At 46.6% G+C, this 144179-nt stretch overlaps 1 protein-coding gene across 3 annotated transcripts in view; it reads left to right on the top strand.

Annotated features, from left to right (window-relative positions):
• The window catches only part of DRD1 (dopamine receptor D1), a 4623-nt gene extending 3290 nt beyond the window's left edge, over positions 1-1333 (top strand). For 2 of the 3 annotated variants that reach the window (XM_081035916.1, XM_081035917.1), the window contains exon 2: positions 1-1333. This exon is cut by the window's left edge and continues 2160 nt beyond it. The gene's annotated coding sequence lies outside the window, so the exon portion shown is untranslated. The other variant, XR_013992413.1, reaches the window with a different exon arrangement.
• Positions 1334-144179: the final 142846 nt, after the last annotated feature.

The raw sequence follows: 144179 nt of genomic DNA, 5'->3' as shown, positions 1-144179 counted from the left end.
AAACAGGTGCTAACACTGGTCCAAGCAAAGTTTTCAGATTGTAAAGGTAGGTGCATGCCTTCATAAATTATTTCTAAAAAAATAATTGAGCCTTCCAGTACGGGTGGGATTGCTTTCTCAGAATTGAGAGATGCTCTGTGGATATTAGGTTTATTTATCTATTGTAGTATATGGCTATTTTTAACTTATTATAATGAATCTATATTTATCATATTTAATAGGATAAACCAATGAGTCATCTGTGACTTCGCGGTCACATTTTTGTCCATGTAACTAGCACTTTATAAGCCAATGAAACAAACCTACAGATTCTGAGATTCTAAATGCTCATGTATAACTTCTAGATACGCAGCCGAGATGGATAGGAAATGAAGCTGTGATCATTCCTTAAAATTCATTGGCATAAATAAAGACGAGGTGAGAACTGACAAATGCTGTGAATGTTTTTTGTGTTGTTGTTTTTTTTTTCTAAAGTGATTTTGGAAAACTTTAAAAAGCATAGCTACTGTTGCATTTCGAATGTTTTAAATGACCGCCACTTCCTCGGAAATGACTGGCAGTTCTGTAAATATCTTAAATAAAAGCCAGCTTAAGAAAACACCAATGGAAATGTGTGCTCTCAGGCGGTAATAACAAGTATATGCCACTTTGTATTTACGTGAAATAACTGGCCCTCTGCGTCTTTTCTCATTTCACACATCAGATAGCTTTTTGGAACCAGACAAACGGCTGTCCTGGTGAAGACAGTGGCTTTCCTTAATTCTTACATCACAGCAGTCTCACCAGCGGACAGAGGTCAAATCCTGCGCCTCCATCTTACTAGGTCAAACCAAGCCGAGGCTACTTTTGTAGTGCTTCCATCTGAACTGAGAACTGATTTTTATAGAAGTCTAAATGTTAGTGGTATACTGACTAATGAACAGTGCCTCCTTCTCGTCCTTGAGGAAGGCACTTCTGTTGGGTAAAACAGGAGACCCCTTCTCTGTGGGTGTGGTAAGCACCCCAGAGCCATCAGCACTCTTTGACAAGCGCAGACCCTGTGTCTGCTTTGGAATCACCCTTCTACATCATCACCCGGACTGTAAAAAGTACCATAATCTCCCCCTGCGAGATACTAATTCATGGGGGGCATTGCAAGAGAATGCCTTTGAAATGTTGATGAAGTTTTCATGTGGGGGAGCAGTTTACTTACCATGTAGATGAAATGGGTCACCAGAAAGACATCTGCTGAACAGTATCTCTCCTGGGTCCCGTCTGTGTTATTTCTGCATTTGAATGTTTCCTTGATTTGATTGCCTGTATGCTTTCTTACAAATAATAAAATTATTTTGTGAACTTGAATCCACCCTGAATGAGCCGTGTTGCATTTGTTTTAAAAAGCGAAGGTATTTCAGATCTACAAGTAAGAAATGTGGGCATTTTCAAGGCTATGTTACTTTTCTCCCTTTTAGTGGAAATTTCTCCTGTGATGGGTGCTATGTGTTGCCTTTGAATATTGAAACAGGAAAAGGGTTTTGATTTGGGCTATGCACTCTCGTTTTCCTTCTGTCTTAAATACTTTTTTTAAAATTAAGAAACCCTTCTTTACTTGAGAAATTACTTTACTTTTTATTTCACAGATTTGAAAGATTCCTCAACTCTCTGCTTTTTAGTTCAGAGAGCCCAGGGACTTGAAATAATGTAAACATTACAGAAAAGGCTGTGGCTCGCTATGAGGTTGTTTTGGACTCAGTTTAGGGCAGCCACTGTGTGTGTGTATGTGTGTGTGTGTGTGTGTGTGTGTGTGTGCAGTGTTTGTTTTGAGAGTAAAACAGAACAGGAATTTTTTCTGGAGAAAATTTCAGGCTGTAATGCTAGGCTTATCAAGATGTCTTCCAGGGCACATCCATCGAACCTGCTTACTTAATATGCTACCCCCACCTCCACCCCCTGTATTTATCTGGAAGAATGTCTGAACATCAGGTGACGTAGAAATTAAGGGTTAAGTTTATAATTTGGAACGTCACACAACAGATGGTGTCTTTTTAAATTCCATATTTGCCATCCCCAGGCTTTGGCACGTAGTGAACATATCTAGAATGAATACCCGTGAAGCATGACGTCTCTTCTTTCTGCTTCATAACTTTCTGGATATCTTTATTCTTCGCAGTTGAATTTTACTCTTTAATTGGAAGTCCAGCAACACCAGCTATAATTTCAGGGGTGTCATTGTCCAACCAGTGACACATGGCACAAAAGCGTTCACCCTTTATCTTGCTGGCAAAGAGTGAAAAATAAATGATACATCTGGAAATTATATCAAATATTCATAAAATTCAGTATGGACAGGGCTATACTTTGGGTTCCCGACATGTTGGAGTGCTACAAAATGTTAACCGTACTGAAAGGATTTTTCAGAGAATTTCATTTGCAACCATAAAAGCAGAATGACAATATGACTTTCATTTTTAACTAGAGTGACGAGCCTTCATAAGGCTAAATATCTGTGGAACACTTGAGTAAGACAGAGACAATTTAAAAGAGGTGTTCTTTTTTCTCTCTCCATGGAAGAAGATATCTTTCCTGGTCAAATAGATGCAGAACTATTATTGGTAAAGGCACAATAGGAGGTCTTTTGGAAGGGAGACTGAGGGCTGGGCTCCAATCCGTAGATTTGGGGTCTCTTCGGTCACTGGTTTCTCTTGGTATCTAAGTAAGTACCAGCTTCAGAGGCTCAGTTGTTCAGCTCCATTGAATGGGAGGAGCAAAACCTCTGGATTAACTTCTTCAGTGAGGCGTCACTCCAAAAAGGAAATCACAGGGTGTCCAACCTCAGGGACTTTCTGAATTCTCCTTCCATGGTCATGTCCCCCCTCGATTTGCACCAGCAGCCTTTCAGCTTGATCTTTCCACCCCCAGGAGCCAGTCTATGTGGGGGGGGGGCCTGGCGCGCAGAAAGCAAAACAGGCTTTGTTTTAGACAGTCATGGATTCACCATGCAGCTACCGCTTTCAAGCTGTGTGAGAGTCCACAAATGTCTGTACCTCTCTGAGCCTGTGTACCCGTTTGCGAAATGGAAAGAAACATGAGGGTTCGTGCAAGGGTTTCAATGAAGCCTGAGCTGCTGGGCTCGCTGATTCTTGGCGGGATCTCTCCTTGGAAGGGGTTGATGACCTAATATCTGTTGCCTTCGTCACAATGACACGGCTGTGCGTGTGGTTTCTCACATGTTTACCTGAAGCGCATGGAAAGGACTTTGAGAGCTTAGGATTCTCCCAGACACCATATTCGGTGGCTGTGGTTATCTGGTATCTCAGAAGCAAGTGGCTTTTTATGTCTGTATGGTTATGACAATTGACTTCATTGAGCACTAGAGGCAGACTAAATAAATCTGTCCACAGTGCTTTCATCTATGAAATCTATGTACCTTGCAGAATTTGTTTCAGGAATAATGGGTTGATGGCTGGCCAGCTCTGGGTTGTTCAAAGTCGGACCTGTAGCTCTATTGCTTACTGTGGTCATTTGAAGGAAGTGGCCCCGTGGATGATGAGATTGTAGTCTTATCTAGGTTCGATGTACCTCTGTGAAGTCTCTGAGATTTCCTGGATAGAAACAGCAACCCGTTTGTTTTTATAAGGACCCAGGGGTTCACGAGCATTACAGCACAGAGAACCCCTCTAAGATTTGGTGACCAGGCCAATCTGGTCATGTCGCCTTCTGTCAGGTGAAGTCACTTCCATGTGACGTACAGAATTTTTAAAAGCAACATTTGGTCTTGAGTCTGTTACATCATTCAAGATTTGGGAGTTGTAATTTAAATAGGATTAGAGGCTCAAGAATAATCTCTGATTTAAAAGGGTTTAACTTTTTAATCACTATGAGAAAACGTATAAAACCAGTTGAATTTTTTCTCATGCTCATAGTATACCAGCTCTCAAAATTGGTGAATGTTTTCAGCCGTTGTAAAGGACCTTCCCTGAGCGGTGTCCTGAGAAGTGAGCCCAGCTTCCATGCTTCCACCAGTAGAAATGCCAGCCAGCGAAGTGGCAGGTGGTAGTCCTAGGAGGGCTCAATTGTAGGGCAGAGTGTCTTATTTCATGCAAACTTTTTTTTCTAAAAGATAAATAGCTTGGAGAAACTACATTGCTTAAAAATAAGTTTTTTCATCTCTACAACAAGGGGGTTAGAAGAGATGATTTTTAATTTTTTGTTTTTGGCTTGACGGTGCTAGTATGAGATCCATTATGGGCAAAACAAGAACCTGATAGGTTTCCCCTGAGAGTTTCCAGTCTCCATTCTCTTTGCTATTAGAAAGTGAGCAGAGTGATATTTATAAAATGCCAATAGGACTGTATTAGGCCCTTGTGTAACATTCTTCAGTGACTCCCAGTTACTTTCAGGAATGAAAAAAACCAAGTTCGTGCCAGGTCCTTCACAATCAGGCCCTGTGACACGTTGTGGGCATGTTGAGAGCAAAAGCCATCTCTTTTGTTTCCCTCTCTATATATTCCTAAACATCCAGCACAAGGCTGGACTTATAGGAGTTGCTCGTTAAACCTTTGTTCCGTGAATGAAAGAATGAATAAGTCAAAACAGGGAAGGCTGGAGCCACAATTTTAGTGACGTTTATTTCTGGGGTGGGAGGTGTGTAGGTCTGCAAGGTTCCTGCTGACCTCTTTGGGCACGATCTCCACGTGGTGCCTGAGGCCTGCTGTTCCCTGAGGTCAGACATGCTTGTGCAGAGGTCATTGTGCGCGTGCACACACACACACACGTGTGTGCTCATGTATGTCATCGATGTCATTTGCAATCAGTAACCTCTCGTGAGCATGTTCTGTGATTCAGGCCATGGGCTGGCTGCTAGAAAGGAATCAAACATTATCCCAATGTTTGAGGAGCTTAAACAGGAGCTGTATATGCAAATAAACCATCACCAAAGCAGGTTTCAGAAGTAAAGTGGATAAAGAAAGAAAATGTTTCCTAATGCCAAGAGCTCCATTCTGTTGAGTCCCAGTAACTCTCTACTTGCCATCGTGCCAAGTGCTCTCTACTCATTATCTCTTTCCATGTTCACAGCCATTCTGTGAAGCGAGCACCGTTATTATCAACCCCATTTGACATATCAAACTCATGAATTTCAGACAGAACACATAATGTGTCCACAGCTAGTGAACGATGGAGCAGGTTTGAACTTAGGCCTGTCTGACTTCAAAGCTTATTCCTTTGGTCGTGACCTGTTGTGTTTACCAGGAACTAGTCCTAACCAAGTAAGTGAGTAACTCTTTGGGGGGGGGCGCTGTAGATCACCTCAAATATTGGCGGATTAAAAATACTCTTTATTATTGAAGTGTTCCATCGTATACAGAAGTAGATAATAAACCCTTGTGTACCCATCCCATGACCCAAGTTCAAACATCAGCAAGAGTAAAGTTGATAGTCTTTGAGCAATGACAATGGCAGGTCTGATCTTTGGATAGAGCCAAGAAGACACTTATTTTTCCAAAACATGACCCTGTGGGGTTCAGAGAAGAGAATGGGGAGATGGCTTGTTCAATAGTTGAAATGGTCCGTATTTGGGGATCAATTTGATCAGGGCACACTTCCTCAGTTTAATTCAGCCAACATTTATCTACAGCTGCCTGGTGCTCAGCAGCTGCTTTGGGATGGGTGGAGGGCGGGGGGATGAGACGTGGAGGGATGGGGAAGATGATTACCCAGGAGGGGTGTGGGGTGGGGCCGGGGTGGGGAAGGAGGTGGCATGGGCGTGGTTTTGAGGGATGGACTGGAGTTTGGCAGAAACAGACCAGAAGTGAGAAGAGTTGAGGTAGGAAATCCAGCACCTGCAAAGGTGGGGCTGGGGAACGGGTGCTGGATGGGTTTTCTGGATGCAGGACATGGAGTGCAGATGAATTTAAACTCAGTTGAAAGTTTGGTCCCCATGAGGTCCTTTGGGGATGATGTCACCCTCTGCAGGGGCCCCTTTCGGTTCATCGGGATAAGTAATCAGACGGTGAGGTGATAATCCCTGCCTCACACCCTCCCTGCAGCCCCTGCCCGTTTACTGGTGGTGCCCTTTGCTTTTCTTCCCACTGGGACACCTGCCTCTGTCATCTTCATCTGTTTGAGCATCATCCCAGGTGTCAGCCTCAGGGAGAAGCCTTCCGGGACCTTCCTTCCCCAGGCTGGAGTGGCACCCCCTGCAGGGCCTGCATCCTGTCCTCGGCCATCCTGTCTCCTGTTTGGGGGGGAAAGGGCTGTTACAACACTGTTCCCTGTGCCTAGCGTCACCTGGCACACAGGAGGTGCCCGAGTTAATAACACAGTTTTTAAGTGAATGGGTGAATTACTAACTTTATGAAAGGTTTAAGTAGCTGCTTGTGCACCTTAATTTGCGCTGTGGGGTCGACTCTGCTAAGGTTATAGAGGCTGATTTCTCTGCTAAGTTCCTTTTCTCCATCACTGACACAACTGCAAGAAGATGATTGGAACTGTCCGTAAATGGCAAACTCAGGGCGGCTCTCTTATGGACGTGCATGGACAGCGCGTGATCAACCCTTTCGCACAGGAGAGAGAGGAAATGTCAACCAAATGTCACCAGGGTGTTCTGAGATTATCTAGCCACGTGCACGCTGTTTTGAGACTGAGTTTTTAGGTCAGATGTATTTCGCATTATGAACATGTTGTTGTCTGTAATTAAGATAATGTCCAGCCCCGTTGGTAAGATGCTACATTATCACACACTGATGTTTGCTATTAAACTGGGGGGGCCGGGAGGAGGGCAGAGGAAGCGCCATCCTGATTCTGTGGAAACAGATGTGGGTTTTTCCCGGCCTGATGGTGTGGTGCCTATAAAGCAGCGTGCCCCTGAGTGTTATAGAGATGAACGAGGATGAACCCTGAGAACAGACGGGGCAATACGGTGACACTACATTTAAGAAGCCTGGTCATAATGCTGTCAAGTGCAAATTGTCATGTCATTTGCACCCGTATTGAATTAAATCTCACTTGCTTGCTCTTGGGACCGTATAATTTGGAATGCATGTACTTCGGTGACACTCTATCGGGTATAGTAGCAGAACCTCTGGGTTGGGGTCCGGAAACATATACTTTCCTGCCCCGCTCACAGGAGCGTAAGCTGATATGGCCCGCGGGGAGGGAGATTTGGTGGGAACGACCAAGCTTGCAAACGTGCACACGGTTCAGCCAGCCGGTCCACATGTCGGAATCTGGCTTCCATACGCCGTCACCTGTGTGCTCCGAGATGCCTGGGAAGGATGCAGCCTTGCTTGTAAAAGTTGGCCAGAGACAACCCAAGTGTCCAGTGCCGGGAGCGAATAATTAAAATTCAGGGTGTCTATGGTACGAGCAAGTTAAAAAGCGAGGCAAGTGCATGTGCCTTGTTATGGAAGGATTTTCATGAAGTGCAAAGGCATGTTACACAACAATATGGACTAAACCGTCTCTTTTGTTTGAAAGAATGTAAGAAGTATATCTTTTTTTATGTAAATGCATAGAAAAAGATGTGGGAAAATGTCCACCTCCCTGCAAACACTGGGAGCTCTGGGGAGATGGGTGACCTTTGGCGAGAGCAAAGGAGGCCGCTTTCACTTTTGACTTTACATAATTCTTGGTTTTTACAAGCAGCTTCTGTTTATATATGTCACACACGTCTTTACAAAGACTTGTTTTAAGGGAGAGTGCTGAACTGGGCGTTAGGCAAATAGAGCGGTAGTTGTGGTTGCTGGGGTGGGGTCGGGGTCTTGAGCATGTCCTTGAATGAGTGAGCAGTAATTGGACACCTTGTGTGGACCAGGGGCTCAGGTTGGCTGTCTCTGGCTGGATGTCAGAGCCTGGCCTGGCTGAGGCTGGGCGAGGCGGGGACTGGCTGGTGGCTCTCAGAGGGTGCACCCATACACCGGTGCACCATGGGGACTCCTGGCTGCCTGCTCCGCAGCCCCTCCCCCTTGGCCCTGGACAGGACCGCCTCCCCCACTACATGGGGTCTTAGTTTCCTCGCACAAAAGGTCCTTTATTACTGAGTTTCCACAGGACCCACATTTCAAATAATTTTGTTGATCAAATGCATCTATTTAGTAAATAATAGGCCGTGTAGCCTTGTGATAGGTTACAGCGTTTTTATCTGTTCAGCTTTTGGGACATGATGAAAAGCACTCACAGCGTGTTCCTTGGGGATCCCAGGTTGCAGGTCGCTAGTGAGAGCCCATCTGAAGTCCTCCCAGGGGACAAGAAGCAACTCTTCGCAGGGCCCTGGACCGAGTTATGACCTTGCTAGACCTACCTACTCTTAACTGTGGGGTCCCAGAGCACATCCATCTGACGTATTAAAATGCTCTCACAACGCTTGTCGATATAATTTTATTGCTGCAAAAATAAGGATTAGTAAATGTTGTTTTGAAATTATTCATCATTTCAGTTTTGCAGTTTCTTTGTCATATTTTGGAACCAATGCATTTCCCCCTCTGGTCTCAAATATTTGGGGTGCTCCTGTAAAGTAAAGCTCAGAGCCCTGGGGACCTCTAGTCCCTGGGCCTCGAGCAAACTACAGTGACCGTTTTCTCCAAGTTTTGAGGACACACATGCCGTGTGCTAGGAGGCGTGGCAGGAGAGGCCACTGTCCCCTGTCCAAGGCTTACTCTCTGTCGAGGCTGCTGTCACAGGTAGAAGGGCCTTTTCTAAAATGCAATCTACCAGATTGTTTCAAAACCCAAAACACCCTCGTGTTTGTTCTTAGGTTTAACCTTTGGGGAGTTTTTCAAATTCTATTTTTCTCGTCATTGACATAAATATTACATGTTTTAGTGATATTTTTATGTTCAATACTCCTGCAGGCTCGTTTTAGACGTTCCCAGAGAATAGAGATGAAGGATTCAGGTGGTAAATTCAGAGTGCGAGAATGAAAGCCCTTAGGGCAGGACTGAAGGGAAGCGGCTTCCTTATTTCTGCTCTTATTCAGAAGAAATTTGAGTGTGAAGCCTGAGGTTCTAGAAGAGACAAAAGCCGTGTGTCCCGTGCAGGGGGAGGCTGAGGTCACACATGGATCAGGAAGGGTGGCTAATCGTCACAGGTAGATACAGGTTGTTCAATCGCGATGCTAAGTTACTTCAGACACAAGCTTGTATGACACAAGCTCTTTGGGGGACCTGCTCAGAGCACCAGTTCACGGTAATGGCTGACCACTGTGAGGAGATGGAGGTGACAATGTCACAGGACTTCTGCTCAGACCCCCTCTGGCTTCACAGTGACAAACAGTGAGAAGTCGTTGGCCAGCTTTATTTGTCTTGTATTTCACCCTGATGGTTAATCAACTAGAGATGTGCATTTGGCAGAGTCCAGAGTCAGCAGAGAAGGAGGTGGGGGTGGCTGGAGGGCCGTGGAGGAGGATGGAGAGCTGGCCGAGGAGAGAGCTCGTGAGTTGTCAGGAAATAAGAACTGGCATCTCACTTGGTCAAAGTAAAAGTTTTATTTTAGAATTGTTTTAGATGAACAGAGAAATCGCCAAGATAGTACAGAGAGCTGCCCTTTTTGTTAACCTCTCACATTAGTATGGTTACAGTTCATGAGTTAGTATTGATATATTCTTGTTTACTAAAATCCATAGTGGACTCAGATTTCTGCATTTACCTAACGTCCCTTTTCTCTTCCAGGATCCCATCCAGGGTCCCATGTTACATTTAGTCGTCGTGTCTCCTGAGGCTCCCTTGACTGTGACACTCAGTGACTTGGAAGTTTTGAGGGGGACTGCTCAGGTGCTTTGTATCCCAAATTCCATTGGGATTTGTCTGTTTGTCTCCACTGTTTGCCAAAGTTACTTAGGTCAGCCCTTTTTCCCTCTACCCCTTTCCGTGAGGTTATGTCACACATTCATAATACAGTTTGATTTTTTTACCACAGTCTGCATTCCATCCTGGAATCCTCTGACCTCTCAAGTGATTTTTTAAAATTTCCATACTTTGTGCTGTAAAGTTCAATGGGATTTGAGAAATACTTAAAGCCATATATCCAGCATTACAGTATCGTAAGGAGAGTTTCACTGTTTCATCTATTCAACCCTGCCCCTGCCATACTCCCAGCAATCTCGAGTTTTCACTTTCTCTCTAGTATTGCCTTTTGTAGAATGTCCCCTAAAGGGATCGTACAGTATGTAGCCATTTCAGACTGGCTTCTTTTGCTGACTGAAAGGATTCTTGGTTGCTTCCAGTTTTTGCTGATTCAGAAAAAAGCTACTATGATGATTTGCATGCATGTTTTTGTGTAGATGTAAGTTTTGAAATCAGTTGGGTAAATAAGCACCAAAGAGCTCAATTGTTCGGAGAACTCACAGAATGAGTTAGGAATTGTTCCCTCTGCTTCTGATTCCTGGAAGACATTGAAGGGAATTGGTGTTATTTCTTCCTCAAATGTTTGAGACTTCAGTAGTGAAACCATCTGGGCCTAGTGCTTTCTTTCTTGGAAGGTTATTAACTGTTGATTTGATTTCTTTAACAGATACCGTGTTTCCCTGAAAATAAGACCTAGCCGGACAATCAGCTCTAAGGTGTCTTTTGGAGCAAAAATTAATATAAGACCCGGTCTTATTTTACTATAAGACCGGGTCTTGTATAATATAATACAGTACAATACAATATAATACAATACAATATAATACTGGGTCTTATATTAATTTTTGCTCCAAAAGATGCATTAGAGCTGATTGTCTAGGTCTTATTTTCAGCGAAACACAGTACAGGGTTTTTTCTAGTTATCTCTTTTTCCTTGTATGAGCTTGATAAGTTTCATCTTTTAAGAAACTGGTCCATTATTTCTAGGTTATCGAATTTGGAGCATAGAGTTGTTCATAGTATCTCTTTATTATCTTTTTAATGTCCATGGAATCAGTAGTGATGACCTTTCATTTCTGATATCACAATTTGTGTCTTCTCTCCTTTTTTCTTGGTTTATCAATTTTTTAAAGTCAATTTTATTGATCCTTTCAAAGAATCACCTTTTGGTTTTGTTGAATTTCTTTGGTGCTTTTCTGTTTTCAGTTTCTTTAACGGTGATTTCTGCTCTTTATTTTTTATTATCTCTTTTCTTCTGTTTGTTTTAGGTTTGAGTTACTCTTGGTTCTCTGGTTTCCTACAGCGAAAGCTCAGGTTGATGGTAGACGTTTCATTTTTCTGATGTATGCATTTATTGTTATAAATTCCCCCTGAAGAACTGTTTTGGCTACATCTCACACATTTGGAAATTGTGTTTCCATTTTTATTTAGTAAAAAAATATTTTTTTAACTTTGCTAAAGACCTCTTCTATGACTCGTGTATTATTTATAAATGTGCCATTTAATTTACAAACATTTGGGAGTTATCTTTCTGTTACTGATTTCAAGTTTAATTCCATTGTGGCCTGAGAACATTCTTTGAAAATTGTTAAGATGTGTTCAGCTCTATGGCCCAGAAAGCAGTGTCGCTTGGTCAATATTCCACATGAGCTTGAGAAAACTGCATTCTGTTCTTGTCTAACAGAGAATTCTGCACATTCTGTATGTAAACATAGGCTAAGTGGCACATACAGACCGAGAACCAGGTCTGTCTGTCTAGGTGCACTAAGTTTACGTTATATCATATGTATATGTCCTCTTAGATTATTTGCAAATTTCTCAGCATACTAGTGAGTGAAGGTCCTACAGATGAGCAAACAGGCTTACGAAAGTCAAATCACTTGTCTAAGCCCCTTCTTCTCTGAAGCCCCGTATTCTAGGACTGACAACAACATTGCTGCTTTTCCCACCAAATATGGTCACACTAAGCCGCTCTGGTTCTGCAATGATTGATTAATTGGAGTTTTAGGGAGGACAAGCTAGACCTCTTTTTCAATCTAGCTGAATTAATCAGCGTAGGAGGCAGTGAGACTTATATGGGTGAAACGAAAAGTGATCTTTAACATGAACAAAAGGAATGTAGGCGGACTTAGGCAAGAGTGGATTCGTAATAGGGCCTGGGCTAAAGAATATGACATTTGAAGTCAAGAGCAATTAGAAATTCAGTTTCCAAGAAAGTTAAGTAGTCTGAGGAATGGGGCAGAGAGCTGAAGCTTATTGGAGCTTTTGTGTCAGGCACTGTACTGGGCCCATTGCATCCAGTCCTTCCTTTAATGCCCAGAAGGAGCCTGTGAGATGTTTCCACACCCTGTAGATTCTCCCTCCCGCCTCTGGCCCACTGTATAATGATGCTTCTCTGGAAAGAAGAGGTGGATCCCAGAAACTAAAGTGGTGGAAAGTCTGGAAAGGAATCTAGGATGGTGCCTGGGTATCCCAGCCTGTGGCAAATGTACTATTATGAGCATTTAGAAAGACATGCGGTAAGAGAATGGATGTTCCAATTAGCAACCATCATGGGGCCGGAGTTAGGTGGGCCCTGGGGCTGCGGGAGGGAGGGGCTTCCTCTAGACCAGCCGGATGGTGCGGAGGCCAAGCGGGGTTCTGGAGGTGGGATGAGCCCCTTGGCTCTGTGAGGTGCCATTGGGCCCAGTGGCCCAGCCCCCCTACCTCTTTGCGTAAAGTCCCCAGGAATTTAGGGGAGGACTGGTTCTAGGCAGAACACATGGCATGACACCTGAATTCTTTCTAGCACAGACTCGCCGCATCATGGGTACTGCGTGGAAGTGGGGTGCGTATGTGTGGCGTGAATGGAGACAACTGCGTCCCCAAGAGCTTTTCTCTGGAAGGTAGAGGTTTGGTGCAGCAACCATGGCTGAGAAAACATGTGGGGAGAGGGGATTATTTACCCCCATTCACCTCTGCCCCCCCTTTGTCTGCATCTGGAGAAAATAGGAGAGGATCGGCAATGGGGACGCATGTCCCAGGTAGATATGGCCTTGACATTACAAGCCCTCAGAGATATAGTAGTGTGGCCCCAGCAGCCACAAAACTAGGCAGCCAAGTCACCTGGGCCAGCTACTGAGTCGAGACCTCTGACGGTGGCCACCAGGCCTGCCTCCTGCGACTGAATTGACACCCTGCAGGTACATGGGACCACCTGAGAGAGAAGAGAGGTATTTGCTGTTAGGCCTGATGGGAAGTTGGAATTATTTCACTTAATAGTAAGAAAAATATGCATCTCCAGCTAGTGAAGTTGGACGTGTCAGCTATACAAATAACGGGTCAATTTAGATGTGGAGTGAGAAATGTCTCATGAGTAATCTTGCTGTGGGGTGGCGGGGGTGTTAAGGACATGGCAGGCATAGAAGGTAAATGGTAAGTGTGTTCTGGATACTGAAGATGAAGGATGTACATTTGTTTAAGGCCTCTCCGATAATCCTTTTATGTCCCACTAGTACCTAGTACAGAATTCAGTCTGCACTTCAACTTGGTACTGTTTTAAAGACTTTGGCAGCTTCATCAGGAAAAGGCAAATAGAATGTTCTCTGTAAACAGTTGCTGATGGGTTGGTGGATGGGTGAGTGGGTGGGTATATGGATGGGTGGGTGGGGGGGTGAGTGGGTGGGTGACTGGGTGGGTGAGTGAGTGGTGGCTGGAATGGTGGATGGAACAGTGTTAGTAGAATTTCTGAGACTCAGTGTCAGGGGCAGAATTCTCCACAACCTGTCGATTCTGTCCTATGGTGATGGCACTTCAGAATTTCTACACGTGGCACACGATTCAACTGGACTATGAACCCTAAAGGCAAATGTGGGCGCAGAGCCCATCAGCTGGAAGTGACTTTAGCTGGGCTGAGGGCAGCTTCTTCAGCCACCGTCACTTTATCCCTCCGAGCGTTTCCTCGCCTCCCAGAAGAGGACGGAAAGCCCTGTCTCGCAGGGAGGATGTGGGGATTAAGTCAGACAGCGGTGACATTACATTGATACTGACAGAGAGAGCTCTTGCTGTGTGCCAGGAACTGTACACTGCTCCACGTACACCAACACACAACAATCCAACCAGATAGGACTATCACAGTCTTCATTTTGTAGACGAGAAACTGAGGCAGAGAGGTTAAGACTGGAGCAAGGCCTCCAGCTAGTAAGGAACACCGAGGCCTCAGGCCTGACAGGCTGGTTCCAGAGCGTGTTGTGTTTAGCCCTTTCATGAGTGTATAATGTATAACACACTTTGCACACAGCCCCTGACATGTGGTGGGTCTTCCGTAAAGGGGCAATTCCTTTCCTCTTGGTCATTAGTTGCTCTGAAATGGCAGTGGTGGCCTGTCTCCTGTGGCCAGAGCAGACATGAGATGGGAGAGACATCTGGTGACTTCCGTCTCGGCCAGCCATGCAAAGCCCCTCAACTCTGATTTTTCTTTTTATGCTTTTAGCTTGGTTCTTAAAAAGTGAAAGACACAGATTTCAAAACTCTTAAGAATAAAACAGATTCTCTTACCCCCATGCAGGCCTTGTTAAGGAACAAGAAACACGTTTAATTTCAAATGCTTTTTAAGACAGCTCTGTGAACTACTTTGCAATTTTGGTGCAGAGCCACTTTAGAACAAAGTAATAAGACAATTGCTTTTTAAAAGCATGCCCAGGGCAATATTAACTATTACTATTATTATTATTATTATTATTATTATTATTATTATTATTATTTTCTATGTGTGTGTATGGGCGAGATACATGGGGTGGTGGTCAAATTTAGATTTCGTTTCTACTGTAATTTCAGTTGCTATTTTGTCACGAGAAGCTTGCGCAGCCATTAAGAATCAGAACTCGAAGAGGAGAGCAATGTCTGCAGGAGCAAAGCTCCCCCAGGTGAAGCCAACGTGTATCTGGAGGGTTAGGGCCATTGTCTTGGAGGCGGGGCACACACCTGGCTTCCACCCCTCGCTGTGTGACCCTGGGTGAGTCACTGCAGCCTCCTCCCCTGAAACGTGGGGATGGTTTTGTGGAGAGTTGCTGCGATGCGCAAACCAGATGTGCTGACGTATGGCACTGTAAACGTGAAGTGCGGGGAGGGTGCCACCCTTTCTGGAAGGCGTGAGGGTCCCACCTTGGCAGACCTGGCGTGAGTTTCTGCTCAGGCCCCCTTTTCCGGTCCTCACAGGTCTGCTCGACTCCAGTCTCACCCTGGTCCGTCATCTCCGCATCACAGGACGCCCCCAGTTTACACATCCCTGTCTGCTCACGTCACTCCCCCGCCAAAAACCTTTCATTGGATCCTCATGCCCCGCAGGGGAGAGTCCTGGCAGCATCGCACACGGAATAGATGTTTCTGGGGGCTGCCCCACCTCACCTCTTCCTCCCAGTCCCCACCCCCACCCTCTGCGTGCCCATGGTGCTGTAATGACCCCGGCGCAGGTTCCTTGTCCACTGGCCCGTGGGCGACTCACGAGCAAAACGGCCTGAGTCCTCGCTGCACCTCCGGTCACGGGCACACACGTGGTGCTCAATAAGTGCTCTGAAAGAGATGGTTCAGCCTAGTGCTTCAGAATTTGACTTTGGACTCAGGGAGATCTAAGTTTGACACTTGGAACCCTCACCATTGATCTGTGATAGAGATGGCCTAGCTCAGATGGCGAGGTGTTAGTGTCACCCTCCGTGCAGTGCAGGCAGCGGTGCTTACCTCAGAGGGCTGCTTTAGGACCAGAGGAAGGCTGCAGCCACAAGTGTGGCAAGATGTCCTCTTTTCTTCCTGGTGAGTTGTTGTCGGGCCCACAGGGTTGGAAAACCAGAAAGCCTCTGGCTTTTCTCCAAAAGTGAGGGCTACAGCTCAAGTTCAAATCTTGCCAAGCTCCCACCCTCCCCCCCCCTCCTCATCCCCTCCTGTCCTCCTTCCTGCTATGCCATAGTTTGGGAAGAAGGAACTGTTTCTTGTGCAGCTCAGATGATTAAAAAGGAGTTATCTAAGTACTGCTCCCCTCTGGGAGTCCTGAGTGGTGCGGGAGAAAAATAAGAAAAGAAATCCCTGGGTTAGTGTTGATTTTCAGAAAGTGGAAGCATTGGCTCCATAATGAAAAAGTCTAATACTGCAGACACAGCTGGGGTCTGTCCTTCTGGTTTTAGTTATGTTCAATCTCGTAGGTCGTAAATGAAGAACTCATTACCAGCCCCTTTTGGACCTATAAAGTTTTACGGCACCGTGAATAATAGCAACAGAAGCTAACAGGATGAGCCCTTGCTGTGTCTGGGAACTTGGCTTGTGGCTGCCATGTCTTACGAAAATCCTGTGAGGTAGTTCTGATTACCTCTCGTTTTACAACTCGGGAAACTGAGGCAGGCTCTAAGAAGGAAGTGACGCGCTCAAGTTCACACAGTTGCGAAGTGTCAGAACGGGTTTGATGAGGTCTGTCGGACTGCAGATCTCATGTTCTTCCTACTGAATCAGATCAATAACGGGAATAATCATAAAATTGTCTTGTTTATTGGAAGCTGGATTTCAAAGACCAGGCTCCTTTGGAGTGAACAAAGGTAGTAAGGAGGGCTCCCCAAATTAGGAAACGTGATTTCAGGATTTTCACAAAGTTGGATGGAAATGGACTGGCTTTCAGAATAGTACCCTGAGTGCCCTCTGGAAGCCCTGGGCCTAATGCTTCCTGTCTGGTCCGCATGTCACTTGCCGTCTTGCTTGCCTCCCTCTCTGTTCTCCTCCTCACACAGCACTGCCTGCCATTACCCTGCCTCTCCCAGGCTCTCTTCCTACACCCACTGCTACTGCGCACGCTTGGGAGGGAGCTGACCCTGGTCTCCCCACCTCTACCACCGCCAGCACCTTGGAAGTTCTGTCCCATAGAAAGCCATCCATCCAGTCTTTGCTCTGTCATCACTTTACTGTGATCACATGCTCTTCTGCCATCCAGCAAGCATTCCCTCCTCTGATGACAGCACCTTCATGTCCTTGTAGAGAGCCCCACCTCTCCCACTCTTACCCATGGTGTTCAAGAGGCTCTGACATGGCCCGAAACTCTGGGGTGAACCATGGCACAGGCCTGTCTGGTCATCCCCCAACTACAGTGATTGGTTCAGAGAGGACACATGACCCAAGACAGACCAATGGGATGCAGTTCTGGGACTTTCGTCAGAAGTGATAGAAAACTGCTATTTTGTTCATTGGAGCTTCTAGAAGTATCAGGGAGGTAAATCTGAATCTGAACAAAGTTAACCCAGAGGAAAACAGAGCTGAGAAGTGCAAAGAGCCCCCCAGATCCAGCCTTTTCTGAAGCTAATATACTCCCTGGGCTTGCAAATACCAGAGCCAATAAATTTCCTGACCTCAGTACAAATTAGGTTTCTGTTCATTTATTAGTTGTGACTAATAAGTAAATTGAATTGAATAACTTTCCCTCTCTGTTTCAGTTTCTTCAGCAAGGACAGGAAAATAGTATTCTTTGTCCATTGAATGGAGATGCTGAAACTATCAAATTAAAACCAAAACAGTTTTGCAAAATTACTTTATCAAAACTCATGTTCTCTATACTCCTATGTAAATGTATATAATGCCTGTTCTTTAATAGATAGACCCAGTTATATACGTATGTATGTAGTCATGTGTTTATTTATGTATGCGTGTGGTTATGTGTTTATATACTATCGTAGTTGCCTTCCTTCCTCTTTTGCTCCCTCTCTTCCTCTACTGTGCGTCCGCTATGCGCCAAGCACTGTGTTAGGCCCTGGACTCTGCTAGGTGAGCAAGCACGATTGTGTCCCCAAGGCACCCCTTCATCCAATGTGGGCATACCAGCAGACCAGAAAACCAGCAGTTGCTATAGAGTGACGGGAGCTGTGACAGCAATGCAGAGGGTGGGTGTCTGAACTAGACTGGGGCCGTGGTGGAAGAAGGGACTGCAAGGCTGTCTAGAGGAGAAACTTCCTAAGGAGGAGGAAGAGAAATCCAGCTAGTGGGACAGCATGTGCTAAAACGAGACATGGCTGGAACCAGAACCAGTCCCTCAGTGTCGCTGGCGACACCACCTCGGGTCCAGCAGTTACCATGTGGCCACAAGATTCCCAGGCCCAAGTCCTGAGCTGCAAAGAGACCAATGGGTCTACTTTAAACAGTTCGTTGCTATCAAATGACGCTCTGTTTGCAGCTTTGGATTCTGAAAATGTCTACCGCCAGCCACAGAAATTCACCAAAACTCAGCCTTGGAATCTCTGCCTTCACAGATATTTGTTGAGTGATGAAAGCTAAGAATATAGTCAGAAAATGGTTCTAAAATTAAACTTCATTTAAAAGTCATACCTCGGAAGTAATAATCCTTTGCAGTCACTCTACCGTTCCTTTTCCCCTGAAATGTACACCCCCATGATGTATGGAAGGGGTAAAGGAAAGATGTGCAGGTCTTAACATCCACTCTTGAATAGCTTACCTTTATGGCAGATGAAAATAAGAAGGAGAAGGAAGAAATCTTGTGCTTATTATGCTTTACTTTGTGCCAATCTCGGGACGTTGTATTATTGAATTCTCCTCACGGCCCTGGAGATAGGCAGTATGCTCCTAGATTTACAGATGTGAACAGGGCTCAGGAGCACAGCTGGCAAGGGGCAGGCCTTGTATAATATTTAAACTCTGGGAATGAGGATTTCACCCAACTTAAAAGCATATACATATATTGCTTTGGATTTCTAAAATTTTTAAATAGGTAATATTTTCTGGTTCAGAAATCACAAAATATAAAAGTATAATATAGTGAAAAATCTCCGTACCCCAAACCTTCCATCCATCAGTTTCAAGCAACCCTTCTCCCCAATACATACGCAACAATTGTTATTAGTTTCTTGATATTCTTTCTCTCCCAGAGTGACTCTGTGATTTGGAATGACTAGATGCCCGGTAGAGGTAATCGGGAGTGGTCATTAGTTACGAAGGGGACGCTAGGATTACACAAACACACCTGAGGCATTTTATGTCGCCTGTGTCACACCTGAGGCCGTTGCATCGCTGATCTTTGGATGTGGAGCCAAGACCTTTGTATGCGCGTCCTTTCCTTGACCTTTGTGTTGTCTTCCCTGCAGAGGCGTCATGCATGATGCCCCCTCCGAAACCTCCCGTTTCGAATTCCGCAAAAGTGAGCAAGAACTTAGACGTGTGTGCACCCACCTGGATGCAGCATCCTCCTGGGTTTTTAAGATTCCTGCCCCCTCTGCATCTTTTACTGTTGGCTCGCCCACACCTAATTCGACGTCCACAATTTTGCGTCTGCGATTTGCTTTGTTTTTTTAAGCCTTTCCAAAGCCTTCCATTTAGTTTTCATCGAAACAGCTACTCTCTGACTTATCCCACTCATATTTAATTGGTTCTTATTATGTTTATTTTAATTAAGTAATTAGAAAAACAGTTCAAGTGATCCCAACAGGCTTGAGCACAAATACAAATCAGGCTTGGCAAGCAGATCGCTCAACTGGGGGGAGCATTAGGACAGAGAGCTGGAGGGTCACCCAAGGTAGTGAGTGCTGTGTCCCAGGGGACCTCAGCGCCCATGCTTTAAGGAGGGGACCGCCGAATTGGCTACTTGGAAGTGTTTGGGAGAAATTCTCCTGTACCAGTTCAGATGAACCCTCTCCATATCTTACACAATAATAACCCAACGTCAACACCATGAATTTGATTTTGGTACAATGTGTGTGTTTAGTTCAATGTCATATGTGACTTTGTGTAACCACGATGGCCATTACGACCCAGAGCTATTCCATCACCACAAGTACAGTCTCTTTATATGCCCCTTTATAGTCACACCCACATGCTTCCTCTCTACTGTCCATAACCACGGCAACAGCCAACCCATTCTACAGCTCTGGGATTTTGTCATTTGCAGAATGTTATTTAAGTGCAATCATACAATATTTGTTCTTTTGACACGGAAATTTTTCACTGAGCCTAAAGTCCTTGCGATTCATCAAGTAGTCGCCTGTGTCCACGATTTGCTTCTTTTTGTTGCTGGGCAGTGTTCCCTGGTATGGATGGGTCAGTTTGCTTCACCATTCACCTCTGAAGGACATTTCAGTTGTTTGCCATTTGGGGCTATTAGAAACAAAGTTGCTACACACAGTCATGTACAGGCTCTTATGAGGACGTATGCCGTCATCTCCCTGGGTACACTTCCTTGGGTCAGCTGCTAAGAGTGTGCCAAGCTGCTTTCCTGAGTGGCTGTGCATTTCACTTTCTTGTCAGTCATAAACGAGAGATCCAGTTTCTCTACATTCTCCAGCATCTGCTGTTGTCAGTATTTTTTTTCATTTGTTTATTAGTTTCAGGTGCACAAAACAATAGACATTTACCATTTATATCCCTCACACAGTGACAACCCCCCTCCCCCATCCACTACCCCTCTGACATCGCACACAACCATTACATTTCCATTCTCTATTCCTAATGCTGTATTCCGCTTCTTGTAACTATATATATATATATATACACACACACACACACACATATATATACACATATATATGTGTGTATATATATATATATGTGTGTGTGTATATAAACTTGTAGTTGACATTCATTAATATTCATTATTCAGCTTCAGGTGTACAGTGCCGTGATCAGGCATCTTCACCATCCCTGAGGTGGTCTCCCAAATGAGACAAGTGCCCATCGGATACCCTACAAAATCTCTACAACATTATTGATTATGTTCCTCAAATTGACTTTCGTTTCCCCGTGGCAATCTTGTGGTTACCGATTGTGCTTTCTAATCCCGTCACCTTCTCCCTTATCCACCCCCCCATCTAGCAACCCTCAGTTTTTCCTGTATGTCTCTGAGACTGTTTCCAATTAGTTCACTCATTTATTCTTTTCTTTAGGTTCCACATATAAGTGAGATCATATGGTATTTGTCTTCTCTGTCTGACTTATTTCACTTAACATAATGTTCTCTAGGTCCATCCATGTTGTTGCAAATGGTAAGATTTCCTTCTTCTTTATGGCTGTGTAATACTCCACATATTTTTAATTTTAGCTGTTGTAATAGGTATATGGTGACATCTCATCATGGCCTTACTTTGTGTTTCCCTAATGACCCTATAGACCATCTTTTCATGTGTTTATTTCTGTCAGTGGTTTGAGGGGTGTGGGGCAGATCAAGGAGCAAGGTGTGAGCAGGAGAGGCAGTAACACAAGCTTTCCTGGGTGGTGCTTGGACAGGGCTGTGTGAAAGACGAGGGGTCTGTCCAGAGGCCGTGGGTGGAGGGGCTGCTACTCAGAAGAGGAAAGCAAGGAAGAGGAGGACCAGCGACGGGCTTACCTGTCTAGGTAATGCCGCTCAGTAGCCTGGTGTGCAGTCTGGGTCACTGGTCTCCTAAGGGCTGTACGAGCTTAGGATCCTACGATGTAACCACAGGCTCCAGCTTATCAATGGCCAACAGATATGGGGGGAGACTTTCAGAGAATGAAAAGTAGTCCGGCTCCAAATGCCCCCAAATCTGCTTGTTGGACTATGTCTCAAACAACTGCATGTATAATAGTTTGGCTCTGGTCTCAGCCTCCAGTGAAGAAATAAGCAAACTAGAGGCCAGTACACGGAGGCCACCTTGGCTCTTTGACGTAACAATTTACCACGTATTTATGCTCTTCTATGTACTGTCTCTTCATCTCTTTTGCCCACTTTTCTAATTGGATTGATTTTTTTTTTTTTAATCTTGAGTTTGGGGGATTCTTTGTATGCTCTAGATGTGAATCTGTTGTCAGATACGTGGTTTGTAAAGATTTTTCTCTCAGTTTAGAGTTTGTTTTCTCATTGTCTTAACAGACTACCACAGCAAGGGGTTTTAATTTTGATGATGTCCAATTTATTGACTGTTTTCTTTAATGGATCGTGTTTTAGGTTTTACGTCTAAGAACTCAATTGTTTAATTTCATTAATTTTCCACTCTCATCTTTATTACTTTCTCTTTACTTTGGTTTAATTTGCTCTTCGTTTTCCCTAGCTTCTTAAGGTAAAATCTTAGATAATTGATGTTTGGCCTTTCTCTTTAAAAATCGTTAAGTATGTACAGCTATACATTTCCTTCTAAGCACTGATTTAGCTGCATCCTACACATTTTGTTTTGTTTCCTTTTCATTGCATGCATTGCATTTTCCAATTTCTCCTTTGGCTCATGGATTATTTGTATATAGTATTTTGTTTAATTTCTAAACATTTAGGGGTTTTGTTTCCAGATACCGTTTTGTTTTATCATTTTATCACTTAGCAATTAAATTGTCATTTAATTCATCATGGCCAGTGAACAGATCTACGTGATTGCAGTTCGTTGAAGATTATTAAAGCTTCTTATGGTCCAGCATATCATCCAGCAGTGCTTTCCATGTGCACTTGACCAGATTACACATCATGCATTGTGGGTATTGTCTAGGTCTCTACTGAACGCCCTCAGTTTTTAGTGGCAGGACCTCCAGTGTCTCCCCCCTGTGTGAGCGATAGGAACCGTTCAGCATGTCACTCTGAGCCGTTGTTCATTGTCGATTCCTGTAGCATCTTACCCTGTGCGGGTACAAATCAGTCCTCACCCAGAGACAGAAAAGGCAGCCTCACAGAGAGTTTTGGAGGATTTTCTCTGCTTAGCTCTCTCCTTTCTGGTATTCGTCCCCAAGAATTCCACTCACCTCTGTCTTCCAGTGTTCCCATCTTGGCCTCTGCAACTCAGCAAGAGTTTAGTCTCTGTTTGGGCTTCTTCTCCCTGTTCTGAGTTCCAGAAGTGAACTCCAGACAGAAGCCAGTGTGTTTAGAAGTCTCATCTTATTTGCTTCCCTCCTCTCAAGTAACTTTTCTGCTGGAATCACAATACCTTTCTGCTTATTGTTCTGTGTCTGCAAAGAAGGTTGTCTTGTTTTCAAGGTGTTTATGGTACAGACGTGGGGCATTCCTCACAGGTGAGCTTGGGACAAAATGAGCAAGCCAGCCATGTAGATAAGGTACAGGGAAGAGCCCTCTAGGCAGAAGGAACAGGCGCTCAAAGTCTCTGAGGTGGAAGGAGCCCCATGTGGCTTAGGTACCAGCATCCCCATGTCCTAGTGAGGAGACTGAGAATCACAGAGGTTGGCCACTTACCTCAATCCTCCCGGATAGGAAATGGCAGATCCAATTCATGTTTGAAAACCGCATCTGAGCTTCTTCCCCGGGGTTTTTTCTCTTTCCCTGAGGCTCTTGCGTTAGTGAAGAGGAGATTTATGAACTGACTAACCGGTGGAACTTGTTATCCCAGGAGGTTTTATGAGCTGAAAATATAAACCGCTTAAACACGTGCTTAGACACACGCAAGGCTGGTAGATTTGTAATGGCTTATAGGCACCAAGGGAATTTGCAGAGAACGTTTGTGGGTTCTGGTAACGGTGCTGTGTCAATTCATTCTTCGTCTGCAATGCTTTCCGTGTGCTCTCCTGGGCCGGGCAAGCATGCTCTCTTGTTTGTCACAGCCATGTCACTTCTCTGACTCATACACAGGAAAGCCATGGATGAGGCATGCGTGTTGCCATTACCCGAATGTCTAGTGTGCGCCACGTGCTTTGCACCTGTTATCTTGCGTCCACACGACCTTTTGCAGTAGGTATTATTTTACTATTATACTGAGCAAGAAAGGAGAGCTCTGGGAGAGGACTCATCAGGTCCACACCGTTTGTAAGCGGTGGAATCTGGGCTTTATCGTTGCCCCACCCTGTTTCTGGGACACTTTGCTCTAGTGTTGGCCAAACTTTGGGACATAGGGACCTAGTGTGATTATTTTGAGGGTCACTTCATTAGATTATGAGACTTTTCTCTTTCTTTCTTTTTCTTATTTCCCTGTGGTTTCTGTGAGAAGATTAAAGAAGAAAGAAGTAGATGGCGAAGTCAAGGAAAGTTGCAGAGAGGTGTTTTTTTCCCCCCTCTACTAAGACTGTGGTTTTTGTGTATTTGGGGGTGGGGTTGTGAGCTGCTGGTTTCCGAATTCTGAACTGAGAAAAGCACTGCTCCAAGGATACGTTGGACGGGAGAAGAATTAGTGTAGATTCTCAGATGCATGAAGTGTGCAGGTACCAAGGTCAGGAAGAGAGGGGCAGGCTCCAGCCAGCCACATGAGCACCCACTTCCGAGCACGTGGGAGGACAGACAGAAGCACAGCCACTGGGCGTCTTCTGCCCCAGGAGGGAGGAGAAGGACTGTGGGGTGACACTCAGCATCCATAGGTGATTTCACTACTGTGAAATTTTTTACTACTTGTTGTGAAGCACAGTATGTTAGGGCTGCTTGCAAAGTGGGGTACAGAAGGCGTAAGGAAGAGAATGCTGCTTGTTCAGGCTAATAAACATTTTAGGCATACCATATGCAAGCCATGTGAGAAATCCCTAAAAGTAAAAATCCTTCCACAGACCTAAGGATGACATCAAGGCAACTTTCCCCCCATTCTTTTATCCCTAATGTTTACTGGAATAAGGATCTTTCTCCTTTTTTATAGTCTTCAGCTCCAAATTTAGTATCTCTGGCTCCTTGAGATATAACGAAAGTATGAAGAAGATGTAACATTAATTAGATCTCAGAATCTTAAGAGAGTGGTGCCAGCTGGACTATTTTATTCATTCGCTCATTCCTTCAATAATATTTATTGAATAACCTATTATGTACCAGGCTATGTCCAAAGCTTAGCTCAAAGAATTAATTTCCAATGTTCATATGTGTATATTGCAATCTTTACCACATTACAGAACCCCCACTGAGTTCCATATTCCTTTTTCACCGTAACAACCCACGTCACATGCTAAGTGCTGGGAAGTAATTGAAGATGATGCGAAGAAGGGGAAACTAGCAAGACCGGTGGAAGCACATTCTTCAGCTCCAGTCTTTGAGCACTGGGCTGTTCACAGATAGATATGGGCTCTTTGGATGCCATGGCACCTAAAGATGGCTGCCAGGGTCCTGTGTCGTCATAGATGGGATCAATGGCAAAACAGCATACACCTCACCTGTCAACCAGGGAGAAGGTGAGGTAAGCTCTGTGACAGTAGGATCTTGGTGTAGGTTTCCTACTCAGTGGCTCTCTTTAGAGATCAGAAAATGTGGGTAAGAGAAGACTCTGCCAAGGCCGGTCAATTGGCCAGAGATGATTTAACTCAAGATTCTCGCCATTTAAACACCATGGTTGCTGATTGCACTCTCTTCTCGACATTGCTCCTCAAAAAAAGGATATGAAGTGAGTTGTAGTAAAATAAAAGATAAAACCCAGTGATGGAATAAAAGACCTAACGGGAGGGATTGGAAAAAGTCCATTTCTACTTAGAAAGACTGTAGCATTTGAGTTCAAAACTTTGTTCTGAGCTCCCTGACAATCTTGGTACAGAACGAACTATTAAGGCTGACATCGCTCTTACAGTCTGGTGGAGAGAAGACTACGAATCCACCAGAATCACAGCCCTGAGCTGTGAGAGAGTTTGTCACATGACCCTCTACATTGAGGCACCAAACTCTATATAATTTGGTGGCAATATTTATCTACAAAGATATTTTATGCAGCCAGTGATCTCAATACTGAAAATAATCACACACTGAAAATAGAATTCCAAACTCTATTTTGCTTTCATTTCATTGATCTGATTCGTTTCGTTATTAATTTAATAATTGGCATTCAATGAAAGGCTGCCTAAGGACTTGCTTAGATGATGACTATCATACGAGCATTGACAGGTAACATCAAACAGTTTCTAATGACATGAAAAATATTCACAATACAATGTTAAGTGAAAAAAAAATGTCAGAGGCAAAATTCTATATTCGTCATGATCTAATGAAAAAGACACTGAAAAAGACTGAAGAAGTATCCCACATGTTACCTTGGGCACCTACTGGGGAAAATGGAGCTAAGCCTTAGTGTTGCCATCATGGGCCAGGCTGGGCCCCTGCCCAAGACCTACTGCCCAAGACCTGGGAGTAGACATGTTAGCCGTGTTCGGTAGCCTAGAGAAAGAAGTCAAGGCAGTGTGGGTTTCTGCTTTCCTGCTCCAAAACAGACAAAGAGAGGCCTCCATCTCCATCCGCAACCATTTCTCCAGGTGCCAAATACCATTTGTTTCTGAACTCAGGTGTCATCCAACTTTTTGCTTTTCACTCGAGTGGGTTGATTCTGAAGGTGGAACTTATCTCATAATCCATTTGTGTCCCTGACTCCCTTTGTTCTAAGTATGCCACATCCCAAGCAAATGAAATCATCTTCACAAAAACATGTGCAGCTAATTCCTGATCATGTGACACGACTACGTGGGCAGTTTTACATGCTTGACTCCTACTCAGACAAGTGTCACCTACACCTGCCCCCAGAAATGCCCCACAGATTTATCACATCCTCGCAGCTGTGGTCAAGACTTCTGTTTCTCTGACTTTGATCCCTGAAAGAATGCAGTGCTGTGGGGACTTCCTTTGCTGAGGCTCCAAAACAAGTTCTCAGCTTCCTGGATCATCAGCTCACTAAGGTCTTCGTGTTATCCATCTCTCTTTGCGATAGTGCCCAGTATGGTGCTTGGTGCCCATCAGATGCTCTGTGCAACTGGGTATCTCTGTGGTTACAGTGAAGGCTCAGCAAAGCTCATAACCATTGCCTGCTCAGCTGCTCAACTTAGCTGCTTTGTTCAAAACAGAATTCCGACTTCCACTCAGTGAGTTCTTCCCAAATCTCCTCTATCTCCATTCGTCCAATAGCTCAAGCCCAATTCTAAGCGTCATCCTGGACCTTGACTCCTCTTTCCCCCTCCCCCACATCCAGTCCATCAGCAAATCCTGCTGACTCTGCTTCCAAAAGTGATGCTAAATCTTACCACTTCTCTTTGCAATACCATCCTCTCTCAACAAGACCACGACAACAGCCCCTGAACTGTAGTATTAGTTTGCTCGGGCTGCCATAACAAAGTATCATGGACTACGGGGCTTAAACGACAGATATTTATTTTTCCATAATTCTGGAGGCCGGAAGTCCAATGTCAAGGTGTCAGTAGGCTTGGTTTCTTCTGAAGCCTCGCTCCTTGGCTTGTAGATGGCTGTCTTCTCCGTGTCTTCATATGGTCTTCCCTCTGTGTGTATCCCAATCTCCTGGTAAGGACAGCAGTCATATTGGATTATAGCCCATCCTAATGACCTCATTTTAGCTTATTTACCTCTGTGAAGACCCTATTTCCAAACATAGTCTTAGGTAGTGGGGGTTAGGACTTCAACATGGGAATTTGGGGAGGACACAGTTCAACCCATACACTGGTCTCCCTGTGTTCATTCTTGTCTCCTAAAGTCTGGTTTTCATATGTAATCAGAGCAATCTTTAAATATGGTGAATCAGATCTTGCTACTTCGCCTTCTTAAAACCCTCTCATAGCTTCCCCATGGCTCCTAAATTTCCACTCAAGATTTCTACTTTGGCCTCTGAGGCCACCCCACTGCTTTCAAACCTCATCTGTTATGACTCTTGTGTGCTCAGCCCGTCATGCCTTCTTTCTGTCACCCACGTATGCCAAAATCCTTCCCACCCCCGTGACTTTGCTCCTACTGTTCCTTTTGGGTGAAACATGCTTTCTCCAGCTCTCCCCTAGGCTGGCTCCTTCTCATCACTCAGGTGCACCCCCAGAGTTACTTGCACCCACCTTGAGTGCTTCCCTCTCCTTCCTGCCAGCCAACGTCAGCGCCAGCACCCAGGCCTTCCCTAGACTTCATCCTGCTTGCTTTCTTTCATAGTATAATCACGATCTGAATGTTTCCAATTTTTCAATTTGTTTTTTTAATAGCCTACCTCCCCCACAGTAATGTAAACTCTAATGTAAATTCATAGCCCAGGAAATTATTTAATTACTGAAGGAAAACTTCAAAAGACGGACACAGCACAGCTTGATGTAACTTTTCATTTGCCAATAAACGAACATCTCTTTACCTACGCTGTCCACAAGTTACATCACTGAGTCTCTCATTCAGCCAATATTGTTCAGATGCAGAATAGCAACGTAGGAAGAGCATGGGTTCTGGAGGAAGCAGGTGGAGAGTTAAATCCTGACTCTACCATTTACTTGCTGGGCGGCCTTGTGCAGAAATGTTTAACCTCTCTGGAACTTTGTGAATCTGTAAAATGAGGATTCAAAATACACTTGTACTTACTTTAAAATGCACCCAAATATAAGGTGGATTGATAGATGTGTAGTGGGCTGAACAGATGGAAAGACATTGATAATGCGAGTATCACAAAATGGTAACTGTAGAAGCTAGGTAGTGGGTACATGGGTGTTCACTGTAAAATTCTTCCAACTTTTCTGCATGTGCGAAATTGTTTTAATGAAATATTGGGATGGAAGAGGCAAAAAACAAAAACAAAAAAACCCCAAAACCCTTGCACGTTTACTTTCAGGATTAAAAGATACGGTGTCTATAAGGTACATAGCAACGGTGTTAGGGGACCGCAGGATTGAGCTTACTGCTGTTGTCATTATTATGGAAATATTCTCAGGAATACGGGAGGATCCAAGGGGAATAGGACCCCATTGCCTCTCCCCGGGGGGGAAGCAGAGGCACACATTCCTAGCACAAAGAGGAATTGCTCTAACAAAGCTGCTGCGCAGGCAGGAGGCCCCGGGATCTCAGGGGAAGGATGGATGGCCGCCTGCTTGAAGGACAGGAGGGATGGTGCAGAGTCATGAGAAGCAGATTTTGAAGGAGGCTTGAAGGGTGAGCAGCTGACCAAGGGGCACAAAAGGCACTGGGCTTTGTTGAGTGGTCAAGTGAAATGGCGTCCCTTTCCAGGCCGCAGGGCTTAGGGCTGTCCTTCCACTAACACTTCCTGGAGATTTTAGCCACATCTTCCCAACTTGGATGTCAGATGTACCATTTCATCTCCTTTTATAGCCGAACTTGGAGTCTACCTTGGGGTGCAGTGAGCTCCTTTAAGCTTGCACTCAGAGTGGAAACTCAAGTGGTTTGAGGATTTGTCTTTCCTTTTGCGTTCCCTTTTGGAACAAAACCTGGGTTACATGGTGCCTAACGTACAATCACTGTGGAAGATGTCTGGATAGGGCAGACCTTCTGGAAGATCAGCGTGGGAATCAGTGGGGTAGGTTTGCTATGATTTTTGTCCTCTAAACAGGAAGATAGGATCTGATCAAATCAACAGGATTTTCTGTATTGTGGACGAGTGTTTTTCTCCAAAGGGACTCACAGATATATTGAATGTGTTCATTTCTTCCAACTGATGTTATTTCTTCCTGGGAAACCCAGGCAAAAGAAACGTCTAAAGGCAGCTTAAAATCCAAGGCAGCCACAGTCAGCCTGTCACACAGAGAAGATAAGAATCCAAACCTTACCAGACCAGGACATAGCTGCAGCTACATGTCAGTCATTCCCTCATTCTCTCAACAAACTTGCACAATTTTCCGTTCTGTGTCAGGCCTTATGCCAGGAATTGGAGATGTAAAGAAGACTTAGACACATGCCTGTTCCCCAGGAGCCCACAGGCAAGTAGGGGGAACCAATGAATGCAGACAGATATTAGCTGTTGTTATTAGGGCCAACAAAGATGGGCGATCAGGGGTCTGGGCTGCCCAGAAGGGACAGAATGGGATGTCTCACATGTACATAAGAGCTACAAACTCACTTCATAGGAGTGAAAGACAAAAATCCCTTGCTTTGTTCTTTTTCTTAGAAAATCATGAACAGGGTAGGCTCTGTGCTTACTTTTAAGCAAACCATGTCCAAAACGCCAAATCAAGTTCTAAGGAACTTGAAGAGAGATTCACTGAGGTCGTGTTGATTAAAGAGGGAAGGGAGAACCTGTGAATACGGAGCATTTAGGCGGGGAGAACCCATGCATATGGCTCGTTTACCACGGACCAGCACTCACAGAAAGCATTTTATTCTTTCTGTAAGCATTCCAGGAAATGCTCTCTGTAACACAACCCTGGGACACATCACAGGGGAGGAAAATGAGGTTCAGGGGCTTTGGGTGCCTTTCTCAAGACACATGGGACAGAGGTTAGGGGGCAAACCCAATGCTTCCCGTCCTCAAAGTCCATGCTCCTTCTGCCAGACCCTTACCTCCCATTTCAGACAGGACTCATGTTATTTAGGGAGAGATGTGGGCCGTTCTGCAAGGAAGGGACGGTCGTCTCTCCAGGGGACAAATGGATGTCTTATGTGGCTGCTTGGGAGGTCAGGACGAAGGGCTTTGACCTTGACCATAAGCCATGGTAACCTCTGGAGACTGAGGAAGGAGGTGAAGGGACAGCTGAGTGGCTATCACTCCAGGTGAGGGCTCCTCCAAACTCGACTGGCTTTTAAAGCTCCACTGTGTCTATTATCATCTCTGATATTTCTCTGAAGAGGCGCAGGTAAGTAGATGACTAAAGAACACTGAATCCGTTGGGACGTAGTCTCAGTCACCTTTGGGGCATGGAGGTAGGGTAATGTTCATCGAGTGATGTCGGTGTGGGATGGTATGAGGAAGGAGGATCCAGGAATGCTCAAATCCTGCCCTGCCAATCACTCACCACCCACTGAGAGGCTAGCTAAGGCAGCTTCACACTTACTATCAGAGAACTGGAATTCAGCCCACTTGCTTTATATCTGGGCAAGTATCTCAGTGGCTTTCTGGGAAACATTTCTTCAAACTACCTCTCCGTCCTTGAGTGTAAGTGGGCCACAGTTGAGAATGCCAAGGTACAGATCGCTCTTGGAAACATGGCACCAGGGAAGAGGTCCAGGCAGCCCTGGGCTGTTTGGGCAGGAATTCCGGATTATGGTTTCAGATACCCAAAGCAAGGTCTCAAAGTGGGGAAGAGGTGTGGGCCGGGGGTGTCTCTGGACTCCTCCCCCCACAGGAAGGGCTGCAGCCAGAGGAGAGCTATATAGGGCCTCTAATGTACAAGGTTCGAGTTGGGGCCCCTCTTGCTTGGGTCTAAGCGAACACTTCTTGGAATTGCACCGACCAATATGGTAGCCACTAACCACATGTGACTATGTACATTTAAATTGCTTAAAATTAAATGGCATTTCAATTCAGTTCCTCAGTTGCATTAGCCACATTTCAAGGGCTCCATAAACACATGTGGCCCATGACTTCCATGCTGGACATCACAGATTTGGGTCACTTCCAGCATCACAGAAAATTCAGGCTCAGAGAAGTTGAGTGACTTGTCCAGGGTCACGTGGCTAGACAGGTCTGGCGCTAAAACTTAAGTCTGTCTGCTTCTAAAGCTTCTGTTCATTTTTTTCTTCTCTGGTCTTGAAAAACTAACTTTACCTCTCCCAGCCTGTTCCATAATCTGTAGCACGAAAATAAAACCCTCAACAGTCTGTGGTGAGGATTACATGAAATCATATCTATAAAATGCCCACAACAGAGCAGATTGGTGTTGGTTCTCAGTAAATTTGGTTTCCTCTCCAGCCTCGGCAGGGGCTGGAAAAAGAAGCAGGGGAAGGATTAAGGAGCTCTTTCCACTTCAAATACTCAAAATAAGAGAAAAATGACTTGAAAGTGGACAGAAGATGCTTCCTGGTAAGCATTTGGGTAAGCACCTACATTGGAAAGATAATTAATTTTGATGTGAAATATCAAGGATTAGCTAATTGAACTCCAAAGCCAGCATTTTTGTTCGGAAGATAAAAATAATTTCCCATGCAACTGGGACTTAAAAAAAAAAAAAAAGGTGTGGGGAGTATATTCATTCTCTGATTATTTATAACTGAGAGACATGGAAGAATCCATTAGACATTAAAGCTCCACACTTAATAGCTGGATCCGTTTTCTTATAAATGCTACTTTCAAGATTAAAAAGGCATGCTTCTGAAAATGTGTTATCCTGGAGTGCAAAGCGAAACATCCCTGACTAACTGAAGACACTGGTGAGAGCCTTCCCCACTCCCATTCTGCGACCTTGAGAGGTCCCTCTCACCGCTGGGCTCACTGTCCCCTCTGGCAAGAAAGAGTTGGATAAGGGGGTTAGGGGCCTTTCAGTCTGATGATACAGAATTCCATAAAGAAGAATCTTATCATTATTTTAACAATTAGAAGTAGCCTGCTTGATCTTTCATAATCACCAGTGCTTCAACGTGCTTTAGAAATCTCCCACCAGTAAGGGAAGAGTTTTGTGCCATTTTTTTATAAAGTGGGAGATGGATTTTGTTATTTTTTTCATTACATCACTGATGAAGAAATATTAGACCAGCCGTGCAGTAGAATTTGCAGCTCTAGAGTAAAGAGAACGTATGGGTCCTTCATTGAGGAAAGTTTTCTAATATCTATAGTGCTGAAGACATTCATTCATTTCATTCATTCATTCATTCATTTCATTCATTCATTCATTTATTCATTCATCCACTGATTCAAAATATACTGATTTGGCTCTGATGATGTGTACGAGGCAGTGTTCTAGGCTCTGGGGATATAAAGATGAGCAAAGTAGACAGAACCCGCGCTCATGGAGCTTACATTCTAGGCTGGGAAAACAGATCATCACCAAGCAAAGAATTAAAGCTGTAACGAAGTCGGTAATGAGAAACACACTAAGCACACATCAAAGGTGAGCAGATAGAGCACGACGAGGGTGACGTCTTAGGTCGGGGCTCAGGGGAGGCTTGTTTAAGGAGATGACATTTAAGCAGATTCCTGCACAGAATGAGGAAGTGAGTCTGGTGACGATCTGGTGCTAGAGTGTTCCAGGCTTCTTGAGATGGGAGGAGGCTTCAGAGATTTGAAGAACAGAAAGACTGACCGTGGCTAGAGCCAGGGGTAGAACTGAGTAGGCCAGAGCGGGAAGAGGAGGAAGCAATGGGGCCAGAGCGATGACCAGAGACTAGATCAGAAATCAGCCAACTATAGCTGTCAGCCAAATCCTGCCTGATAACTGAATTTTTAAATAAAGTTTTAGTGGCACAAAGCCACACCCATTCCTTTACTCTTGCCTGTGGTTGCTTTCACACTGCAGTGGGAGATGAGCAGTTGTGACAGAGTCTGTAGGGCTTGCAAAGCCTAAAATATTTACTACCAGGCCCGTCACAGAGAAAGTTGTCTGTGTCTAGTTTTAGACTATTATTTGACTAGTCTACCTTTTACAGTGTCACCTCATTTTCAACCTTGCTGTGCCATGATAACATCTTATAAACCAGAATAGAGCTGGATTGTTTTCTTATGTAGCATGAGAGTCTCTGTCTTAAATGACCTACATTTCCATCTGTTTCGACCATATCATGCTTTTTCGATGTGTCCTCCATTCCCGCTGCTTTTCCTTTTCTTGATTATTCCATTCTTTTGCATGGATACATTCTTTTTCTTCATTTCAGTTTTGTGGATTTATTCCTAAAAGAGTGCACAAATGAAGTCGACGTTGTCTTGATAAGGTTCTGGAGTAGAAATATTATTTTCCAACAAGACAAAGCAAAATAATTGATTTAATGGTCAAGATAAGCAGCAAAATAAAACTCCCAACCTGAGAACTGGCCTCATAAGCTAAAGAATCTATGGAAATCAAGAAATGCAAAACAATACCAAACATAAGTAAGAATATAATAACTAAAGTCTTTATTGTACTAGCTATCTGAAATTGGTATCAGAAACGATAACTTCCACATTTTTTATCAAATTTTTAATTGTGGCAAAATATATGACATTTTATAATTTACCACTGTTGCCACTTTTAAGTGTACATACAGTTCAGTGGTACTGTACACTTAACTAAATGTTTTCCTAATGTGACACCATGGTCTCCATCCATCTCCAGAACTCTTTTCATCTTGGAACCCTGCCGCTCTGTACCCTTTAAGTAACTCCCCGTTCCCCATCCCCCCCCCTTCCCGCACCTCCTACTTTCTGAGTACGGACATGTTTAAATCTCTTTTTCCCTGATCAAATTAAATGTAAACAAGATTTACATGTGGCAAAGGGTTGATGTTGCAAACACTTTTCCTGGCTGAGTCACGTAATCAATTCCAGCAAAATTGTTTCTCCCTCGGAGTGCATTCATTAGTTTCTATAGTTGTCATTAGTTTTTCTGTATACTTATCACCACTTCAAGCCTGAATTCTTGGCCAAGTTTCTGAATCTCCTCTCGGGATGCCCACTTGCATCAGGTTGCCCCTGGGTTGCCTCTCCGAGTCCACCTCTGGCCTCTCCCACTGGGGATGGGCGCCCTAGGTGCCCGCTGCCCAGCCTCCCTCCTGTGTCTCCTTTCTCAGTCCTCCTGAGGATTTCCTGCTGTCCCTCCAGTTTCCTGCACCCCGTCGGTCTGCCTCTGTCTCGGCTTGCCTCCTCTCTTCAGAACGGCACACTCTCAGCTGCTTCCTGGCAAAGCGTATAACTTGCCTTTCTGAAAATATCCTTAATCTACCATCACACCTGATTAGCAATTTGTCCAGCTCCAGAATTCTCAGCCGGGATTTATTTTTCTTGGGAAGTGTGTAGGCATTCACCATTGTTTTTTAGTTTGCAGTTGAAAAATCCAGAGCTATTCTTATACCTGAGCTTGTGGATGTGACAATTTCCTCGTTGAAAGCTTGAGAGAGATTTTTTTTTCCCCTGATGTTCTGAAATTTCACAATTACGTGCCTTGGCATTAATTTTTCTCCACTGCGTTAGGCCCTGGGAGGGTACTTACAATGTGGCTCTCCTATTGGCCTGGGGAATTTTCTTGAATTATTTTGATGAAGATATTCTCTCTCTCTCTCTCTCTCTCTCTTTCTCTCTCTCTCTCTCTCTCTCTCTCTCTCTCTCTCTCTCTCTCTCTCTCTCTCTTTCTCTCTCAAGTTATTATTTGAACATTGGGCTTCCTGGACCTCTTTTTCTTTTTAATTTTTCCCCTCTTCATTCTGTTCTTTTTGGAGGGTAGAAGGCAGATTTCCTCAACTCTGTCTTCAGTGCTTCTGTTGAGTTTTTAATTTCTACTTTTCCAAGATGCACTCTTCTGTTTCTTTTTATCGTGTCAATTTCTATAACTTTTCGTGGGTTTCTGAGGGTATTCCTTATCTCAACTACAAGGAGGTCTTCCTTAGCAAGGCACACATACTTGGGAAAGGAAGTGCCTGCGATGGGGGGTGGGCGAAGGGGAGAGCCGGTAAAGGGGGCCAGGAAGGAAGGAAGAAAGAAGGGAGAAGGTGCAGTTCCTAGGAGCGATGGATTTTGGAGACAGTGGTGGGTGAAAAGATTTTAAGGAAATCTTGCTTGGTTTTGAGCCAGGCAATTTCCCCTTTGCATGTTCCTTAAGAGGTCTTAGAATACACAACTGCCTCAGTTTTCAAGGCTTTTGTAATAGATGTATTTGCACTTGTTTGTTTGGCTCTGACCCAATGCTAGGGCTGCCTTTAGGGCCACCCATTTTTATTTGGATTCCCCGGGATTTCCTGGGAAATCTGATTTCACCTGGGACCTCAGTTAGGAAGTCACTCTTTTCCTTGTGGAGTACAACCATCTTTGTCTGGCTCAGAGAAGGATTCCACGTTGGACAAAGAACCACAGGCAAGCATGGTTGCCATTTCTAGACCAATCACTAAATAGCACAGACATTTTTCAGATGTCCTCACGTAAGCAGAGCTTTCTAGGAAGGGACTGAAAGTGGTTGTAGTTGAAGGAATTCTGTACATGGACAACCACAGGGGACACTGAGGGAGAGAGGAGAAAGAGATGTCTCTGAATAGATGGGTGATATGCAGACAGAGCTTTGCAGCACATCTGGAAGTCCAGTAAGAAAGCAAAACACACATTGGACCTGAACAGGCCTGAACAGTGTCCAGCCTCACCTTGCCTCTAAGATTTCACTAATTGCTCAGTCAGAAGAAAATGGAAGTTAATATCAGAACTCTGATGTGGAAGCTTAGTAGTTACTCTTTATGATTATTTCTGAGCATGACCTCTCTCTTAGAAACCTTGTACAGATGGCTGGCTGCTGGTCAAGAGCAAATCGAGAATTCTGGACCCTGGGGCACTCACCCGCTGACCCCGGGCACATACTTGTACTGTTTGCACTCAAGTTCAGAGTGTGGGCGTGATGCTTCTCTCTGATGTGTTGTCCTCATAAAGTCTCCCATGACAAAACAGTATGCCCCATCTGGTCTTATTTCTGAAGTTGTTATCGATATATTCCCATATATATTTGCAAAGTAAAAGGATGGGAAATGTAAACACAAAAATAGGCACAGTACCGTTCGGATCCCTGAGGCTACACATGGTTTGAAATTTTTCTTTTAGCATGTCTGTATTTTCCCCCAAACATTTTAATATAAAGAGGAGCACTTTTATAATAAGACAGAAAGTTACCGTTTCAGTAATAATAATGGCTGTGGTCACACCAGCTGGCATTTGGCACACGCTCACCCTGTGCCCAGCACCAGCTGGTCTCCTCTCAGGTGTCACCCCACTTCTTGCTCACAGCATCCCGGGTAGCTGGGACTCCTGGTAGGCTCATTCTCCGTTCTACGGAGGAGGAAACCCAGGGTGTGAAGTCATGTGCCTCGGTTCCCGCAGCTAGTGAAGGGGGGAGGGGTCTCTCTCACTCCAAAGCTGATATGTTTACACTTTTTGTTTGTTTTATTTTTGTCCTTCTGAAATGTTTCCCAAGGAAATACTTTGCAATGAAAAATGTTCAGTGCAGACGGTTCTTGCCCGAAGGTGCTGTGTCTTCCAAAATGATGACTTTAGGAGAAATATGTCTGCAGGCCGCACAGTGTGGAAAGAATTTGCATGTGTAAACGATCCATGTGTTTAGGTTGGGCAGGTTATAAAGCTTCTATCTTGTTTTCTTTTGATTTTCCCTATGCCCTTTGAAGTGATGGATGTTTTAATCCTCGAATAGGAAATGCAATTTTAAAAAAGTCTCTCCGAAAAGCCAGTGTTTCCATGGTATGTCAGCGAGATGTAAAACCCCTAGCACTTTGAAACAAAATTACACCGACGTGCTCTTCTGGCAGCCCTTGGAGCCCAGAGCCATCATCTCAGGATTGAAAAGTGAGTGAGGAAAATGCTACTTAGAACTCTGGGTCTCTGATGAGATCATTTTTCTACATTCCCAGGACTCTGACAGACATGTGTTGTTACCACGGCCCCCCAGATCCTAACAGGTCGCCTCTTTCCCTCCCGTGTCTGCGGCAGGCTAAGCCCAGCTTTGCTGTGGAGTTGCCACTGTATCTTCATTTCTGTCTGGACCGCCATCACTTCGGAGCCTTAAGTACAGGCCTTAGAGAAATGATGCTGGCCGTCGTTAGAATCATTTTCTTAGACTCCCTAAATGATTTCTCGGGCAGGGGGCAGGTTATTTGGCAGCTCTTTCTCACCAGGTCATGTTTCAACCAAGAAAGAGACGCACATGAGCTGAGGACAAACACTTCTGTTCAGCTGTTAGGAGGTCTGAGAAGTGGCGTGACACCTCCCCACCCTTCCTATCCTCACAGTTTTCCTCTGTTCCCTTTATCAATCCATTCTCCTCGTGCCCCAGAGTGAATTTTCCGGGAAACAAAACCCCCACTGGACGGATCCCGTGTTTATCATCCATCAGTGGCACCCGGTCCTTCTCTGATGAGTCCCGCCCATCAGTGTGGCTCAAGGCCCCTCTGCTCCAGGCGTCTTTGCCAGGGAGGCAGCCAGAGGGAGGAAAATGGCACCCGGAGGGCAAGCAGAGAGACGTGGCTGCCCCAGTGAGAACGTCTGGGTCCAACCAGCATCCTTTGTGGCTGGTATGTGCTAGCAAGGACTACGGGCAGGCGGTGGGGGACTTCTGTGTCCAGAGCAGGGACGTGGGACAAAGTGGTGCCAGTGGAGACTTGAGCGTATGACGCTAGAAGGTATTTCTGTGGTATGGAACTGAGGTGCCTGTGGAAGAGAGGAGAGAAGGCAGGGCTGGCCAGAGCAGAGAGCTGGGATGTGCACACAGGAGAGTCCTCTGTGGGGACTTTGGGGGGCTGGTTGTCACGTGTCAGCCGTGGGGGTGATGAACCGGACATCTGGAGTCATTACTATTCTCACTGACCTCAGTTCACACTCACAGGAGAGCGGGTCTGAAGGAAAGCGGGGTGATTGCAAGCACAGGCATTGTTGGCAATAATGAAAAGGAGCGGATTCACCCTGCACGATGGCCAGGGTGCCCTCTCGTATTTAGAGGTGATGAATCTCAGAAGAGCTGCCCTCAGAATATTAGTAGAACTTCATATTCAAAAACATCTCCCATTTTCCTCATTATTAGTTTTAATTATAATTGTTCTTTCCCTGTTGTCATGCTCTACAAACTATGAGATGATGAGATTAGATTGCAATTTGCATATATTAGACTTGAAATAAAACTGTCTTCCATTGTGCTAGCCTTCCTTATAGGCTGAGCACTAGGAGATTGCCTCCTCCTTCCCGTGACCTCCTGACCCAGCTGGGGGGTAGGGTGGGGGGGACAGTGGATGGAGGGATGGAAACGAGTCAGAGCCAACGTGGCTTAAGCTGGGCTTGGAAGTTTGATGTGCTAGAGGGCTGGCATCAGATGGAAGGGAGAGAAGGGCTTCTGGACAGAAGACTCAACACAAGCAAGGCACAGAGTCTTGCAGAATGGCCGTGTGTGTGCGCACGCGCGTGTGTTCCCCCAGCCCAGCCAAGGGAGCTGCTGGCTGGGAAGAAAGAGGGAAGGTTATGAGCAGTAGGAGATGAGAGCGCAGAGGGGGTGAAGACGCTGGGACAGCTGGAGCAGCAGACTTAGAAGCCTCCGTAGGTCGACGTTGTTTATCAGGACTTACCTGAGTTTGACTCTTGTCGGTTGGTCGCACTCAAAGCCCTGCTTTCTGACATGAGTTGGTCCCTGTTCAGCTGACTTTCAGAAGCGAGGGACACTAACTGGCTGCAAAAACAGGTTCACTGAGGCAAGCTGTCACTGATCAGTGAACAAACAAAATTTGCTCTTATGGCTACTTGTTCCCATGGCTACAGAAACATGTCTCTTTTCCGAAGTGTGTGGGATCTTTTTGTTTTTCTTAGGGAGAAAGCATTATGGTCCAATATACAATATCAGTAATTTTAGTTAACATTAATAACTTTGATGGTCTCCAGATTTCTCAAATTTATATAAGGAGAAACAAACCATTATAATCACAAAATCAAACTTCCATATCAGCATTTATATACTTAATGTTTCTCAGAAGTTCAATTGTTGTGTTTCCCCAAGTTAATAAGTTCTTAGAATCCACCTCCAAGTATTATTTATAGCTTTGAAAAATTGTTTGATGCTCCTGGTGGATCAGAAATAGAAACGGGAGTGCCTGGAGTTTTCATTTTCTGGGAAATGCTCACAGAACATTGATATATATATATATATATATATATATATATATTTAGATAAATGAGCAGCATTTAAGAAAGCCTTTTGGAATTTCATGCAAAATACAATTTCAGCCAGAAATAATCATTTTATTTTATGTCAGGCTGCCTCTGCCCCAGGAGATGGGAAAATTTTCAAAAGTCCCACACAGCCGGGCTTGTATGGAGAGAAAGGAGGAGAGGAGGCTCTGGGGAACTTTTAAAAATACCCACATGAGTATCTCCTATGTACCAGGGGCTTTTCTTCCAAGCAGCAGCAGCCTGAGAATTCCCTCTTAAGGAGAAAATTACGAATAGACTGGCTTTTTAAAAGAGGTTTGGATAAGATCCGTGTGGATGGAAACAAGTTGGACTGGAGTCTCACTAAAGAGTGACCAAGAAGTCCCGACATATGAGATCCACATAATGGGGCTTTGAAGACTCAAAGAAACAGCTCTCAGAATCTTCACTGAACGACTCCCTGTGATGCGCTTGGCATAAATGTCTAGCAGAGACTTGGACCAAATGCAACGTGAGCCCAGAGTGGGGTAGGCGTGCAGGCATCTGCGTGGCACCCATGGGTACGCTGGTGCCGGCAGCCAGTGTGTGGCCCAGCTTTCCCCTGTAAGGACTCTGTGGCCTTGGCCATGTGGCTTTTATGTCTCTGAGGCTCAGGTGTCTCATCTGTAAAATGCGGACAATTAAAACCCATCCGAGGATTGTCTGGAGCATCTAAAGTGCTCAGCACAGGGTCTGTCCTTGGGAAACACTCAGCCAATGGTAGTTGACAACAGCATAGAATAGAAAGAGCAGCTCATTTGGAGTCAGAAATCTTGGATTCAGTCGTGGTTCTGACACTGACTCACTGTGCGACCTTGGGCTTCCCCTCTCGGAAATAGGTTCCTCATCAGTGATGAGCACGGGTAACCTCTATGGGCACTTCTTCTGCGCCGGGCGCCACCCCAACCCCCCTACGTCTGTCACCTTCATGGTCTTGGCCCCAAACCCTAGGTAGTAGATTCTTACACGAGCCCCATGTTATAAATGGTAAACTGAGGCTCCAAAAGGAACAGTCAGTGGCCAAAGTCATACCTCTCCGAAGTTTTAGGATTTGACCCCAAATTGCCTGACCCCAGAGTTTGTGCCCAAACCACTCTGTAAGGCCCATTTCATTCATTAGCAACAAGTCGTAAATGAGATCATGTCGCAAAACCATTCTGTGAACTGTAAATCTATAGCAAACAGTGGCTACTGTGGTTGCCGTGCCTTGTGTATAGAAACCACGTGTCCTGGCTTCGTGCTGGCTGTGGGACACCCAGCATGGTCAGGGCAGACCCAGTGTCAGCCCTTGGTAACGGCCTGGTGAGGGAAGGGAGCAGAATCAAGTATTCCAAGACAGTGCGAGGCCAGAAAGGAAGTCAGAGTTCTACTTCTCAGGTGCAGTAAAGGCCGGCTGGCTGGGGTCACACCTGTGGCGGCGAGGAGCCCGCTCTGAGACATCCCATGATGCCGCACGTCCCCAGGCAGTCGGGTCCCTGGACGGCACAGGGCCAGGCTCCCACGTGCTCATCCCATTTTATGTTCAGCACAGCCCTGTCGTTGCCGATTATTCTCTGTTTCTCTCTGGACAAGATGTCCACGGGAGGTGTGGAGCCAGGATCGTAACCCAGGAGTGTCCAGCCCTGGCGCTCACTTTTCTGCAGCTGCTGCAGGTGGGCAGGGTGGGCCCTCCTCACGGAGCCACTGAGCCTCCTCTTCTTCCTTCATCCCCAGCCCTGCCTATCAGCAAAGGTCGCGAAGCCCCCTGTCACCTTGGATGGGCTAACGCAAAGGGACACGGGCGGAGGAGGCACGCAGGCCTCAGACCCACCGTCCTTCTGTCTGTCACACGTAACTGGAGGCTGCGGGTGCTCTGAGTCACAGAGACACGGCCTCGTCCAGCTCCCGAATTCCCGCTCAGAGCAACACGCCGGCCCGAGGCAAGGGAGCAGCCCCATCGCATCTTAGCATGTTTGTCCTTGCTTGTCACACTGCATGACAGGTGCCACTTCGTTGTTTGGATTTTTCTTTTAAAGACAATTAGATGTCTCTTGCTTTTATTCCTCTTCTGTTCCAAGTTTAGAAAAGACAAGAAAAAGAAACCCCACGCACTGAGTCTTCCTGAGAGGTTTATCTTGAATGAGTCTTTCTCACCTGCCCAGGTGCTGTCCACCTACCAGACGTTTCCTGTGTGCCTCCTCTGTGCCAGCCCTCTGTGCTGGAGGTCAGAGAGGGCAAGGGAAACATGCCCTCTGACGTGTGGGGCTCACGGTCGCTGCCCTGAGTGTCTGGACCCAAAAACAGATGTGTAGGGTCTTGAAGGGGGCCTGGGAGGAGAGGCAGTGCAGAGTGTAGTTGTAGACCCCTTTCTGCACCTAGCTGGGAAGGAAGAGAGAGCGCGGTAGCCAGGAGACAAGACCAGATCAGGGGAGAGTGGGTTTGGGCTGGGGGCGGCATTAACACATTTGGAGGTTGGAAAGAAAGGGGTCAGAGGCAAGGGAGTGGCTGGAGAAAGGGGAGGAAGGAGTGGGGTGGGGATCAGGAGAAGTGACAAGGAACTGGGGGTTCTGGCTGGGGAAGTGGGGGCTACCTCTTCTTGCCTTCATGGGGGAAAGTAGTGACACAAAAGGGGCAAAGGGATTTTGAGTCTGATGTCAGCCAGGCTGGTTCTGGAACCCAGAAGGCGGGGCCTTGGCTTTGACCGCCAGAGTTCTGCTCACTCACAGAGCTAAGCAACACCTAGGGGCAGAGCTGGTGCCATCAGACCCTCCTCCTTCCCACTTCCTTCACCCCCTTGCTGCTGGCTCTCCCCACTATCCCTCTCTGGGTATGCACTACCTCTGTCACCCCTGCTGAGGACATTCTTTTTTTCTCTTCTTCTTTTGTTTTTTCAAGTGCTCAGCAATTTAAATATTTCCTAATATTCACCCCTCTGCCAACTGATCCAGTGTATAGAACTCCAGACACACAATATGTCTTGCACATGATGTCTCTTTGCACCTGGGTCAGAAGGTATCTATCCACAGAGGACAGGCGGTCTGATCAACAGTCTGTCCCACCAATGGATAAAGGCAGGTGATTACTCCTTTGTCACATTATTCTGGAAAAAAAGGGAAAAGAACAGGATTACCTCCCTGTTGTTTCCTTTGAACTAAGACGTAATTAGAAGTTCTCAGGTCAAAGGTTATTTGAAGAGGAGAAACGGAGCTCTATACTGAAATGTTCTAGCAAATTTATTCAGCATATTCTGAGCCTTGGGGACCAAGCTGTGGGTTCAGAGTGGAATGATCATGATACATTTGTCCTTCTGGGCTCAGGGGCCGTTGGAGAAACAGACACTTACAGTGGGACAATATTCTGAGGCATTAGCAAATGCTGCCTCCATTTCATCCCCTCTACTTCTTTGTACCCATTTCACATCTGCCCCTATTCAGGAAGCGCATACCTTACACTCAGGAAGAGAACATTTAGAGCCAAGAAAAAAATACTGGGAGAAGATTCCAGAACAAGCTCTTGAAACACATAACAGTAGATTTCTTAAAAACCAAGGCATATAATTGCAAGGGTCTGGAATTTTTAAGACAGAAAGTGCTTTCATTTTCTTTTAGTTTAAAATTTTGGCTTCATAAATCAAAAGCCCCTATGCAGGGTGATTAGTGGAAGTGGTTGACTTCATACACGTGGGCTGGGGAAGAACCCAGTTCCAACCCAGACTTTGCACATCGGGTTGATAAGGAGAGGTGGAGAGAAGAGAGTGAGGCATCTAAGAGGGCCTCCTAGCGTGCCCCAGGATGGGAACAATGGAAGTTCAGATGTGTGTGCAGGGGCCAAGATCAGAGGGTACCTGTACCCCATTGCACACCTGAGAGCCTGGGAAGGAACCACCTTGCAGAGACTCAGAGCTAGCCTGGAGGCAGGGAAGGTGGGGGCAGGTCAGAGGCTTCATCAATGCCTTGAGTTCAGGGCTGCCGAGGGACTGGTGTGGCCCTGCCACCGGGAAAGCCTAGGGTAACCAAGCAGGACTCAATCTTAGGGGAGGTAGGTGCCCGAAGGGCTAAATATCTGAATCTAAAGGGAGTCTAGACGCTCCTGCCTTCCGGGGTGGTGGGGCTCAGCCATGTGGAATGGCCATGATAAAATGGGCCAGCTAAACCCCTGCCTGTCTGTGCCCTCATCGTCTCTGCTCAGTCTTCCCTTTGCCATGGAGCTCTCTGCTGCATGCAGTGGCTGTGACCATGCCCACATACAGGGCATTCCGTGCACTAGGCAGAAAACATCATTATACTTGTTTTTGTACGTGGTTGGTCTATCTCATCATTTGAGCTCCATCACTGAGACACAGCCAGGAACCTCAGTCTGCAGTGGAATGTAACATTCTCAGAAATCCTTCAAGGAAGATATTTTCCTCTCATTTTTTACAGAAGGGAAAATTGAGGCTCAGGGAGGTGCAGTAAATGCTAAAAATCTATACCTCCAGCCCAGAAACTTGTTTTGCTATCTAGGTTCATATGTTCTCCTGCCTCTTGGGTATGGCCACCATCGATTTATTCAGTGGCACCCCAAACTCAACATTTCCAAAGCTTAACTTATCACCACTATCATCCAAACCCATTCCCTCTTTCAGTTGATTATCATCCATCCATCCATCCATCATCCATCCATCATCCATCCATCCATCCATCCATCCATCCATCCATCCATCCATCACCCATCATCCATCCATCCATCCATCCATCCATCCATCACCCATCATCCATCCATCCATCCATCCATCCATCCATCCATCCATCCATCCATCACCCATCATCCACCCATCATCCATCCATCCATCCATCCATCCATCCATCCATCCATCCATTCATCCATCATCCATCATCCATCCATCCATCCATCCATCCATCCATCCATCCATCCATGCATCACCCATCATCCATCCATCCATCCATCCATCCATCCATCCTTCCATCCATCTTCCTTCCTTCCTTCCTTCCTTCCTTCCTTCCTTCCTTCCTTCCTTCCTTCCTCCGTCCCTCCCTCCCTTCCTCCCACCCTCCATCCATCCATCCATCCAACCATCCATCCATCCATCCATCCATCCATCCATCCATCCATCCATCCATCCATCCCCTCATCCATTTATCCTCCATTCACTCAGTTATTCAAATCAGAGACTTGGGTGAATACCAAGAATGTTAGTGATGGGTTCAGGCTTGAGTTTGAACTTTGCTCTGCATTATGTAATTTCTCTCACCTCTCCACATATTCAGTTTGGTTTCAATTACTTCATGTGCAAAATGAAGATCATAATACTGAGTCAGACATCTGACATGGATAATAACACTCTCATTACATTGCATTTTTGATAGCATAGAAAAAAGTGTGTGTGTATTACATAGCATGGTGTTTGACACTTAAACACTGCTGTGACATTTAATGACTGATTATTATCATTACTATTTGTATTAATATTAATGACACATATACCTGTGTAACCCAGGAACCCCAAAACACTCTGTCTATGTCGATTTTTGCATATACACATGCACTGTCTGTTCACAAACTAGTATGTAAATATGCACACACTCATAGTGGCGTGTGTATGTATAATAGTTGGGCAGGCAAGTCGACTAAAGAGATTGGCAGAGGAGTCTTTCATTCTCTCCCGGGGGCAGGCCTTGTAGGTTTACATTTGTGTAGAATTTTAGATATTGTTTAGAATGTTAGATACACAGTTTCAGGTATTCGGGATGGATTTTGGGGTTGTGAACTTAATTAATATTAACAAGAATTACTGACTACTCAGCGTTGACTATATGTGTGCTGGGACTATATAAAGTGCTTTGTATTTGTCAATCGTTTAATCTTTGCAGTCACGTGGGAGAGTAATGTTTGGAGTCTTTGCATCACAGGTGAAGAGAGTGCCATTTAGAGAGGTTAAGCTCTGGCTCCTGGTCGCGCAGCCTGTGGTGGCACAGCTGGGATCCTAATTACAGAGCTAAGCTCTCACTCCCACCCTGTGTCCTCCTGTCACTGGGAACCAATTGTTATTTACAGACGCCTCTGCCCTCAGGGTCCTTTTCAATCAGGAGCTGTTGGTGGTTTTCCAACTCTGCGTCCCCCGGGTCACAATAGCAGTCTCCTGTCTCTTTCTGATCAGGGTCAGCTGTTGCTAAGTGATGGATTTTCTGGGTCTCTTGCTTGGCCAGGGGGTTAGATTTCACATCCATTTAAATAGCACTTTGCCTCCCGCAGGACCCCAGAGCCACTTACCGAGTTTGTCTCTACAGGGGCTGCCTTGCAGATCTCATCACTGTCTGGCAGCTTGACTGAACACCCCGTTCTTGGGGGTCCCAGAAAAAGCAACGTTGGGCAGTGTCCCCCCAGCACCCCTCTACTGAAGTGGGGTGGGTAGAGGAGATCACAAGTGAACCAAAGTAGATCTATTTCCAAGATACCCAATACATAGAGAGGGTGCCAAGAAAAATGTATACACATTTTAATAAAGGAAAAAAACTATTAAAATTATAATGCTCAATATATACTGATAACAAAACAAGTCACATTTGACTTCTTCAATGACAAGAGGTGCTCAAAGTGGTTCCCATCAGCATCCAGATACTTCTGATGACGGCGAACTACTGCTTGAGCAACGTCGACCAAGGTGTTCACTTGTGTACATTTTTTGGTGCCCTCAGTATATACATTTATATCACCCCAGCTTTCCAAATGAAATGAGATAAAGAAAGCTGTTATTACCAGAGAGCGTCTCGGGAGAGAAATGGTTTAAAGATCTTTGTTTAGCCACAGTACCTACAAAGTTGCCCTCTGAGTTGCGTGGGTCCATCAATTTATTCATTTACTAAATGCATGGTCCATGAAAAGCACCGTTGTAATGGGCTCCCACCTAATCTTCACCACAACCCTATGGCAAGCACCATTATCTCCGTTTTAAGAGGAGCAAACACACTCAGAAAGGTGAAGTCGCTGGTGTGAGGCCGTAGAGCCAGACAGTAGTGGAGCCGGATGTTTGAACCCACGCTCTTGACTCCAAAATCTGAGTTGCAACCACTCTGCAAGACTGCCTCTGACACCAGCTTGATGAGGAAAGATGGTTGGGGAAGGGCGTGTCTTGTGGCTGGGGGTCAAGGGGAGATTTGGGGAGGTCGTGTCCAATGGGGACTCGTGAACGTACAAATATTGTGTGAAGTGTGACGTCATCCTGCCCCGGGATGCCGGAAATCTTGAGTTAAAGCTCACAGTGAAAATGTCAATTTGTTTGGTGCAATGGTGTTTTGGGGGGAAGCTGGTGAGGCACTTGAGTTTGTGCTGGAATTGGCAGGGGGTGAGGCAGCCTGTAAGGACAAGGGAGTCAGCTGCCACCTGGGTCCTAGGAAGGGTGCCAACTGGGTGGAAAGGACACCGTTCAATCCCATTGGACTGTCTACCCTGCACTTAAGTCTCTTCATTACCAAGAGGCTGGCACGTGGTTTCTTCCCCTAGAGAAGCTTTTCCTAAGTAGTTTAAACTCAGTGGGAAGTTCATGACATCTGAGATTTGGATTCCATTTAAGTGTTACCAGGAGGAGGGTAACACACACACACACACACACACACACACACACACACACACACACACACACACACACGGCAGCCCTCCAGCTCCTAACAGTGGCAAGCACTTTAGAAAGATCTCTAAAGAGACTCTGGAGGTTTTTGTACATTTCTCTTACAAAGTAGCATTTTTGTCAGAAATAAGTGAATCAGCAATGCATGAATTAAAATCCTCTTGACATCCAGATGGATTTTAAGATTGAGGATGAGAAATGGCTTCTCCAAAAGCGATCACTGCCAAACCATGGCAGATCTTGGGTTTTGTTTTGTTTTGTTTTGAGGCCATTTCCATAGAAGTCAAAGTATTCATTTAAAAAGTTTTTAAAAATCAGGAAGTCATGAAATAACAGGCTTTAGAAAGCGCTGCAAATCAGTTTGAACTTTTTGTCTAAATTACTCTCTTTGTATGAAATCCTATCAGATGGCTTCAGAGGTGATTTCAGGGTTTCCCCAAGACAGGCCTTGGGACTAAGTCAATGCCAGTCCTCTCTTATTGTTTTAGAATAAAACCCAGCCGGACAAAGGGCTGCCGACACTGTGAACAGCCTCTTTTGGTCTATTTATTTACCAGGGCGCATCCGCACACAAGGACGTGCCAGTCTCGGAATGGAGGCGCTCTGTAATTTGTGTCCTATACACGTCTGAATGCACCGAGAGGGCGATTCCAGGATCAATCCCATTTGCTTTAGCCTCGTGGCTACACAGACTGCCAGCAGGGCTCCAAGAGCTGAGGTGACAATCCTGAAAAGGGCTGCAAAAGAGATGTCTTGGACACTTTGGAGCGAAGACACTCCCTCGTCTTACTACCCCACTCAGCCAGAGGGTCTAGCTCTGTTCAGTTGGAATCCTGCTTCCCAGCTTGCTAGCAGGGGGCCGCCTCAGGCTGTAACTTAGTGAAACCTTTCCAGTTATGCCGGGGACGTTGGTTAGGTTTAGGAAAGAAGGACTGACTGACCATTTACCAAGCCTTGCTTCAGTCGCCTTTATTTATGCTGTGTTATGTAAGCCCCCTGAGAGCCCAGAGCAATAGGAAGTATTCCCGTTTTTGATAGAGAAATTTGGGGTTTGAGGAGAATAACCATTTGTCCAAGACCTTTGGTTCCCAGGTCTCTGTAACGCTGCCTCTCAGGGTAAGTGTTGGAGCAGATTCCAGAGCTATTGTCCTTGAAGACAGAGACACTTAATACCGCAGGGGCGGGCTGGCCAGGGGAAGCATTCATCGAGTGCTTACTGTATGCCAGGGAACTGTCCCGCGTGCTTCACAGGTAATAATTGATTTCCTTCTTAGAATAGCCCAATGTTTTATCCTCCTTTTTTTGGACGATTTTGGTAGGGATGCTATGAGCATTCGTGCCCTAGTCTTACTGTGGACACCGGCTCTCATTTCTTCAGGTTAAAATTTAGGAGTGGAATTGATGGGTCAAAGGGTAGATGTACGTTTAATTTTAAAAGAAACTGGAGACTACTTCCCAAAGCGGTCGCGTACTTTACATTCCCGCCAGCAGTGGGTGAGACTTCTGGTTTGGATGCTGAGCTGCTAAGCGTAGGCTTGGCTGCCTCTCCAAGGGGGAGGCCAATGGACGTTGGCAGTTCAGTGAATTCATACAGGTCAGAAGGGATGGATTTGGCTTCGCAGAGGGACGCCTGCTGGGCTGGGGGGAATCCATTTTCAGCTCTTCCATTTCCTTTTCCTACCAGAATCTCAGCAGCGACACCAACAGTGACTGTGCAGCCAGTGTGTGTGTCACGCTGAAGGGGCACCTGGCGCTCTGCTGAGCCCTTTATACATATAAGTACGTGAACGCTCGGTGCCCTTTCGGCTTTGGAGGGAGGAGCTGTGTTTATCTTTATTGTCCAGATCAGGAAACTGAGGCTCCGAGGGGTGCGCGATTCACCGGCAGGCATTCGCCAAGGGCAAAGCCAAGACCGGACCTGTGTTCTACCTGCCTTCAGTCTGAGCATTGTGCGCTGCACTCTAAAATCCTCTGCTGCAGAAGGGGACAGGTTGGGAGAACCCGGGGCAGCTTAGAGAGGGAGCTGAGCTCGCCACAAGAGTACATTGCAGGTTGTAGAACATTTTCTGTGTCTACGTCTGTAATTGCTTCAGCTCCCTTTACAAAGTCTTTAGCAACGAGGTTACCGACGACGTTTGGTCCTAGGATGCCTTCTGTTTGTTACAGATTTCCCAGGAACCGGGGCCCGTTGGGCTGTCAGGATCTCAAGGCAGGGGCAGCGTCTGGTGCGTCTCTGCAGCCCCAGGGCTCACCTGCCCGAAGGTGGTGTACGTGAGGCTCAGAAGTAAAGGAGAAATGGTAGGGAAGGAGTCGGCTTCAGCTTCAGTGTGACTCGAGTCCCAAAGGGACACAGAGGCAACGAGTCTGAAGACAAGTCAGGATCCAAAAATAGGTTTCCAGGGACACAGAAGGACACTCCTGCGGCCAGAGAGCTGGCTCTTCCCCAGGGCTGGCTGCAGCCACTGAGACCACAGTTACAGTGCAGAGGAGCGGGAGGAGGGTGGGCACAAACTTCGTTTGGAGGGCTCAGTGAGGGGGGTCAGTGTGCATGGAACTATTGCCTTGGCTCTCCCACCCTGTAAATGGCTTCTCCTTGTTTCTAGGTTCCTTTAAGGGTTTCCACCCACTTGGCCGTCCCCCACTAGGCCTCAAACCGGAAGATACCCTCTCCTCCTTCTCTTCCTCCTTCCCGACACCCCACGGAGCCCAAGTCCTGTCATCTCACATCATCACCTCCCTCCACATCTGGGCCTTTGCCCCCAGGTCAGGCGTTCCTCCCCTGGAAAGCTCAAGCACCAGGGTTTGTAAAGAAATATTTCTAAGCAGCTGCTGACAACACGCCCCCAGCAAGACGACAGACCTCCCACTTGCAGAGTTTTTACCAAACCTTTAAAGGCTGCACTCTTTTACCCTGCAATCATCCCACAAGAGCTGTCAGGAGCATCACGGAAAATGAAAACCTGCGATGACAAACTTCACACAAAAGAAGCCTGCCAATCTGTGCTTTGTGGGGGGAGCTGGTCCGGGACTAGACTTACTTTCACAACCAGCTCCTTGCGGAGAGGCAGCCCTCTCACACTGCGGGGCAGGTACTTCTCCCTCTTGACCCCCGAGGGGCGTCCTGCAGGATTGGAAAGACCTCGGTCGTTCTTGGGAGACAATTTTGCTACAAATTCCAGCTGGGCAGCTGTGTGACTCTCCTAAGTCACCTCGATGTGTGGAGCCCAGTTTCTTTGCGTGTAAATTGGAGATGCCACTAACCCCTTAGACTTGTGAGGGGTGTACATGGTGTAACAGGGAAAGAGCCCCGCACAGGGCCTGGGGAGTAGACACTTAGCAATAGATGAGGCTTACCTTGCCACCTGTGTCTGACATCCCGCCTTCTGTCCATTGCTCTTCAGTTAGGAGAGGCGTCCATAACAATGGGGTTGAGAACAGCGACTGGGGTTCAAATCCCAGCTCTGCCACTTCCTAATTGTGTTGTCTTGGGCAAGTTATTTCACCTCTCTGTGCCTCCGTTTCTTCATCTGTAAAGTGGGGCTAACAATAGTACCTAACATTTAGGTGTTCCTGTGAGGCTTAAATGGTTATGGAAGAGCCTGGCCCATTGTAAACTCTCAATAAATATTACTCATTATCGTAAGTCTGTACCCAGCCAACACTGAGCGAGTGCTGACAGCAGGCCTGCTGGGCATTGTGAAGGAGCCTGCAGGTAAGCTGGAGGACTTGTGCACGGGCCTCGGAGTAGCCCAGCCTGAAAGGACTTTCCCGTGATCTTGGTGAGCTCACCCTAGCAAATGAGTGCGTCTCATGTGGGTAAGCGGCCCGGAAGTAATGCGATGTGGCCTGCACAAAGGGAAAAGCAGACAAATAGACCCGCGTTCACATCCCAAGCTGTGTGACATCGGACAACTGGCTTTACCTCTCTGAACCGCGATTTTCTCCTCTGCAAATAGGGAGACTGATCCCTACCTCTCAGGGCTTGTTGAGGGTGGTACAGAATAAGGGATAACCCATCAAAGATTAGCATCCTTCTTCTCTTGTTCACCAAGCCACGTAAGTGTTCTCAGAGATTGTTAACAAGCTGACTGCTGCTGCCCTAACCACACAGGGGCTGGCTAGTGCCAGGTGTATGGGGGGGGGGGAATTCGGTGCGGGGAGGGGGGGCTGCTTCTGAGAGCCGAGAAGAGCTGCTCCTGAGTCATGGCTGAGGAAACTGCCTGCTACGGCTCCCCACCCAGACTTCCTCTGTCCTTAAATTGTTGTACCGCCTTCTTGGTTCTGACTCGCCAGCAGCGTCTATGGCTCTTTCATTCCCCAAGGGAGTAGGTGGTAGGGCTCTAATTTCAGCCTCTCAGTATCCTGGGGCGCCCTCGCTTGGTCACAGAGTGTCAGACCCAAATCTGAGGGTGAGAGGTGTTTCCCACCGTCACAAGCAGGACCCTCATCTGCGGTGGTTCATAGACCCCCGAATGACCACACGCCACATGGGCTGGAAGGAGCTGGGTGGAGACGAAGTCCTCGTCCTGTCACTGGGTGCCACAAACTGCGTGCCCAAGCCCTGACTCATTCTTACAACAGGGCAGTGTATGGGCAATACTGCACCCCTATGTGACAAGTGTGGGGCCTGACACTCAGAAAGAGGACACCACTTGTCCACTAGCACGTGGCAGAACAGATCTGAACCGAGGTCCTTTCCAAACAGCCGTACTCTTAGCCATTGCACAGTATGGCCTGTTGCCGGGCTTACCTGGCTCTGGAGCCGCGCTTCTCCAGGTGAGTGTAATCAGCATGTCACTGGTACGTCTGTCAACACCTGCCATTTTCACTCAGATGAACGAGGCTCAGAGAGGTTATGGGACATATCTAAGATCACACAGCTAGAAATGGCAAAGCCTGGGGCTGCAATCAGGTCTGTGTGACGCCGAGTCCAGGCTGTCAGCACTAAGCTTCCCGGCTCGTGACTCCCACTTGCTGGAAGAAGGGGGCTGAAACAGGAAGCAGCCATGGCCCTGCAGCACCAGGTAAGATGTCTGAGGGGAACATCCTGGATGCTGGCCAGGTTTCGGCCATCAACTGGGCTCTCCACCCAGTCAGCAAGGTAGGCCAAGCAGGTCCTCGGGGATCAGTGGAGGTGCGGGTGTAGCTTTGGGGGGGTTAGGGTGACTCATTGCCCTTCCGAAGGACTAAGGGGGAGTTCTTGGGTGTCTAGGCTGCTTATGGGAACGTGTATTAGGTGTCTGTTATGTACAAGAGACCCTCGTGTACCCGCAATGTACCTTTAGTTCATTGATCCTCACGTCCACTCAAAGAGGTGAGTAGAATTATCTTCATTTATGACACAGAAGCCAAGGCGAAGCTGAGCGCCTGCCCAATGACACACAGACAGTGGAAAAGAGAGGCTTTCGGACTGGCGCTCCCAAACCCAAACTCTCCACACTCCCCCTGAGCAGGCCTGCAGTCTGGGTGAGAGCAGACAGGGCCTCCGGTTATTTTGTTTTATTATTGATTTCTACACTTCTGTTCTTGACATGTTTATAGGCTCGGCGGACTGGGGTTCAGTTATTTCATTGGACTTCATTTTTGTTTGCAAGGCTGTAGTTCCCCAGGGTCAAGCTGAGTCGTGACCTGCTCTGTGACGCTTCCAGCAAGAGATGGCAAGTGTTTGTAGACACTTCACAGGGGCCCCGCCCGTCTCAGCAGTCAGCTGGCAAGCAGTCCCCCTTACACACAGCCCTGTGCGCCCCCTCCCACTGTTCCTTTCAGCGGCGAATACCCCTCAGCCATTTAATATATATGTATATATTAAAATTCATGCTAACGAAAGTGTTCAATCTCTTTGTGCTGTTTGCGGTGACTGACATTGTTTCAAAGCAGATTCAGAAATAGTCTTGGTCCTGACATTTACGCAGTAAGTGTGGGTGTTGTTTGTTGCTGAGCAATTAGAACATAGATTAACATAATATCATTCCTCAACTTTAAAATGTGAGCGAGAGAGTGCTCTGCGACAGGTTCCCAGCGCTCACCCAACAGCGCTTCCTTTTGTCTTTCTGCCTTTCCTCCTCCACACCCATCCACCTACCTGCCCTGAAATAGTCCATTTCAAATGTTCAGTTCAAGAAAGTTTGTGTAATCCAAGTCATGAAAAGACATGTCTTTTACTCGCCCTGCAGAAGCAACCCACAGTACCTGTATTTGTAACCAAAAGGGCATTTGTTTTGTCCTTGGAAACTGTGTGTGTGTGTGTGTGTGTGTGTGTGTATATGTGTGTGTGTGTGGGTGGGTGGGTGTGCTCACATGTGTGCTCACTCTCGTGTGTGTATGTGTGCTCACTCCTTTCTGCATAGCTCCTCTGCTCAAAACCCTGCAAGACACCTCGGCTCACACAGGATGAAAGCCAAGTTCCGCAAATCGCTCACTGTGCTCCCCGTTGTTTCCCTAAGCTCATCTCCCTGCCACCAGCACCTCTGCCCTGCTGCTCCGTGCACACGTCCGTCCTCACACCCGAGAAGTTTCCTGCCTTCTGGTCCTCCTCCTGAATGTTCCCTCACTGCCCCCTTGGCTTTCTCGCTCTCTCTCACCAACTTTGATGGCGCACCTGCCCTCGTCCCCGATCCATCCCTTGCTATGGCACTTTCTCTGTCCCCTCCTTCTTTGTTTCTCTCCTTATCTTCGAAACCACTAGATCATTTACTTTCTTCCTTGTCTGTAGGCTCAGCAAGAATGTCAGCATCAGGATAGGGGGGACTCGTGTCTGTTTTGTTCGCTGCTTTGTCTCCTGTTCCCAGATGGGTCTCATGACCCATGATCACCTAGTGTCACTCCCTTATCCTGGAGCGTGAGAGCTGGGCTGTGGTGCCAGATGGGTTAGGATTTGGACACTGCCATGTAGTGCCTGCGTCACCTTAAGTGTGGTCCATGCCACTCTGACCTCCAAGACGGCTGCCACCACATGTAATGGCCATGACCTCAGTTGCACTGGGGAAATTTGCATGATTTCAGGGAGTAATCCCCCCACAATGGGTTGTGGAGTTTCTTTATTGTCTAGCCTAGATTACTTCCATTTCCTGAATCCCAGACGGGTCACAATCATTGGTTCAACACCTAAATATCTGTCGTTTCCATAAATAAACACACATAGAAATAAATAAGATAAAGATAAAAACGTGATGTGGTTTTAGACAGTTGGTAGTCAGAGAAATTGGACATGTGGGGTCTGTGTCTGACTTCTAGGTACAGCTGCAGATGCCAGGCCCATAAAGAGTTTGGGGTTGACTCTGGGCCCGTGAGGAAGGTGTCCCAGGGTGCAGGGCCCTTTCCTCTGCACCAGAGAGATGCCTGTTTCAACACTGATCCTCTAGGCTGAGCCACGGGGGGAAGTCACCAAACCTCTCTGAATCCATTTCCTCACCTTTGTTGCAGGGATGGTAATGCCCCCTCGAACCCCTGCAGAGTTGTTTACAAGTCTTCCAGCAGTGTGTGCCAAGTGCCTGGTGGGTAGCGAGAATGTGGTCTGTAAGTTACTGCGTGCCGATTGGGCGCCAGGTACCGTGCGAGGGCCATCTTAGGCGTTCTCTCACCTAAGAGGAATCAGTCATCTGAGCATATGCACACGTACGCAGCAGTGAGAGTCCCACCTCTAGGAAGGTGTCCTGAGGACGTCATAAAGTGTGTGTGCAAAATTTTAGTTTTACAAAAATGAGAGATCATTTTGACATGATGTGTGTTAGTGAAAAAAAAACCCAAGTGATCAATGTCCTACAACAACGAGAACGCTTACATAGACTGTTGGATGGCCATGAAAACAGTGCTGCAAACAAAGAATTAAGGATGTGGGGGTGGGGGTAAATGCACAGTGATGGTGAGTTTTACAAATCAGTCTACAACTTTGTACAAAATGGATGACTTTTGGTTTAAATGCGCAAGCTCATGAATATACAACTACAGGAGGTGAGTAAAATGACCTAAGTGCAGTGTTAATGGTGATTATGACAAGATTTGCATAAAATCAGTCATTTCTATCTCCACTTTGGTGCATAGCCACAGTTTCAGCTTCTGTACAGTAACCATCTGCCATTTGGCAACACAAGCCAAACAACACAGAAGTTACTTGTAATTTAAAAATTAAAGTGGTGGGTACAGTCACATCTTTTTGACGGCTGGTCTAGTGTGAGGCGAACATTTTGTAGGCAGAGCTTTCATTGATTCTGTGTGTATGAGGCGGGAGAGACCCAGAGAGTCAGGATTTTGCCCAAGTTCAGCCTGAGGCCAACTTCCTGCCAGCCCACCTGCCCAACAATGAGCAGAATTACAGACAAAACGAGATGTGGTTTTCTGGTTAATCTGCTCTCAGAGAAATTGGACACGAGACGTCGATACCCAACTCTTCCCGTCCTTCCCCCCACCCACTGGGAGACCTGGTTGTCACACTGTCCCATCTCATCTGTGGCAGGGCCTCAGGGGCGTGAAGAGAGGTGAGTAAAGCATATTTTGGAGAGGTTCAAATATTTCCAAAGATATTGAGTGCCTGGCTCAGAGAGCGACGGGCATTTTGTTTTTGTTTTCCTGGGAATACTAATTCTTTGGTTTTGTATGAACATATGTATTTTTTATATCTTTAAGATTATGAAATATATCGCGTATTTATATGAAAAGAATTTGTGTGTATGTATTCTATGACTTGTGTGGGGACAGAGCCCCAGAAAGCAGTTTCCAGGCTCTCGGCCTCATGTGGAGAGGTGCTGGCTCAGATAGTGGATGGCCGTCAGCTGTGGCTGGTTGGCCCTCAGCTGTAGCCATTGAGCCATTGGTCACTGATATCACTGCCGCGGCTACGGAGGGGAGCCGAGGAGAGTGAAAGAGGAGACTGAAGGAGAGTAAGGAGAGTCGAGGAGAGTTGGTCGGTTGGCAGCAAAGCGGACAGCAGGTTGCACGTCGTGTAAACCCAGCCTCCCGTGAGACCATAGTGGTGTGACTCCCCTACCTACGGTTCCGTGGGTGTTCCTTTTTGGCCTCACCATGTCCTGCGTTCTTATGTGGGGAGCGGGAGCAGAGACGCCACAGGCCGCCCTGCCGGACACCCCGCACGATGTTGGTGCAAGTACCTATAATTCATTCATTTATCACTGCTGTATTCTGTGTTTCCCTGAAAATAAGACCGCATCTTATATTAATTTTTGCTCCAAAAGACACATTACGGCTTATGTTCAGGGGATGTCATCCTGAAAAATCATGCTAGGGCTTATTTTCCGGTTAGGTCTTATTTTCAGGGAAATGCGGTACTATTCCAGCATGCATCTACACCATTATTATTTTATCTATTTTATTTTTGTGGGGCTTTTTTTCTCAGTTTTTTCCTATTACACGAAATGCTATTATGAGCACATGTATTCTTACACATATAAGAATTTATTGAAAGTATATACCTAGGAATGAAATAAAAAGGTTTATGAGGTAGATGATTCTTCAAAATCACTAGGTAACACTAAATCTTTTTCCAGAATGGTTTTATTAAATTACACTGTCATTAGCCTTTTATGACAGTTTATACTTCTCCTTATTTCTTAACTTTGGTATTTCCAGACTTTTTTTTTTTTAATTTTTGCCAATATAGAGGGGTTGCTTATAATTTGCACCTTTTTATTACTGCTAGTGAAGCATCTTTTCATTGTCTTGTGAACTACTTTTCAAATCCTTTGCCTGTTTTTACTGTTGGGTCATTTGTCATTTTGTCATTGCTTCATAAGCAGCAGTTCTCAGTTCTGCTGAAGGTTATATGACCTGTATGTCCTACAGCCAGCACAAGCTGTCTTAATTACTGCAGCTTTAGAATAAATCTGGAGGTAGTGTCAATCTTCTAATTTCACTCTTCTTCTTTAAGACCATCCAGCTCCCCAAGTTGCTCTGATCTCCACACATACACACACACACACACACACACACACACACACACACACACATAAAATAGAATAACCCACCACTTTCTAAAATGAAGGAAGATAGAAAGAAAAGAATAAAAGGGGGAGAAATGCCTGATGGCACTCACGAGCATTTATCCCAGAGAAATGACAAGTTATGCTCACGCAAAAACCTGTACACGAGTGTTCTTACAACTCGACCCATGACAGCCCCAACTGAAAACAATGCAGATGTCCTTCGATGAATAAACAGTTAAACTGTGGTACAGTCAGACCGTGGAATGCTACTCAGCAGTAAACAGACATGGACTGCTGGTATTCAATTCCAGTGGCTGTCCAGGGAATTATGCCAAGGGAAAAAGCCAACATCGAAAGATCGAAAGTTTCCATACTATATGATTTCAGTTGTATAACATTTATAACATGTATGTTTTTAGGCCCAGGATTTGCACATGGTCCGTTACAATTCTAACTTGTAGTTTATTTTCTTTTCTCTGAATTCATGCTTTAGGTTTTTTGTTTTGTTTTGTTTTGTTTTGTTTTGCCTGAGGATTTCCTTTACTTTTTCTCAAGCTCAGTTGTATGTTTTAAAAGTTGTGTTGTTTTTTTAAATTCAGATTTTTATTTTGGTATGTGTGTTTTTCATCGGGACGACTTTTTTCCAAGACATCTAGTCTGTCTTATTGCCGGAAATAGACGTTTTAAATCTCAATGTATCTTTTTCCCATGAAAGAGGACCCAGTTGGACTCTATATATGGAGGCTGGATATTAAAAGGTCAGAAATGTTGATCATCATGAGACAGGTAGAATATGGCCAAAGGCCTTTGTTCCATTTGGGGGGCTCTCATGGGCTGGACACCTCTGTTCTTAGGGATTTTACTGGTGATGTCCGTGGTGACGCTCAGAGTGGAGTCCATGGTGAGGTGGCACACAGCCTGGTGGCCAAATAAATCAGCTCAAATCTATTTAGCTACATCTTAGCTCTGTGACCATGAGCCAACTGGAGTCCCTTATTGCAGGCAGTTTCTCTATACATTGGATATAGTAACAACACACAACTCATGGGGTGCTGTGAAGAATAAATTAATTAATGTACTGGAAAGGGCCTGACATATAGCAATTATTGAATATGTGGGAAATAATAGTAATAGTAATAGTAACAATAACAACAGACACACCTACGAGTAGGTGGTCCTCTTCCTGTAATAGAGGGTAGACCAGATAGGCCCGTGCAGAGCCACTCAGGGAGCAGCTAAAGATGTTTGTGTTGTTCCATTCTGTGTCTCTTCAGACCAGTCTTTTCCTAGTCTCCCTGGTGGAACGAAAGCAGCTTAGGATATCTCTTTCTGGGATGAATGTTCTGGACTGTGTCTGGATTGTGTTATGAACTGAAATATTGGCTCATGAGGACAAGCTTTGTCACCTTTTCTGCTGTTTCCCAAGCAACTGGAAACAGATTTAGGCCTGTAGTAAGTGGTCACCTAATGTTTCTGGAATGACAGGATGGTTGAACAATTTCAGTCAGCAGTTCCCAAACTTTCTGTCCCCACAAATCCCAGCACACCTTCTCCTGTGGAGACCCCCTGTGTTTTAGAACATCACCACTACCAGCCAGCTGGAGTTTGGGAAATAGGCAAGAATTTAATTCCGATATTAAATTAATGCTGAACTCTGCCACGGGAGATGCTGATTTGGTGGAGGAAGCCAGTGCAGAGTCCTGATGCATTCGTTGGTGAACACAGCCCGATTTCAGAGACTGTATTGTTTCCTATAGGTTTCTTGCACAAATAAAAATTGCCTGAGGGTCCTCTTTACATTCTCAAAACCCAAAATGTTTTAGATCATGAAATCTCAAAAACTTGGACCTACCAAATATTTCTCTTGTTGTCAATGGCCCTTGGTTTAGAGGGTCCCCTGGGGTGATAAGTGATGGAATTTAAACTCTGTTTTCTAAGCCGGTGCCTTTTCTGCTCATTCTTGGACCAGGTACAAAATTGGAGGTGTACAGTGATAGAAAGGAAGGAAGGAAGGAAGGAAGGAAGGAAGGAAGGAAGGAAGGAAGGAAGGAAGGAAGGAAGGAAGGAAGGGAGACACAGGTAGATGGGATTTTAAAAGCCAGAAGGAAATAGATCAAAATGTTAGCAGTTCTTAACCATATTACTGACTGTATTCCCTCCCTGTGGCGACAGATGGTTTTCAGATTTTCTGTGGTGATCACATCGTAAGGTACACAAATGTTGAATCACTATGTTGTACACCTGAAATTAGCATATTATTTGCCAACTATACTTTAACTAAAACAATGTTGGCAGTTCTTACCTCAGAGTTCTGGGACTGGGATTTTTTTCCTTCTCTTCTGCGTGTTCCTTATTTTATGCAATGTATGCTTAGCATAAATGAGACCCTTCAGCTCCCAGGAATACTTAGGGAGTAGGGGTGTCCCTAACTGTCGTATGGGTCCTTCTGTCTCTTGGGCTGTACTCACAGCCTTTTCCCTGCTGTCTGGGAAAAGCTCTTTTCCATGATTCACCTCACTCCAGAGGCAAAGTGGCTTCTTCTTTCAAAAGGTGCTGCGATTTAATCACAAATATAATTGCTGCTCAGAGATCGGTGTTTTACTCCCCTCACATTCGCTGTCTCTCAAATCAAACTGTTCAGTGAACAATGAAGCAAGTCAGTATGATAGCAAGGCTATCTGCTCAAATCCCACCTCTCTCCTACGTGCCTCCTGGAGCTGCTTTTCCCGGTATTGACGGCGCGTGATGGAAACACACTGGCCCGTATCCTTATGCTATAGCACGTGTCAATCAAGGCTCAGCAGCTCAAGTCCTCTCCTGGTTAGAATGAAGGAACTAGCATTGATCGAGCACCTGCTTTGGGCCTTGAGTTCAGTGCTTTCCATCCAGTATTTCATTCATAACTCACATAGGAGTGGTGTGGGCATTGCCAGGTTCAGGGTAGGGAGACTGAGGGTGAGAGAGAAGTTCAAAGGTGTGGGGCCAGCAGTGTGACACAGTGGCTGCTCTCTCAGCCCTGAGTCAGCTAGACAAGGCCTTGAAAGTCTGCTCTGCCCTGACGGTGACCTCAGGCAGGTGGCTCCACTTCCCGCAGCCTCAGGTCTCTCACCTGTAAGGCAGGGAAGATGAACAGACCCACCACCTTCGTGTTTTTGTGAGGGGGTTTATGTACCATCATAGGCACAGTGACATTTAAGCATCCTTTTCATAGGACTTGTACATTTCCCAATAGATTTATTTTTAGACATTTTAGGTATCTTTTTGGTATTGTGAATCGGATCGTTTTTTCCCATTATGTTTTTCATTGGTTATTACTTGTCATTTTTTAAAATGTTAACTTGTGTACATGGGAATGTAAGCTCTACAAAGGGAGAAACTTTATTAAGTTCATCCATGTCCTAAATTCTTAGGAAAGTGCCTGGTATACAGGACGTATTCGTTAAATATTTGTTGAATGAATGGATCTGGCCAGCTTACTGAATTCTCTTATTGTTTCTTATGTGTGTTTTTTCCAATTGATTCTCTTGAATTTTTATAATAGTGGATGGCAAATTGTCTGCCACTTGTGACGCAACTGTCCAAATTTTATACGTTTCAGGTGAGACAATGTTGGTCTAGGTAGACATCTGTGGTGGTTCTGCAGTGAGTAGGAATGCTTCTAATGTTTTGATATTAAGTGACATTTGGGAGGGTTTTCTGGTAGCTGCCTTTTACCAGATTGTGAAAGTTTCATCCTACTCCAACTTCCCTGAGGTTTGGTTTTGACTTTTACTCTTTTAAACCAGGATCGCGTGTTGGATTTCATGATCTATGTTTCTGGCGTCGATTGAGATGATCACCTGGTGCTTCCCCCTTTGATTTGGTGATGCCATTTCATTAGTTATGAAAAGTGACAAGGAAGTAGAACTAGATCTGAATGTGGGAATGTGCATGTGGGATAATGATTTTGAAAATGCACGTTAAATAACACACACTGGATGGCAGCCATGGAAAGACGTTACTGTTACTCTAGGAGGGGAGGTCGTCCGCCCATCAGCCACACCTTCCTAGGGCTACCGTCACCCTGAGTCGGAGAGGTTGCCCATCTGCCACGTTGTGTCACAAGACATTTCCTGGATCGTGTGGACGAGGGGGCATAGTGAGCAGGCATTAAGGTCCTTCCTTCCAGGCCTCTCAGTGGTCTCGGTTCTGCGCCAAGGGCCAGGGGCAGTGAGCAGAGTTGGCCATCCTTTGTCTCTGGCAGCCACTCATCTCTTCCAGGAGGCTGCACAAGTAAGTGGAGCTAAAGCGGGCCCACGGCAAAGCAGTCACCTTCTGCCCTCTCTGCAACTTCCTTGATGTTACTTCAGGAGATGGTAAGAGCCAAGCGTTAGGAGTTTCACTGCTTCTTCAGCTTTTTTCAGAGGGAATCAGTTCCCTGTGACACATTTGATTTCTGTCCTTTGTGTCTATCTCCCTTGGGAATTCCGCTGTGAAGAAGGATAGCTAAAAGGGCAGGAAGTGGGCATCCTAACAATGCTAGGGGTTTTAAGAGATTTTGGAGTAAGTTACTGTAGTGACTGGAATAGTATCCACTCCCTGCCAAAGACGTGTTCAAGTCCTAACCCCCAGTATCTGTGATTGGGAGCTTATTTGAAAATAGGACCTTTGTAGATGCAATTGGTTAAGGACCTGACATGAAACCATCCTAGGTGATGGGCTCTGTATCCAGTAGCTGGTGTCGTTAAATAAGAACAGCGGAGGGCACACAGGGACACAGTGGAGAAGTCCATGTGAAGAAGGAGGCAGAGCTTAGAGTAATGTAGCCACAACGAAGGAAGGCCAGGATTGCTCGGAAACACCGGAAGCCGGAAGAGGCAGGAAAGACGCTTCCCTAGGGGCTTGCCAGGAGCGTGGCCCTGGTGACACCTTCGTGTCAGACTTCCGGCCTCTGGAGTGTGGGAGAATAAATTTGGCAGAATAAATAAGCCACCCAGTTTGTGGCAGCCTTGGGAAACAGATAGTTATACTAAGTTTAATGTTTACTTTGGAGAACATTTTTTGCTACCGTAACATAAATAACCACATTTAAAAACTTAAATACAAAAAAAGTTATATTTTAATAACGGAGAAATTTTAGTAAATTTTTTTATGACTAGCTATAGGAAACTGGTTAAATAACTTATACATCAACTTATTGAATATAATTCAACATACTCTACGGTTATTACAAAAAATGGTTATTAAAACTATCTAACATTATAAAAAGAGAATATTTATTCTAATGTTAAACAACCAATAAATAAAATAAGTTTCTATTTGGGATATTTATAATTATATCTGCATATATACAAAGACTGGAAAACAATACAGAGGAATGAAAATGACTCATATGATAAAACAGTAGAATTATGTGTAATTTATAAAAATTTCTAGGATTGTGATAAAAAATGTTTTCATAATAATTCAATTAAAATTCTACGACTCTTTTCTTAGGAGTATGAAATAATTATAGAACAAATGTGTCATAAAACAAAACGTATCCAGAAATCGGCAGAGAATTGTGTGTCACTAATTTACAAATTCACAAGGAAAAAATAATTTTGTAAGGCAAAACTATATTCAAACATCGCTATTGCCCAGGCAGGTCTTATTTAAAAAGCACATCCAAGAAACACTCTGCTGCTTCTTTCCACCTGGTGCCAGTGGGCAGTACCCACCCTCACCTCAACATGCCCCCTGGGCCTGAAAACGCCTTCCCTCCTGGTCTACCCCCTGTCAGAAATCCCTATCATGACAGTGCCATCCTGTCGTCGTGACAGTGACATCCTGCCGGGTGAAGGCATCGCATCTTTGATGGTTAAATCAGGGTGGATATTGTGTCTATTGTCATACTCTCCTATGAAGTCACTCTGTTAACAAAGCACTCCTGAGCAGGAAACGGGTGAGAAAGGGTCCTTACCTCTTGGGTCTTATGGGAGACTTATTGCATAACAAGTTGTCTTTTAGGAAAAGCAGAGACCGGCTCTAAATGGGTGTTGGGTGGGGGTGATTTACGTGAACCACGGTGGGAGGCAGCTGACTCAATTTCCAATGGTGACGGGCGCATGAGAGACAAGTTGGGGGGGCGTAAGAGAAAAAGCCCACTTGACAGTTTTATCCCAAAGCTCTGAAATCCAAGGTGAGTTCAAGTAAACACACTTCAATATCAAAAATTGAAAGATAATTAGTTCTCTTAAAATAGTCTCAAATGTAGTCTTTGATATATTATATATATATGCATATATATATATATATATATATATATATATATATATATATATATAAGCCATTTATACTTACTCCTCCACACCCTTCAAGTATTTCAAATCAAAAAAGGTTTTCCTGTACTTTTAATTCTATGATATTGTTCTAATGCTTGTTCTCTCTGAAAGGACATAAAAAGTAGAAAACTAAATTATTTTTTTGACTTCTGTTAAGAAATTAGTTTAAGGATTCCAGTTGTTTCTCAGTTGGCCTCATTATACACTTTATTGAGCACCTATTATGTGCAAGGAATGAATCTTGGGGAGCAGTGCATCTGACATCGACCCTAATCTTGGCAAATTTAGACTAGAATAAAATACAAGGCAGAGGTGAGGCGTCAGGTGGACTTGAGCTTAACCTCATGGAGTCCTCGATAAGGTCAAGTTCCCGGGATTAATCCTAACAGAGGTTTCAGGAATTCTCCTTTCCCTGCTGGGCAGGCAGAAAATGGCACCTGAGAATGGGACCCCAGGCAGAGGGAACAGCATGACAAAGACACGAGTTTCAGAGCATCCGGTTGGCGCCCACAGGGGCAGGCACTGTTTTCCCCACTCTGTGCCCAGCAGCTCACATCATAGGAGGCACAGGGCAGGACATCCTCAGGACAGAGACCATGTCTTGTTCATCCAGGTGTCCCCAAGCTCAGTCAGAGTTTGGTGCCAGGTTGCCACTACATAAGTCTTTGTCACAGTTAGTATGCAATCAGGGTCTCCAAATCCATGGTCTGCAGGGCCAAAAAGGTAATGAAAATGAGTGGAGCCAGATGAGTATAAGACATTAGAGAACGGTGGGGACTGGGGCTAACAGAAGAGTGCCGCCATGTTGGAATGTGGGCTCCGTGTTGCTAGGTTGTCTAACTTTTCAAGTGAAGTCCCAAAACATCGAAATGTGTATGTGAAATGTTCAGATTTTTGACATGTCCGAAGACCAACGAATATACACCAAGGACCAGACTGCTCACGGCCCACTAGTGTGAGACCCGAGAGCACCATGTATAGTGGAATATGGGAGATAAGACTCGAGTGGTTACTTGGGGCTGCACGTGAAAGAACCTGGAATGTTTGCCTATGAAGTGGTTGGGAGCCTCCAGCATTTTCCAACAGGGAGGTGACAGAGACAAATCTGTCCCTGGAGTGGAGGAAATGGGTGGAGAAAGGGCAGAACACAGAGGACGGCAGACTGGGAAGCTGCTGGAGTATCCAAGTGAGAGATGACAAAGCATAACTGCTGGAGAGTGATGGGTGGACGGCACCAGGAGGAGAGAAACGTAGGAGCAGAAGTGGGGCCTTGGCGAGCAATGGATGGAGGAGGGAGGAGGTCGTGTGGTTGCCTTTGGCCTTGTGGCCTGGGTAACAGGGTGAATGAGACGTCATTTACAGGACATGCCCTGTCCCTTCTTGCACACATTCCAGACAGTGCGCCTGGTAGAAGGGCTGCCCGCCTTCTCTGAAACTCTCTCTCATGCACTTCCTCTTAGAGTGTTGCTATTTTTAATGCGTCCCCCAATACCACTCCCAAAATGAATCCCTTTGTCTTTCTTTCCACCTCTCCCCCTTTCACTGCTCCATTTCCTTTACTGAGTTGCCATTTCAACCAGCTCCTCTCCTCCATGTGCCTTCCCTCCTAGGGCAGCCCACCCACCTACCTTCCTCCCGCAAATGAGGCTTTTAAAGCTAATTACCTCAGTGTTTTGATCCAGCACACAAGACATGCTCTTAAAGAAGTGAGACCAAGTGACTTTGGCCTATTTTTAGTGGCTGCAGTTTGTAGGCTGTGGCGTCTGTTGTCACAGCTCGGAGACCAGATCCCCTTGCCTGAGGATTTGTAAAATCTGCAGTTAGTTAACCAAGGGGTTAACCTGGTGATAAAGCCGTGTCCTGTGGTGTGGGGGAAGCCCTTCCAGCCCTCCCTGGGGAGCCTAAGAAATCATTAGGAACAGGAATGGAAATAGACAGTGAAGGGGAAAGGCAGACACATGGAGGACACATGTGAGTCACCTGCCCCCCCTCACTCTCCAGATGAACACTTGAGGCCCCAGGGTCCCCTCCACTCTTAGAAGGAGTCAGTGAATGCGAGAAGGGAGAAAGTGATTGGTGGGTCACGTTCTCTTGAGAAGAGAATGTAGATTCTCCTTCAAACCAGGTTCATGCTCAGAACTAAGGGACCCCATCCCTGAAACCAGGGGACTTGTAGCTACTGGACAAAGGGGCTTTCACCCCTCCTTAAGGAGAGCTAGAGCCTCGTCCTTAACCATGGAATACTTCTCAGCAATTAGAATGGACTCTTGGTACGTGGAATAGCGTGGAGGACTCTCAGATGCCTTCTGTCGAGTGATGGAAGCCAGCTCAAAAGGCCCACACTGTATTTATATGATAGTCTGGAAGACGCACTCACAGGAGGAAAAATCAGGCCAGCATTTGCCAGGGGATATGAGTGAAGAGAGGCGGTCAGCGTTCATGGAGCCCAAGGTGAAACAGCAGCCACACAAATCCACCTTTCAAGCAACATTCCTTAGCCATGCCAAGTGGGGACCAGTGAGATGGCCCAAGCCCACACAGCATAGAATAGCAGCTGCAGTGCTGGTGCCAATTCTCTTGGAGCGTAAGACTGAGGCTTAGGGCAAAAGCCGGTGAGGCCTGCTTCCCGGTGACAACCACTCGGACTCTGGACCAGAGAACTTCTCCTTGAAATGCAACCACTAGCTTGCTATTGCACATTCATTGAAATAGCCTATGATTGAAGGACGTAAAACAATCTTGAAACCTGAACTACCCACAGTGCCTTGGGTGGGCAAAGTCTGAATGTTCCATCACTCCGTGGAAACAGTTTCTACAGGAACATGCTACCTGCCCGACGCCACTGCGTAGGAACGGAAGTGGCCTTCAGACGCGCTTGCTCCAAGCGGTGTCTAGCTCTGCAGTAGTGAGTGTCCTATTGTCCTGTGGCTTATGGGTGACCTTCCCAGCCGTGGGCTGAGGCCCAGTCATTCTGCCCTCAGTCTGCTCCCCAGCTCACATCTCCTCCTCCAGAAAAGCAAAGTGGGATCCCAGGTGCCAGCAGACTTCCCACACAGCCCATCTGCTAGTCTTGAGACACCACAACAAATCTGTCAGTTACCTAAGACACCTGTCTCTTTTATGTCTGGCCTTTAATGAAACGACGACTGCTGGCTCTCTCATGGCAGCAGTTTTTTCTGTTGTTGTTGTTATTTTCCCTAACGGGGAGAAACAAAATCCGTTCTGATTCAGCTCAGTTCTCCTGGACAGAGTACGACAATCAGAAGGGCTGTTTGCTGGGTTCTCCTTTCCCCATTTGGCCAGACTCCTCCAAACTGGATTTCAGAATTCAGAAGTAGGAAAGCAAACACTGCCTCATTAAAACTTGGGTGCCTGTTAGATTCATTAATCATCTTGCCCTAATACTCCCTGATGTCTGTTCATTGCTGTTGATCACTGGCTGGTGGGAGGGAGCCACTGGCTGTCTCTGCTTTCCCCTAAACCCCTTGTCTACCCACGTCCAGAGCCTACAGTCTGGACTGTGGGCCCCCGGGTGAGGTGTGGCCGAGATGGTAGTGGGTGCTCTGTCTTGTGGGCCTTGGATGCTGAGCAGCTCTGTCTTGTGAAGGTCATGGGCCTTCTTACCAGTGCAGCACCGTGATGGTGACCTGTCACTGAATCTCCACCAGTGTTTAGTGGGAGCTCCCCATTTTACAGATGAGGAAACTGAGGCTCGGAAGTGGCTTGCCCAAAGTCGTACTTCTGGGAAGAGCAGCGAGGATTGGAAGTTGTGGGTGTGGTACCAGCAGCCCAAGCAGCACAGGAAGCCCCTGCTCCTCTGTGTCCCCTCTTTCTGCCCATCAGTGGGCTACTGGGAAGACTGGCAAGAGTGGGGACTTTGGGTAAATAAAAATCCTAGCTCTGCCCCCTTTGGGGGGGATCCCCACCCCTCAGTTTGATCATTTACAGATCAGGGATAATATGTTTCTCACAGGGCTATGAGGGCTAAGTAAAGCCATAGGAAGTGCCTTCTACAAAGCAAGTCACAGGTACTCCACACGTGGCAATTTTCTTCAATCACCTTCTCCCTCTAGGTTTTGGGGGCACTTTCCTCTCAAGGAAAAGGGTCTGACAAATTTCTTCAGACTGAATGGCTGGACCCTAATGCCCAGTCACTGGCCTCAACTCCCTTCCAATGCAGCGTTCCCGGCACACACCAAGCCCCAATGCTTTTGCACAGGTTGTGCCCACTTCCTGCTCAGCCCCGACCATTACCTGGTGAGCTCATACTCATTCTCCAGGCTGAGTTCAACTCTCTCCACTGCTAGGAAGTCCTTCCTGATCCCACTACTCAGAACTGTGCAGTTGTTTTCTCAGACCCCGGGGAAAGCCTGCTGACAACAACGACAACAGGGAAAATGGGCCAGCCCATCTCCTGCAGAGTCTCTCTCTGTCTCTGTGTGCATTTTTGGTACTTAGGAAACTTTGTTTTTGAATTTTTGTTGTAATACTTATGCATTTATGTAATTCCTTAGTTTCCTTTTTCTTTCTCTCCTTTCTCTCTCTCTTCCCTTGTCTCTTTCTCTCTCTCTCTCTCTCTCTCCCACCCTCCCCCTCCCCCCTTCCTATCTATTGGATCCCTACTATGAACACTATTGAAATATGCTAGGTCTGTGGTCTCACATAGTGACTTGACTGGGAATGAAAAGTTCACGTCCAAGCCTACTCTCGGGGTTGTTGACAGCTTTTGTCTTCCTCAGGTTATTGGACTGAGAGCCTCCGTTCCACACGACACCATATGGTCCTTTCTAGAGGGCTACTCACAACATGACATCTTGCTTCTCCCGGCATGAACGATCCGAGAGAGAGAAAGTATGTGTATCCATGATGGGAGTCACAGCTTTTTTATAACCTAAACTTGGATGTGATATTTCATTGCTTCCGCTGTATTTTATTAGTTAGAAGTGAGTCAATAGGTCCAGCTAAGACCAAAGTGAAAGAGATAACACAAATGCCTGAATACCAGGAGGTGGGGATCCTATGCGGTCATCCAAGAGACTGTCTACCATACCGTCTTGTCAGCTCTGGAGTCCCGAAATGATACAACGCTAAACAAGTGGAGAATTTAACTTTATTTCAATAAGGCCACCACCTCCCTGTTTCCACCGGAATTGATTTCCTTCAAATGCAGAAATGACGCTGTCTTTGACTTATTTATACTGTATTCCCATTTCCCCCTTATCTTGTTTTCTCTTTATTTTAGTCTCTGTCTCTGCCTTTTTCTTTTTTTCTTTTCCTTTTTTTTTCAATCTCCCTTCACAGTGTTGATGAACCTTAAGTTTTCCATCGGTAGAGGAGCCATTTCATCCTGAGACAGAAAGCTTCCCCTGGGTTTGGTAACCCTGCAGCTTCTTGTATGACATCCATGCTTGTTGTTCTCTCTTCTCCGTGGGTTCTCTATACAGGGAAATTAGGGAGAGGACCATGTTTCAGACACAAAGTTTCTGAGTCACTACTCTGTCCCTGGCCTTTTCACATAGCCTCTCATCTTTACGACGCTCTCGGAGGTCAATGCTATGTCATGTTCTACAGACGAGGGGACTGGCAGGTGACTTGACCCAGGTCACACAGCTGGTTAAGTGGCTTGAATAGGACTCAAAAGCAGGTTGAGGGGGGAGAATGAAGGAGACTCTCGATCCATTCTGATTCCCACTTACTTACTTCTCTGCTTAATCGCTAGAGTGACCTAACACGTGCAAGGATGGTCTCGGAAACGTGTGTTCCTAACAAGCACACCAGGTATTTCTCATACTGGTGGTCTCTTTGAGAACTATCTCTCTGGTGCAGTTGTCTTTTTAGTTGTTGTTGTAGATAAGGAAAATGTTCCAGGCCATAGAATGAGCTTGTGATGGGCGCTGGAATCCTAGTTGGCAAGTTTCCTGAGTCTCAACCAAGGTTCTTGCCAGGCCCACACAGGCTTCTGGAGGGCAGAAAGGCCCAAGTCTGCGGCTTCGAGAATTAACACACAGCTTGGGAGATAATAACAGGCTAAGAAGCTAACAAGTCCTATGCAGGACGCACAAGCCAAAGTATCCCTGGGAGCACGGAATGGGCCCACGTCTTACTGAGGCCACACTCGGCACTACTTACTCTTCCCGGTGGCCCTGAGAGAAAGTAGCTATTATCCAGCTTTACAAAAAAGGAAAGTGAGACCCACAGAGAGAAAGTGACTTGTCTAAGAGCATATTGAAAGTAACAAGTGAAAGAGCTTAGAAAATAATGATGGTGATAATGATGGTAAAATGACAGTGGTGATGGTGGTGATGGTGGTGATGGTGCTGATGGTGCTGATGGTGGTGGTGATGGTGGTGATGGTGGTGATGGTGATGGTGGTGATGGTGGTGATGGTGGTGGTGATGGTGGTGAAAGTGGGGTTGACAGCCACGATGACGATGACGACGATGATGATGATGATGGTGACAGTGATGTTAGCAACTGTTATTTCTGGAACTTGGCCCCAGGTCAGCTTCTCTGTTAAGAACATGGCATCCGTTATTTCACTTACTCCACTCTAAGGGGTAGGTGTGAAGCATCGGGCCCTTACTCTCCAAATTCAGAAATTTAAATGATTTTAATTACACTGTGCGAGTGCCATGGAGAAGAATCAAGGGTCATCGTTCTCTTGTTCTTCTCTAAAACTTTGGGGAGAATCAGCTGTTGGGGAATTGGAAACTTGAAGTTCTGACAATCTCGAGGCCCCCAAGTGAACGGAGGAGCTGAGTGGTGGAATCTGCTTGCCAGGGCTCTATAAATAGCAACTTGTACCTATCCTGCACCTCATCTGCACACATCAAAAAGCACATTAGAAGAACATTAAAATGTCAAGTGGGTTAAATCTGAAATGCGGCCTACCTTATTATCTTGTGAGGGGGGGAAGCTGTCAAGAGCTCAAGTTTTCCCAGCTGCTTTGGTTATGTGGGGCACTGCCAGGCCTCTCCTGGGAGACATGCCAGGAGCCAGTCTAAGGGAGCTGGGGTTGTCTCGGGCACTCTGCACTTTTATGGTCAGAGCTCTGGGGAGAAAGAGTTGGGCAGTTACTATCAGGAGCCTTTTCTGAGAATGTCCATGTTGTTCCCAGGGGTTTCTCTCCCAGCACAGTGGCTGCAGGTAGAACCCGGCTTCCCCACTGTCCCCTGCAAGTACTCTCTGAAAACAAGTCTGTAGGCTTCTTTCTGGTCAAGGGTCCACCACCAGTTACCTTGGGGGACTCTCCTGGAGTTTGTAACTGACAGCTGACCAGTCCAGACCAATCTCGGCAACTCTGGAGGCAGCTTCCCTGACTGCCAAGATTCCAGAACATTGCAGAGAATGTATGGGTTCAGCATAGTCCAAAACTGATGAGGAGACTTGAGTTCAAGCTGGTGTGTAAGTTGGAGAAATCTCCTAAAGTTAGATTACCCAGAAGTAGACCTGGGGTTCATGGAGCCCTTTGTAGAGGGTCCATCTGTCTGCCGCCCTCTGAGGGTCAGGATAAGGAACATGGATGTCTGAGAATCGTGGGGCTGTTCCTGTGTGGTCTCCCCTTGCGGGGGTCGGGGTGGGGGGGTGAGGGAGTGCGACAAGCTTCTGATGAGGTGGGGCAGTGCCATGAAAGGCTGAGGGTTGGCAATGACCCAGCGGTCATGGTGGAGGCCACCTCCCTGCTGTCCACACCAGACACGGCCCTACTAAAAACAGAAGCCATCCAGGCCCAAGAAGAACCCAGAACACTGCACTGATTACCACCCACTTTCATCCAGCATCTACTTCGATGCTTTTGGCTGAGTAAATTAGCAGTAAAAAAAACCCCTCAAGCTGTCTTAAATAAATATGGTGATGTATTTGCTCATGTGACAGAAAAAATACAGAAATGGGACGTTTTGGGTGAGGCATGACCCAGGTCTTTGGGCCCATCGGCAGCAGGGATCTGATAGCTCAGGTTTACTGCGTGTTTTCCTCTCTGCCAGACACTCTTCTAAAACTTTTCATTTGACTCAGTCGATTCTCGGGAAAATACTATGAAGTAGGTGTTATCACATCCTCTCTTGGAAGGATGTGATAGCAAGAAGGAGAAGAGGCACAGAGAGGTTAAGTGGCATGCCCAAGGTCACACAGCTTGTGAGCAGAGAAGCTGGACTTCGATCTTGGTCGTCTGGTACCAGAGTGTGGGCTTTTAACCATTGTACTGCCTCGCCTGTGCATTGGGCTGAATTGGAATTGTTTGTTATCCTTGAACAACTCACGTTTCAGCAGAGGAGGCAGAGAAAGGAGATAATCACAAAGCATGTGCTGCCAGATGAAGTAAGAGTGGGAGGCACCCAGTCCCGTAAATCTATCTGACAGCGCCATCCTCACAGCAAACCAAATCCAAATCGCCTGAGACAGGCAGCCTTTCAACTGCCTGGAGAAACCCTTGTGGTAATGGCTTCAGAAGGGCCCTCTCCGGTTCTCTATTTAGACTATTCTTTAAAGGCTTACATTGCCCATAATTGCTGCGTCCTTCAGGAGAGGAAAATCCCTTGCCCATTGGGCAGTTGTGTGCGGGGACCCGCAGGGGATTGCAGCAGCCTCCTCCTGACACGGCAGGGAACTGGGGCATCAGCCGAGGCTGTGGAAGCCACAGACCTCAAGGCAGATGCAAGCTAGCATCGCACGTGTGAGCAGGACAGGGTGGCAAGGGCAGTGACGACGGGGCCGGGGAGGCACTTGTCAGAGCCTCCTCTCTGTCCCCACCTCCTGTCCTCCAGGAGCAGCACAACCAGCACGCCTGGGCTTGGCAACAGGCAGCCCTCACGCAGTGCACAACCCAGCTCTGCCTTTCCCTTGTTGCCAGACGGTGGGCGAGCCCCGTTCCCTTCTGAGCCTCATGTCCTCCGCGGTGTGGTGGGAAGCGAGTGGCAGGAAGCCCTCTCTGTAGCTGAGGATTAAATAGCATCTGGAAGGCAGGGGCTTGCAGGCGGCATACGGCGAGAGCTCTGCAAGAGGGCGGCTCTTCGTAATGCAGCCCCAGTTCCTGCGGAGTCTCACACACACAGTCCTCCTATGTGACTTCTTAGTGTCATGAAAAAGGCAGGTGGGAGCTCCATCACCTTGTGTTTGAGACTGGGTAACTGAGTTAGTCTGCTCGGGCTGCCATAAAGTGTCACAGGCTGGGTGGCCGAAACAACAGACGTTTCTTTCTCACAGTCCTGGAGGCTGAGAGTCCAAGATCAAGGTGCTGGCAGGGTGGGTTTCTTCTGAGGCCTCTCTCCGTGGGGGTGTGGACGGCCGTCTTCTCCCTGTGTCCTCACATGGTCGTCCCTCTGTGTGTGTCTGGGTCTTAATCTCCTCTTCTTATAAAGACACCAGTCAGATTGGATGAGGGCCCACCCTAACGACCTCAGTTTAACCTACTCATCTCTTTAAAGACATTATCTCCAAATACAGTCACATTCTGAGGTGCTGGGGGTTAGGACTTCAACACATGAATTTTTAGGGACACCACTCAGCCTGTCACCATTACTTGGTTAGCAAGGAGCTTTATGGCGCACTCCAGTCTTCAGGTTAAATAAAACTCAGTGCCGGGGTGCAGGTGGGAGGCTGAGCGAGAGCTTTTGGGGCAGCACCTAGTGCCACTGTCCCCACCAGGGTCCCAGCCCAGCAGGAGACAGGCAGCCAGCATCCCGCTGTCACACCCGACCACCTTGCAGTCCTTTCCCATGGAGATCTGAGTGGCTGCTAAATCTGCCGAATTCAAAGGCGCTGCCTTTCTGTGATGCCCTCAAATTGCTCCCCGAGCAGATGTCTGGGGCTGCGATGAATGAAAAATCAGAGCCCACAATGGGAGGGGCCGGCCATGCTTGGCTCCGTCTATCTGCAACGGCTTTCAGTCCTCAGAAGGGCTGAAAGGAGCCAAATTGGAGTTCACTTGGAGGATTGAAAAGCTGGAGATGAAACTGTTTGGGGTTTTTGTCTCCCTCCCCTACACACACTATTACCGCTGCAGGCAAAACTTAGGAAGGGCAATTTTCTTTTCAGTAGAATTCCTTTCCTTCACAAATAGAAAATACAAAATCCAATTTGCTTAGCTTTCTCAGAGACCCTATTACATACCCAGGTACAGTGCTCGGGCTTTCATTCCTATCATGTCAGTTAATGCTAATCCAGCCTTGAGCAATAGATGCTATGATTTAGAATTGACAGCTGGAGGGAATGAGGCCCCCATGGGGGAACACTCTTCTCCGGGAGTGTCTTCTGCAAGCTGCCTGAGCCAGGTTTTCAGAGCTCCCAGTCCTGTGCTCTGCGGACTCTTCCTACGGGAAGTGCCTGAGCCCCAGCCACATCTGGGGACTTGTATGTGCAGTGGTATTTCATCCTTCCCAGATTGGTGGGAATGCTGCACAGAGTAACTCAGTCGTTTTGACTTCGCTTCTTGAGATGTGCCCATTCTTCTAGCACTCTGCACCTTGAGCTTAATGATAAGCAAGGAAGGTGTGGGGACAGAGCCAGGAGTGCAGTTTCCAGGCTCTCGGCCTCACATAGAAAGGTGCTGGCTCAGGTAGTAAATGGCCATCAACTGTGACTAGATGGCCATCAGCTGTGGCTAGTTGGCCATCAGCTGTAACCAGTGAGCCGTTGGCCACTAATATAACTGCTGTGGCTACGCTAACAGCAAAATGGGGGCTAGCAAGAAGATGGTGGCTGGCAAGCGCGGATTGCAGTTAGGATGGTGGGTTGCGGACAGTGTGGCTCCTGCTTCCTGTGTCTCCAACCCAGCCACCAGCAAGACCATAGTGGTATGACTCCCCTACCTATGGCTCCGTGGGTGTTCCTTTTTGGCCTCACCCTATCCTGTGTTCTTATATGGGGAGCAGGACAGGAGACCCCACATGACACCCTGCATGACAGAAGGGCTGAAAGAAAAAGAAACTCTGGGGTGCCCAATCATGTCCTCTTATGTGTTAGTGGTTGGTGAATGTGGGGAAGGAACCCGGGGGAAGAAAGGGTGTCATCAGGCTCCTTGGTGGTTCTTATTTTGCAGCCCACCGCTGCCTTCTTTCTGCATTGGAAGGTCCTGGTTTGCAAGGAGAGTGTGGCCTGTCTGGACTTTTAGCTCCTGCCCTGGACATGATGCTAAGGGTTTAGAGACTCGAAGCAAATACAAGACAAGCCGGTTATGGAAGCTGTATAGTGAGCCCCACAGATGCCGTCTGGGAATGAGGTAGCAGGGAACTGCAGACGTGCACACTGATCTCTGTCCTCTGCTCACGCGCCTGCAACATTAAAGCAGCACAGGCCCTTCTGAGAGCAGTGGCACAGGTCACAGAGCCACGAGGTTGGTCCTGGAGCCGAGCGTGGAGAGTCACAACCACAGGGCTGCCTGTCCAGGGGAGAACGTTGGCAGGCAGGGCCGCTGCTCAGTTCTCAGTCCGGGGCTACTCTCTGAGTCCATCTGTCCTCCGTTTGTTTCCTGCATTCGTATTCTCACATGACAGACATACTCGCACGTGTTGGACAGAAAAGCTCGCATTGCGTAATTCATAAGGGCTGGCCCCAGGCACTGGTGGGTTCTCTTGAGACAGTATGCCTCAGATACAACCCAGGATATGAAAAGAATTCTCTGTCTCCTCTTTGCGGGGGGGGGGGGACTATTAATGTGGCCAAATGGCCAGAGGAGGAGGAGCAGGAGGGAGGTGAGTGAGCCCAACCGGGAAAGGCTGCACCACGCACCCTCCAGACGTGTAAAAGAAAAAAAAAAAAAAAAAAAAAAAAAAAAAAAAAAAAAGTCTGTCACCCTTCCTGCCCACACGGTTCACTGCACATGCGCCCCTGTGTGGTTTCTCAGTCTGTTTCCGCTTTGGTTCGAAGAAACGGGGTTGTTCAGAGGTAAGCATCAAAATTCCTGGGGCCTGTGCATGGCTCTGAAATTGCTCCACAACCTCAGAAGCATAACGGATGAAGCATTGAAGCAGGACTTGGCATCTGCAAAGAACAGCAGTGGGGCTCTGGGACCAGGTCTCAAGTTGTCTCTTTTTCGCAAGCACTCTGTTTTTCCCTATAACAAACTTTCTATCTACTCTATGGATCGGAAGAAACAGCCATGTTTTGTACCACCGGTTCTAAGATGATACTGTTACTTCTGGTCATCTGTCATTCGGGTGTTATCTGTCACTGATGGGCCATCTGTCATTCGCGTGCATGGGGCCCTGCGGGGGCGGGGGGGTCAGTCCAGCAGTTAGGCATGCTGGCTCTGAGGCAATTGTTAAACCCCACAAGATCTCTGAACTTGCCGAGCTGCCTTTCCTTCTTGGGCTCAGTTTCCCCCACAGCAAAATGACAATCATGAAACAACTGACCATGTAGGTTGTTAGGATGATGTAAAAACATGTAGCCCAATGCCTCACATAGAATACTGTTAGCTGTTGCTACTTTTACACTAAAGAAGAAAAAGAGAAATTGGGGATGGACTCGAGACAGGCAGGACAAAGAGAAGATTCTGAGAGGTAGCTTAGGGGGGTGCAGTAACGTGGGTTGATGAGGCAAGACCCAGAAGATAGATAGCTCCAAAACTGCAGAGATGGGATCCAGAGAGCCGCAGGACAGATCTCAGCTGTCCCCTCAGAGACCTGTTTGTTAGCCCTTCTCCAGTCCGCCGGCACCTCCAGCTGGCATGTGGGGGGATTCCACTGGTCAGGATGCCGTATAGGGAATGGTGTGGGCTGTGAGGGGCCCATCCGTCATGCTTCTAGTTAACCAGAACAAACAGGGAAAACACGAGTGGAAGGAGCTGTTTGGTAGCGTTGTGGAGATTCAGAGCACGAATAATGGTTGAAAAAAGATGACTAAAAGTGTCTGTTGCCAGAGTTGCAAGAGCTGCCCCAGAAAACTCAAATCCAGGGGTGAGCTGGTCATAGAAATAACAAGAGTTGTTGTTAACTGAGTTCTTCTTATGTGCCAAACACTTACAGTTTTAGAGTTATGCCTCCCACTTTCCAGAGGAGGCTCCTGACGCTTGGTGAGGTTAGTGACCGGTTAGGGACACTGTCCTAGGCGAAGACCCAAAGCCTGTGGGCTTAACTCCTGTGGCATCATGGAGGGCGGAGAAGAAGGGCGTGTCTGGAGGCGTCACCCCCTCCCCCAGCATCTCAGGGAGGATGCTGAACATTTTATCACCAGCACTGCTTGGGAGGGAGCCATCTGGAGCTCTGTTAGTGGGAATGTGCTAATGGCAGGAGGGGTGGGTGTCCAGGATGCACTGAAATTCGGGAAATGCTTCAGGCGTGAAAAGCACATGGGCAAGAGGCCATCTCCTGGAACTCCCCCCACGCTCCACTCACGTGCAGTGTGGCCTTGGGTAAGTCACTTTACCCTGCCCTTCATTCATTTACTCAGTGACTGTTTATTGGACACCTGAGTGGCTAAGCACTGCTTCCTCAGTTTCCTCATTTATAGAATGCCATAATAACACCCACCTTGCAGGTGAGCGTAGGGATTCAGTGAGGCCATGTTTGCAGGGGGCCGATAGCAGCTATTAAGATGATGGTGGCGATATTTGGTGCCTACAACCTCTACTCTGTAAAAGCATCTAGTCGCACCCACCAAGCCTTTAATTTTAAAGGAAGCCCTCTTTGCATCTCCTTTTGACCTTGCCAACGGCTCTCTAAGAGCTCCCAGCACTTGGGCTTCCAGTAACTGTGGTGAGAGAAAGGGATGGCATGGCATCAAAAGCTCTGGCTTCCGAAACTGCATGGCTCGCACATCGTACCCTGAGAGGGAGCCGGGAGCCTGCACCTTTCTCAGCCCTAACTGACTCTGAAAGATCCTGTCCAGACTTCCATTTGGATCCCATCACGTTATCTGCCCACTGAAGTGGGGTGGGATGGACCTGCAGAGGCCTTCGCTTGCCCACAAGCCGTGGCTTCTGTGGGCATCACTCAGGCATTTGGATTCTGAACCAAACCACACTCAAAACAGAGGCAGAACCTGTGACTGTCCCGTGAAAAGCAAATATTCAGGGACCACAATGCTAACGTAAAGCTGTTTTCCACTGGTGAACACCCAGAGCCTAAATGAATGTGTACCTTTAAGTGAGTGCAGTCTGGGACACGAGTCAGTAAGTGTCTGGCTTGTGCATTTGTGAAGCTCACCTGGGAAACAGGTAACAGAAAGATGAGAGTCACCTTCTCAACTATTGGACCGATATGGCCATCTTAGAGATCCATGCATTGAATTCTCCACTCCTCCCAAATTCCCAGCAAAATTGAGATACAATACAAAGAGATACAATAATATGGGGAATCTATTAAATGCACCAACAAAACAGAAACTAACTCATTAATACAGAGAACATTTTGATGGTTGCCAGATGGGAGGGGCGTTGAAGAGATGGGTGGAAAGCGGAAAAGGATTAAGATGTGCAAATTGCCAGTTATAAAAATAGTCATGGGGCTCTAAGTCCAACACAGGGAATATAGTCAATAATATTGTAATAACTATGTATGGTGTCCAACGGGTACCAGACTTACAGGGTGATCATGTCATAAGTTATATACAGAAGGTGCCAAAAAAAGTATACACATTTTAAGAAAGGAAAACTGTATTAAAATTGTAGTACTCAATATATACCTATAACAAAAGATGAGTACAAGTCAGGTTTGACTTCTGCAATTACAAGAGGCGCTCGAAGTGGTTCCCATCAGCGTCCAGACACTTCTGATTACGGGCAAACTACTGCTTGAGCAACGCTGACCAAAGTGTCCACTTGTATACTTTTTTGGCACCATGGTAAATGTCTAATCACTATGTTGTACACCTGAAACTAATGTAATATTGTACGTCAACTGTAATTGAAAAATGTAAAAAAAATTTTTAAATTATTTAAAAAATTATTCCTAAAAACATTTTGTTCTTAGCTGAAGTGTATCCGCTGACTTCTGCCTAAATTGTACGGGTTGGGACAATGGATTCCTGCTGAGCAGCTCAGCTGCAGCGCCAGGAACAGGCATGTTCCAGCAAGAAGGGGACTTCCGAACTGCGTTCCAGGTGTGGGGTGAGGAACGACGGGATCTGCCAATCTGCTGGGTGTGCTACAGGACCCAGGCAGGCAGCAGGATGAGACAGCAGTCGGCCAGGTGGGAACAAGAGGAGGTCCCTTCCAGAGAAATGTCACCACAAAAAATGACACCGATTAAATCTGTGATGATTGGACACGGATGAGGAGACGGACACCTCTGTCAGACTCCCAGAGTGAACTCATGATAGGCGTTATTACACCAACGATGAAAGACATGAGACCATCCCAGAGACATCAAATAGTTATGAAAGAAAGGAAATGCAGTCATACAAGGCTCCGCCATGGGTAGTATTCATATGGGCACAATAGTGTGTACACAGAATCCTGGCTCTAACTAAACATGCGTCACAACCTCATTGGGAAGGTGGCTGGAGAGAAAGCAGATGTTAAAGCAGAGGGTATGTAAGAGCTCAGTTCTCATCACTTTCCATGGGAAGAAGTACATGGTCAGCATCTAAAACTGGAACATCAGGAAATAGTAACAGGGATGCATTGCTTAGAGCATGGAAGAAAGTGCCAGAAGGAACACTAACACCACTGAACACTCTTTTCCCCAGGAAGCAAAAATCTGGAGTCATGGGGAGAGAAATGTACCATTGTGTTGCTTTCTTATTTGACTTATACCATCAGCCTGGTGGTGCTATTTGACCTGTTAAACTATATACCATTATAACTTCTATGAAAACAAAAACTTATTTTTAAAAATTTTATGAAGGTATAATTGGTATACCAAAACCTGCCCATGTGGAATGTATACATCTCGATGGGTTTGGACATAGGCAATAAGTTCGGTATGGCTAGACCCATGGTTGTGGTCAGCAGAGGAGTGAGGTTCTGGAAAGAAAGGAGAGAGTTTATATTGTTGGTCTTGAAAAATCTGCTTGGATCCCACCCCTCGTCTACTGTGATTTCTTCAAGATTCCAGATGCTCGAACCGAAACAGGCTTGAAGCTGAAATGAATGAAAGGTGGCACACACATCCACCAACACAGGGCACACTCAGTGACAGGGAGCCTTTTTGCTTTAATCTGTTATAGGAGAAACACAGGACCACCATTGAAAAAATTCAAACAATACAGAAAAGTGAATGTCCCCTGTCCTCGACCCACACTGTCTTCCCAGGCATCACACAGTTAATTTAGTGGCTGTCACTTCTTCCTTCCTCCCTCCCTCCCTTCCTTCTTTTCTTCCTCCCTCCCTTCCTTCTTTCCTTCTTTCCTTCCTTCCTTCCTTCCTCCCTCCCTCCCTCCCTCCCTCCCTCCCTCCCTCCCTCCCTCCCTCCCTCCCTCCCTCCTTTCCTTCCTTCCTTCCTTCCTTCCTTCCTTCCTTCCTTCCTTCCTTCCTTCCTTCCTTCCTTCCTTCCTTCCTTCCTTCCTTTTTGCAGTCAGATGCCTTTATTTAGAATGTACATACCCAGTGCTTCCCATTATCTCCGTTTTACAAAGCACACTGAGTAAGAATATGAAATACACAACCAAAGTGTGAACTGGAACAGTGAGGTGAAGAGATATGTATAAAGCTAGTTTCACTCTGGCCTATCTTAACCTAGACTGAGCCGCCCTTCCCAGACTGGGACCAGGGACCGAGCTAGGCCCTTTCAATGGAGCAAAACTTGGATTCTGTGTCAGTGGCAGAGAGGAAATGGCACAGACATCCCTTGTTTCTGGGGCTGGCACACAAAGCCGGAAAACCGTTTCCATGGAGACTGGGACACTAGAGATGCTCTCTGGAATTGCTCGGGGAGGCTGCGCAACAAATAGCAACATTTGTTTGTAGAGACCTAAATATAGCTGCGTTCAGGGTGATTCATCAGGCCCCAAACTTGGCTGGAATGTGGCTTTGGAACAACTGCACCGAGCAGGACCGACAATGTTTTCTGTGTTTTACAGCATTTACACTAGGGCCAGAGGAAGGATCTCACAGAAGACACAAAAATGCGGGACCACCTGGAAAAGTCACCACTAGAGTCCTGCCTGGGGATGTGAGGGCTCAACTGAGACGCCCTTGTTTGGTCAGGAAGTCCCTTCATCACAAAGCCGTCCTTTCAGAAGACCCGATGAGAGAACGTCCACCCCTGTCAGAGGGAGACCATTGCCTCCAATTAGAAGGAAAACATGGTCATGCCCCCTTCTCCTTCCTAGGAATCCCAGGAACTGTAAAGTCTTGTCTGCATTATTATGCAGAAAATTCTGTTTTGTTCCAGCTCCTTGCCCTACTTTCACATGCCAACTTATACTCCATCACAACACATCAGTGTACAGCACGGCCGAGTCTCTGCTGACCACCAGGACACCTCTTCCTAAACTCATTCTTTCGCTAATCATTCCCTGTGCCACGACTGCATTCCAAGCAGAATACAGATGGATATGGAAGAAAATAAGACAGCAGAGCTCTCAAGGAGCTGCCATGCCCATGGGGGAGACCGAGGACCAACAGTCAGTCACCAAACAATTTTTTAGTGTAAGTTTGTCTTGTGCAATATTTGCAGTATCTGGCAACTCCTAGAGCCCAAAGGGGATCCGCGCATGAGGGTCAAAGGACCTGGCCACGGACATGGAAGGGGTAAGCCTCAGGCACCTACAGAGAAGTTTAAAGAAAGAAGAGAAAGAAGCGTTCGATGAGCTAATATTCGTAGGGTCAAAATGAAAAATGTTGAGTCACTGACTCCCAACCTTCTCCCACCTGTGGCACCCTTACTAGACGTTTCTCCACTGATGGCCTGTAGTTCTTCAGATGTCAGCCCTCTAACCGGCATCTAGTTCTATGACTTCATCAGAATGCTTCTAGGGCACTCACTTGGCATGAGTCAACCGCTGATCATAAAGCCACTGTTGACAGTCACCCTAAACTGGTACGATTCCAGCCGGAAGCAGGTTGAGCTAGCCTGCGTGAACTCAGAGGGGTATGCAGACAATCCCCCGGGGGCATTCTCAAACACTGAAGGTGGTTCTAGCACCTCAAAGGACCCTGATGAGAACCCCGAATTTCATACTAGTGATGGGGGTCATAGTCAAGGCACTTAATAGATTCTATTAACACTATCGATTATTTGAACCAGTCCCGTGGGTTGGAATCATTTGCTCTGACCTTTGAGCAACAAGTTGACGGAGACCAGCTTTGCTTCCAAGGAGCTCCACCGAACTGGCTGATTCTTCTGTCCCTGTTTTGGAGTGCTCCATCAAAGCAGATAGTGTCGTGCTCAGGTGCGTGAACCTGGGGACAAACTGGTGCTTTAAAAAACCGTGTGGGTGGAGTCAGAAACTGTTAATTAAATAACAATTATAACTAAGAATTAGAGAAAAAAATCTAGTGTCAGCATAAATAGCTTTAAACTGCAAAATAATCTTACTCCCAATTTAATTGCTTGTGTAATTAGAGTTAATTGCAGAGTAGAGGTTTGTGTAACATGATAAAATGATCTTTAAAAAAAAATAGTGATTAGGAAGTTAGCCAGAACACTGACAATAGTTCCGATTGCAGGGGATGGCGTAAGGCCGAGTGGCGGTGGTTTGGTGTATGGGATCTGATGACAGACAGACCTGGCTCGTTGTGTGACCCTGGGCAGGTCCTGGTATCCCTGAGTCCCGCTCTTCTCAGGAGCAAAACAGTAGTGACACTGCTTTCTTCTGCAAAGCGTTGTCTTTCTGAGAGTTACATGAGGCCTGGTGGGCAAAGAGCCTACTGGGTGCCTGGCGCATAGGAGGTAGTCCGTAAATGGTGGCCATGACAAAGGTCCCCTCTACTGAAGTTCTCACCTAACTCTTCCGGTTGGCTGTCCGACTGCCACACCATGGTGGCCACCAGCCGCAGCACCGCCAGCTGAAACAGCGTGGGCGTTTAGAACTTCCTTGTCATCCCCTTCTGTTCACCCACTCCTTCCTTTGGGTGAAGAAGGCGCCCTGGCAGTTGCTTTGTTGCAGTTACCTTTGGTCAGGACCTCCGTCCAGTAGGAGCCTTTCTGTTGTACTGTTTCATTGGATGTTCCCAGGGAATTGGGAGCAAACAACAGAGCCGGGTAGGCACATGCTTCAGATGAAGTTGCCTGCAGGTCTCATGAGCTGAAAGAGGAAGCCAAGACGTGCCCACCGCCCGAGGTCCAAGCAGTCAGCGATGACAGAGCACTGTTGGGTGTGGAGGCCTGGTGCTTGTTTTTTCCCGAATTGTGGTAAAATATATATGACATAAAATTTACCTTCTTAAACCATTTTTAAGTGTACCGTTCAATAGTCGTAAGTACATTCACACTTCCGTGTACTCCATCTCCAGAGAAATCCCAACCCTTATACACGGCTGCTGGGAATACAACTAAAATTCTAACTCACTAAGTAACAACTCTCCACTCCCCCTCCCCCAGCCCCTGGCAACCACCCTTCTACTTCCTGTCTCTATAATTTTGATTACTCTATTAAGCGGAATCCATATAAGTAAATCACACAGTATCTGTGCTTTTGTGATGGGCTTATTTTACTCAGCATAACGTTCTCAAGGTTCATCCATTTTGTCGCATATGGCAGGATTCTCTTCCTTTTTACTGCTGAATATTCCAGTGCATTTGTCAGTGGGCCCTCAAGTTGCACCTGCCTTATGGCTCTTGCAATAACAGTACTATGAACACGGGTGTACAAATATCCCTTTCAGTTGCTGCTCTGAATTCTTTTTAGTATACACCCAGAAGTGGAATTGCTGGATCCTATGGTCATTCTGTTTTCAATTATCTCGGGAACCATCATACTTTCATAACAACCAATGCCATTTTACATTCCCATCAACAGTGCCCAAGGGTGCCAATTTCTCCACATTCTAGGGTGGGTGTTTTTGAGCATTCCGAAGGCCTATAGGAAGGGAGAAGAGACTGCAAGTGCACTCGTAATTAATTTCTGAACTAAGTCAAGTGTCTACACTTCTGCTCAAAAGGAGTGAGCAGATGAACTGGAATGAAAGCTCTTGGAAAGAAGGGATCATATTTTATTTATGTTTGTATTGCCTGGCTCTCAATAAATATTGAATGATTGAACTGAATGAACAAAACTATTTGTGCATTAGGTAGTGGAGGAAAGCATGGTCTGTTTTCTCAGCTTCCTTGGGGAGGGATGTCATTTTACAGGACAGTCGGCTTTTCCAGAGGGCTCCTGCCACTCAGGTCTGTGGGGCTCATCTCCGTAATGGGCAGAGGGCCAAAATGCAGCAGACCCATCAGTGGTGGTGGAATGAATGCTTCCACGTGGTAACAGCTTCTAAAGGTCAGACTTCTGTAAATCTCACTGCAGAAATACATTATCAATCTCTGGGACCCGTGGAAGCTGCCCCCACCCTGTCTTTAACATGTGACCAGGTGGAGCCCCCTACCCACTCCACAGCCATGGTGGGTTATTTCCTGAGGATATATACCTTCACTGTTCCTTCTCTGCTCTGACTTTTTCCCAGATAGCTGGAAATTTCTGGTAGTGGCAGCAATTGGCAGGGCAGATGGGACCCACTTTCAACAAACAGACATGTCCACATCCTGGCTCTGCAGACAGGGAAAATGCCTGCTCCCCTGCATCCCGTCCACTCCTCCCTGCCCCAGAGGTCTCCCCCTAGATTTGCAGAAGTTTCCAAGAATTCTCAGGAGGCCCGATCTCAGTTCTTCCCAATCGTCCCATACGGCCCCTCATGTGGAGCGCTCCTGAGCTTTGCTACCTTAGAAACAATAAGCAAGGAAAGCATTGGGATGGCTGGAAGGGTCCAGCCCCTGTCCTTGGGACAGTCCCATCTTCCCACACACACGTATACCCCACTTTATCCCCCACCAACCCTGCCTGAGTCCCCGCGTAGAAGGTCATCCTGAGTCCTGGCACGCTTCATCTCAGGTAGACACATATTAACGATTTCTCCTGGAACGTGGCTCCATTGTGGGACCTCCATCCCCACCCATTTCATGCCACCCCTCCTTTCGCACAGAAAAAGAATACGATTCGATGTTGGGAAACATTTGCATCAGGATGGTCACTCCAAAGATTAGCCTCCTTTGGGCTCCAGACTTGAGACTTTCGTGGCCCTCCCCATCACCCACTTCTGTCCATCAGAGCTGGACATGTTTCTTACTTACCTTTCTCCCCCAAAGCTGTTATGGCAGAATTCTGTGGTTATTTCTCTTGGCATATTCCCCCTAAAACCCACTCAGACAGGAGAAGGTCTATCATTGACCAAGCTGTTTGATCTCAGTTATAGAGGCAGATTAATTCATACGTTGAAGCCCGAACACCCATTGTGTCAAATTGTAACACCTGGGTCACATCAGTGTCTGTTTCTACTAATTATTTTTGCTTCCTGATTTTGAGTCCAATTTTCCTGCTTCTCTGCAGGTCTAAAAAATTCTTAACTGTTTTCTGGACGTTGTGATTGATACATTATAGGGAGTCTGGATTATGTTATTCTTTTTTAAAGGATGTAGGTTTGCTTGTGGAGGGTTGCTTGTCACTGCAGCGAAAGCTCGCCTATTCTTACTAACAAAAAGCCTCAGCAGAGCATTGGCACATAAAGGCAGATTCCAGTGACTCTATCAAGGTTGATATTATTTGAGGATTTTTTTCCATGGTTCTAGGATATGGCCTTTACTTAGAACCTGGTCTTTACTTCTAAGACATGTTCTTTCTGGGGGTCTCCACTGAATAGATGGAATGCTCATGAGCCCTTTCCACTCTGACTGGTCTGGAGGCCAAGCCATTCTCTGACAGGCCTGTGGGATTCTTGCCTTTGCACATGTAGTCTGCAGCTTGGCCAGGTGAACTCCCGCACAGACATTCTTAGGCCCATCTCCCTCCCCTCTGGTACCCTGACCTGCAAATCCCAGGCACTTCAGTAGCTGAACTCTGATCCCAGCCACCTCAGTTGAGTGAGATTATCTTGCTATTTTGGTTATAGAACCAAGCTCAGTCGCTCAGAAAGTGACCCCAGGGAAAAAGCCAAGGCTTACCTTGTGTGTTTTCCTTTTGCCAAGGGTCACAGTCTTGGGCTGCCTATTGTCCAATGCCTGAAAACAGCCACTTCACATGTTTCGTACAACTTTATGGTTATTAGTGGCAGGAAGCCAAGCCCAATATCCATTACTCTGTCAGCCAGAAGTGGAAGTATCCTCCTTCCTCTCCTTGGTTTCTATCCAGTCAGCCACTAAATCTGTACATCATTCACGCTCTTTGCTAATATTCCTGGGTTTCCACCTGGAGGGTACAAGACAGGAGTGTACCTCTCTGTCCCCTCGAGTTAGTCAGGACCATGTCACTGTCTCGGCTAAACAAACGTAAGTGTAAGTGACGTGTGTCCTTTCTGCATGAAAACTTTAATAAGCCACTGTGCATTTCACCAGATTCCTGTCCCTGCGTTTGTGACTGATTACATGCCACATGGTGAGAACCCGATCAGCCCATGGCCCTAATGACATACGATGCAGAACACAATCCCCTAAAAATTTGAGATAAATGGTAGCGTGGAAAAAAAAAATCTTTGGGTTTTCTTTTTAAGCTACTGGGATTTGGAGTGTTGCTTGTCACTGCAGCAAAACCTGACTTATTCTTACTAATAAAAAGCCCCGTCGTGTCTACTTCCCACATTTCTCTCAACACACTTCTTCTTCATCCCCACTTAACCCTCATCATCTCCCACCTACACCTCCTCCAGTGTCTCCACCTCCTTCTCATCTCCATGAGCCCCCTCCGTGACTGTTCTTAAACAAAAATCTGGCCATATTCTCCCCTTGTAATTCCAAGGCCAGGGTGTCTCTGGACTGTCCAGAAAACTACACATTGACATTCATCACAATCTGGCTTCAACGTATCCTGTCAGCCTTAGGTCCAGCAAACCCACAGGCCCTGACCTGTCACATGAGTAACTGTCTCGTCCTCAAAGGCGGGTGCCCTTGGTCCTCATTGGAATTCGGTGCATGCTGTTTCTGTTGCCAGAAATGCCTTTCCCTCTACTTTTCTTCTTGGCACATTCATCTCTCAAGATCCAGTTCGGATATCATCTGCACTGTGATGTTCTCTGTCTCCATTTGTTTGCTAATTCTATGGTAGTTCTTTTTCCATTTTTTTATTGTAATAACCCTTCCCTCACCTTGTAGAATTGCTCTCTCTCTCCCTTTCATTATTGCTCTTCATGTTTTATGATATCAGAGGTTGTTCCTGGAAGCACTAGCTGAACCGAGTCCTTGTTTGTAATACATTTGGCCCGCACACTGATTTTTCTTTGAAATGGAACTAGTTGTCTAGATGTCAGTATTAGGAGATTTTATACACACACAAAGCCATATTTGGGTCGATCTTTACAAGTCAGAAGATCTGGCCATCCCAGCTGCTCTGCTGCATGGCAGCGACCAGGCAGAGCCGAGGTCCTTGTTGCCCTTTCAGAGGGGGCCCGTGCTCGGATTTGCGGGTGACCCACACAGTTCATTCCATCCACTCGCACGCACCTGCTTGCCCCTCTGGGAGTTGGGTTAGCAACTCCTGAAATATAGTGACCTGTTTATGTGCCTGTCTTCTACTCTACTAGATTGTGAACTCCTGGAAGGTAGAACTGTGTTTTATTCGTGCCTCTAACTGTTCCGGGTCTATTACAGTAAGTGGCACTTAGTAGGTACACGCACACACACACACACACACACACACACAAGCAAGGGTCATCACTGCCCTCTTAGACAACCCTTTCCAAAACTAGGTCCCTTTCAATCATTTTGAATATGTCGATGTAACCATTGTTAAGTCTACAATGAAAGAATATCAGTGCGGGTAATGAAAAAGCCAAACCAGGGAACATTTAGAGAGGGCCCTCCAGGAGTACTGCCTTTTTGTGCATTATTTTTCCAGCAGCTGGAGTTGCAGACGGTGATCCAGGCGCTGAGGCTCATCCTAACGGCAGAATGTACTGATCTCTTTTCGTGTCTCTCATACACACGTAGCTATCTGTGTGTCCACATGTGTGTGCACACACCTGGCCCTCCCTCAAGCTCCCCAGGCCAACTTTGCCTGACTCCGTGTGTCATCTAAGGCTACCTGCACAGTGGAGAAGGAAAGTGAAAGACCTTTTATGAGCCAAGCTGTTTTTTAATCTTTTTGGCACAGAAAGGAGAGAAAAAACCTAAAAACAGCTTTCACACGCCTGAACAGAGTCTAGAGTCTAGACGATGTGGGAAAGTCACTTGGGATGTTACACATTTGGGTGACAGAATCCAGCACGCCGATGTGCATGCCAGGCTATTAATGTTGGTACTTCTTGGTTACTACTCAAGTTCACGTTAAAAAAGGGCACAGTTAATTATTATTATTATTATTATTATTATTATTATTATTATTATTATTACTCACTTTTGAATTTGAAGTAATGGGGGAAAAAAGAGCAGCATTTTGTGTGTGTGTGTGTGTGTGTGTGTGTGTGTGTGTGTGTGTGTGTTTAAATCTCAGAATGTATTTTTATCTTTCCCCTGGAGCCATTTCCTCCTGGGTGTTGTGTGAAGTGTTACATAATAAAGCCATCATGTGATGGCATTTTCCCTTCATCAGGCTTTGGGGGATACAAGACTTTCACAAATGAGACAGATTGAGTGTAACCTTTAATTGCCAAAATAGTATGCTAATAAATAAATGAAAGCTCCTACAAGAGAACTAATAATAAAGGCTTGCTGGTCTCAAAGGTACACTTTTTTCCCATTTCTTTATTGTAATAAAATACACATAATATAAGATTTACCATCTTACCCATTTTTAAGCTTCCCAGTTCCGTGGTGTTGGCTGCATTCACATTGTTGTGAAACCATCACCACCGTCCATCTCCAGAACTCTTTTCATTTGCCCACACTGAAATTCTGTGGCCAGGAAACACTAACCCCCCCCCACACACCAGCCCAGAAGTGGGATAGCTGGGTCCTATGGTAGTTCTATTTTTAACTTTCTGAGGCCCCTCCATACTGTTTTCCACAGCGCTGCCCCATCTTCCATCCCCACCGGCCGTGCACAGGGTTCCGATTTCTCCACATCCTCATCGACATGCATTACTTTTTGGTTTTTTGTAGCCACTCTAGTGGGTGTGAGGTTGTGTCTCATTGTGGTTTTTTTAATGGAAAAAAAAAGAATTTTTAAAAGACTTTTACTTAAAATATAGCTGATATACAATGTTATATTAGTTTCAGGGGCTCACCATAGTATTCAATGTTTACGTACCTAAAGAAGTGACCACCATGAGGAGTCCAGCAACCAGCTGACACTGTACCACGTTATCACAATATTATTGACTATGTTCCCCATGCTGTACATTACATCCCCATGACTTACTTGGTTTACACCTGGACATTTGGACCATTTATTACCCTTCACCTTTTCCTCCCTTTCTTTAATTTTTCAATTACAGTTGACATTCAGCATTATTTTATATTAATTTCAGGTGTCCAGCATAGTGGTTAGACATTTATGTAAGTTAAGAAGTAATTTCCTGTCCTTCGATAGATGAATGGATAAAGAAGTTGTGGTACATATACACAATGGAATAGTATTCGGCGTTAAGGAAAGATGATATAGGAGCATTTGTGACAACATGGTTGGATCTCGAGAGTATAATGCTAAGTGAAATAAGTCAGACAGAAAAAGCAGAGAACCCTATGACTTCACTGATATGTGGTATATAAACCAAAAAGAACAAGACAAACAAATGAGAAACAAAAACTCATAGACACAGACAATAGTTAATGGTTACCAGAGGGTAAGGGGGGTGGGGGGGTGAGTGATGAGGGTAAGGGGGATCAAATATATGGTGATGGAAGGAGAACTGACTCTGGGTGGTGAACACACAATGGGATTTATAGATGATGTAATACAGAATTGTACACCTGAAATCTATGTAAATTTACTAACAATTGTCACCCCAATAAATTTAATTAATTAAAAAAAAAAGAAGTGATTCCCCCTGACTAGTCTAGTCCCCACCTGGCACTATACATAGTTATTACCATGTCATCGACTCTATTTCCTGTGCTTTACTTGACATCCTCACGACTATTTTGTAACTACCAGTTTGTGCTCCTTAATCCCTTCACCTTTTTCACCCTGCACCCCCAACCTCCTCCCATCTATCACCCCAACAAATGTAGCACCCATCTGACGCCATGCATAGTAACTGCAATATTAATGACTGTATTCCTTATGCTGTACCCCACATCCCCACGACTATCAGCGTGGTGCAAAAGTAATTGCGGGTTTTGCAATTATTTTTAACCTTGTAAACCGCTATTACTTTTGCACCAACCTAATACTTTGTAACAACTAATTTGTACTTCTTAATCCTTCCCCTTTTTTCATCCACACCCAAACCCCTCTCCCATGTGGCAACAATCAAAATGGTCTCTGTATCCATAAGGTTGGTTAAACTATCCTCATGTTTTTGGATTCTTTTCTCTTTTTGCTGTTCTGATTGGATGTTTTCTGCTACCATGCCTTTCAAATCCATGATTCAATCCTCTGCTTCATCTGGTCTGCTGGTGATTCCTTCTAGTGGATTCTTCATTCAGGTATTGTGTTCTCCACTTCTGACTGGTTCTTGTTTATGGTTTCTGTGTCCTTTTTTATGTTTCCTGTCTCTTTGTTGAAGTTCTCACTCAGCTCCTTGAGCAACCTTATAACCAGTGTTTGGAACTCTGTCTCTGGTCGGTTGCTTGCCTCCATTTTGTTTAGTTCTTTTTCTGGAGTTTTCTTCTGTTTTTGCATTTGGCATGCATTTCTTTGTTTCCTCAGTTTAGCCTCCCTGGTTTGTTTCCATGTATTAGGTAGACCTGCTATGTCTCCCAGTCTTGGCCAAGTGGCCTTAGGTAGTAGGTCCCCTGTGGGGTCCTGGCACTGTCTCCCTGGTCACCTGCTCTGGGTGGTCCAGGAGTGTCCCTTGTGTAGGTTGAGCCTTGATTGCTATTGGCACATAAGTGGGTGGGATTGATCCTCAGGCTAATTGGCTGTGGGGTTTGGCCATGTCTGCAGCTTATGGGCTGCTGTGTGGGGGGCTTACCCACTGAGTGGGACTCACCCCAGCGGGCTCTGTGCCTGTTGAGACCACCCTTTGTGTGTGCCACTTGTGGGGCTAATTAGGCTGTGGTCTGTAGCCAACCTCCAGGTATGTTGGTTCCAGGGCCTCTTGGAAGGGGCTCCTGTGCGGGCCCAGGTCACTCACTGCCTGTGACAGGCCGGGGGTTACCTGGTAGGAGCTACAAAGTGATCCATGGTTGTTTGCTGCCTGTGCTAAACCTGAATGTGTGTGGGAGAGGCCAAGCTGAGAACCGAGGACAGCTGCCACCAGTACCAGGCCTCGGGTAGCTCCACAAAAAGGAAGGACACCCCGAGGCCTGCTGCCACCTGCCAGCTCCCTTAAGGTTCAGCCGCTGATGGAGCCTCCTGCTGTGTGCAAGTTGGGTGACGGAAGGTCTCAGGGAGTCACTGGTGAGTCCCCAGGTTAATGTAAATTCTGGTTTGGTGCCCATGCTGAGCCTAGAGCTGCCCAGCAAGTCTCAGAGCACACCGAGGTCATCAGCCCACCTGGGGCCTGTGGACTCTGATTGTTTCCCAAGAAAGAGTGCCGTGTGGGTGGGGCTGGCTGCTCAGGAGAAAGTGCTTGCAGCTGAGTTGGGTGGGGCGGGGTCCCAGCGAAGCTCACCAGGCCAATCAGATTCGGATTTGGCCATAAGCGTAGGGGGCGGGATCAACACAGGAAAGATGGCGCCCATCTACCAGCTACACGGGAGGAGGACGCCTCACAGGGAAAATGGTGACTGTCCTCCAGGTCTCGCTTCAAGCCACATGCCTCAGTCTGCCCCCCCGGAATGTCTTCAAGGCCCCCGAGTCACCGTCCCTCCGCTGGTGCCCAAGGTAAGTGTCTGCGAGTGAATATGTCTGTGCACAGGCTGTTTAAGAGGACGTCTGGGTTTCCCGCAGCCTCCGTTTGCCTCTGATGGTTGGAATCTCTACTGTTTTTCATAGTCAGATATTGTGGGGGCTTCTCTTCTGGGTACCAGTACTCTGGGCTGGGGAGCCTGGTGCAAGGCCAGGGTCCCTTGCTCTTCTGGGGGAACCTCCAGGGCTGAGATGTCCCTCCTGGTTCTCAACTGCCACAGGGAGATTTGGGGCCTGTTCTGCGTCTCTGTACTTCCTACCAGTCTCAGTGTGGCTCCTTTTTTATATTTTTAGTTATAGGACTTCTGTTCTGCTAGACTTCAAATGGTTCTCAGGTTGATTGTTCTATAGTTTAGTTGTAATTTTAATATGTTCACAGAAGGACGCAGGCATAGTGTTGGTCTACTCCTCCATCTTGGATCTCTCATTGCGGTTGTTTTTTTTTTTCATTCCACAAATATTTGTTCAGCATCTATAATAATAATACTAATATTAATTACAATAATAATAACTAATGCTTATAATAAACTAGGGATAATTTTAAGTGCTTTACACAAAATCATTGAGATTTTAATTTGCCTTTCCCTAATGATCAGTGACGTTGAGCATCTTTTCATATGATGGTTGGCCATTTGTATATCTTCTTTGGAGAATGTGTATTCAAGTCTTTTGTCAAAGGCATACTTTTTGTGATAAGGTCCCCGCTTTGGGGTAGGAGGGTCAGAGGAGGAGGCTAAGGTGTACTGGGCACCCCACTCTTTGTGTGCCAGGTCCCACACCAGCCTTCGAAAGTTCCGTGAAAAGCAGATGAGCAGTGACAGAGAGAGGAGATTCCAGCAGAGAGCATCGTCAAGGAAGACGGGACTGTGTGGCTTAGATGGCATCCATTTTTCTTTCTACCTTCCTCCTTTCCTCCCTCCTTGTCTCTTTTAATATCCCTTTCTTTAAAATGTCTCCCCTTCTTGTAAGCCTCTTTTCCCTGGATCTCCAGGTTCAGGTGGAGCCACTGGCCAGGAGGGTCCTGCTTTTCGCATTTGCACACAGGGTCCCTGGAAGGGAGCACTGTGATCACCACTCGTCCTCTGCCTGCTGAGCTGGTGGCCAGCGAGGCCAAGGGGATGGTTTTCCCTGGTGTGAGTGTCAGGAGCAGCACAAAGCTGGGGTGAGAAATGACTGGGACTTTCAGATTCCTTTGGGAATTCACAGAGGACACAGGGGTGAGAGGAAGAGTAGACGGGGGCAGGTGAGGGCAGGGTGAGGGAGGGAGGTCATCTTATTCCTTATCTCTGCTGCCATCTCTGCCTGAGTTCCATTTCCCTAGAGCTGTTGAAGGTCTGCTGTGCTTGCTAGTGGTCATGGGTCTCAAATTCAGTTGTCTAAAGGGCGGGGCAAGTTCCCCAAATGAATGATGTGGATCAAATGTGTCTGTTCACTTTCACTGTGTTGTTGCCCATTTTATTGGCACTCAAAAACCAACCTTTAGGCAGTTGTACTTCCTTTTCAGTTCATTCCGTTTTTCATCACACGCCTTTTCTATAAGCTGGATATAGTTTTAACCATTGGTTTTCTTAATGATGTCTTCACTCGTATCCTTTCAATATAGACTCCTTTGCTTTGCATATTAAACTCATACTTAGGACTGTTTTTAACTTCGACCAAAAACTGCTCTCTCCAGTTTTCCCTGAAATACCGCGACCTTTGTTCTCAACAGTTCGGTTTTTCTGATGGAGGCATGGGTACAGAGAAAGAGTCCTCTTCCAGAAGCAAAGCATCAGTGCAAGAGATGAAGGGTCACTGTGACCTGAGCTGAGGGTCAGGGAGACCATAGGAGGGGTGGGCACTGTGGAGAGATGTCCTGTCTGTAGGAGACATCTGCTACTAGCTGAGGCCTGCCAGGTGGGAGTGCTGGCCCAGTGTGGTCAGATCTTTCGGTTTTTCAAGAAGAATCAGGAATTCTGGTTTTTACATAAAATCTCCTAATTAGTCAATAATGGCTCATTAAAAACAAATAAATAAACAAAAAGCACTGCTGGCCCAACCAAACACTTCTGAGGGTCACCTCTACCTTCTAAACTATTGCTACGTGACTCCTGGAGGCTGGGCATCACATGGCTTCATCCTGAAATGAACTCTGCCCGTCCTGGTGAAACTCCCCAATAATCTTAAGCTGTGAGCATTTGCCTCTACAGAACCCCAGAAAATATTTAGTGGCATTTCACACCATTCACCACTCTTTCCTCCCTGAAACTCTCTAGTCTCTCATTCTCTTCCGTTTCCCCCAGAGTTGACATGAGATCGACCGTGCTTGCTACAGGCCAGAGCTTCACAAACTTGTCCATTTAAAACCAATGTGTTACCTTATGTGTTTACATTTGTACTAGTGTTCATTTAACATCATTCTCTAATATACTTATCTTCTTATTTAAATTAACTTATTTTTAAGGAAACTGGTATCATTATCAGACAGAAAACCACATCATTTGTATTTGTCAGTCTAACCCTGATATTAGCTGCTGTAACAAATATCCCCCAAACCTCGAGGGCTGCATACAATAAAAGTTTATTTTTATTATGTTTTTTAAAATTTTTGTTCATGCAGATGTTCCTGATTAGGCATTTCCCCCTTAAGTATTTCTCTATCCTTCTTGTGAAAACGTCATCTCAACACTTGGGATCTGAGGTCACCATAGAAGAGAAACAGAGTTCATGGTGAAAGCACATCTGGTACTTAGCCACCTGGAGCCCAAGGTGACATACTTCACTTCTGCTTGTATGTCACTCTGGCAGACCTAAGTCCTTTCCAGATTCCACATGGCAGGGAATGCAGTCTATGACTGAGTGGGGATCTCCAGGAATACCTCTGTGCCATGGGAGAGAAGCACAAGCCCAAGTGGTCAGTCAGCATCTCTGCCACACCTGCCATCAAAGGAAATTAGAAAACACAAAAATACAGGGAGATCCTAGGCCCAGAAACCCATCCCTTCATCCTGAAATCTGTCTTCACACTGTTGAATCAGAAGGATGGTAAAAGGAATCTCCCCTTGTCTCTGGCTCCCTAGAGCCTCTCCCTTCCCCTAAGTCACCCCAGTTCTCTGCTTTGTATGAACATAGAGGTTGTGTCTGAAACGAGATGGTATAAACTTAGCCAGGCTGCACTGACCCACCCCAACCCTCTGAGCACACCCCTAAAATCAGCTTTCCACCACCAGGGACCCCCACACCTCTCCCTGGGAAACACTCCCAGAGACAGAAGAACCAAGGTGCCTCGTCCTCCGCTCAGCTCAGGCACTGCTGCCCTGACATTGCCCTTCCATCCTCTGCCCTCTGTTTCTCCAAAAGAAACCCAAGAAGGGCTTGGGAGCATTTCACTCAGGGGGGTCCCCATCTCCTTCTGGAAGTTCTCTTCCCTCTTGAGTTCCTTGGCTCTGCATTCTGCTGGTTCTTCTTTAAATCTGTGATTGCATACTCTCCCTCCTAAGAAAGGGCCCCTTTACTCCAGGACCACCGGTCCCTGGCTGGACTGCCATTATGTACAGACATGTCTCCAGGTGGTACCCCTCCCCTCTGGCCAACCTGGCGGCAGCTCTGCCAACCCCGGCTGGGTGACTCCCACTAGACCATAAGCTGAATGGACCCTGGGTCCTTCATTTTAACTCTTTGTGCTGTGCCCCGGATGCCAGGCTCTCCCCCACCCATCCATGCCTGTGGTCCCCAGAGCCAGGTCTGACAGCTGCCCCAGCGCCCGCCCCTGTGCTGCCATCCCGAGCCTGCCAGAACAATGCCAAACTATGCAGCAAAAGCAACCCCTTTCGGAGCCTGCCCTCTGCCCCTTGCAGCAGCAGCCAGAGGAATTCCTGGCCAGAAACATACCCTCTCCCTGCAATTTGCAAGAAAGCCTTTTGCAATTTGTATCTCAGCTCTGCTGAAGAAAATGGGAATGGATGGGCTCACTGAGCAGAAAATGCCAGGAGGCATTCCTGAGCCCAGAATCCCAAACCCGGGCCTTCTGTGGGGGAACTGAACAGACAGCACTGGGAGGAACTTCTTACCCCGGGTCAGGCTACACAGGCTCAGCGGGTTATGTACAAACACTAGAGTGTGTATTTTCAAGGCAGCTACGGAGTGTGAGCCAGGGTAGGGCAATGAGAAAAGCCGTGTAGACATCCTGAGCTCAGCTTTGACACTTGCTGGCTCTGTGTCAGCGACTGTGCTGAGCACCTGCTGTGTGCAAGGCATGTGTGCCTTCTGTATGCAAGGCACGGATGACACTGACAAATACAATCCTTATTCTCGTGGCACTGAAGGCCCAGTGGGGGTTGGGAAGATGGGGAGACTTGGTAAGAACTAAGTCAGTAAATAAACAAATGTGTGATTATAGGTTGCAGTGATGCAATGGTGAGAGCATAGCAAACGTGAGGATGTGAGATACACTAATGGGGGGGGGGCACCGTCCCTGGGGAGGGTGGGCAGGAAACGCCTCTCGGGGGGGCTTTGAAGGAAGAGCAGGAGGAGGGAACTCCAGGCTGAGGGCAAAGCATGGGCAAGGCCCAGAGGCAGCACAGAGCTTGGCATGACGACGTGAACGAAGGTGGCTGGAGGACGTGGCAGGGTGGGGAGCAGGCCTTTGGCACCCGAGGGAGGAGGCAAAGCAGGGAGGACCAGGCAGGCTTCGGGTTTTTGTCTTCACATTGGACACAAGGGTTTTTAGGCAAGACAAATGACATGCGCCATTTTACACGTTGTAAAGAGACCTTAAAGACTAGTAGGTTGAAGGGGGGTGACAGTGACAGCTGGGGGACTCCTGGAAGACTCCTGTGGTCACCCGGGGGACAGGTAGTGGCTATTTGGATGGGGCCTGCGGGGCGGGGGGCGGGGGTAAAGGTGGAGACTTGTGAGTATAGTCAAGGGAAATTTAGGCTGCAGAAAAGTAGGTCCTAGGGATGAATGAGTTCTGAGGGCTGAAAAGAAGAGGATGTCTGAAGTGACACAGCTGGGTGCGTTCGGTGCTATTTTCCATCTGAGACCACACTCCCTGCGTCCACCGGGTCCAGCCACACTGGCCTCCTCTCTGTCCCTCACACACTCCCAAGTCATTAGGGCCGCACCAGCTCGGCCCATCTGGCCCTCTGCCTGAGATGGCGCTGCCCCTGGTCTCTGCGGAGCTGGCGCCTTTGGACATTCAGCCTCACTCTCAGGTCTTCCTGACCTCTGCTTTACCGCAGCCTCTCGGCACCATCATATCTGCAGAGCCTTTTGTCCACATCTGGGGTTTCCTTGTCTGTTTCGTGGTTTGGTCGGTCTGTCCCGTCCCACCAGGAGGGAGGCCCAATCAGGGCTGTCCTCAGAACTGTGCCTGGCACATGGCAGGTCCTTATTAGCTATTTGGTGAGTAAATGAATGAACAAGATCCATTTTGTAGGCAAGAATGTGAGAGATGATGATAACCTACATCCCTCTCCCACCCCCACACACGGGTTACATGTAGCTTCTGAGGGGTGGGAGACGCAGAGCGGGGCCCTTTCCCAGGGACACGCTGACACCTGGTGCTCTTGCTTCCCCTCTGAACCCGCCTCCCCAGAGGGAGAGTCCTGCTCCAGGAATGTGGAAAACGGTCTGGCCATTCACATAATTTTCCCAAACTATTATCCATGACAGGGGTCAGCAAACTTTTTCTCTGAAGGGCCAGGAAATAAATGTTCTCAGCTCCGCTGGCCACGTGGTCCTACGTTGCCTACTGGGCCTGGCCATCGTAGCCAGAACACAGCCACAGAAAGAAAGCGCCTCATGAATGAGCATAGCTGGGCACCAGCAGAACTGTACTTACAGAAACAGGGGGGGTGGGCGGGTTTGGCCTGAGGATGGGGACTGGCCCTAGATTGGCTGGCCCTGGTCTGTGACATAAGGGTAAACCCCGGCACTGAGAATTTGGGCTTTGAAAGCTTAAAAGACAAGTTCTTGCCACCTAATAAAACCCAGTGCAGAACTTGTTGTTGTCTCATGCTGTGTGGTGCCCTGTGCAGGGAGTGTGACAGGTCCTAGGAGGTGTTTGGACACCAAGGGGAAGGGACATTTGAGTCTGTCACAGTGACTGGGGGAAGGGACAGTTAGCTCAGTGACCAGAGGCCAGGGGACCGGGCATCTTATAATGTGGGAGACTGTCTCTTGTAACAAACACTGTCCCTCCCCAAATGCCAGTAGGGCCCCTGGTCCGAGCTGCTGTCCACGTGAGGGTGGGGTCAGAAGATAATAGGAAATGGGAAACACAGGGTAACAGAGCAAAGTACGACCCCATAGCATGGCCCTCGGCGGCCCTGCAGTGACCGCTGAGCTGTCCCCTCTCCAGTCCCCGGTAGTGGCCTTGCCCTTGGTCACCCAGGGGTGCTCTGAGTCCCCAGGGCTTCTGAAGCGTTTCCTCTGGGGGATGGAGATTATCCCCCAGCTCCGACCACTCTGCCAAGTCCGGCCTAGCTGACCTGCACTCTGGGCTCCCGTTCCACCCTCTCAGCTAAGAGCACTTTTTCCCATGATGGTGCAGGAAGTTTATGTCAAAATCCATTAGCTGTCTAAGCTGCAGTAAGAAAAAAAAGCCTCCCTAGTTTCAAGTATGTTTTACTGGGGATTCATTCTGACTATAGCATGATTTCGTAATAAAATTCTGTTGTGCCCCCCCCCAAGTAAAGTTGTCCATTGTCCCTTGGGAGCAGGAGACAGGACAAAACCCAGAGGGCACATCAGGCCCACCCCCTGCATTAGGGTGGAGTGTTTACCTGCCAAGCATTTAGAACCTCCACCCCCACCTTCATCGCTCACAGACATCAACCTGGCGTGGGCCTTCCTCGTACGTGATGGCCCCGCAGGTAAGGCCATGGCACACGCTGTCTCCAGGACCCTGTCTGGCCTGGGTCAGGGTCAGTGCTGCTCCCAGGCACACGTGGGTGAGAAGGCTCAGCCCCCTCATCCTGCATTGCTCTCTGGCTAGTGGGGGAGGCCACCAGGTAAACTGTTACCCTCAGTGTGACACATGCAATGGAATAGAAACAAATGAAAATTTTTTGGGGGTAGGGGGCAGAGGCAGGAGAATTTGCGCAGCCTGGGGAGAATCTAAAGCTTTATAGTAAAATAACTTTCTATTGTTGTTAAAACCAAAATAATGTTTGCTTAGAGTTAGAAAATTAAACGGCACAAAAGAATTTATCATAAAAAGCAATCAACCAAAGGAAGCAATTCTTGAGTTAAATTGTGAACATTGAATAAAAGTTAGCTAAAAAAAGATTGTGGAGGGAGGACGGGGCTGCCGTGTGGGTTGATGGGTTGTTGTTGTTGGACCGAACGGTGTAAAGAAGGAAGTGGTGGTATGAGGCTGGAGGGGGCAGGGGGCAGGGGGCAGGCCACGCAGACCTTCCACGTCTACAGAGCGTGGACGGCATCCGATGGACGACGGGGAACCTTGGATGAGTTTAGGGCAGCGATTCTCCAGGGGGCTTGGCTCTACCTTGGGGGAGCATTTGGCAATGTCTGGAGGCATTTTTGGCTGTCACAGCTGGGAGGGGTGCAGTGTTCCTGGAATCTAGTGGGTAGAGGTCAGGGGTGTTGCTAAACTTCCTACAGTGTAAGGGACAGCTCCCCCAAAGCGAAGAATTTTCCAGTCCGAACTGTCAGTTGTGCGAGGTGGGGAAACCCGGTTCAGAACAGTGAGTCACCCAATCAGATCAAGTGCTCTTGGGGGTCCGTCGAGATCCAGCTGAAAGCATGTTGGTTCCTGAGGAGGAGGGCCCCCTGCGGGCCTGCTTGTCAGAATCTGAGCTGGGCTCCATCATGAACCGAACCCCGCAGTGTGAGGGTGGGTGTCCCACAGGCCTGGCTCCGTCACACCGTCACCTAGAGGAGGACACTTACCGCCTCCCGGAGGCAGGTGAGGGTGTGCGCATGTACCCCACAGAGCGCCTCGACAGCCTTGTCCCAAAGACGGGGAGAAACACGCGGCCACATTTATCTCCCTTTTGCTCTAGAAACCGAGAGGCTCAACTGGGTCCAACTGGGAATTTCACTCCAATGACTGAAGGGCCGTGTGACTTGAATATCTGTGCCTTCGTTTTTCTTCCCACCCTTGAACTCCCACTCTGGTTCAGAATGTGGTCAACATAATTGATTTCTTACCTGCTCGTGATTTTTAAAACTTAGGTTTATTAAGTTCTGGTTTACGCAAAATAGAATGAGCCCGTTTGAAGGGTACAGATGGATGAATTTTGACAAATGCCGGTAGATGTACCCACGTGTCTGTCACCATAATGAAGATACAGAGCACGTTCGGCACCCCAGAATTTTCCCTGGGCCCTTGCCATCCGTCCGCCCCCCTTCCCAGCCCCAGATCGGCAACCCCGATCTGCTTTTCGTCACTAGAGATGGTTTTGCTCTGTGGAGTCATCCAGTCTGTGCCCCTGGGTCTGGCTTCCATCAGCACGCCGGTCCAGAGATTCACCCACGTGGCTGTGTATCAATGGTTTGTTCCTTTTCATTGGCGAGTGGCATTTCTCTGCACAGACGTGTCTGTTTGTTTATTTAGTCACCTGTTGATGGACATTTGGCTTGTTTGCATTTTTGTTGTTATTAGAAGGCAGCTATGGACATTCATGTATTGTTTAAAATACTTCACTAGTTTCCTGTGACACCTAGACAGAAATTTAGATCCCTTCCATGTCCTCCTAAGTCCCCGCTGTGATCTGGGTTCTGCCCCCCTGTCTGACCTCATTTCCTGACTCACTGGTCTGCACCCACTCTAGCTTCATTCAGACCCTCATGTAAACCTGAACTGCCGGAGACACCCTCACCCTCACCAAAATCCCGCTGGCTCCAAACCAGCTGAGAGCACTGGCTGCCTGCCTGGGGTGTGCATTAACCTTCTGGAATCATTAAATCACACTGATACTCGAATCCTAATCTCTAGTGAAGCATTTTATTTAGTTTAATCCCCTAAGCACTTCAGCCTGACTTTTCCTCTGGGCCTGCCATTCTGGGAGAGCTGAGAGGGCCCACCCTGATCCTTTCTTAGTGAAATCCCCCAAAGGCCAAAGGCTGAGGGTGTTTCTAATGACTTGTTAGGTCATTGAACAAGTCGTGTTTCAGCCCCATTGTGGTTGCCCCCGAGCACTCCTGGGGGGAGGGATTAAGTGCTCAGTTTCTGCTTAGATTGCAGGCTGACTACACTTTTCTTACACACCTATGACACTTCAGTCCGCAATTTCCCGTGGTATCAAGTGTAATCCGGTGAGGTGTGCATGTTCTCTTTTCTGGAGGGCAAATGGAAGATGTGTAAGATGTAGTCTGCTGGCCAGAAATTTCTGTATGACAGTCTGCCTTTGTTTTCCATTTTGAAATGTGTATCTTAGTAAATCCCAGAGGTACCTTCTGCTTTTCCACAATGGCAAGCAACAGTCCCTAAATCTCCCCTCCCACTGAAAACAAAAATACTGCATGGTGTCTTAAAACCATGCCACCATTGAAGGATTGATGGGCTCATAAAGCAGGGAGGTTGTCTTTTCTTGCACGCTGACTGTAATGGGAGTGGCAGGAGAATTCAAAAGCACCAACTTTCCATGTGGGATCCTATAAAGTGGTTGTGAAGGGCAAGGGGTCAGAAACCAAGGACCAAACTGGGACTACTTACAGGACATCCTTCCACATTGAAGTCAATCCCAAAGGGGAAACCACATCTAAACTCATACTGCTCCACCCAGGTGAAATTCAGAGAAGGCGACTTTGGACCCATCCATCCATCTATCCATCCATCCACCCACCTGTCCGTCCATCCATCCATCTATCCAAAGCAGGAGGGAAGGAGATGAAAGGGGGAAATGAGCCTGAGAAACTGTGGTTATCGACCAGCTCTCGTATGGATGTGTACCTTGGGAAGGCACCAGCCAGGTGGGCACGGAGCCTTACGCTGTGGACTAGGCATGAGGTAGTGCTGACTGGTAGTGCCTTGGCTGCCTGGAGAAGCAAAGGCAAGTCTCCAGGTCACTGGGAACCTCTCACAAATAATTGTTCAGGGATGAACAAGAAGCTATCAGAGATAACCAGGCATACAAGGAAACAAGATCCATGAATAAGAACCAAGAGACAGTTTCAGTTGGTCCAAGTTCAGGGGCAGAAACATAACAAAACAAACAGGAGTGGGGGTAGGGGGAGCCCTCTCTGGTGTCTGAGTTAGTCCCTTTACAAGGACGTGGGACTCTCTCATGGGACGCACACTGGACCTATTTGTAAGGAGGTGATGTCTTTCTGAGACTGTTGGCCGTGGGGATATGTCTCCCTTGTGACCACCTCTCCACAGTGTGAGGAAATCTTGTCTAAGGATGGAGCTGGGTTGCAGGAAGTGGAGGAGGGAGCTGGCAAGAGTCTTTCCTGTTTTTGACTTCTGGATCCAACTGTGTGTGAAGCAATGTCATCCTTGTATTTTCTCATCATGTGAGTCATCAGCTCACCAGCTTATGTGGGTGGAATAAGTTTCTGATGATTACAACTGAAAGAGTCTTAATAACAGAATATACTTTATTAAAGTTGGCTCCAATAATCCATATATCCATCCATCTACCTAGTCATCCATCTATCTACCTATCCACTTATCCATCCATCCACCCACCCATCCATCCATCCATCCACCCACCCACCCACCCACCCACCCATCCATCCATCCATCCATCCATCCATCCATCCATCCATCCATCCATCCATCCATCCATCCATCCATCCTTCCATCCTTCCTTTCTGCTTTCCATCCATCCATCTACCCATTAATACATCCACCCACCCACCCACCCACAAATGCTCACTGAAGACCTGATATGTCTGTCCTAGGGACTCTAAAGTCCCTAGAAGTGCAGGGATTATTAACATGCCTTCTACTGCCGTTAATTCTAAAAGGAAGAGAGCACCGTCTCCGGGAATGTCCACGGGGACATTTTAGAACTTCTATTTCTAATTGATTTTTATCTCATCCTTTTCCATTTCTCCCATGTGTGTGTGTTTTCAAGTATAAAATATGTCTTACAATGGTACAGACATACCATGTGTGAGGTAAAACACACAATAAAAGAAATGCTCCTTTTTTTTTTAATGAATAATATTGCTGTGTTACCAAAAAATCTTCAGCTAGCACTGAGGGAATACCACAAGACTCCAGGAAGGCACTTACCCTGCCTACAGCCTCCACAGACCTGTGTACATTTCTCTCTTGAAGCTCTATAATGTCTTATGATGTTTGCTCCAGTATCGTGATGGAGAAATCAAGCTCTGAAGCCAGACAGACTGGGTTTATATTCTAGCTTTGCTCCTTACTGTCTGAGTGACCGAGGTGCCCAGCCACTTAGGTCCCAGTTGTCGGAATTCCCCAAGTTAATGCATGGAAAGGATTAGAAGATGATTGTAGGGCGCAGTACTATACGTTCTCCCCATCAGCCTTGCAGCTGGAGACTGCTGTCTGCCCAGGGCTGGCATGAATAGATATGCACAGAAGAGAATGCGGATAAAATCCAGAGTTGGATACAGGAGATTTCCCCCCAAACAAATACCAAATGCCTCATCGGCAAATGGAAGTGAGCCATTCAGGAGCGTTCCCCCCCAACCCCCCGACCCCCCCCCCCCCCCGTTTAACGCCAGGGATGCACTGAGAGCCATTTCATCCTGTCTCAGGTGTTAATTACAAGCTGCTAGCAACCAAAAGACACGTTAGAGCCGATTGTCCGTCTAGGTCTTATTTTGGAGGAAACACGGTAATTAATGTGTAACATGATCTCATTGGAAGGCTTTCTGCTGTCATTTGGGGGTTGAAAAGCTCTCAATGTTTTCCAGTTTAAATTGTGATGAGGTTTAAAGGTGTCTTCTTATGAAAGAACCCTCCCCATAAAGGCCTGCTTTAGGCGCCTGGGTAACTGGCACATGAGACATTTGGAACCAGCTCCAGATTGTCTGCTGCCCAACTACCTCACCCCACCCCACACCCCACCCCAAGTGAGCCTCATTTGCCCAGATCCTTTGTGGACGGGTGGGTCTGTCCCAGCCTGCCTGCTTCCAAGCACCCACTGCCCACTGAGCTGGCTGCAGGCCGTGGTTATCGGTCTCTTCTCCCTTCCCCAGCTCACTTCCTCTGGATGGTCTCCTGGTTCAGGAACTCCTACCCAGAACCCCCCCACCCCCAGGGACAGCGCCTATCTGGGCATGAAGTCATCTGGACAAATGTGAGGGCAGAATGTCTCTTCCTCTGTGGCCCTGTGGTAATCCCTGTGCTTTTCCCAATTTTGGTTAGCTCTATTTTCAGCTGAGTAATAATAGTAATAATAAGAGCTAATATTTATCGTTGCCCCCTATTTGTAAGGCAGTACACTCTGCACTTGACTCATTCTTTTATTTAACCCATCGACGAGGGAGAAGCTGTTTCATTCTCCATTTTCCAGATGGGAAGACTAAGATGTACATATTTTTTATCTGCGTTCAGGGCACGGGTTCTAGGGAAGTAGGACCCTGGCTCATCCTTTGTGCCCCTCTCGGCATCTGTCACAGGGCCTGGCAAGTTCAATGTGCAATTTCCGGTTTCTTGATCTACTGGTCCACAGAATAAAATACATCCCCCAGAGCAAATCCTCACACCTCCGCACTGGGGGGACTTAGGTCACAGGGCTTGGAACCCCAGCTGAGTTTCACCAGCGCAGGGCCACCCCAGCCTGCAGGACTGATGTTCTTTGGTGGCCCTGCTAGAGAGGCACGTCGACGGGGCCACCACTGTGTCACTGAGCAGGGCCGCCCGCGCTGCACAGCTCTGTGGGTCTGGGGACAGAGTCTCGCTGAGCACAGCGTCCCTCCAGCCTAGGTGTTTGCTCACTCTACCCTAGCTTCCTTTTCTCTCTCTTGCTTATTTTTTTGTGAATTTTTAAATTAGTTTCAGGTGTGCAAAACAACATAGTGGTTAGACATTTATGGGCCTCACAAAGTGCTCGCCCCAATAAGTCTGTTACACATCTGACACTGTACATAGTTATTACAATATTATTGACGGTATTTCCTATACGGTACTGTATATCTCCATGACTATTTTTTAAAAATCGTAGTTGACATTCAATATTATGTTATATGAGTTTCAGGTGTATATCCTAGGTGCCTTTTCTGTCTCCCCTGAATGCCTTAGTGGACTGTCATAGAGTAGAAGTCAATGAAAAGAAAAGGGGGCAAGGAGAGGGAGGGAGGAAGAGGAGGGAGGAATGGAGAGGGCAGGTGAGTGATGAGAGTGATGAGGTCGCTCACATATCAGGCTCCGACACTTTGGTTTTAAAAAGCACAATTGTTGCTTGATGAGAATGAGGAACGGGAATCATCGAATCTTCAGGAAAGGAGAAGGAAGAGAGCTGAAGCCAGGCAGGGGGACACAGGCCTGCAGGGACCAACGTGGGGACCCCATCATCTCTCCAAGGGACTGCCTCAAAGGCCATACATCTCAGCTCCAGGATCCACTCTCTACTGAGAGAGGGACCTGGTTTTCACGTTGCTGCTTTATACCTTTCTAATCTTTGGGGCTGATTAACTCCAGCAAAAAGCACTGCCAGCAGCAGAAGAACTTAAAACAAAGGGTCTGTACAAAAGCATCTCATTCCCCCTCCCTTTCATTTATTGAAACAGTTTTGCCCTCTCTAGTCCCATACGGTTCCTGCATAAATTACTCTGCAAAACCAGCCTGCCGTTAGCAAGCTTGCCTGACTGCCTTTGCTCCCGCTTCAGATCTGCCAGTTAAGTTTGAAGTGTCTCGAAAACGTATTGTCTGGAATGAAACAACCAATTATGTTTTCAGGTTTTGTGGCATAATATCGCAGAAACCAGCAATTACAGAATCAGAGTGGCATCAAATGGGGGTAGAAGGGAGTTGGTACTGATTATTCTTTAAATAGCAGTTACATGAACTCATAATAAATAGGTATTAAGTGTTAAATGTATGATAAGTAATTCTTGACAATGCAATTATCCAAACAGAAGAGGGAGAAGTGGCAAAATGGCACTGTCAGCCTCCTTTGTGCACAGCACGCTCAGAGAGACTGAGATGTGGAGGGCATTTGTCTTTGTTCTATCCGGCGATGGAGGCAAGGGGACAGATGTGGGCACCAAGGAACTCGGCTGGCTCCTAAAAGACGGCAGGTTGAAAAGAGCAAAGCCTTTCCCACTGGGCAGAATGTGGCTGACCAGAAAACCCCATGACAGTAGGCTCTGCTACATGCACACATATTTAGGGAGTCCCCATTGTGAACTAACGTGCATGTCTGGACAGCCTGGTGCCTGGCAAATGCCAGCTGTATAGGAAATGTTTGTTGAACTTACCTGGCACTGAGAAGGCGGGCTGCTGTTCTGTTTCTTGCTCAGGGTGCCTGATTGGCAGGGACTTCTCCAACTGGTGTTTCAGGGACCCAGGCTCCTTCCATCTTGTGGCTCTTTCATGCCTAGGATTGTAGGGTTCCGTATCAGCAACTCTAAGCTAGACTGGGAAGTGGCAGCTTCATTTTTACTCATATTCTATTGGCCTGAACTCAGTCACGTGGCCACAGGGATAAGGGGCTGCCAAGGGGCGAAGAAATGCAGTCTAGCTGCGCATGCAGGAAGAAAGGGAAAACATTTTATGAGTAGTTATTCACAAAAGTGTGATACTACAGCTCCCTGGGGAGAACACAGCACTCACCCAGCACCCCACCCAGGGGCCAGTCGGGAGGCAGAGGGAGAGAGGGCAACTGTGGGCAACCACCCTTACTGTGTTTTCCTGAGGAAGGAACCAGAGAGGCAGGATGAGTAGGCTTAGCATTGGTTGCTTTGAGTAATTTCAGCAGGCTCTGGGACATAGGGGCTGTTCCTGGTTGTCTGGTTCCTGGCCCCAGGACAATTAGGGCATGGGGATATTGTTCCCCATGTGAGAGCTCAAGCAGGGAGGGAGTCAGAAATGGGGACATCATCAGCTGTTCACGAAGGGGAACTGACTGGTCTCGAGCCGGGGCCCCTAGGCTGTGTCAGGACAGCACTTATAAAAGCCGTCCTCAGAGTGGAGCCTGCTAAGTGCTCTTATGAGCCAGCTGCCATTCAGAGTAGCAATGGCATGGATGTTTTCGGCATGCCACTTCTGGCTACATGTTGGGCACACATGTAGCGAGGAAACTTGTGCTGTTCTGCCAGTTCAGACGAGTGACCTAGCCCATGAAAAGGTGGTATCAGAGCTACTTAGAGGAAAGCTCTCCAGAGGAAAGGGACTGGAAATGTCTTAGCCATCAATAGCCCGGTGCCAGCACGTAGCTCTGCTGCTGGACAGGCCATGTGGAGAAGCCTCACAGAGGTGCTCTGAGATGCTTGGAGAAGGCCAGAGCCCAGCCGAGCCCAGCTTTCCAGCTATTCCTGCCCAGGCGCCAGACACACACTCACCTGCCGAAGCAAGCGCCAGGTGCTGAGTGGCCCACTTGGTGAGGATATGAACCCTCCTGCCAGCGCATGTCCTGTCCCAGTCGAGCCTTCAGATGATGGCAGCTTCACTGCAACCTCCCGGCCTGGAACCACCCAGCCAAGCTGCTCTTGGATGCTTAACCTTCAATGTCTGTTGTTTAAAAAAAAAAGAAAAAGTGTTGCTCTCGCTTGGGAGGCTCACAGTCCGTTGGAAGAGAGGATGATGAGTAGAATATACAAAGGACATAAAAGAGGAAGCCTCTTCCTCTGGACTGAAGCTGGGAAGAGAGTCCCAAGGCAGGTGGCACACATTCTGGTCCCTGAAGAATAAATGGGGGAGCGAGCGTACCAAAGAAGAGCAGAGGAAAGGCATTCCTGGGAGAGGGAACAACCTGTGCGGAGGCATAGAGGCATGAGGGCACATTGCAGAGACAACAGGAAGCTCATGTGTTTGGAGCAAAGGGGAAGTTCAAGAAGAGGCATGTAGGAAAGGCTTGCAGCCGGATGGTGGGCTTTTGGAAACAATCTGGTCTTTATTCCATGGGCAGTGGAGGGCTGTTGAGGATGCCAGGCAAATCTGCTGGTACATTTAGTAGGCTATTTGTTGTTTTTCCAGAATGTTCTCTTTGTTACTTGTAGTTACTTAGAGGAACAAGGGCCCCAGGTATCACATAATCATAGAATGATAAAATTGAGAGGGGGACACCTAGGCCAACTAGTGCCTATTTCCCCATTACATAGGAATGTCCTCAGAAATCATCTGTGCTCCACAAACACCTTTTCCCAAGCTAATGCTACCCATTCTTCAAGGTCTAAATCAAAGCCTCCTTTCTCCAGTAAACCTCCCAGGGTCGTCGCTGTATCGTACCCATCAAATTCTGCGGTGTGGACTGTGTCCCTGCCTCGTATCCTGACGTTCCACTGTCTCTTCACACAAGAGGCAAATGTACCCCATAAAGCCCAGCAAGTGCCATTCCCCTGCTCTCAAAGCATCTGTCACAGATTGCTGCAGAAATGGCTCCAAATTTGTTCACCCTTCCCTGTATCTATGTTATCGGGTAGACCCTATCCTGGGGTAGGGACCTACCCTTGAGTAGACTGGAGGTTTTTCCAGTTGTCTTGTTTTGGCTAATAGGACCATGAGAATGTGATACAAGAGATACATCTCGGGGCAGATGCCATAGGAATAGCTGGAGAGTGGCAGGGTTAGGATGAGTCCATCCAGAAAGAGACAAAAAGAAAGTTAGCAAATAAAGAAAGTAAGACGACCTCGGCAGTGATAAATAGAATGAAGAAACCAAAGGTGTGTTGTAGTAGAGAATTGTTGTGGGGGTGTGGGGGGCACTCAGAGGAGACCTTCCTGAGAAGGGGACATTTGAGCTGAGCCTTGAATGTCAAAGGGTGCCTGATCTGGTGGGGGCGGAGGGCGGGGGAGATGTGTCATAGGAGAGAGAACAGAAGTTGCATAAGTCAGGCAATTTGGGCATCAGAAAGGAGGCTCATATGTCTTAAAAACAGAGAGGGTGAAGGGGAGACAATGGTATAAAATTAGGCCTGAGACGTTAGGAAGGTGCCAGAAAGTATACGGCTTCCAGGCCATGAAGAGGAATTTTGAATAACTACTAAGTAATACCTAGTACATACCTCAATAATGACTAGGAAATAACCAGGAGCTTTCAGGTTTCTAATTTCATGTCCTTTTCACAAAATCCTGATGGTTTGGTATTTATTATCCCACTTTATGCAGTTCCTGGCACAGATTAGGCATTCAGTCAATATTTGTTAAGAGAAGGAATGAAGGAATAAACAAATGAAAACAGGTATAAACTGAGGCACAAGCCCAGAGCATGCTCTCCTCTCTCTCTCTCTCTCTCTCTCTCTCTCTCTCTCTCTCTCTCTCAAATGCCCACAAAAGAGGTTGATAAAATAGTCATCCAAATATTGAAAAACTTCTTCAGACTCACTTAATTGCAAAAGTTTCTTCATTCAAATGATATCCTGACAGCAATAAATCTGAGAGAAAGAGAAGTAGCAAAACGCAGGATTTGATAGACTTTGAGTTAAATACAGCACAGCACCCCACAGCACCCATTTAGCTAATTGTGGGTGGAATTATTTGAGCAAAACATTTTGTGCCTGCAAGCAACTGCAGGTGCAGGCAGAGAAGCTTATCAGAATCTTTAGCCACATTTGGTCCTCAAAGTCTCCCCAGAAGTTGACACTGGTTCCCTTCCCTTGTGGTTCCCTCAGTCCCTGCTTTGATGGCTGAAATGTTGTGACACCTGTGAAATTTTTGGCATGAAATTCAGGCGATTCCCTGCCTTCTTTCCTCTTCAGCAGATGCAAGAAAACAGCCGAATGCATCTCTTAGCTTGTTATTTCAGGGACTTCATAGATGAAGACCAGAACTTCGGGAGTCCTCTATCCATTGTACCACTCACTCATCCCCACCCCCCTTTTTTTTAAATTTCCAAGCACTGTGTTAGGCAGTAAAGATGGGCGAGGCTGTGAATAAAAAGTACAGAGTGCTGAGGAGGGGAGATGCTAACTTCAGCATTAAGATCGGAGGAGATTTCCCTGGGGAAACACTGTTGGAACTGAGTTTGGAACACTAAATAGAAATTAACTATGCGTAGCAGGTTAGTGTGATAGGACACGGAGACCATTCCAAACAGAGGGACATACAAAATCCTGGAGTGGGGAGGGCATGACTTGGAGAATTGGAAGACCAGTGTGGTGGGAGCATGGGAAGCTAAGGAGAACGTGTCAGAGATAAAGATTGAGAGGCAGCGCATCCATAAGGGTATGGAGGTCATGTTGAGGAGTTAAAAGCTGTACCTGAGGGGTGATGGAGTATTGGCTAGCTACTGCTGCGAAACAAGTCACCCCACATCTCAATGGCTTAAAACAATAATCAACTGTAAATCCCGTGTTTAGGGATCATCTGGGAATGACTAACTCAAGTTGTGCTCGCGCGTTCTTAGCTGTGCTTGGTTGATCATGGCTGAGCTCACCAGGATTTATCTGGGCTCAGTTGATCTTTTTTGTGCTCCACTGATCTTGGCTGGGCTCTCTCCAGTGCCTGCAGGTCAGCTGGGGGCTGTGCTCTAGGACGTCCTTGGCTCCTTGGCAGGACCTTCTTACCTGGGGAAGGCTCGTCACCCTAGGACCAGTGTACTAGCCCTGGAAAGTCCACTCTATGATGGTGGCAGAAACATGAGTGGCAGCGGCAGCCCAGGCTGCACTGTCATCGCCTTCTCATCTTATTGGACAAAGCAAATCCTATGGTCAGGCTCAGATTCAAGGCGGAGATGAAGTACTTCCTTAGTGGGAGGAGCTGAGAGGTCACTTGGCAAATGTGTAAGCACAGGGGGAGGTGAAGAATTGGGGTCATTCGTGTAATATGCCAGCAATGGGAAGTTCGTCTTTAAGTAGGTGAATGCCATTGTCGTCCAAGGGAAATCTCCACAGCACTAAAAAGCTTCTCCCAGCAGGGCCTGAAAATGGCTCTGTCATATACCCTGAAACGTATCTCTCATTCTGAGCTTCCTCCCCACTCCAAACTCATCCGATCTTCACTCCTCCATTTTCAGCTTTCCAAACCATCGCCTCCATCACTACTCTGTTTTCCTTAGTTTCTATTCCTATCACATCCTCCCTGAACTAGCATCAGTGTCCTAACGAATGTCCCTTTGGCGTCATCTCCTCTGATCGACCCTCCACATTGCCCTCAGAGAGCTTTTGTCTACGCTCTCCCACAAGATAAGGTTCCGCTCCTTGGCTTGGCATTCAAGGCCCTTCTTAAGATGGCACCCCACTTCCTCTCGCAGCCCATGCTCCACACCTCTGCCCCATAAGCACTGAGATCCAGATGGAACTGAGTCACCGTCTTACCCCTTCACTCCGGTGTGGCTCTGCACCCCTGCAGAGTTCCTCTGCTTTTCCGCCTAGAATATCTCTGCCTCTATTGTCCCTCGGGAAAACCAACTTAGTGGTTATCGCCCACTTGTATTTCTGCCCATCTTCCAGGTCAGAACTGTTGGCCCCTCTTCTCTGCTTCTCTTTACAGCAAAGCCATAGTGAATGCAATTATTTGCTTCCAGCCCTGTCCCCTCTTACAGAGCTGGGGTGTCTGTCTTTCCTGGACATGTGCAAGATAAACCAGGTGTAAAAAGACAGCACTGAAACTTTACTTCTACTTATTTTGACTAGTATGCTTTCAAATTTTATGTTTCTTATGCATGTGTTATAATATATTAGTGCAGGAGTATAAGAAAATAATTTATAAATAATAAATTAAAATACTTATTGAAAATACATGCTCGAAAAATCTTGTATAGATTGCTGTCCCCAAGAAAAAAATGCTTGGAGACCATGCTTCTCTACAATACACTCATTGATGGATGGGACCTCTGTATCAAAACCAGACTTGAAGTCACTAAGTTTTAAATGACAGCCGAAAGTACGAACGCCCCCAGGAGATTTCCACTACAAAGCTGAGCAAAACTGTCAGCTAAAAAGTAGAGGGCCTTCCACCTCCCCAAGCCTGTCCTTACACACAAAGCTAGCTACGGAGGGAGATTTTATGGGACACTGTGGTTTCCCCCACTGCCCCCGCACTGGAGGGGACACCTGCGATCCACCCTCAGCAATGCTCTTATCTCTTTCTCTGCCAATTGTCGTGGACAGATCAAGGGTTTGTATTCCTTAGAATCAACATAGATTATGCCTGGGGAAGGATCCCCGGAAAAGACCGAAGTAGGTTCTTCTCGTTATGATGTAAAGAATAGTTTTTTATTTAAGGAAGGCCCACAGTCTCTATCTTTCTGGTAAAGCCCAGCATGGCTGAGAGGAAGAGTCTGGATGTAGGCTGTTGGCTATGCAAATAATCCTAATTCAAAAGATTTTCCACACTTCCTGGTCATTAGATTGACCCTTTTATGGTTTCCAGAAGTGGAAGTGATCACTTCAATGGCTTTGTCACTCTTATAAATGACTTTTATTCCATACAACAGCAAGAGCCCACTGCCTCAGAAACATAGTTTTGAACCATAACAGTAATTGTTCAGCTTTTCCAAATGCGCACTGTGTCCTGGACACTCTGCTACATGCTTAATCCTTGCAGCGACCTTGACATAGATGTTGCACGCTTCCCATTTGATAGACTAGAAAACTCCAGAGCTTCCAGAGCTTGTCCAGGGCCACACAATGGCTTAGTTGTAGAGCTGGGTTTAGCCCCCAGGTCAGCCTTAATCTACAGTGAATACTTTTAACTATCTTGCTAAACTCGGTCCAAAAATAAACCAATTAATCCACATGAAGGGGTTGGAGAACATTAAGAACTTCTCTCTGTTCGAAAATTCTAAAATTACATGGAAAAATATTCTGAAATATTATGTAACGGATTCTGAAATCACAGAACAATGCCTTTGTTTAGCAGCCACCGTTCTGGAAGCTGCATGCCTCAGCACCCCATCTCGTCAGCCAAATACCCAAGGTTGCCCAAAAAAATCACGTGCCACTAAAACAAACACAAAACCCCAGAAGTGGAGTGTGGTTATACCAAAAGGCTGCAGCGTCCCCACCATCAGGACACAGGTGATCGCTGTGCTTTCCTCCTTCCAGGTGTGGAAACGAATGTCTTAATCTGAGAAAATTTTTATAATTGCCAAAGATGACTGTTATAGCTTCCTTTTTTTAGAAAGATGGGCTCATTTTTAGTTAAAAAAGATAAGAAGATTGCATAATGGCTAAGTGGAAATTCACAAGCAGGCAGGCAGCACACGTTGGACATTCTTTCTGCCGTAGAAAATAGGAATGAATGCCAGCTTAACCACTAGGTTCATTATGTTTCCAGATGGGAGATAATTTTTATGGAGGTTAATCTAATTTTTTTAACAAACTGTCTAGCAAATAAATATTTCCAGAGATTTCGTTATCGTAAAGAAGAAAGCAGAAAAGTCTTGATGGAGGATAGAATTTAAAAGGAGTGAGTGACAGGAGCAAAGGTTATTCACCAATAAGAGGAAAGTGCAAAAAATAGGAACTGATAAAGAGTTTGAACACGTGAGTATTTCTCCTTACTTTGTAAATTCTGCACAAATCTGGGCTACCCCCTTCTCCCTGACCATTCAGTTCCCAGCTGGCTCTTCCCTCACTGTCTGCCCCGACAATGGCATTTCCTGAGATCCATCCTCAAAACCACTCTCTTTTCTCAGCCCTCTGCCCTTTGCAGGGACCCTGATCCCCACCTTCATTCTAGGTTTTCCATGTACAAGGTGCCACACCCTTTAGTTGGCACCTCTCGTCCACACTCCAGCCTCATACTTCCACTTGTTCACTGAAAATGTTCGCTTTGATTGATCCAACAAATGCCCTCAGTCATTTAACAAAGGACATTTTGAAAGCCTCAATGTGGCAGGCCTGATTTTCAATGCTGGAGATACAGTGGTGAATGAGGCAGATAAAAACTCCTGCCTTGGTTGGGAGAGGCAGAAAAGTAATAAGTTCAAGTTGAAGCCACAGTTTGCCAGACGGAGATAAACGCTGAGCAGGAAAGGGTGTCAGGGAGCATTGGGGTGAGAGTGGCAACTTTACAAATAGTCAACAGTGAGGGCCTCATGGAGAAAGTGGCGTCTGAATGGAGACTGAAGGGGTGAGGGACAAGATTAAGTCGAGTGGGACACATTTGGGTTTGAGAGCCTTGCAAGAAATGCAGGAGGAGATTCTTTTAGAAAGGAAAGATTGGATGCATTTCAAGCATCCATATCAAGGAGCTCAGCAGAGAAGTTAGTCTGGAGACATTGGGTCTCACCAGGACCTCAAGTTAAACACGCCAGAACCTGAACTCATCAGCTGGGGGAGCAGCATGGCTTCTGTCAGTCAGGGAGTTGGTCCCAGCAGCAAGCACGAGGCCCGGGCTCGAGACTCACTGTGTGCCTGTTGGAGAGACCAATGGGCAGCTTCTCTGGGCTCTGGGCAAACCTGGGTGAGTAGGAGAGAGACCTCTCCAAAGGATCAAACACTTGAGGGCAAACACGCTTCGTTCAGAGTCCCCCAGACGCAGGCCCTGCGATAAGGGTTTGGGTCCACGAACTTAATGTGGTAGGGGAGTGAGGAAGTGAGGCTAGACTAGGAGCAGCTACTGAGCTAGCCAGTGCTGAGAGAGAAGGGAGCACCTTGCCCGAGGGTGGGTGAGCCACTCCAGTCAGGCTTTGGCCCAGGACTAATCCTAGAGGGGTGTCCTAATTCCCTGAGCTCCAGAAGCAAGAGAAAAGCCTCAGGCAGCTGGAAGATTCATAGTGAAAGGATAAGGGCCAGCAATTACAGGGGGGTAGGGTGTGACACCCAGGCTGACCACTACAAACACATGTAATAAGTCAGTGACGGCTCAGCCGAGATGGACCCTACTGAGTTCACTTCCTTAGGCTCAGTGCCCATCACGTGACATGGCTCAGCACATGTGTAAATCGACATCTGTTGAATAAATGTACAAAGTGCTACAGGAAATATGGAGGAGAGAGAGCAACTATTTCCCACAACACTTTTGCCAGAGACTGGCTAGGGTCTTCCCTTCCTATGCAGACCATATTTCCCAGCCTCCTTTGCAGGTAGGTGAGGCCATGTGACAGTTCCAGCCCATGGAATGTGGTCAGAATGGATGTCACCATCTCTAGGCCTGGTCCACTAGACCCTCCCAAATACAATGCTCAAGCCTTCTTATCTCTGCCTCATGGAGAGAACTCGGAGGGCCTAGAGGGGAGGCTCAGCCAGAAGATGGGAAGGTTCCGGGTCCCTGAGTTTGCTACTTGGAGGAGAACTGCCTTGGAGAACAGGGACACTCATCTTGGACATCTTTTGAAAAAAAAAAACAAAAACTTAACTTTTGTTGGGATAGGTCACTGAGCTTTTGGGACTGTTTGTTATAGCAGCTAGCCCATGCTAATACACAGGTGCTCAGTAAATGTTTGTGAATGAATGGCTGAATGGGTGCTTATTGGAAGACATGATCTGTTTCATTCTGCTCGAAGTTGCAATGCTAGTGAGAAGCTGGATAACAGTGGGTCTCTGGCAACAGCTGAAAAGAGAGGTGAAATGACACAAATAACCAATTTCATTTCATTCCCAGGGTCGCCCGAGGCCAACCCTGCTATCATCCCTATAAAGCAACGCCTGTATTATTTAAATTTCTCCTGCAGAAATAGAAGCCCTTTTCCTTTTATCCTGTCCCCAATAAAAATGGAAAAGATTTGGCCTCCTGCCCACATAAAATTACCCTTCATGCACTGGGTGGTTATTATTAAGTCACCTTCTTCACCTTTCCTGATTCCTCTTTGTATTTTATAGTCAGTATAGAAACCAGCCTGGCAATTTCAGCCCTTTGGGAAAATTAAGCAGCTTTGCAAGAGAATCAGCATTGCGAGAGAGTCAGGAGCTGGGGCTAGGTCTATGTGAAGTCAGTGGTTTCTTCTAGAGCTTTCTGGCTGATTCTCTTTTCTTCCTCGCTTCCTCCTTGAAGTGAGGAGGCTGAGGCAGGCCATCGCCCAGAGATTTCCACGTGGAAGAATAGAGCTTAGAGAAAAAAGTATTGGAAACTTAACTTTGAGCCCGGCACTTTACACTCTTAAGCTTCCTTGATTCTGGTAACAAGTCTGGGAGTAGGTATAATTCCCACTTAACAGATGGGGAAACTGAGGCAGAAATGGATGAAGTCACATGCAAAAGGTCACACAACCAATATGTTGTGGGAGCCACAATTTGAACCCAACACGCTTCATTTCCACTATAACATATTATCCTGGTGCCTTGAGCTGGTTACTTACTATCATGGGTTGAATTGTGTCCCCACAGAAGAGGTTAAGGTCCTAACGTCCAGTACCTGTGGCTGTGAGCTTATTTGGAAATTGGCTCTTTGCAGACGATCGAGTTAGGGTTTTAGGGTGGGCCCTGATGCAATATGACCAGTATCATGAAATGAGGAAATTTGACACATATCTGTACAGAGGGAAGATCATGTGAAGATGGGAGACCATCCCCTACAAGCCAAGGAGAGCCTGAAGCCGCAAAAAGTTAGCAGAGGCCCCTGGAACCGATCCTTCCTCTCAGCTCTCAGAAGGAAGCAGCCCTGCCAACACCTTGATTTCAGACTTCTGGCCTCAGAACCATGAGACAATAAATTGCTACTGCTAAAGCCACCCAGTTTGTGGCATTTGTTACAGCAGCTCTAGGAAACATGAGCACTTACCACCATGGAGTCTCAATGTTCTTATCTGTAAAGTGGGAAAGATGATCAGTATCTCTTTTGAGAAGTTTCAGGGCCTGTTGAATGACAGAATGCATTTACAGCACGTAGCAGGGCTTAAGAAGTAGTGGTGGTCATTACTAACATGACTCTATAGAAACCCCCCCATGACATTGCAGAAAAGCCACCCATGGTTTTGCCCTGCCCCCCGCAGGGAGAACATTTCTTACTCTCAGGTGCTGCGTAATTTTCTATGGAGTTTCTTTAGTAATGTGGTAGTAATTAGCCAACCAAACAAGTAGTTATCTTACAGGTTTGCATGAGGAATCAAAGAAAGCATCTACGTTAAAGTTCTTAGCAAGGTGACAATTTCTATTCAGCTGTGAAGGGACATGACTCTCTGCCCGTGCGGTCCTACTTGTTGCTGATGAAATGTTTATGAAGCTGTGACCCAAGGGTCCAGTCTCCGAGCCGGGTCTTGGTCCAGCAGACACAGTCCAGCCACCAAAACCCATCCTAGGTCTAACCCTGGTTCTTTACCTGTGTTCCTCTAGCGCCCTGAGCACCTCCAGAAGTCCCCTTCCTGGCCCCCTGTTCTGCAGCTTGTTCCCTGGCTTCCAGCTCCTGCCTTCTCCAAAGAGCAGCTCCCTCTGCCCTTTTTTCCACCCCGTTCTGTCTCGCTTGCCCCCTTTTCTCCCTATCCACAATCTGTTTTCCTTTTCCTGCCCTGACGTGTATGATAGAAGTGAAACCAGAAGCAGAGATGGAAGCGGGGAGGAAACCATTACTGGCAGGTGGAAGACGAAACACGGAGCACACTTGTGGGTTAATCATTTTTGTCCCATTACAAGAAATGTGTCCCCGTCAAGCCGTGCAGTGGGGCAGGGCTGATTCGTAAAAGAATAACATCAAAAGCACAGTCAGTGTGATCTGAACTGAAATCCCTGGCAACTGCTAGCTGGGCCTGGTGCTTAGCGTCTCTGAACCTCTGAACGCAGATCTGCACGATGAGGCCACAAATGCACAATTCACAGGCTCTGCTGAGGATGAGAGGCGATCAGAAATGCGAATCACTTGGTAGTATCTCTCTATAGCCGACACAGGGTCGCTATTAATAATAGCCACACGTTTATCAAACAAGCTTGACTGCGAGGATCGTAATGGAATGCAAATTTAGTTTTATCAGTGGCGTCCCTTTAAATGTATCCTTTAAGGGAAGTTCTTTCCCTGGCCCTGGGGAAAATTTAGGACAGGCTCCAAGGTTTTTTTTAAACATTTATTTATTTAAGTGTGTTTTTCCAGGACGCATCAGCTCCAAGTCAAGTAGTTGTTTCAATCTAGTTGCAGGGGGCGCAGCTCACACTGGCACACGTGGGGATCGAACCGGCAACCTTGTTGTTGAGAGCACCGGGCTCTAACCAACTGAGCTAACCAGACACCCCAAGGCTCCAAGATTTTTTTCTGGTCATTCTTTGATGATAAAATTCCTTCCATCAATCTAATTGCCCAATCTTTTTTTTTTTTTAATTTATTGGGGTGTCAATTGTTAGTAAAATTACATAGATTTCAGGTGTAATTGCCCAATCTTATTATAGTAATTAAAATGTCTAGTCCCATGTACCAGTCATAAGTTCTCCGTCTCCTGCTCCGGCAGACTAGCCACCTACAGTGGGAATAACAGGACAGGTTTCTTTTCTCTCGCCTGCTGGACGCTGCTCTCCCCCTGTCCCCAGGCCTGCCAGTCTAGCCTCGGCCCCTCTAGGATCGGAGCTAGTGGATAAGCCAGGGAGTCACAAAGGCGTCACCAGTCTCACAAAGCTTTGCCTTGGCTACTCTTTCCACCTGACTCTCATGCAGCAATTCTTCAGAACCCCCCACCTCAGTCCTGTTTCTAGGTCAAGGTCTTGCCCCAGCGTCTGACCTTCCATTTCCTAAGGGCTAAAGCCTGCAAACCCTAGGATGACTTTCATGTACCCAGTGGGGGCCCCATACCACATTTTCAGGCTGAATGCCTGCCTGTCCCCCCATCACTGTGTCATGCACACGGCAGCCTTGTGGACCATCCAGCTATTCCCAGAACAGGCTCTGCTCTTTTTCACACTCCAGGCTGCACGTTTGCAAATGTGGATCCTTCCACCTAGAACCCACTCCTTTCTCTCTTTCAACCAGCAAAGGGCAGCCCTTCCTTGAAAAGAGGCAAAATGAAACACTCTATTAAAAAGAGGCCATTCCACCTAAGTGAGGCAATACTTACATTATTCAATACGCAGTGTTAGGGCAGCTGGCTAGTCACTTGGGGGAAAAAAAATTGATGAGCGTTTCATACTTCAATGGTGTGAAAAAGTTATTTAATTGTGGACTGTTTTGCTTTTCTTTGATTACTTGTAAAGCTGTATGTAGTTCTTGTTCACTGTTTGGTTTTCATTTTTGTGACTTGCCTGCTTTTCTAATCAGAACTGATTATTCATTTCTTACCGACTGATAAGACATTAACTCTTCTTCTATCTGGTATGTGGTATGTCACAGGCCCACTGCTCTGCCCTCATTTTTTTTAAAGATTTTTTTGGGGAATATTGGGGAACAGTGTGTCTCTCCAGGACCCATAAGCTCCAAGTCATTGTCCTTCATTCTAGTTGTGGAGGGCGCAGCTCAGCTCCAAGTCCAGTTGCCATTTCAATCTTTAGTTGCAGAGGGCACAGCCCACTATCCCATGTGAGAATTGAACCAGCAACCTTGTTATTGAGAGCTCGCGCTCTAACCAACTGAGCCATCCGGCTGCCCTTCCAGCAGCTCATTGGCAGCTCGTTGTCCTCAATCTAATTGTGGAGGGCGCAGCTCACTGGCCCATGTTGGAATCCAACTGGCAACCCTGTTGTTCAGAGCTTGTGCTCTAACCAACTGAGCCATCGGGCCGCCCCATCCACCCTCATTTTATGTATATTCCTTTCAAATTTGCTTATGGCACTGTTTAATAAACCAGTGTTTAACTTTTATGTCACCAGATCCATTCATCTTTTTCTTCATGGCTTCTGGTTTTGATGTAATGCTAAGAAAGTCCTTACCCAACTCGCAATTATACAAATACTCCTCTAAATTCTCATCTTGCACTTCAATTACTTGCTTTTAATTTTTTAATTCCTCAGAGACGAATTAAACTACACTCTGCCAGGAAAATCATGCTTACCATACACGCAGACCCCCGCGTGACAGCAGAAAGCTCCAGTAGCAGGCAGGAGAAAACAGACCAATTAAGGGGACCACGGTGGCTTCCCTAATCACAGTCAGGTGGGAAGTTATGGAATATGAAATCTGCCCTCCCTCTTTTGTCCTCCAAGCCCCCAGCCCAGCTCCCGGAAGACCAGATCCATAGAATGGAGGAGAATGAGCTGTCGCAGAGGCAGACGGCATGCCACCGTCCAGCTCCATGAAGACAGAGGGGACCAGTCAAAGAATAGACTGTGGTCCTCAAGTCACGGGTCTGGCATGAGATGAGTGTGAGAGGTGATTCTGAACCAGACGTTAGATTAGGGTTTTTACACTATGTTTTAATAGCTGCAAATTATAGGGAGATTAGATCATCTTCCCAAAATCTCTTCAAAAGATCTGATAGCCAGCAGGGAGATTTAGAGCATGTTTAAGGTGGAATGATGTTATTCGTGTCCCTCCTTTAACTGATACTCCTTGAAAAAGAGGATACAGTGCAAAAACGCAAGAGTGTACCTCAAACTGTCCTCAAGGGAACAGGGACTTTTTCTTCTCTGCAGTTATTCAACCAAAACACCAGGCTTCACTCTGATTGGGTCACTTGTGGAACAACTACTGTGCCAGGGGAAAACTTTGCCGTGACCGGCTTGGGCTGGGTTCCTGCCATCCCTGAGCCAATCACTGAGATGAGCAGAGTGCCTTAGTCCATTAAGGGTCGTCCCCTGGAGGAGGGCCGGGCTGATGGGAAAGGGGAGGGACATAAATACAATTCTTCCCTAGCCTTCTCTCTGGTCAGTGAGGTGCCTCTGCCCTTCCTGTTTCATTTTCACTCAGTTTGAGGCTTGGATCACAGTGTAGTTTCTAGCTGCAAGGCGGTTTAGGAAGTTGTTGATTTAATCAGTAGGGAGGCCAGCTGTTTAGAAGCTAACAATCCGCAGAAACAGTATCTTTCCCATCCAGATCCAATCAGCCTGCCAAAGGAAGATGCTGCCCAGAGTCCCTAAGCCTTTCTCCCCAGCTCACACCTGCAGGTAGCAGAGTCCTGTTCTAAGTGATAATAATAATTCACATTTGTAAACTACTTTGCAATTTGCAAAGGGCTTCCACATCCATTATGCCATTTAATCAACAGGGCGGGGGGGTGCTGGAGGAGGATGCCGGTTTGAATGCTGCCATGCGGATTTCATAAACCATGTTGTACTAAGGATGGAAAGAGAGGATATGAGCATGTGCTGTGTGAGGCCAGGCTGCTTCAGGCTTAGGGGGAGCATGTGCTTGGAAGGTTATTAGGAGCACGACAGTTTGTCTGCCAGGTGCCTGATTGTGTCCGCCCTCCTTTTTTTGCTAACTTCCCCTCCATGTTCCTCTGGATGTCCAGGGTTCCCTACTGGATGCAGTCTCTGGTCTTGGTGAAACTGTTAACCAAGACATGTACTCCTGCTGGCAGCAAATGACCCCTGACCTAAGGAAAGCTAACTAGTGCTTAAACTCTGAATTTTGATCAGCATCACACAAAGAAAGGGACATTCTGACAATCCCTGACCTTGGTCTGTAAGAGCCAGCTTTTCCCACGAGCTTCCTGTCCTGAAATCAGACCCCATGAGTACACACAGGACATGGTGTATACACTAGGCACGGGGCTGAAGGATCCCCCAGGTCCTCTCGAGGTGAATCTCAGAGAGGCAGAGAGGCATAGTCTCGTTAGTGACAGGGAGGGAAAACAAACAGAACAGAGCAACAAGGGCTAGAGACATTAAATGACAGTTCAATGCCAAGGCTGGAGCTCTCCTCCCACCAAAAAACTGTCCTGGGCTTTTGTTCTCCAGTGCTGTCTCTGAGCCCTGCGACCCTTTTTATTGCTCTAAGCTCATTTGTAATGTTGCCTCTTTCGTTCCTGATTTTAGTAATTTGAGTCTTCCTTTTTTTCTTGGTCTTTCTAGTTAAATGTTTGCCAATTTTGTTAATCCTTTCAAAGCACCAACTTTCGGTTTCCTTGATTTTATTTGTTGTTTTTCTATTCTCTATTTTGTGTATTCCTTATCTGATCTTTATTATTTCCTTCTTTCTGCTTGGTTTAGGTTTAGTTTGCTGTTGTCTTTCTAATTTCTTAAGGTGGAATGTTTATTGATTTGAGATCTTTCTTAATTTTTAATACAGACAATTACATATATATTATGTTTTCCTTACCATTATCTGCGAGAGGAAATTGAAATCCTTAAAGTTAAATTTGCTTAGATGCTTAGATAAATGCTGACATACTCTAAAGTACCTCACTTTTCCTAAACTGGCATTTCTATAACCACTTGCTGAATACCTGTTAAAGTTTCTGTAGAGGGAAGAAAGTCAAAGGTAAGAGAAAAAGTGAATTGCCCCGTCCCAGATGTATCAGAGGTGCACCCACCCCTACTAGTTCGGGGTAAGCCCTTTCAGACACTTTAATGGCTTCTATATTCATGAAACAAATTAATAAGATAGTAAACTTCTGTTCCCTGCATCCCTTTATTTATACTTTGCAAAGACTAGTGTTACTTCTGTCCAGCTGTATTGCACCACAAGTTTAGTCAGAAGGTTTTTTTTCCAGCAGAAAAGAAAAGGGTATAATATATTTCTGGATAGAAACTTTTTTGCTACTTTTATCCTTATTTGTAAGAGGATTTATGAATGTTATTTTCAGAGGGGTTTGGTGTCCCTTTCTCACTAAAGCTGAGCAAGTCATTGTGTGCTGGGCTCCGTTGGAAAGGGTGTGATGGGCTCTGTTGCAAAGGGTGTGATAGGCTCCATTGCAAAGGGTGTGATGGGCTCCGTTGGAAAGGGTGTGATGGGCTCCGTTGGAAAGGGTGTGATGGGCTCTGTTGGAAAGGGTGTGATGGGCTCCGTTGGAAAGAGTGGGAAGACCTGGCATGGATCTTGGATTCTATGAAGAAGACTCTCGATTTACATACACTGACTTACTATGCCTCCAAACTGGAGCTAAAGATATACATCAAATAATTGTCATTGAGAGAACGCATATCTTTCCTGCTGTGCCACAACCATTTTTGGGCACTCACACACTTACTACCTCCCAGGCACGGTTCTAAGTGTTTCCATGCACGACTCACGTAACCTTTACAGCCACTCCGTAAAGTGGGCACCATCCTGTCCTTGTGTTTTTAAGTGAGGACTGAACTGAGTAGTGATGTACATTCCCCAAGATCTGCCCACTAAGTGGCAGAGCAGGGATTCAAACCCGGCCCGTCGCACACGGTCCTTGTTCTTTGACGCCGCACTGTCTGCTCTGGAGAGAGGCCGACCACAGGGGCAGGGCTGCTGGACTCGGCAAAGACAAGGAGCCGGTTAAACTCAAAGTGCAGATAAATGAAAAATAAAGTTTTAGTATTAGTATGTCCCATGTACCATTTGGGATATACTTATACTGCACATTTTTTAAAATTGTTAATCTGAAATTCAAATTTTAACTGGAAATGCTACAGAGCTATATAGCCGAGTTTGGGGTTAGGAAACAAGGTGAGGGGTTGAGAATGCAAAGCGGGTTTTGTTGAGCGAGGTTTACTACTTACCCTAGTCTCTGTAGGGTGTTTGGCAAAGAGTAACACCTACAAAGAACAACCGAAAATATATGTATATTGGTTATTGAAAGCAGAACAGGTATCCCATGTTTCCTCCCTCTTTCCCCTTTTCCTCTTCACACACACGCACACACACACACACACACACACACACACACACACAAACAATGCAGGGCTCCCTGGTAGAAACTGAACTGGAGAATGAAGCTCAGGACTGAGGCATTCTCTGCTTCCCTCCTGCTTCTAAATCTTTGACCTTACAATAAGCCATGCTTACAAGTACGGGGTGGGAAGTGGGCTGGGGAAAAATGCTTCCACTTTTTTTTTTCCTTTTTAATTAGATTTATTGGGGTGACAATTGTTAGTAAATTTACATAGATTCCAGGAGTACAATTCTGTATTATATCATCTATAAATCCCATTGTGTGTTCACCACCCAGAGTCAGTTCTCCTTCCATCACCATATATTTGACCCCCTTACCCTCATCACACACCCCCCACCCCCTGACCCTCTGGTAACCACTAAATTACTGTCTGTGTCTATGAGTTTCTGTTTCTCATTTGGTTGTCTTGTTCTTTTGTTGTTTTTGGTTTATATACCACATATCAGTGAAATCATAGGGTTCTCTGCTTTTTCTGTCTGACTTATTTCACTTAGCATTATACTCTCAAGATCCATCCATGTTGTCACAAATGCTCCTATATCATCTTTCCTTAACGCCGAATAGTATTCCATTGTGTATATGTACCACAACTTCTTTATCCATTCATCTATCGAAGGACATTTTGGTTGTTTCCATGTCTTGGCCACCGTAAACAAAGCTGCAATGAACATTGGAGTACACGTGTCTCTATAGAGAAATGCTTTTATATTTTTGGGATATATACCCAGGAGAGCGATTGCTGGGTCGTATGGTAATTCTATTTGTAATTTCTTGAGGAACCTCCACACTGCCTTCCATAGCAGCTGCACCAGTCTGCATTCCCACCAACAGTGTATGAGAGTTCCTTTTTCTCCACAGCCTCTCCAACACTTGTTACTATTTGTCTTGTTAATGAAAGCCATTCTGACTGGGGTGAGGTGATATCTCATTGTGGTTTTTATATGAAAATGCTTCCACTTGAACCTGCAAATTCTTTATTAATTTTTGCCTAAAAGATATAAGCCTCTAATGTGGCAACTTTCCCCTCAACTCTAAAAGGCTGGCCTTATGGAATGAGTACCCTGCTAACCTGACCATCTCTTTAAATGTTTTCTTTTTCAAAATCTATAACTAAAGAGCATTGGCAGGCAGGATTATTTAGACAGCTCTCTGCACGTTAATATCTACTCAATTAGTGTCTCCTGCAGCTATGAGCTTACCCAGTACGAAAGATGTATTTTCTTTCTTCAAAATTGCTTCTTTTTGTTGTCATTGTTTTCCTTATTTTTCATCTTTCTTTACTCCAAATGGATCCTTTGGGCTCCAAGAGAGAGGATTAGGCAAGACCTTGGACGAGCCTGGCTCATTTCCTTAAACATGAGCCACGTACGTTCAAGACACGTGCACAGTGTCGACTCCAGAATGAGAATTCACAGAAGGAAAAGACTAGAGCTCACCCTCCAGTGGGACCCAAGCTCGGACCCCTCTGGCCCTGGAGTCAGGAAAACACCATTGATGTCCATAGACGGCACAGGTTGTGGGGTTTGCAAATCACAGGAAGTGCCAGGGGACTCTGAAGGAGCAGCATGGACACGAGATGCTGGGGAGACACGCGGCCTGTGTGGCCAGTTCCCTCCTCCCACTCTCATCCGACTCTCTGTAACCCGTGCAGTTCCCCACACCCTTTAGTCAAGCTGCTTAACATCCCGTTGCATTCAGGGCGTGTATGGTTCGAAGATGGTTGAGAACTATTTGGAACCAACAAGAGCCAATCCCTTTCTGCTTGTGCATAAGCAACATGCCCTTTGGTTGGAATAGTTTGACTATCTCCAGGGGACCTAATGCAAGATGTTCACTAAAACTATCATGTCCAGTACAGTAGCCGCTGAGCACGTGTGGCTTTTGTGCACTTGATATGTGGCTCGTCCCCACTGAGGTGTGCTGTCAGCATAAATATACACCCCATTTTGAAGATTTTAATACATAGGAAAAGAATGTGAAATAGCTCGATAAGTTTATGTGAATTACATGTTGAAATATTTGGATATACTAGGTTACATATTAAAATTAATTTCACCAGTTCCTTTTCATTTTTTAAAATATGGCTACTGAAAATTTTCAAATTACACATGTGGCTCCCATTTATGGCTTTCTTTAGATTTCTACTGGACAGTGCCACTCCAGGGTATGTGGCAAGGAGTGGAGTTCCTAGGTCCTACGTGATTTCAGTCAGGGTTGCAAAAGGAGACAAGAAGAGTAGGGAGCAGTCAGCACCCAGAGGCCGGAAGGGGTACAAAGAAAGAGCTGTTCCCAGGACCTGGAGTGAGAACGGCAGAGGGGGGCTGAGGGACGGAAGGCATGGTGTTTAGTAGAGGAATGCAGCCATCGCCAAACCGTGTCCAGCAAAGGGACGGAGAAGGGACAGGGAAATGGCTGCCCTGCCCTCACCCCCAGCCCACCTTCACATCTGCCATTGCTCAAAACAACTGGAAATAACAAGGCTCCATATGGGTCAGACTCCCAGGCATAGAACGGTGGGGAGGAGAGTGGAGTTGGGTCTGGAAAGGCAAGTGGAGAACATATAAGGAGCGGACATTATCAGCTTTACTCCTTTGCTCCACAAGTCAAAATGGTTTCCAAAGTGCTGAACCAGACTCCCATTAGCACGTCTGAGCACCTGTAGCTACGCATTGGTACCAGCATTTGGTATTGTGGACTTTTTAAACTTTTTTTATCTGGTAGATATGAAATAGCAAATCACTGATATTTTAATTTGCTTGTCTCTGAATACTAATGAAACTGAGTGGCTCTTCATATGCCTGTCAGCCATTTGCTCTTCCTCTGTAATGAAATATCTGTTCATAACTCTTGCCTATTTTTAAATTGAATTTTTGTACTTTTGTTATTGATTTGTGAACAATTACATATTTTGGATATCAATCCGTTATCATTATGTATGTTTCTCTCCATTTGTGGCTTCCATTTTCACTTTATTAAATTTTTTTGGTTACAAATCTTAGTTTTAATACCATAGAGTTTATCAACCTTTTTCCTTTATAAGCTGTGCTGTTAGTGTGTTATTTAACAATGTCATACTTATTCCAAGATCATAATGTTTTTTTCTAGTAATTACCCTGTTTCCCTGAAAATAAGACCTAGCTGGACAATCAACTCTAATGTGTCATTTGGAGCAAAAATTAATATAAGACCCGGTATTATATTATAGTAAAAAAAGACCTAGTCTTATATTAATTTTTGCTCCAAAAGACACATTAGAGCTGATTGTCCGGCTAGGTCTTATTTTCAGGGAAATATGGTAATATAAGTTTAGTTGTGAAAAGTATAAAAACATAGAGATAAGTAAAAAATAAAAAGAAAAATGACCCATAATCCCATTACCAGACATAACAACTGGTGTTCGTTTTTCTAAGTCCTAATCTCACATTAAAAAAATTAATGTGGTACCCAAATAAGCCTGATGAAAAGCAATCTGTGATGAGCATTGCCTTCTTTCTAGTAATCTCCTGCCCAAATGTCCAATCTTGCAGTAGAAATATTCACTATTGACTAATTTTTATTTCTTTCCTCGAATTATTTTTCTTTTGCTCTAATAGCAACTTAGCTTTGCATTGCAAGCATGTCTCATGCGTCAGGCAGGAAGAACTGTGAGTCAAAGGTGAGTCAGAAGAAGGCAGTCAAATACTGAGGCATGGCCTCCAGACGTCAGGTAACAGGAAAGGCTTCTTGAATGTACCAGGTGGAATCACAGGCCAAGCCTCCTGCCCAACTCTCATGCAGTTCTCCAACACGAAGCTTGACAGCATCTTGTTTACAATGCCAGGGGATATTTCTCTTTGCTGTTGAATCGATCTGTCATTGTCGTAGCCACCCTGACTTGATTCCTCAAATGCAATGTCACTCTGCTCACTAGCAAAAGTCCATGCTCTGAGTGGAGTTATATCTGATCAAGCAGATGTCCCCGTTATCTACTGCTATGCAACACATCACTCCCACGTTTGGTGACTTAAAACAACAGTTGTAGTCTTATCTCATGGTTTCTATGGGTCAGGAATTCAGGAAGGGCTCAAGTGGGTGGTTCTGGCTCAGAGCCTCTCCTGTGGTTGCTGTTAGATCCATAAATTGGACCCGTGTGGGGACTGAGGTGGCTGGGAGCTGACCAGGGAGCTCTCTCTCTCTCTCTGTCTCTGTCTCTCTCTCTCCATGTATTTCCTGGGCCTCCCCATGTGGTCTCTGTGTGGGCTTTCTGATAGCAAGCTGGTCTCAGGACCACTGGGCTGCTTTTCCATGGTACTTCAAGAGTGAGTGTCCCAGCAACTAAGGTGGAAGTTGCATTGCCTGTTATCACCTAGTCTAGTAATGTCACCATTGAAGAGTTGCAGAAGCCCATCCGATTTCAAGAGAAAAGCACAGAGACACTACTTCTCAATGGGAAGAGTATAAAAGAGTTTGGAGATATGTTTCAAAACCACCACAGTCTGGATGGATGGATGGATGGATGGATGGATGGATGGATGGATGGATGGATGGGTGGGTGGGTGGGTGGGTGGGTGGATGGATGGATGGATGGATGGATGGATGGATGGATGGATGGATGGATACCAAAGGAGTTTAGTCAGGGAAGGGAAATGCCAGATTTTTATCAAATAATGAGCCCCTGGTTGCAAAAGGGGGAATAATTTTAGAGGAGAATGAAGTCTTGTTTGCCTGTAAACTTCAAAGCTTGGCTATGATCTCTGCCTAACTCAGCCCAGTCTGGCTCTTGGCTCTCCAGTCTGCCTGCAGTGGGGTCCTTGGCTTTACAACTCCGCCACCTCGTGGCCACGGTGTGTATTCCGCAAGGAATGAGGTGGATAACCCGGGAGAGAGCTACTTTAATTAAGAGAGCCCTTCCTGCTGCTCCGGTCTCAACCGCTGCCTTGTGCCAAGGGCTCTTAACCTCGCAGTTACAGAATCTTCCCGGAAGACGCTTATTCAAATGCAGATGTGTTCCTTTGGAGAGATAAGCAGAAAATGATGGTCTTCTAAGTCACCAATGATTAACATGGGACAATAATTTGGGGGTGGAGTTTAAGGACCTATGTAGGGAGTGTCTAGGAGTACCAAGTGGTAATTCTAAGTGTAGGTGCTGAGCATGACACCTTAGAGCCAAAGTCATTGGTTAAATGGGCATGTTCTGCTTGCCTTTTTAAAACTATGCAACTAGACTGGCCCTGCTTTGTAAACTGCATTGACCCCGAGGGGCCGCCTTACCATCTCCTTCCGTCTTTACAATATTTCACAGCATCTTCTCTGGGCCAGCTCTGTGTGGGATTAACGGAGGCAGGGAGACAGGACACAGGATTTAGACGGAAGATTTAGATTCCAGCATCACCACTTCTCATCTCTGTGACCTTGGACAGACCATTTAACTTCTCTGAGGCTCCTTTTTGTCGTCTATGAAATAGGGACTAGTAACATCAGATATGATGGATATAGCTTTCCCCATTTCACAGCTGAGGAGATGACTCAAAGAAGGGAAGGCACCACCGTGCCTGGAGATGGACAGGTAGAAAGTACCAGAACTGGCAGTCGTACCCTGCCCCCCACACCCGAGGTCATGTCCTTGGTGCCCCATTGTGCTGAATTAATGAGAGCAGCACATGAAGAAATGGCTTGCGTGCTGTCGCGTGCTGTCTTCGGGACACCACACGCTTTCCTGCCTGTCACTGGTCCCCCCAGCTCCCTCCCCGCCCCGCCCCCACCTCCAGGCCCACCTGGAGCTTGTTCCTTGAATTGGCCTCAGCTCAGCAAGAGCTGAAAGAATTTTCTAACTGCTTTGAGATCTCTAGGTGAAAGGACCTCTTAACACCTACACTATGTGAAGACTCTGTGTGTGAATGTTGGGTTCTGTGCCTTTTGAATTTGCTTGCCAAGCAAGGCTAAAGCGAGCAGCCCTGTTCTGGGACTTCTCATTTGTACGACCCAGATATTTCAGATCCTATTTATTGTCCCTCCGTTTCTGCATCCCCTTTCCTGCTGTTCCTCATACTTGCTCTGTTTGCTTGTTTGCAGTCCTTCGTATTATATTTTAAATCATTTCCATCAGTAATGAAATGTGGCGACGCACTGTTTTCTAGCCCAGATGCCCTTTTTTGTAAACCTTTGAGAATGCAAGGTAAAAATAATGTGCCAATTAACATTATCTGCTCCCCACACACAAGTTATAAACATGCTCTTGCTGGTACACAGTCCACACAAAATGACACTTCTGATTACAGCAAACTACTGCTTGAGCAACGTTCACCAAAGTGTCTACCTGTATGCATTTTTGTGGCACACCGGTGTACTCTACATTCTCCTTATCTGCGCTTCTCTCCGTGGACACTTGGGTTGCTTCCATTCCTGGCTGTCATACATGTAGCTGCATGTGGGAGAGGAAGTGAGGAGTCCACACACACGTGGATTTTCACGCTTTCACTGCGACGTTCGACGGTAGTTGAATGATATTTCTGTGCTGCTGACTGAAGTGTTCGACTTCACCCCACGAATGCAAACTACAAAAAAATCTTGTCACTGTTTCAGAAAGGAAGTTTAGGAAAGCAGGTGTACATTTTTCTATAGTTGTGTGTTTTTCAAGAATGAATAACAATAGGAAATTTTTATACTTTAATCATTTATTTCAATAAAATATAGCACCTTAACTGTATTTACTTAAAAATATAAATACTGTAATTTTTTTTGTGTGGATTTTTGACACATTTTTTAGAAAAAACTTAAAATCAGTTAATGCAGTGAAAGGGTTAAAGTGGGGGAATGGTTTCTTTGATTATTGCTTTCTTGCTTCTATAGAGCTGCCTTCTCTTTTTCAAGAGAAGCAAGATTGAAGGAGAAGTGAATGGAAATCCAAGGGGACCTGAGGTTTTAAGGGTGAAGGTACTCATTCATTCAGCTGTGTGTGTTGTGGGCTTGCTGTGTCAGGGGTGCTCCTGTGGCCCGAGGACAGAGGGAACCAGGACAGACAAACGCTGTGTCTAAGGAACCGACGTCCAAGTGCAGAGGGACAGAAATACACAGGCAGCTGGAAGGGAAACTACACGGGAGACGCAGAAAAGGTTGCGCGGGCTGGCTGTGCCTGGATTGCCTGTGGGGAGGCGACATCTGGGCTGAGAGCTGACGGGTGCAAAGGAGCCAGTTGTGGAAAACCCAAGGGCAGAGAGTCCGGGGCTGGGGAGTGGCCAGCTGGGCCCCCACAGGCTGCCTGGCCCGTGGCCGGGATTCTTGCCAGGTGCCTGAGGCTGACCAGAACCTAAATGAACGGAACGACCGCCCCACAGTCACTAGTGGCCACACTGAACTGTGGGGTCCAGGGTGGTGAAGACGCTGTGGACACAGAGTTGGAAGGCCCTACCCCAGAAGCCCAGAGGCCTCGGCTCCCGGGTCACCTTGTCCAAGCAGCTGTCCCTTCCTCACACCACCTTTCCCCACTGGACGTTTCAGGCGCTGATCTGTGGATGTGTTTGGGGCCCGTCTCCATCCAGCACTCCATGGTGCACGACCATGTTTTCCTGCTATTTCCCCTAACTCTAGGAGAGGGTCTGGCACGTGGCAGGTAAATAACGTTTGCAGGTTGCTACCGGCCTCTATGGGCATTCCATGCCTCCCTGTGCTTATTGAGAGCTAACAACAAAAGAAACTTCCATTTGAAGTAGAAAACAAACTGTGTGTCCAATGAGCTTGTTTTTCAAGAAAAGAGAACAGAGTGCCCACCCTGTGCCAGCCACTCTCCCTATGAAGTGTCACTCACCCTCCAGGAGCCTCTGCCAGGCGGCATTTGTATCAGCGTGTGTGCAATGAGATTTCAAACACCAGCTGATGTGTCTTTACTTCTCTCTGCACTTGTGACATGGCTGTTCCCGCCCAGCCCCACAACTCCATGTGACTCACCTCCCGCCTGGGGGGGTGGAGGTCACTGTGGGATCAGAGAACAACATGGCACATTTGTGTCTTTAAAGTTCCAAAGCCAGTGATAAGTACAAAGCAGAACAATTGCGATGCACACTCAGGAATCAGCTTTTCCAGCTGTGCAGATGATGAGAAACGCCACACAGGCTAGAGACAGGAGGGGAGCATGAGGAGGGCAGCTGAGGGGGCTTCAGGATTGCCCCCTCCACCCCAGGGCAAGAGCAGGGGGCCTCACGGAGGCTGGGTCTGGGCTGCTCAAGGACCAGTCTCCGTTTGAGGGGACAGCGGCCGTTGCTTTCACTGAGGACCTCAGTCTTCTCAGCCACGTGGGGAGGGAGGGCCATTCTTTAACTAACTCTCCCAGGGTGAAAGGTCGGTGCTAAACAGTGCGGGCAGGGGGTCACCAAAAACACAGGACAGGACTAAGAAGGGAAAATTAAGAATGAGTTCAAGATCTTCCAGGGGTGTAATATTCCCTCTTCACCTTGCCCACTTTTCAGCTTAGAAAAATGAGACTCAGAAAGTTAAATGGCTTGTACAAGGCCAGACAGTGAAGGGAAAGAGCTAGGACCCAGGTTTCTTTGACTCCAGGGTTCCTGAACTTTCCACCTCACCCAGCTACCTGCCTCAAGAGGTGGCACTGATCAAAATCTGTTTCCTACGGGGTCGGGGTCGCAAGCAGCCCTAGTGGCTGTTGACGATTTTCAAGTGAACCAAGAATCGTGGCTTCCCAGCGGGATGTGCCCGTGGCTCTGCATGTGGCCACTAGAGGGCACCAGGGCACCACAGACCCACCGGGTCCCATCCATCCAGGAGGGGCTCCTTCCAGCCATGCTCCATTGCAAGCGAGAGCTCGCCCTGTTCTTCCCTCATTTCTTTAGTCCAGTCACTAGTTCACAGCCCACCACACGGGACATGTGAGTAAGAGTAAGACTTGCTGGGGATCAGAATGCCTACTGTTAGTGGAAGTTTTGAGCCTCTACTGAGAAGCCATAAATTACACTTGAATTGCTCCAAATCTGACCTGGGACCACCCTCATTCAGCACCATCTACGATGGTCTGGAAGATGCAGATTCTCAGGCCCTGGATTTATTTTTCTTGCCTAGTTGCTATGACTAGGACTTCCAGGGCTTTGTTAAATAGAAGTGGTGAAAGGGGACATCCTGGTCTTGTTGCTGACTTGAAAGGCTTTTAACTTTTCACTGTGAAGTATGATGCTAGCAGTGGGCTTATCATATATGCCATTTATTATGTCATTCTACAATGTATTCATATAGCAAATCATCCCGTTATACACTTTAAATATATACCGCTGTCTTTGTGAATTCTCACTAAAGCTTGGGGCAAAGTTAAAAATGAATAAATTTTAAAAGTTTTTAATAGCTGTTGTTTTAAACTACTAGATTTGAAATGGCTTGTTATGCAAAAGGGTGTTTTGATATAATGCAGGGTTTTTTCCTCACTCACTATATACTTTAATGTGGGCTGAGAGGTTGGGTGCTTTGCTCCATGCAGCCACTCAGGTATTCAGGAATCTTTTGTATGGCGGCTCCACCATCTTCTAAGGCCTTGGTCCTCTACACTTAGCTGCAGATGAGGGGAGAGAGACAGTGTTGCGGATTATGTGGGAGGTTTGGGGGACCAGGCCTAAAAATGACCTGCAATTATACAGAATAAGCACTCAGTTACAGGGACCCATCTAACACAGAGGGGGCTGGGGGATATGATTAAACCATGTAAACAGGACAAAGGTGAAAAGCACAGGTTTGGAGAGTCCTACCAACTCTCCACATATGTTCTTACACACACACAACTCTAATAACATAGTGCAGTGACTGTTGTGCTGGAATATTGATAAATGGCTTTGGGGACCCTGAAAATAGAGCAATTGGTTTTCCATGGAGCCAGAAGGCCAGTCAGCAAAAGAAATGGAGTGGTGGTCGCATTTGACCAGGGTTTGAAGGAGGCAAAGGAGTTTGCCAACCAGAAAGGGAAGGTGAATCTAGGCAGAGGGTAGAGGGTCGTGAAAGACCACAATTTGTGCAGAAAACAAGAAAGGAAACAGACACACAGAATGGAGACCTCTGGATTAGGCTGCACGAGGGGATCCCTGGGCCTTTCAGTTCCTTGAACCTTTAGGTTTAAGCCGTTTTGAGCTGGGTTCAGTTATTTATAAGCCAGAGTGTTGATGAATAACCCTTCCTAATATGAAGCATTAGGATTCTTTATTTCTAAGGAAATAACATCCACTACACCACCCAAAGTCAGATAAATAATGTTTCCCACTGGTTCCCACCATCAGAGACCTTTGCCTACTCCTTGGAGTCAAACCATTTCCATTATGAATCTCTGTCTTCTCTTCTGTCACATGGGCCTTGTAGTGGCCTCTCAGTCCCTGCTGAAACTGTGCTATGCCAAGGACTTCTTCTGGTTACAGATGATTGGATGAGTTGTGGCCATGTAATCCTTGATGTGCCAATCAGATTCTCTCCTATGAGAGCAGGAGACAAAATCTCTAGTGAGACATGGATAAGCCTCCAGCTGACAGTCTGGGACTAGGGGTCTGTTTTTGACAATGTGCAAGCTGGAAAGTTGACACCTGGAAACCCATCTTCAGGGAAAGGCTGGAAAAGAGAACAAATCAGCAGCAAAGCCCTACAGCCCAGGGATGAAGAAAAAGAAAGGGGTGGCCCAATGACCTCCTACTTCCCATGAGACCCAGCTCAATCTCTTTCTTTTGTTTTCCATGACACTCCCTTGTAACCTACTAAGAAACCACCTTCTTTCTTGGATAATGTAAGTAGGTTACTGTTCTTTGCAAAACAAATAAGTCCTGGATGAAACAGAAAACCAAATGATAATTTATTGGGGCCATTGCAAGGCTAATAATATCCTAGCACAATATCGTAGTATAAAAGTATGATCATGAAGCAAATTGGGGATAAAAACATCTTATGGGAATGTTGTGTAGGCCGAGATTATCCATGAAATGCAGTTTCTGGCACATATTAAGTATGCCCCTTCCAAAAAAATGTTATTATATCATTATTGGTCCTCCCACAGCCTCCAGACACATACATTCATGAATGTATGGCTTTGCCGAGGATGTAAAGGTGGGGGGAGGGGATTTATGTTGCCTGGCACATGTTTGCCAACTTCAAATCCCTACTACACATCCTCTTCCACAAAGACCCTTTCCGGTCATGGCCCCAAGTATTTTTTTCCTTTGCCTTCCCCTGAAAGGCCCCAGACTCGTGGCCTTTTCTCGCCCTCCAGGATTCCCAGCTCCACCCAAATTTACACACACAAACCCATCCAGGTCTCAGCAGAACAAAGGCCCTCCACTGTGAGCAGCACTTCGGCGGCACAGCCTGCTTCCTGTTACACTAACATGGCTACGTGGCTGAGTGGGCACGGAGCTGGCTCCATGACCCCGCGTTTGTGCCAGCAGAGTAAGACCTCTTGCAGCCCTGCCAAGAGGCAGACAGGAGAGGACATTAAAAGGCAGCAAGGACTGGGGTCTAATTCAGTCTCTTGGTGACAGATGCCGTGTGACGCTGCTGGGCCTGCCCTCCCTTATTCCTCCCTCCACTTTGCCCTCTCTTTCACCTCCCTTGCCTGTCTTAAGGACTCTTGAAGATGTCACATCAGGCAGAGGCCAAGTTGTCAGCAAAGGAGCTGGAACTTTAATGGGGCGTTAGGCCTAATGAACAAAAACTGACAAAAGGAAGGAGGCCCGAGGCCTGTTCCATGGGGCAGATATTCTGTCTCCAATAAAGGGAAGAAATCTGGCAGGAAAGGGGGAGTGGAGAAGCTCCGAGAAATCCTTCTAATGTACCAGATGTGTCCTGACATGTCGTGTCTAATTCTCCACAAAGCTCCAAGACAAATTAAATGTGCCTGATGAGCAGGAAGTGGGCATGGCTGTGAGTTTTGAAACTAGGAGGAGCTGCCAGCCCACATCACAATTAAACTAAAATGGTCCCTAAGTGATTCTTGGTCAAACATGTTGGCGAACTTGATTTCATGCCCAGAGTCAACAATTCTACAACACAGACTTCCAAACAATGATTTTATTGGCCCCAGGATCCATGATGCACATAGGTTTTTAATTGGCTCAATATCATTGCAGCATTTCTAAAATAGATAAATCACTAATACCCACTGATGACCTCAAATTTCATCATCACCCAAGTTTCACATTAGAAATTCTAAAAATACTGCCAAGCTGAGGATATTGGAAGGCTATGTGTTCAAACAAGAAACTTACAATAAACAAAGAAGTACAAGTGGCTGGCAAACTAGGAAATGTGCTCAAGTGTATCGATCGTTAGGTAAATGCAGGTTGAAAAGGTAGCAAAGAATCACCGTCATTCAGCAAACCAGTAAATGCTAATACATTTGATAATTTCTATTTTGGGGAAGGACGTAGGAGACAGAAATTATCCTCCACTGTTGTTGTGATTGAAAATTAGTATAACCATTTTAAAAATATCTCAGCACAATCTACTATTGTCAACGTAGATACTCTTTGATCCAGCCTATCTACTGCTAGGAATTTTCCTACTGCTCGAGTTCTGTTTGTTTGAATTCTATGGAGCCATCTGAACAAGTAAGCTGGGTCTACATAGAGCAACGTGGAATGATTCCAAGTGTACAGTGTGCATAAAAGTAAAGAAAAGAATGACGTTAAAGCATAATTGGATTTATATAAATATACCACAAACAACACTAAGTGTCTGGAGCTATGCGTCTGGTGTAAATGAACAATAAAGGTGGATGGGAAGGACACATGTTACACCCAAGAGCGTGGATGCCTGTGGCAAGAATAATGGCAACGAAGAAGAGAAGTGAAAAACAGTAAGACGTAAAAAAAAAAAAAAAAAAAAGCTAAAAAGAGGTTTTCTGTGGACTGTGCTGTGCTGTGAGTTAAGAGCCGTGATTAACTCAGATACAACAGATCTAAAAAAGAAAAATTAAAACAATGAGAAAAGCTCTCAACTAATCTTGCCTAAGCATACGAAATGTGCGGCTCAAAAATGCTAATCAAGACATTTGTTGTTGTAGCAGTAAGTTGAAAACTTCTAGAAGTCCATCAGCAAGGTCAAGATGAAATAAATCAGCTTCCATCCATTGAAGAGCCTACGGTGAAGCCTGGAAAAGTAATGAAGTGACATATACGAACTAATGGAATTTTCTTATATGAACTCTGAGATTTTCTCTGAGATGTTAAACTGAGTAAACTCTGAAAACCGTGTGACAGTGTAAAAGGAGACATACATAGATGACCTGGGGCATTTATCCTCTTCCACCTGTCAGTAGCTTAATACGAATTCTGACCCAGCAGGCCTCAGTTTAAACTTAGCGAGAAAAGAGGCTGATTCCAGCCAAGGAACAAGGAGGCACCCCATTTCCAAATAAGGCCATTTCTTCACGAGGGAAGGTCCCACGCTTAACGTGCTCACCTACGTGCTCCCTGCTCCTCCTCCTCTACAAATATGGCCGAATGTTTTAAGAGTGGGTTCCTCTCCGATGCCTTTCTGAGGTCCAGCGAGGTCTGGCTGGAACTACGTGTAATTGGAATCTCAGAAGGAGAAGAAAGAGAACAGAGGATAAATATTTGAAAAGGTAATGGTTAAGAATTTACCGAAAATGATAAAAGGTATCCACCACATATCTAAAAATCTCAAAGAATTGCCAAGTGGATAAACACGCCTCCCACCTACCTCCTCCCCACCACCACCAAAACACCTGCTGTGTTTCCCCGAAAATAAGATCTAGCTGGACAATCAGCTCTAATGCATCTTTTGGAGCAAAAATTAATGTAAGACCCGGTATTATTTTACTATAATGTAAGACTGGGTCTTAATACAATATGATACAATACGATACGATACAATACAATACTATACAATAAGACCAAGTCTTATATTAATTTTTGCTCCAAAAGATGCATTAGAGCTGATTGGCCAGCTAGGTCTTATTTTCGGGGAAACAGAGTATACACGTCATTTTCAAACTGCTGCAAATCAAAGATAAAGAGAAAATCCTGAAAGCAGCCAGTGTACCCAGAATGCAAGAACAAGGTCCCACCCACCAAACTGTGGAACCAGGCCAGTGCAGGGACCTCCCTAACTGCCCCTCTGTCCCCAGGCTTGTGGCTCTTCTTCTCTTGGAGAAAAGAGCAGGAGCCAGGATTCAGGATAACCTGGGTTTGTTCTTAGGCTACTTCACTGATAAGCTGTGTGACCTGGGGAGAGGGTTTAACTCCCTGCAGCCTCAGTTTCTCAATCTGCAGAATGGGTATAGCTACCCTCACTTGTCAAGGTTGTTTTGAGAATTTGCAATAGAGCAGGTGCTCAGGTCCAATAAGCAATGACATCACTTCTTGTCCTAGTGTCTCCTGTGACCTGATACATCCCAGCAAGAATCATCTTATGAGAATGCTTTGGGTTTTCACTCTTCTGTCCCTTTGCCCCCCACTTTTCCCTTGCCCTCTACTGCTTACAGAATCAAGACAAACACCTTTGGCCCAGAACATAAGACACTCCACAGTACTGCCCCAAATTACTTTTTAAAATAATTTCTATTTCCAGTAATAATGAATAAATACCTTCTCCTTGTAAAATATGCTAATGACAGAGACCTATTATGTGGAGTAAACCATCCAAGTCCTTCCTAATTTTCACTCACTGCTCCCCAAACAACCTCGACCTGTAGATTGGTGTGTACCACCTGCCCTTTCTTCATTTACACACATTTGCTCACACATATGGGAACGTACGTGTAATGTTTCATACATGCATGACATCATAGTTGGGGTCCCACGAGCCCAGGTGGGGAGTGCTCATGCCCCCTGCACCCCGCTGAAGCCTTCTCTGAAGTCCCCACGCCCCCTTCCTTGAATGCCTTTTGGTAAAGGCCTAGGAAGGCCTGGACCAAGCAGCACAGGCCTCAGGCGGCCTCTCTAGACAACCGCCGCCTCTTCTGAGGTCCAAGGGTACTTGTTTCAGTGAAACATCCATTTTACACGGGACGCTTGTAACGTCCCACATTTGGCTGGCGTGTGCTTCCTCGTACCCCTCGCAGCCGACCAGGCCTGGGCACTGCAGCCCATGGCAATAATCACGTGACTGTTTCTAGCTCGTAGCACCATTTCTGGAGCACTTGCCATGTGTGCTAAGTGCTTTTCCACGGGTCACACTGCCAGCAAGTGGGTGAGCCAGGATTCGGTTGACTCGGGGCTGCTTGCTTTTGGGTGCCGCGTTGTACTGACTCTGCCGTGTGCCCGAGAGCCGGGTGTAGTCGGTTTCGCTGGGTGGCCTCTCGGAGAGCAGGCTCCCCATCCGCAGCAGAAGACCCCTGCCTCACTCCCACTCTCCACCTGTGCCTCCCACCTTACCCCCCCCCCTTGTCACCTGCCTCCGTCCCAGCTCTCGTCCCCTTTTCCAGGCCCAGCCTCATGCTCCTCAAACTCACATTGCATTCTGCTCCCTCGACTCCGGCTTTCGTCCCAGACCAGGTCTCAGCCTCCTCATGACGTACCTTTGGAGGCTCAGGAGACACATGGCACCTTGATGACCCATTCAGCCCAGTCCTGCTGATGGGAGAAAGGGAAAGCCATGGCCTGAGACTGAGATGGGGGGGGCAGGGGCTGGTAGGGAGTCTTCCTTGGGGGCAGACACTCTGAAAACCCCACAGGAAGGGAGGTGCTGCAGGAGGCGGGCTGAACTTGACAGTGAGTGTCAGGCAGTGAGTAATGGAAAGATCTCAGCTCTCCCAGTCACGTATGTGTCATTCCCACCTCGGGTCCTGCAGACTCCGTGAGCTCTGACCGAAAGCCGGGCTTGCCCAGCCTCAGCCGCCAAGTTACTTAGAAGCAAATTAGCTTTTACTAAGCCATGACAAATGACAATATAAGTATTTCTGCAGGAAGAGCTGGAAGCAAATTTCCATTTTATTACATAGCTTTTTCTCAGGCAGACCTATCAGAGCAACCTTCTCTAGTTGGCTTAGGTGGCGAGCATAATCCCCAGGACCTATACAGCTAACTGAGGGGCGGCTTACACTGTGTTTTATTCAATGGCTACAGGATTTGTCATTTTAAAGAGTTTTCTCCTGGCACTTTGATACATTACAGATCATGGAATGCAGCTAAAAAACAAATGTATGAAAACTATTTAACAGTGCTGACAGTCAATGAGGTGGAACTAAAAACATCAAGTTGCCGTTTTACTGTATTAAATTAACCCCAAAGCATTTTTTACCAAATGATGGCCAGTGCTAGTGACATTGAGATGAAACTGGTCCATTCGTGCTTAATCGATGCCATGGTCAAGTTGTACAAGGCTTTTGGGAAACAATGTAACAGTACACATCCACAGCATACAATGTTTCTATCCTTTCACTTAGTAGGAAACATTGAATAGGGGAACAGGAGTCTTAATGAAAGGGAAAAAAAACACAAATAAAATACTAAATATTTAAGGATGCTTATTACGGTATAATAAAAAAATAGATAACCTGAAACCAATAAAAATATCCAACCGTAGTAGCTTGGGCAAATAAAGCAACATTATATATGAAGTCAATAAAAAATGGTAATTGTGAGCAACATGTAATAACGAGGATATATATATATATATATATATATATATATATATATATATATATGACAAATAGGCTGCAACATGGAATGTTTGCTACCAGCCCATACATGTGTGCACGCAACCAGAAGGGATCCCAGCAATGAGAACTGTGGTGTCAGCATTGGGGAAGACATTATTTTTAAATCAAAATTGTCTTTCATATGTTCATATTGTGTTTACAATGACAATAAGAGAAATTGTTGCACTTATACATATTAATGCTACGATGGTTTTAATTTTTGTCCTCCGGCTGAAGTGTATCTTTTGTGGCTAGTGCAATCAGCCTCCTGCTCCCCTCCGTGAGTAGTTAAGCCTTTCAGCCTGTATTATTCCTTTATCGACCTAAGTGTCCCAGGATAAAAGCCCCAACCTTTCAACACAGCGCCATGGGAGGCAGGGCTTGTACCAGTTAGTTTAGCAAAACTCAGTGGCACAATGACTCATCATTGCTCTAAATCAAAGTGGTTTTTCTAAGTGAGGGAGTTGTAAACCTAATCCCTGCTTTTTGATACAAGCCAGGCTGGGGGCAGGAGAGATGGGCTTTAAGAAGTAAAATTGATGAGTTCAGGAAGGATTATGAACGTACTGTACCCTCCTAGCTGTACTAAACCATGTAGCACATAAACACCCCAATTCTGGAGTCCATGAACCCAGGATTGACTCCAGATCAGCCTCTTACCCACTGTGTGGCCTTTGTTCCTCAAGGCCTCTGGGCCTCGCCCTTGTATGCATTCATTAGGTTTCTATTACACGTCAAGCTCTATGGTGGGCGCTGGGGGTACTGGGGTGCGTGGGATAGAAAAGGCTCCTGTCCTTCCGGGACTTGCAGTCACTGTGACTTACGGATTCTAAACAATGAAATGAATACAAACCAAACAATTACTGCTGGTGAAGAGTTCTGCAGAGAAAATCAGTGGGGCTGGACAGAGGTTAACATGGAGCTCCTGCTTCAGATAGGATGTTCCAGAAAGTTCTCTTCAAGGAGGTGTCTTTTGAGTTAAGATCTGAACAGTGAGAAGGATCGAGTCTTAGAATAGCCAGAGAAAGGGCGTTCTAAGCACTGGAAGGGAAGTTGGGGGTTATAAAAAAAAAACACCCATCACGTGAGTCTGTTGTGGGGATTAAATGGAGGATGGATGGTTTCTTACAGCCACCACGGCCACCACTCCTGGGACCCTGTATGTGGTGCCAAGGAAGGGGCTGCTGCTGGGGGTGAAAAGAGCTGAGTCCGAGTCTTGCGTGTACTGTTTACCAGCAGAATGCCCCTGGCATGTTATTCACTCTCTGAGCCTCAGTTTCCCTACCCGTAAGAGGGGTTCAAATATGCAGCTCATGGCACAGTGTACTCCAGACATAGTGACTGTGATGATGGCAATGACAGTGGTGATGATCGTGAAGATGATGATGGTTCCAGATGTGTGACCTTGAACAGGTGACTTACCTTCCGAAGCTCCCATTTTTGTGATCTGAAAATGAGGGCAAAGGATGGATTGAATGCCCATTCATGTTTTATACCAGGAGGAAAGAGGATGGGTAGGTGGATGGATGTGAGATGGACAGATGGGTGGGTGGATGGATGGATGGATGGATGGATGGTGGATGGATGGATGGTGGATGGATGGATGGATGGTGGATGGATGGATGGATGGTGGATGGATGGATGGATGGTGGATGGATGGATGGATGGATGGATGGATGGTGGATGGATGGTGGATGGATGGATGGTGGATGGATGGTGGATGATTGGTGGATGGATGGTGGATGGATGGATGGATGGTGGATGGATGGTGGATGGATGGATGGTGGATGGATGGATGGATGGTGGATGGATGGATGGATGGTGGATGGATGGATGGATGGTGGATGGATGGATGGATGGATGGATGGATGGATGGTGGATGGATGGTGGATGGATGGATGGTGGATGGATGGTGGATGGATGGTGGATGGATGGTGGATGGATGGATGGATGGATGGATGGATGGATGGATGGATGGTGGATGGATGGTGGATGGATGGATGGATGGTGGATGGATGGTGGATGGATGGATGGATGGTGGATGGATGGTGGATGGATGGTGGATGGATGGATGGATGGATGGATGGATGGATGGATGGACAGATGAATTGATAGACAGATGGGTAGATAGAAGATAGACAGATGGATTGATGACTAGATAAGATAAAATAAGATTCACATAGTTAAGTAGATAGGGAGATGGATGCTAATAAGAGTTTTGTTCACATTGCTTCAATTTTCTGAGCAAAATAAGAATCAGGGCCTTCTTTGGTGGAGAAGGTATCGGGCTTGCAGAGAGAAGATGTGAAATGGGCATCTGGAGACCAGGAGAATGAGTAGAACCAAAAGACACCGAGATCGCCTGGCATCCCACGTGGCTGCTGTGGTCATCGCTTTGACACCAGAGGGTCAGCCTGGGGAGGGATTTATCTCCAGCCCCACTTGCTGCTTCAGCGCAGACCTGAGGTTGTGGAGAGCTGGGTGCACCCACCTTTGAGTTCTCGTCAGACCACTATGTTGAAATTACAAGGGCGTGAATGTTTGTGCCAGGCAGTGATTGGAACGGAAAGTGGGTAGGGAGAGCCGCGAGGGGCATGGGGAGGGTGGCTGACAGTGAGGAGCGGGCTGTGGGGACATGGGACTGAAGCTTGGACTTGAGGTTCTAAATCTAGAGAGGTCACACACTGGTGGCCCCAGGTTGGAACTGACTCCCAGGTGGGTTTGTTTTGGTTTATGTGTTGTCTTAAATCACTTCAGCTACTTGACAAGTAAAGTCTTCCTGTGTTGCTTTTTATGAATAATCCAGATCTGGATTATTCTGACACCTTCCATGGGACAACCTCGGGCCCAGAGCATTGGCAGTCCTGATGTGCTCCAGCTCTCTAGGCAGCATGGTCCCCTCGGCCCCTGCAGGTCTCCTTCCTCACCTGTAGAGTGTCTGCCCAACTACGGCATTCACTTAGTCAGCAAACCCGTGAATGCCACTGAGCTCTGCCCAAGGAGGCTGGCTGGTCATTGGACGGGAGCAGCAGAGCCCAGACTGTGGCGTGGACAGCCCGGGTGGTGACAGCCTAATGAAGGAGTCGGGGTCTGAGCTGTGAGAGGTGTCCGCGCCAGGTACTGCAGAGGCACGGAGGGCGGAGGCATCTACAGGGCGCCGCGAGGCCCAGGGCAGGCCAGCGGTCGGGTGAGAGGGGTAGAGGCTTTGGTGAGGGTGCCGTGGGGGAGGCAGCATGGGGCTGCGCGTTCCAGGCAGGAAAGCGCCTGGTCACAGACAGAGGCCAGGCACCTGCACACAGCAGGGGACGTGCGGTGGCCTATGGCTGATGGCCGGCGAGCAGGAACAAGGTGGGCAGGCTCATGGCTCTCAGCAGGCCTGGTGCTGAAAGGCCTCCAACGTCCAGCCCAGAAGCTTGACCTTGTCCCACGGGCCATGGGCACGGTTTCCTACACGGGGGTGATGCGATGGAGTTTGGGCTTTGGCGAGACCCCTCTGGGCCAGGGTGGAGGACCGACGGGAAGGAAAGGCAGGTGCAGGAAGGCCAGTTAGGGGGTTACTGACTAAATCCAGGCGTGAAGCAAAGTAAGACAGGATTGCGACCATGATGACAGCTCAGGGCCAGGACGAGGGTGAGGCACTCTGTGGGGAGACGCTGGCTGGGGCTGAGCAGACGCAGGATGGACTCTGAGGCTGACAGCCACGTCCATGCCCCACCTCACCCGGCCCAGAACCCGGTGGGGGGGCACTCTGTAGCTGGTGACGCCTCCCCCTCATTTTCCAAAGGTTAGAGCCTTGGGGTAGCATGCCCATTATTAGTGATTTTTTTTCCACTCAAGGACTTCGGGGTAGAGCAGGGACATGAGTTCAAATCCCGACTCTACTACTTCCGGCTCTCACAGCCTCTCCATGGTCACCCCAACTTGGGAAATAGACCAAAGGTCCCTGTGCCGCAGGGCTGCTCCAGGCTTGAAGGCGGCTGAACGCTGGGGCCCGACCACGGGGGACACCCCCTCAGTGACCCTCTGTCTTTGCCACTGATGTCTGTTTCTTGTGAGAGACCTCAAGGCCAAAGGGTTCTCTTTCTTGATCCACTAAGCTATGATTTCATGGCCTGTAGTGCCTACTATGGCTTCTCCCCCCAAGGGTTTGCCTCAGCTGTCTTATTAAATATGGAAAACATCTGTGCTTGGGTTTTTAGCAAAAATCCCCACATCTGGAAAATATTGGTCAAGAGTCTAATTAAGTATGTCAATGACAAATTGTTCTCACAGGAAGTATTTAGGACGAGAAGATAATTGGGATTTAATGCCCTTGGCCTCTGTCCTTGCTTCTTGTTTACTTATCCTAGCAGGAGTGGGGGAGGTGGGCTCCCCCCTGCCCCAATCCTCGGCTACACTGCCTCAGGAAAGCCAGGCCCAAGGACACACAACTGCCCTCAAGTGGGGAAGCGAGGGTGGACACTGTGTTTGAAGCCCATCTCAAAGCTACCCAGCAGCCCCCTTATTGGAACTGCTGTGCACTTCACTCGGCCCTAACATTTCCTGCTAGGCCCACAAGCTACTTGAAGATAAGGCTCTGAAGAGAGTATTTTGTTTCTCTTTCTTGGCCTTTTTTCCTTCAGCCCTCACAGAGGAAATGGAGGCTCTCCCCGACTCCCGCACCCCCACCCCCACCTGCACGATAGTCCCAACTTCTGAGATAATGATGCTTAATGTGCCTTCAACACTGTGCCTCCTCCCCTCATGGGAGGGAGTTTCTCATTAATAACGGGCTTTGAGACGACCTTCCCTTCCCCACGAAACTTCAGGAATGCCCTGCGTCTCCTTATCCCTGACTCCCTTGGCTGCCATAGAGACCTGACCCAAGAACCAGCAAATATCAGGAATTTATGTGTTAAAGGAACACTGTGGGCCAGGGACATAAA

This window comes from Rhinolophus hipposideros (assembly GCF_964194185.1).
Source record: "Rhinolophus hipposideros genome assembly, chromosome: 23".
NCBI lineage: Eukaryota > Metazoa > Chordata > Mammalia > Chiroptera > Rhinolophidae > Rhinolophus > Rhinolophus hipposideros.
The sequence above is the reverse complement of the archived record's forward strand: the minus strand, read 5'-3'. Positions and strand labels throughout refer to the sequence as shown.